Below are 130,734 nucleotides of genomic sequence, written 5' to 3'. Positions count from 1 at the left end.
TTACAGTGGGTTTTTTAAGTGCTGTGGCTACAAGCAAATCTCATATTGTCTCTGTACAAAGACAACAAAGACCTTTTTAAATGTGAAAACAGCGGAGACCTATTCAAGATTTGCGTTTAATAACAGGCGAAACATCGAAATTAATTTATTCATGGCCACATTAAGTGAAATTATTAACTTTACCGATTATCCATCTGATTATCTGTCCTGCTGCGAGCGCACAACAGGATCCTTAAAAAGTCTTAAATTCATGTATCTAAAATTAAGGCCTTAAAAAGTATTAAATTTATTAGAAAATTCTAAGATGGTCTTAAATATATAATACACAGCATCATAAAATATGTATGCACTTAAACTTTTATATGAAATAACAGGGTATGCGCGCGGGGTCTTAAAAAGTCTAAAATGTGAAAATCTAAATTTTAGGTCTTAAAATGTCTTAAATTTGTTGAATTATTGTGTTCAAGTCTTAATAATTTTAGACAGGTCTTACATTTTCTTATGCCCACCATGGGCGAGCATTTCACTCGCATTTGCCCCTAAAACAAACAAACATGTGTGAACCGGAAAAATCACAAAAAGAAAGAGCACACGATTGGTCAAAAACTACAAATCTCACAATTATCTGGCCTCAACAATAACAGTAGTTAGTGTAAGTAAGGGAGAGTGGAGCTGTCGGTGAAAAGAGGAAACAACGCCACGTCTGGTCCTGTTCTATGTTGTTCGTTCACACCGTCACCGTTTATTCGTTACGTCCGCGGTGTAAAAGGCCGTGACGCAAAAACGCGATTAGGCGCGAGACGCGATTAGGCGCGAGACGCGGTAGACGCGACTTTTTTTTTTTTGCGACGCTACACCCGATTCTTTTATGGCGACGGGACCTTCGCGTCTTCGTCCTTTTCCCGATTCTTTTATGGCGACGGAACGCTTTTTTTTCGCTCGAGTTTATACGCGCGACCAAACGCGAGATACGCGAGAAATGCGATTTATCGCTCGTTTTGACTTTGTGTAAATTCGCGTCTTCACGAGCCCGCCCATTTTCACTACAACAACAACATTTCTGCTCTCACCAACCATGGTTGAGGTCACAACGCTGCTGTAGCTGCTCTGGAAGAGTTCCAGCTGATGAGCTACAGAGACTTTAGAGTCAAAGAGCAGCAGTGCGTCGCTGTGTCGGACTGTTTGGATTTAATGAAGAAGCTGCACAGAGTCAGGTGAGCAGAAGCTCAGGACAAACACTTCGCTCCGGGACATAATGTAGCTACACCTCACATGTTCTTGTCTTTTACCTCAGGGAGATTAAAGTAGTGTCTGTTTCCACTTTCCCTCCGATCTCGGCAGCTTCCCTCTGCTAGTCTGTGTGTGTGAGGCTAAACTGCGTGCGTGTGTGGTTTGTGTACAAACTGAACACTGCCTCTGATTGGCTTAGCATGAAACCTTACTCTGCCTCAACCAATCATCATCACTTATGCGGTTGTCTCGTCCCTCCCTCCTCCCCCCTCCCCTCACCAAAGGAGAGGAGGAAAAAACAACAACAGTTTAGCAGCTTCTGTGTCTGAGATGAGATGAGCCAAGTCGGAGGACAACGGCTTCAAAGTAGTTTGTAACGCGCCTCATTTAATTGTCGGTAACGGTAACGGCGTTGTAACGGTGGAAATAGTAATTAGTTAGATTACTCGTTACTGAAAAAGATAACATAGGTCATTTTTTTTATAGGGTGCCATTTGTGTCCCCAGTATAAATTAAGCTGTATTTTCACTAAAGTTGGACAAATACTCATTCAATTTGCTTTTTTGTGTATTGTCAATTGTCCTCTCTTATAAATTCAAGGGTACAGACTCCCAAATTCTATTTTTTAAATTTAATCTACTTTTGTTAAAAGGATGTTACGGAATTTTGCTATGTCCCCAGTGCGGTTCATTAAAATTCAATCTAGAGAATAGCTAATAAAAGTAGAAAAATTAAAAAAAAAAATTTTAGGATTTTATTGTCCTGGATAAACTATCTTTAATTAGTGCTGTTTTTTAATCAAAATATATATTTTTAAATGAAAAAATTAAGGTTTTATGTTCGTCCCCGGTGTCATTGTCCACTCTGTTAAGTTGTGTTTGTGCCCTTTTAAGAAAATTCCCTTATTTATCAGTGACATCACTCTTCTGAGGGGACATCACACCAGTGGTGGGAAATTCAACTGTGGTCAACTTTTTATTTTTTTTACCTCTTTAAAAATCAGATTTTGCAGTTTTATGAAGTAAGTTCAGTGTGGTTGATCATAACGTGTCCACTCTGTTAACGCTATATATCAAAGAAATTAATCAAATTGAACCATTTCAAAAGGGTTTTGTGTAAAATTATAGATTTCTTATCAAGTATCCAAAGTCATGTTAGCTATTAAGCTTGCAAAGCCAGGCTGAGGGCTAACTTTAGCTCAAAATGTCCACTCTGTTAGTGTCCACTCTGTTATCCTTATTCAAGTTAACTTAACAGAGTGGACATATACTGTATGTATTATTGACTGTGTTTCGTCCACTCTGTTATGATACTGTCCACTCTGTTAGACCTCTGTCCACTCTGTTATATTATTTTTCCATCATAGTTTAATGAAATAAAAATATTTTAACTATGTATTTGTAGTGACATAATGATATGGAGGGGTTTGAATGTACAGGCTAGAATTTTTTTGTAATTTGCATCATAATTCACTTTTTTAAGGAAATTAACTGGAGGAATATGTTCCATGATCATAATACACACTTGTTTTTCTAAATAAAAACATATTTAAAATAACTTAATTGTAAAATAAACTATCTGACTAAAGTGAGGGGCATACACTTTCTTTAAAAATATAATTTCATAAGGAGTCATGCAGTAAAAACACATTAAAAATGGTATGTCTATGTCCTTAACAGAGTGGACACATCCTACGTCACGTGTTGTTAAAATATATAAATATAATATTATGTAGGTGCCTGAGCTCAACCAATATGTTTTTCAGTAAGTTAAATGTGTCCTTTTTTAAAGTAAACATTAAAATCTGGGTGAATCAAATATTTTTTTTCCACAAGTTATTATGTCCAAATGGCACCCTATAAAAAAAATGACCCTTAATTAACGCCGTTATTCCCATCACTGCTATCCATCCATCCATCTATCTATTCATCCATCCATCTATCCATCTATCTAATCCATCTATGTTTCTATTTTCTTTTCTTTTTTTCTTTGTGTGTAAAGCACTTTGTGTTACATGTCTATGTAGGAAAAGTGCTCTATAAATAAAGTTTGATTTGATTTACGGTATCTATCCATCTATATATCCATCCATCCATCCATATCTATCTATATACCTCTCTATCTATCTGTCTCTCTCTCTATCTATCCATCTATATATCTATCTTCGTATCCATCATCCATCCATCCATCCATCCATCCATCCAGTCCCCGTCTCCCCTCACTGAGTTTACACATAGTCACTGCAGCCTCAGTCATCAAACTCAACATCAAACTGAGACACACACAGAGACGATACCTGGGACTTTAGAGCCGGAGATAAACTTGTTTTTCAGAGTTAACTGAGACTTTTACATTCAAACCGGATCTAGAAATTTATCACAGTAACTAGTAAAAAGCCATAAAAATGAATGATTGGATTTATGAAGCGCTTCAGTTCTGTTTTGTCTGCAGCAGCATCAGTGCATCAGTCACAGCTCCACCTCGTCAAACTGAGCCGTTGTTGAATGTTAACACGCTCTGCTCTTAATAAATCTCACATGCTGCGAGTGATCGACTCTTTTTGACGCAGGATTGAATCTCTTCTCTTACTGTTTCCTGCTCAGCGGCGTCTCCTCTCCGTCCATCGCTGCTGCCGCCACCGTCTCCTCCGTGACCTCCAGGATCAGTCAGGGTCGTTTTAAAAACACGTCCCTTTCGTTGTTCCCCTGCAGCAAAAGTTGGAGAATGATAACTAAAGTTTGAGCCTGAAAGCAGCATCTCAAAGGTCACTTATCAGAGCTTTGGTACGGTACGGTGGCCCTCAGAGCTCAAAACACACATTCATAATATGTGCATTTATTTTATAATTCTGTAAAAATGTGAGGATGCAAATGTCAAAATGTCCTACTGTTGTTTTTAAATGAACACTACGAGTTATTCTTCTGTTGCACATTGTGTAAATATGGACTCATGATGTATCTGATCATTTATGGTTGATTTGTTTGTCTGTTTTTTACTTATTGTTATTACTTGATTTTATTCTTCTCTGCAGGTAGAGGTCAATTCACACCCTGTGGAACCAATGTTCATCTTGTCTCATCAATATGACAACACATGCAAAAACTCTCTCTATTGGAATTAAGGCTCTATCTATCTATCTATCTATCTATCTATCTATCTATCTATCTATCTATCTATCTATCTATCTATCCATCTTCATATCCATCTATCTATCTATCTATCTATCTATCTATCTATCTATCTATCTATCTATCTATCTATCTATCTATCTATCCATCTTCATATCCATCTATCTATCTATCTATCTATCTATCTATCTATCTATCTATCTATCTATCTGTCCATCTTCATATCTATCTATCTATCTATCTATCTACGTATCCATCTATCTATCTACCTATCTATCTACCTACCTACCTACCTACCTACCTACCTATCTATCTATCTATCTATCTATCTATCTATCTATCTATCTATCTATCTATCTATCTATCTGTCCATCTTCATATCTATCTATCTATCTATCTATCTATCTATCTACATATCCATCTATCTATCTATACATTCATCTATCTATCTATCTATCTATCTATCTATCTATCTTTCTTCATATCTATCTTTCTTCATATCTATCTATCTATCCATCTTCATATCCATCCATCCATCCATCCATCCATCCATCCATCCTTTTTTATGACGCACTGGTTTGTGTATCCGACATGTGTCTGCCCCCTCCCCTCTGGAAACACTTCCTGTTGTGAAGTGACGTCTTTGCTTCTATTGTATTTGCAGTGTGTTATTTTTTGTACAGGTGTGGTGGTGCATTGAGCTCTCTGGGCCACCGTAGCTTCAAGCCAGACCTGAACGACAAAACAAACTCTAAACATCAGCAGCGTTTTGTCTGGCTGCGCCTGGTGTGTGTGTGTCTGTGTGTGTGTGGAGGTATTTCAGCAGTGAGTGATACACACACACACACAATCATAAACGTCTCTTTGTAGTCAGTCGGGGTCTTGGCAGATGTGTGAGAGAACCGGAGCCAGATGATGTCACATGGTTGAGAGAGAGAGGGCGTCCTGCTGCTGCCATGACGGCGAGGTTGAGTCAGAGAAGAAATAAAAATACACTTTTTATGAATTAAATCTGGCAGAGATGAGCTGAAGAATACCAAGAATATTTGTCTTATTTCTAGTTAAAATGTAATTTCTAGTCAAAACAAATCTAATTATACAAAAAATAAGACTCATTACATAAAAGGCAGCTTGTTTTTAGACACTTTTTACTTTTTTCAAGCATATTTTCACTTGAAATAAGTAGAAAAATCTGATAGTGGAGCAAGTTTTTCTTTCTTATTACAAGCACAAAAAAAACTGCTTTCACTGGCAGATTTTTCTACTTATTTCAATGGAAATTTTGTTTGAAATGAGTGAAAACTGTCTAAAAACAAGTTAAAGAGATTAGTTTAGACTAAAATTGAGACATTTTGACAAGAAATAAGACAAATATTCTCGTGCACCAATCAGAACCATCACTGCAGCTGACAGTGAAGCGACGGCATCCAAAATGGAGGCTGCGATTTTTAGTTTTTTGTTGAATGCCGCCACCACCACCACCACCAGCAGCAGCAGCACCAGTCTCTGGCATGGCGAGTGTGTGCTTCAGACTGGCAGCATGGCACATTTACGGGCATTCCCCATAAGGTGCCTTTCTGATTGATGGGCGCAGCCTCGTGCACCTCCCTCCCTCCCCTCCTCCTCCTCCTCCTCCTCCTTCTCCCCCCTCCCCTCCTCACTCTTCAGTCCTGATTTATTCGTCTAGTCTCTGTGACTTGGCACTGGCATTGCCCACTACTTCTCGTGTGGAAACTCCCTGCGGGCACATTCACTATTATTTGGAGTCCCGATGGGCGAACGCATCAGACAGAAACATGCACGTGCAACTCACACACACACACACTGACACACACACACACACACACACACACACGCTGTGGCGTCTCATCTCGCTCACACTGAGCCCGTGCTAGAGGGCAGGTGAGCCTCCCACTGCCTTCACTCTGAAAGGATCTCTCAACCCAGAGGGCTCAGCTGCTCGCTGGGCCAGAGGGGTAAGCGGCTCTGTGAGGCTGCCAAGAGAGGAGCTGGTCTGGGGGTGTGTGCACGAGGCCAATCCTCACACACACACATTAACACACGCACACTAACACGCACACACAGGCAGTCTGCATGAAGCTCCTTCCTGTCTTAGCCAATCTGCAGTTTATGATCCTTGTCTGCCTGTCAGGGTCTTCATAAAGAGATCAACCCAAGTGGTGAAGGAATCAACACATAAAGAAGATTGATGTGGGGGGGGGGGGGGGGGGGGGCAATGGGGGGGCACTTCACGTTCCTGTCTGACGGGCTGCACCTCACACACCTCACACATCAGCAGACTATTCATTAGATAAAACATCCTGGATCTCTCTCCTACACACACACACAAAGACACGTTTATAGTGTTTTAAACAATCAGCTCTCAGTCCGACGCCGTTTTAAAAAATATCCAAACATGATTTGTAACGACCGTTCAAGAGAAGAGACAAAACTGTGGCCTCGTTTAGCTCAGTTGGTCGAGCAGGCGCCCGATATACAGCCGGCCCCGTATCAAATCCAAAATCGGGCGGCCCTTTGCTGCACTTCATTCCCTCTCTCTCTGCCCCCCCATTTCCTGTCTATCTCCACTTAATTATCAATTAAAAAAGTGCCCAAAAAATACTATAAATGCCCCAAAAATATACTTAAAAAAGAGGAAGAGACAAAACTAAAGCATGTAACAGACTTTAAACGCTTTGGATTTAAGGATTGTGTTTGAAATGAGGGCTGCGTCATATGTAAGTCTGTGATTTCAGTGTGAATGGTCATTTTTTGCTTCATTTTCACTTTGAAAACATACAATTAATGTGATTTCTGTTCATTTTGTGTCTTTACATCTTGAGAACATGAGCAGTAAGGAGCTGAAGTGACGATACACAACAACATGACGACATACAGTGGGGAAACAAGTATTTTTCATCCCCTGCTGACTTTTGCCCTCATTTCACTTCCCTTGATCAAATGTAAATTAATTTATAACCTTTACATGATGATGATGATATTATTTCTGCATTTTGTTTGTTTGTTGATATTCTGTCTCTCTCTGTTAAAATAAACTTTTTTCCAGTTCTTTGTCGGGAGCAAACTCACAAAATCAGCAATACAGAGGATTAAATACTTACTTTCCCCACTGTATTTCAACTTTATCAAGTGCAGCTCTGTTTAAAAATGTGAATGTACCTTTTTCATGTTTATTTCTGATCATTAATCACATTACCTGCTCCTCTTCAATGACACTGACTCTCCCTCCTCGCCTGCTCCTTCTGTCCCTGGTCGAAGTCGCCTGCAAAACGAAACAGAAAAAGTCACAGGAAGAAGTCAGTGAAGAGCAACAACAGAAACCTGTGTGTCTGTGTGTGTGTGTGTGTGTGTGTGTGTACCTGGCCTCCCCTGCTCCTTCCCGTCACTCAGGCCTGCAGCACCGAGGCCTCAGCGTGCAGCGAGGACCGGAGCTACAGCTGTGAGTGACTGAGTGAGTGAGTGAGCGGCTGCCATCTAGTGGCCAAACACTGAGACACGTCAGGAGAAGAGACGATTCAACTGGTCGCATAACTTCCTTTAATAAACTGAACCGAGAAAACACATATTACAAAATATTTTTTTTTCCTTTTTACAGACACATGAAACCATTTTCTCCTTTTCTTTCCTTCTCCAAAGCACAACAAAACAACAACAAAAAAAAAACGAAAACTGGGAACAGAACCATGGACCATTTTTTTTTTAAAGCGTGTATCATTTTCTTTATGTAGAAAATAACTGCACCAAAAACAAACAAAAAAAAGAAAAATTTGCTGCACAAGTTTGCAGGGAGGCAAAGAGCAGACGAGGCTTTCAGGGCCCACCAGGAAAAAGCCGGAAAAGTCAGTTTCAGAGTGTGTATGTACTGTATGTGTGTATTTGAGAGTGTGTGTTTCAGTGTGTGTGTGTGTGTTTTCTAGCTTTATAACGTCGACTAGCAGGACAGCTTGTGTTTCATCATGGAGCAGTCCGTCAAAATGTAGTGGTTTAATTCATATGTGGAGACGTTAACATGAGCACTACAGGCTTTAAGGTTCGTTACAACTGCATGAAGGAAAAAAAAAATGGAAAAAAAATGGAGGAAAAGACGGAAAATCTTCAGCTGGAACCGGGAAAACCGTCGAAGTTGACAGATGTTGATGTTGTAGGAAACAGAAAATGCAGTCCTGCAGATGTGCACTGTTGTAGGTGACACCTGAGGCCCCCCCTCCCCTCCCCAAAAGGAGGTCCAGATGATACCGGGGGGGTCACAGAAGGAGGCACAAGCTGAAAGCAGAGGGGAGGGGGGGGCGAACAGGAAACTCAAGGTCCTCCAGTGTTTCTATCAGTGTGCTCACAGACTCACATCTACACACACACACAGTGTCTCAGCTTCAAGCTCATACATGTGTCACAGACCTTTGTTACGAGTGGGCATGACAATCATTTGTTTTTAAAGAGATAGTTCAACATTTTGGCAAATTGGCCCATTGGCATTATCACTATAGTCATCATAGCAGTAGGTTCGTTACCTTTAATTGTCGGCGCATGTTGTTTTTAGAACGGCGGAGCAGAGCCGTGAGCTGCTCAGAGCTACACTATGGAGGCTCATGGGATTTCTTGGTTTCCCTCATCATCAAACTCATCAAATACACAATCCAACAACTCCAAAACGCTCTGGTGGACAAGTTGTTACCTGCACATTCACCACGCTATGAGATAATAACACAACGTTACCAGACAAGAGTTGTTTTCGAGGTAAATTCATGCAAAACCGCTGATGCACGTTGCCTTCAGGGGCAGTTTTTCAGCAAGCAGTCTCTGTATTTACCTCTAAAACAACTCTGTCTGGTAACGTTGTGTTATTATCTCATAGCGTGGTGAATGTGCAGGTCACAACTTGTCCACCAGAGCGTTTTGGAGTTGTTGGATTGTGTATTTGATGAGTTTGATGATGAGGGAAACCAAGAAATCCCATGAGCCTCCATAGTGTAGCTCTGAGCAGCTCACGGCTCTGCTCTGCCGTTCTAAAAATAACTTGCACCGACAATTAAAGGTAACGAACCTTCTGCTATGACTATAGGGATTATGGCAATGGGCCAATTTGCCAAAATGTTGAACTATCCCTTTAAGGGTTAGGGTTAAGGGGGGACTCGACCTGGAGGCAAAACTTCACTAAGAGTGAAAAAAAAGAGACGGACCAGGTCCAAACAGGAGGTGTGTGTGTGTGGTGGAGGGGGGGTCGGGGGGGGGGGGGGGGGGTCTCTTCTTCTTCTTCTTACTCCGAACCTGAAAAGACCTTTAATCTCTTTTCTTTCAGACATTCATGTTCAGCTCTCGCTCCCTCTGACTGACTGGAGCCTTCTTCTTCCCATGATGCACCTGGGCCGGGTGGTACCTGGGGCTCAAGCCATCTCATAAGGAGGGGAGGGGGGAATTGAGGGGGTTACTGAGGGTCAGCGGGCGGCTCCGTGGGAAAAACGGAGGTCCTGGTCCTTGGGGAACTGAGCAGCGGCGGCGGCGGCGTTGGTTGTAGTTGTGGTGGCGGTCACCAGAGCAACCGAGGCCTCGGCAGCAGCGGAGGGTTTGGGTGGAGAGTCCGCGGGGGGCGGGGGCGGGGGGTCCTTGGCGCTCTGCGAGACCCCGGCCCCGCCGTCCGAGTCCTGCTGAGAGATGAGCTGGAGCAGCGCCGCCGCCACCGCCGGGCTGATGTCCTGGCTCGGCTGCGTCTCCGCGCTGCCCGTTGCCGCCGACGACTGCTGCTGATGCTGCTGAGCGTTTCCATGGTGAGGAGGATTCGGAGCTGGAGGCGGAGGCGGTCCAGACGGAGAGGGCGGGCGCTGCTCACGGGACGCCGCCACCTGGTTGGAGCCGAGGCGTTTCTTTTTGGACACTGCACCGTCTACAGGACAGAGGACAGAGGACAAACAGACAGACACGTTAGGCATCAAGGCACATCTGGCAGATGTTTCCTGTCCACATCTGTATCATCTCTTAGTTTCATTTGCCTATTTTTACTTTACTTTAACAGCTCCAACATATTTAAACCTCAGGGTCGGACGTGGAGTTACACAACGCTGACGTGACGTTCTGTCCTTCGCCACCAGAGGTCAGAGCTCTGCAGCTGCAGCAGCTTCATCAACACAACTTACTACAACTAAATATCATTAACTACTGGTTTTTATGAAGCTACAGTCACTGAGGTGTTGATGCTGGAAATACTAAGATCTTAAAACATTAAAGTTACAATATGTAAATAAAATAAAGGTTCAGTGTTGATGATGGAGAAAAAAATACAGTTTGATTGTCGCTGCTTCTGTGTTTATGAAATAAAAGTCAAAGTCAAATATTGAAGTGAAGCAGCTTCTTTAAACAAGAGGGGGGGGATGTGGTGGAGCTAGGTGAGAAACTTCAGGAGGAGCTGGGCCACTTGTGTGGGAGAGGTTGTTCTTTTTTTTTTTTTAAGTATTATAAAAAAAAAGAGCAGGAGATGGTTTTCAGCAAATTTTGTGCATTTTTTTTTGTTCTTTGTTTTTTTTCTCCGCCGACCACGACAGGATCAGTGTGCAGTTACCATTCAACCAGCGCCGGCTGCAGAGTGAACAGCTTTATTCCACTTGCTAATCACATTTTGTTTTGCTTTTCTTTTTTTTTTCTTTTTTTAAACTAATATCCGAGTGAACAGTTGAAAACAAAAAGGAAAAAAAGAAAAAAAAAGAAGAAATGTGTGACAAAACCAAAAAGTTAAAAAGAAACACATGCAGGTGAGGTCTAAAAGATTCAAAACATTTATTTTTCCACTTGATAATTTATTAGACTTTCTTCATAAAAAGGCTGACAATTACAGACTGGTTTCTTTGTTTTAAAGCAACATCCTTTTACTGTGAAGAATCCATGACACCTGCTTTATGATGAGGATGAGGAAGTGAGGAAGGAAAAAACATGTGGGTGGGTGGGTGGGTGGGGGAGCAGGGGGGAAATGGGGACAGATACAGAAACAAAGACTGTGAGAGGGAGAAAATGAAGAAGAAGAAGAGGAGGAACGTGGAAGGGAACAAATACAGTGTGAACCTTTCTTCTTTTTTTTTACTCAAATGAAATAAAACTAAAACTTCTGGTTTTATTGAGTAGACAAGAAAAGAGACGCCCCCCCTTCCCCGTTGTGTGCCACCGAACCCTTCGACCGGTCACCAGCGTCACATGAAGACAGACAACCAGACAGACAGGTCAACTCAACACAGGCTCTGTTATTTCTCCTTCTGCAGGTTCATGTGTGTGTGTGTTTAGGAATGTCAGGGATAAAGGAGGGGAGGGGGGACTCATCATACACTGCAAAAACTCAAAATCTTACCAAGAATATTTGTCTCATTTCTAGTCAAAAATGTAATTTCTACTCATTATACTTAAAATAAAACTCATTTTAGTGTTTTTAGACACTTTTTTTTTTACTTCTTTCTAGCATATTTTCACTTGAAATAAGTAGAAAAATCTGACTGGCAGATGTTTTCTACTTATTTCAAGTGAAAGTTTGTTTGAAACAAATGAAAATGATCTAAAAACAAGTTAATTTTTAGGTGATGAGTCTTATTTGAAGCGAAAAGAGTTTATTTTTGACTAGAAATTAGACATTTTGACAAGAAATAAGACAATTTTTTGAGTTTTTGCAGTGTACGACGTCTAAAAGCCCAATTCATTTAGTGAATTTGTTTTCATTCTGCTGATTTCTGCAGGAAGTCTAACATGATTACTTTGTATAGTGTAGAGTAAATAGCTCCTGTTTGTTCTCCTCTCTCCTCTCTTTCTCTCTTTCAGTCCCCAGTGAGTTCCACCTGACCCTGCCTGCCTCGGCCCCCTAGAGACTAAACCCAGACTTGCCCTTGCGATCAGTAGTAGAGGCGGACGAGCCGCGCGTTAGAGCCTCCTCTGATTGGACGCCGTTGCTCTCGTCGGCCTGCTCCTCGGCCTGAGGCTTGATGATGTGGCCCAGCAGCAGAGCCAGCAGGTTGGCCTGCTCCTCCTGGCTCAGCGGCGGCTCCCCGGACGTCGGCGACGGCTCCTGGGGCTCGGGAGGGGGCTCCGGCGGCTGGGACCGGGCGGCGGACTGGGACTGGTTCTGGGACTGGTTCTGGTCCTCCTGCGCCCCCTGGTGGTCGGAGGCCTCGCTGAGCGCGGACAGCGACTGGCTGAGGGTCTCTGGGTTGGACAGGTTGAGGAGCTGGGCCACCTGGGGCAGGCTGAGGTCCGTCTGTCCCTGCAGCAGGTTCAGCAGCACGGCCAGCTCCGTCTGGTTCAGCTGCTCGGCCACGGCTCCCAGGCCTGGACACACACACACACACACACACACACACACACACATTCACACGGCCACAATTCAAACGTGAGAAAACCAGAAGGGCCAGTACCGTGATTCACAGGCACAAACCGCCCTCACATCAGATTAACACACTGACAAGAAAAAACCACAACATCCTGAGTTCAGGTTCGACCACCTGTTGCTCGTCATCTTCAAATCGCTCTTCTTCAGCTCCTGTCACCTCTGTATCTTAAAGAGGAACTAAGCAGGATTTCTCCTGTGGCTCTGCTACATTTTTACCTTCATTAAAAAGCTCTGGAGTAATTGTGATCGTTAACTACATGACTTGTGACTTGTTACAAGTGAGAACGGAGGCTCTCTGTCTTCACCTGGCGTCTCACGGCTGAAAACCAACCTGCAACATCAGTGTAGTTACTCGGTGTCCCAGCTCTCAAACGTGCTCCGTAACCCGTAATCTTTTGTTTATGACAGTTAAGACTACACAGATATACACGTTGTATCGTCTTATATGTTATATAACGTTATCCACCGCTCCATGGATTGATTTTTTCGTCAGTTCCGTTGTAAACAAATGCACATGGCCGAGAGGAGTGTTAGCAAAATGGAGAACAAGCAACCGGACTTGCATAGTTCCTCTTTAATACTAGGATTAATCCTAGGATTACCAGGATGATGAGTAGAAGGTTGGTCAGCAGATATATCTCAAACTTATTTTATGCTACTTTTGTTGTAGTTGTTCTTCTTCCATTTCTTCTTTGCTTGGATACATACTATACTATCTGAATTGTGAATTGGTTTTCTTGAAAAAAGTGGTAGACAATATAAATTTGTGTCTTTCTGCCCCCTTTCATTCAGGAGTTGCATTATTGTCTTTTGTTTTTAGTTGTTTGGTTTTAATTTTTCGATGAATGAAACAAATAAATAAACTAAACTAAAACTTATGTGAACGGGGATCCGCACGTAACACGATAAAATCCAAATGTGCAAATTTTCGCTTCTTTTATCCAATCACAACCTGCAACTGCTTCCTGCTTCCCGCTTCCCACTTTGTCCTTTTCCTCCTGCTCCTGTATTTTAAAATTTTAAAGTTTTGGGAATTGTTACTATTTTTTCTTTCTTTTATTATAACTAGATCTGTGTATTGTTATAATTTATAACGTGAACATTTTAAGAGGATCGACTAATGGAGATCCTCAATAAACAATAACCCCTGAGGAAAACGTGTCGTGGTTGAAACCAGGCGCCGTTAGTTTGATATTTCAGTCTGACATTTGAACGCTCCTTTCTGAATCAAGCACAGAAGCTTCTTTTTCTTTTCAGTCACCACTCTTTGCATTTTGTTTTGTATTGGAAACAGATTATTGAAACATTTAATAACAGAAACATCTCTCTCTGTGTCTCTCTCAGTCCGTGTTACCTGACAACTGACTCTCTAAGTTTGCCGTGGAGGGCGGTTTCCCCGGCGGGGGAGGGGGGGCTCCGGCCGGGCTGCTCTGGGGCCGACTGTTTTCTCCGCTCGACGTCCCCGTCGTGTCTTTGCGGGGCACTTTGGGCACAGGCACATCTTCGGGCACGCCGCTCTGACGCGCACGCCGTCTCTTCTTACTCCACAGCTCGTGACAGTCCTGATGATGGGGGAGACTGAGGACAGAGGAGAGGGACAGACATGGGTGGGTTGAAAAAAATAAAAATGATAAAAATGAAGGACAGCAGGAAGGACAAAGTATTCAGTAGTCACGTTTCCATCAGCGTGTTTAGATGTGCATCTAGAAGTATTGCATCGGAAAATTATGATGGAAACGCCGTAATTCGAACTAAAATCCCCTGGTTCGCACAAACTGAAATACGCTCGCTATGGCCGGGTTTTGGTTGATTTGAAAGGGATGGAAACAGCTGCATTTGAATTAAGTGTAACGTAGTGCACTTTCACCCCAACTGCTCCCGTGTTTGCAGTTCACTCACAAGACAACAGGGTTTCGGCTACATGTAATTGATCGTGGCGCACCGCCACGGCAAAATAAAAGCCCCCACACCTTCTGATTGATGTTTTTTTTCTTTTATATGTTAAAACATGTTAAAGCAGGGTTTCCACTACCAGTTACCATTACTTTGCACCCCTTTCCACTGCACAGTTCGTCATAATGGGCTTTATGCACAGCTCCACTACTTCCTGAAATAAGCCAGCTCCTTTATTTCCTGTTTTACATTATTGGACAAACTGATTAATCCAGGTGTGTCTGACCATTGTTGTGAGGTCAGACACACCTGGATTAATCAGTTTGTCCAATAACGTAAAACAGGAAATAAACGAGCTGGCTTATTTCAGGAAGTAGTGGAGCTGTGCATAAAGCCAATTCCTCCTCAGTAAAAAGGAAACTTATCAACCAGCGCATCCAGCATTTCCCATATAAAGTCTGTGGTGGCCGCGACTCTCTCTCTCACATGCACACACACACACGGGCACATGGACAGGTTGCGTTGTGACGGTAATAAACATATGTGCTAAATCGCGCTAATGTGTTCAAATTGCTAAACAACGTGGACGAGGTCCGTACTGTTAATGGAAACACACAGGATTTAAATTTATTTTAATGCGCATTTCCCAGTAATTCGAATCACTTTGGATGGAAACGTGGCTACTGTCTGTTTTGAATATTTCAGTCACTGACTCTGGTGGCGGCATCTTGTTGGGCTCCACGTCGCGCAGGAAGTCACAGTGCAGGGCCTGCTCCGCTGTGCAGCGCCGCGCAGGGTCAAGGGTCAACATTCGGTCCAGCAGGTCGAGGGCAGGAGTTGGTAAACTGGAGAACAGAGACAGAGGGAGAGAGAGACGGTTTAGATGCAGAAAACAGACAAATCAAAAGCTGCGTCTCAGCTCAAATACTTCAGTACTTATGCTAACCATTATGTAAGTGCGTTCACACTGACAAGTATGTCAAAATGCAGTTTACTCGAAGTTCACTCATAACAGTCAGAAAGTTGAGTGTGGAACGATGGACACTGCCCACTCTGAACGATCGCCATCTTGGCTACGTAGCAGAATACAATATATGGAAATCAACTTATCGGTAGCTCAATGTTTTCCGCCGGTGAGAGGAGCCGTGATCTCCACCTCACATTAAACAGGTGGCGCACACAAGTAAGTAAAGCCTGCTGCTTTTTAAAAAACTCTTGTTCGTATATAGGCAGCTTTATGTCGCGTACAACAACCACCAACCAGGATCGAAATACTGAATATAGATAAATGAATACAGATTGTTGCGACGTCAACTCAACTTTCATGATATTACAGTCAAATCTAAATAAAGAAGCGAGCTGACTGAAGAACACGAAGCATAACAAACTGTATGTAGTATGGCTGCCATCAACAAAGTGAAACTCAGATTTCTTGCATAAGGGGACGAGACTCTACTGTGTCATAAGACAAATCTTTATGTGTGCGGTGTGCTGTATTTGGAATATTGGAGCACACCACACACAATATGATCAAAACTGTTCAAAGATTTTTTTATCTTCATGTGTGGGGTCTCTCACAGATGAAAAAAAAAATCTGTTGGGATTTAGAAAGTCTTCATGTGTGTACCAGGTTCATTATCGCTAATTGAAATAACAAACTAGTCGGTAGATGTGTTGACGGGCGACAGTAGCATCCCAAAAAAAAAGAAGACGTTGGCAACCATAAGGTCACAACGACAGTATTTGATTTGAGACGACACTACCTGAGTACATAGTGTAGATAGTATACTACATGGCAGTGTACTCGTGGAAGTATTCAAATTGAGACACAGCGTAAGAGTCGATCAGAGCTGGTTCGATGGAGAAAGTTAAAGCGTGGCGACGTACAAGGCGAACTCCTCCCTCAGCTGCCGTCGGTACTGCTTCTTGGGCTTCATGGTGTTGAAGAGCGGGAGTTTGATGACGTCGGGCCACGCGGCGGGACAGGGACTCCCACACAGACGGCTGAGGAAGACGACACAGAGGTCAGAGGTCAGAGGTCAGAGGTCAGTATTTCTGAAGCAGGGAGGAGGCTGTTGGGATGATGGAGGGAGTGAGGGAGGGGAGGATGGGGGGTTACCTACCTGATCAGCTCCAGCTGCAGAATTTCCTGGTTGGCCTGGAAGATGGGCTTCTTTTTGAAGAGCTCTCCCAAAATGCACCTGAGGTTGTGAGACAATAAAACAATCACACAGTAAACACACCACATGAGAAAGACGAGGCTTTTATATATAGAATTGATTTATTTATCTATTATTCTAGGAATTAATTAGACAATAATCTATAACAGTCTGCTTCCACTACTCTGACCCTCAGTTTCCTTCGACTCCATTTCCGCTCCGTTACAACTCTGATATAGTTCAGCTCAGTTTGACGTGTCCAACTCTCACCCACTGGATGTGTTTTGTCTCTGATCCGAGGTCAGAGCAGCTGGAGACCCGAAATCACCAGAGAACTACAAACTATCGTGATAACAGCCATGTATCAAGTGAGATTAAAATGGAAACAACATTGATTTGCTGTTCAACATCACTCTGTATTTTTTTTTTTTAACTTTGTGTTTGTGTTCTTGCAGAACGGATGAGTTGTATCATAAAATATTGCGATTTTCCACCTCTATGAATATTGTTTTTTCATCCATGACGTCCTGAGAGCTTCAGGTTCCTTCTGACTGACTAATGACTTGTTGTTTGTGCTAGTGGGTGAAACAAAATGTTGACAAAGTGATGATTTACGATTTGAAAGTTTGTCCGTTGCGTTTGCGTTCGCAACGGAGTCGGAATGGAGCGGAGAAGGAGTCGATTGAAATTGGGGGTTTCAGGGTTACATCTCCACTGATCCGGAGTCATTTAAAATATTAATTATTTGTTTCACATGTTGTCAGGATTGCTGTGGATTGAGTCTTAAGCAACAGCCAACAGGTGTTTGAGGAAACCAAATTCATCCCTGAGTCACTGGATTCTCTTGAGGAGGTTAAAATATTTGCTTCCTTGTCTTTTATTTATTTTTTCAACTTTTGACCATCAGGTACAACAATCCTGCCAGTTTGTCCAGGTGTGTTTCTACTGAATTTGAACCAATCGCCTCAAGGTGTTACTGAGAGATTGCTCCGTTTTGTCACCATGCCTTCTTTCTGCCGCCTTTTATTCAGGAGTTGCATTATTTATTTTTGTATCAAACTGTTTTTCATTTTCTTTTTTCAATGAATGGACCAAATAAATTAAACTAGACTAAACTAAACATTGTGTCACATGAATGGGAGTGCATGGTCAGTGTGAGACTCACCCACAGCTCCAGACGTCGATGGCTGGAGAGTACCTCTCCTCTCCCAGCAGCAGCTCCGGGGGCCGGTACCATAGTGTGATTACTTTATTAGTGTACGGTCGACTGAAGAGAGACATGGGAGGCAGATTCAGGTTTATATCAGCTGTTTCTAACAAGGAGACAGCTCCACCTAGTGGGCAACGACTGAAACTCATGATGAGGTTTCACTCCTGCTTCAACCAGCATGAAGATTTAAATCACATCTGATTTTCACTACACACACTCCATCAGATGAAACATACACACACTCTCTCTCTCTGGTCTTACCTTTCCTCTGAATTGTAAAGTCGGGCCAAACCAAAGTCAGCCAGTTTGATGTGACCTCTGAACAAAAAGACACAGACACAGATGATAAAGAGGTGAAGATTAGCGGCCGCAGCACTGAGCATCAGACAGAGAGACGCTGTTACATCACTGACAGCTACACTAACGACATTATACAACAACACAACGGCCGGAAAAACCAGAGGGATGTTCTGAATCAGTTCTTTGAGTTTAGACACAAAAATCATTGAAGAACTACAGAGAGAGGAAATCCATTAAACCTGACACCAGTGATGTTCAAGCTGATTTTAAAATGTTGCATAGAAATATCTGATCTGTTTCTGTTACACTTTACTACAATCTGTCCTGTACCTTACTGTACCATCTGCACTACTGCCACTTTTATATATTATATTATATTTTATTTTTCTAGAGTGTTTCATCTATATCTTGTACTGTTTATTCTAAGGTGAGAGAGAAACGGCCTGGAAATATAGAGACATGTTGACAATAAAAATCTTTGAATTCTTCTTATTTTGTATTTGGTATTGTCCCTACAGTGTTCACTTCCCACTCTGCTGCCGGTGACAATGTCTTATCTTACAAGGAACTTAGAGACGTTAAAAGACCAAAACAATAAAGCTTTGGTCCAAACTCAGCAGTCACATGGTGCAAACGTCCAAACTCCACTTGACTATTGACAGTGAGCTGCGTGGATCTGAGGCAGCAGCTGCAACAAACTCTCAACGCTTCATCAAGCAGCAAAACTCATGTTTTATTTATTCATCTTTTTTTTTTAAACACAGCAGGGAAAACAAGTATTGAAGGCGTCAATAGATCTGCATGGTGAGCAGCATAGAGGCCATGGTGGTTGAGTGCATTACTCATTGTTTTTATACAACTGTAGGGTCTCTCTAAAGCTCTGTCAGTGATCCTTGGATCTTGGACATCCTCTTAGTTTTCTTTTGACCTGGTCGTGGCCAGTTTATGGTAAAATGTTCTTTTCAGTTCCAGATTAACGGCACTAACGGATAAAACGGTGCATTCAGACACATCTGTAACCGATGCATCAGTTTGTTCTGCAGCATCAGTTTCTGATGGTCTCGAGAAGCTCTTTGCTTTTCCCCATCATGAGATGCTTCCTGTGTGACACCTTGGTGATGAGAAACCTTTTTATAGGCGTCAATTTGGGCTAAAGCAGCTTATATTACTTTACACTGACAGAGGACAGGATGACTTTCTAAATACTGACAGACTCCAGCTGCTTCTTTACCTTTTTGCACCTCCTCCTTTTCTTCATGTGTTCAATACTTATTCCCTGTGTCATTTCACTTTATTACACATTACTTAATTTATGGACATAAATGTTTGGATTTCTTTGTATATGTGCCTTACTTGGGTTGTTGCAGACATCTGGTGAAAGTTTCATGTCAATAGCTCTATTAGAAATATATTTTCTAAGAAAAATGTTGAAGCATTCAATACTTATTTTCCCCTCTGTGTAAATACATTAGCATCTTATCTTGCACAGCTCGTTCAGCTCAGTCCACTCATGCATCCTATAATATTTGCAGTTTGGATGCAGACTTGTTCTGAGCAACCATCTGCAGGAACCCGCTGTTCTTCTTCTTCTTCTTCTTCTCCTCTGTTGTTATTTGAATCGCTCCATTAAATTAGTAGCAGTGTAATTAGCTTTTGCTGCTGACGCACCTCCAAATAACAGCGCTGCGATCGTTACTCTGAGTATTTACAGGCTGCAGCTGCATTTCAAACTGTTACACACACATGCAGAACTGTTGAGTGGCTGGGTGCTGTGGGTGCTGCAGTAGATGTCGGTGCTCTTTACCTGTTGTTGAGCAGTATGTTGGAGCACTTGATGTCTCTGTGCAGGAAGTTGTTCTTATGGCAGTAGTCCAGACCCTCCATCAGCTGCCGCATGAAGCTGCGGATGTGCTCGTGGGAGAACTGGACCAGGCCCGACTCCAGCAGGCCCATCAGGTCGTGGTCCATGTACTCGAACACCAGGTAGAAAGCCCCTGAAACCAGAGGGACGACGCATTTATAATTATATACACACACATCAGTGAAACAGTTGACCTTCTGTAGTGTGAACACAACTAGTTACACTGTTGATGTAGTGTCAATTTAATGTGTACTAGAAAAAAAGACGGGTCAAATATAAAGCGTGCCCACTCCTTTAATACATAACATTATTTTTACTTTTATACTTTAAATTCTTTCTCTATCATATTATATATTTCTTTATGGTATCCCGTGTTGCCTATTTGGATATCAACTCTGTTGTGCAGTGGATTTTGTTTATGTAAGACGAACTGAAAAGAAAATAATGAATAAAAAAACAAGATTTGAGTTAATTTTAAAGGTTAAATCATCACTAAGTGACAAAAAACGTTTTATCTGCTGCCAAAACAAACTGCAACCATCACATTACTCCTGGTTTTTACTTGTTTTATTTTAATTTGTGCCATTAAGAGTCAGAGAAATAAAACAATAAAAAACTTCACATCCTCCCTGGCTTTCTGTGACACGCTCAACTTAAATTTAATTAAGCTCTGACGGGAATCTAATAAAAAAAAATGTTTAAAGTGAAGGGTCAAACACGACTGTAAATATCTACTATCAAATCAACAATGGCAAATGAATAATGGGCTGTGACGAGCAGCCAATCAGTGCTGAGAAGAGTCAAAAACACACTGCAAAATGTTTTTATGTTTTACAGCCCTGAGCTGAATGCACAACAGCAGTGGAAGAAAATCGACACCATGATGCAGCTCTGGCCACAAACTAATCAGTGACGTCACCGCTAATGGAAAAACATTTCCAATGTGTGATCCATTATGGTCTGTGATTCTGGTCTGGACCAACTCCACTCTGTTTCACTGTTTCCTCTCCGACCCTCTCACCTTTGTCCTTCTTGAAGTCGAGTGCATCCTGCTTGTCGGTGACGATCTCCTTCATGTTGACGACGCTGCGGTGTTTGAGCTGCCGCAGGATCTTGATCTCTCTGATGGCTGTAATGGGGAATCCTTCCTTTTCATTGTCTAAGCGCACTTTCTTCAGAGCCACCAGCTCCCCTGGGCGTTTCAGAGAGGAGGCGGATTAATCATCTCATCTCTAAAATCTTGTTTTTTTTTTGTTTTTTTTAATATTCCCCATAATAACCCAGTTAATTCCAGTCCTTACCAGTGTCTTTGTCCTTGGCCTTGTACACCTGACCATAGGTGCCTTCCCCTATGATGCCAATTATATCGAATTTATCTACACAGCGTTTTCCCCAGTCACTCTGGGTGTGTTTGCGCTCACCATATCGCGGGCAGCAAATCCTGGAAACAACAACAACAACAACAACAAAAAAGGAGATTAGATTTAAAACTGTGGGGATTAACAACAGACTGCAGGGAAGTGGGTGAGTGAGTGATTAAAGAAACTGACTTTGGTCTCTTCTTAAGGGCGGTCTGGGGGAGCGGAGGAGCCTGGCGGATGGGAGACTGTGGAGGAGAGGATTCACCTCCGGCGAGCGTGGGTGGTAGAGGAAGGTCGATGAGCGAAGGCCGGCTGCGGACTTCCTTGTCCTTCCTAGACGACCTCTGAGGAGGGGTGGACTTCTTTGGACTGATGGTGAAAGATACACACGCAGTCACGCACAAAAAAATGAGGAGAAAAAGAGAAGAAACAGAAATTAGATCCTTAATTGTTCCTCCCAGATCTGTTTAGGGTAAAACATCTGTGCAGGGAAAAACCACGCAGCTCTTAAGGGAGGGGCAGAGAAGATTCAAAGACAAACAAGATCATTATTTACCCCCAACTTAAAATGTTAGGAGCGCAAGCGGAAAATGTAGGTGCGTGCAATGTAAATCAACTTGTAAATCAAATATTCACATTTCCTTTTCATTCATGATCCTCACACACATTGACCTGACACCTGTAATGATAGATTCCAGATTCTTTCAGTCATCCCTTTCATGTTTCACCAGTGCTAAAAATAAAACAGCAATTTTACTGGTCGTACATGCGCAAGTAGATGGAAATTTTACTTGCACTGTCTCAAAATGTAGGGGCAAAATGCCTCCATTTAGGGGCAGTCTGGAGCCCTGTTGTGCATGTGATAAAGTGTAAATCAACGAACCAGACAGGTTTTCCGGGTTAGCTAAATGGCTAAACATGGCCAGCCTCAGTATTAGTTTTTAATTCTCTGCATGTAAAAGCAGGTGTATTAAATTCTGATTGACTTGCTAAAAGCTCTTTTTGCCCTTTGAAGAGACATTAACGCACAAACTGCATCACACACAGACTCAGGTGAGAGACAGGGAGCTGCTAATCGGTTGTGCATGTTTATGAAATTTATTTATGAGGCTGCACTCCCTCTTTTATGTCTGTGATAAAAACATAAACTCCAAAGATATCTTTAAACATCTGGTCAGCTAAACACCACATGGATGAAATTTTAGTAGCCACAGAGAGAGAGAGAGGGGAGCAGCAAACTGAGATCTACATTCAGTCCAACAAACAGTGCAGCACCACATCGACCACAACAAAGCAAAACCAACCACTTGTGTTTTTACGAAGTTGTAATTATGTTCTTTAAATGTCAAATACACTTGCTCACCCTGAGAGTGTGGGTCTTAAAATGAGGTGATGGGTAAAGTTCGGCTTTCTTGAGGCAGCAGGGAGCGACTGACCTGTTCTTGAGTCAGTGGCGCAGGATTTCACCGTTATTTTAAGGCGGTATTATAATAATGCGCCCACATAGTCTGCACTCTGCCTGTTACGCACAAGCTGAGTGAACTGAAAACGCACTTCAGATGACTGTAAGTGGAGGAGGCTCAACGGTCTTTGTGTTCTGTGACGCTCACTTTTCCACACTTTGAAAACCTCTGAACCACAGAGCTGTCAATCACAGAATATAGATAAATAACCGTTCCTGTATAAGAGTTTGAATTCAATCTAAAGTATTGTGGCTGCAGGAAAGACATTGTGTCTTAAAGGGATAGTTCAACATTTTGGCAAATTCTCCTCTCACCATAATCCCTATAGTCATAGCAGCAGGTTCATTACCTTTATAAGGTGTTCACTGAGCAGCTCACGTCTCTGCCCCGCCGATCTCAAAACAACATGCACCGATAAATAAAGGTAATGAACTTACTGCTGTGACTATAGGGATTATGGTGATAGGAGAATTTGCCAAAATGTTGAACTATCCCTTTAAAAGATGTAAATAAAAGATGTATCCTTGTGCTATTTGCGAATAAAAGAAGGCATTGCTGTAAAAGGTTACTCCATGGATGAGGTCATTCATACTGTATATGTGTGTGTGTGGGGGGTCCTCACCTGTCCTGAGCGTTTCCCAGCAGCATCGGAGGCAAAGGCAGCAGGGGCAGAGTCGACGTCTTGTGCATCGCGGTCGGGCGGACGGGGCTGCGCGCGGGAACCGGGGCCGGCGACTTGGCCTGGGACGATGCGGTCGCGGGCGTCGGGGGCTGAATACTCGTCGTTTCTGCGTGAGGCGGCGGTGGAGGAATCTGGTTGGCCGAGCCGGGTGGCGCCGGGGGAGAGGGCTGAGGAGGAGGAGGCGCGGGAGAGGAGGCGGAGGAGGAAGAGGGAGGAAGAGGCGCCGCCGGCTGGTCTTCACCGTCCGGGGGTAGCTGCACGGCCGGCGGCGGCAGTGGCGGCGGCGGCTGAGGTTCTGCTGCAGCCGTCGAGTCTTTCTCGGGCTGCGGAGCCTCGGCTTTAGCGGGCCGCGATGAGGAGGAGGAAGAGGAGGCGGCTGCAGGTTTACGTACAGGCGGAGGAGTGGATGTGCCACCACCGCCGCCGCCACTGGCTCGAGCGGCCGCCTCTGCCGCCTGGCGTTCCTTCTTCCTGCGCGTCAGCTCGGCTCCCAGACTGGAGTTGAGCGGCAGGCGGGAGGAGGGGGGGGAGCGGCTCGCCGGCCGGCTGCTGTGGGAACCGGCGCCCGCTCCGGCTGAGGACTTTTGCCTCTTGGAACGGGACCGGGAGGAGGAGCGGCGGGAGGAGGAGGAGTAGTGCAGAGGGGAGCGACTCCGGGAGCGGCCTGAGCGTCTGAAGGAAACAAACACAAACAACTTCATGAACAGATTCTTTCCATAAATAGATTCTACTGAGACAGAAAATAGAATAAAAAAATTTGTTTATGCTCTGAAAATGTTTGAAAACAAAGGAACAGAGTTCAACTTTATCAATTAAGTTTACTTAGATCACATCATGTGGACCTAACCTGAAAGTATCTAAAAGATTATATACCGGTAGATAAATTATTAATGAAACAACTGTTGCTCTATAAACTAAAGGGCAGATTGGATCTAAAACTTTACACTGAACTGAGGCGGCTCCTTGTCTAATTCAGTGGTTTAACATTTGCTTTCACACAGACATGGGTCTCTGTTTCTCTCTGGATAAATACAAGGAACAAATCTCAAGTTAATTGAGAAAGTTTATGTAGTTTTGGGGTTTTTTTTTTTTTAAGAAAACCAAACATGGCAACTAGAAACGATGACATTAGACATGGTATTCTTATTACAACAAATCTAATCTGGGAAGAAATATATTAAAAAGTTAAGTGTTCTCACCACCAGGTGGCAGTTTGGGGTTTTTTTTTGGTTTTTTTATTTAGATGCCCTCAGGAGAGAAAAGTAGCTTATATCTTCTGTACAAAAGTGATTAAATGAATGACACCTATCAGGTTTATATTGTCCCAACCAGAGCTCATGCTTTACCGACATCCTGCCCTGCAAAAATAAAAACTATGGCCTCATTTTAATAGTTTTAAAATCACCTCCCTTCTTCCTACACATGCGGTATATACTGTACATGCTGACTCTTGCAGCCAGATTCCTGTGTAGCAGCAGTAACATTTGATTAAGGAGAAGGACTCCTGACAGTTCAACAGGTCTGTCTGACTTCACAGTGACGGTGCAGTGCAGGCTGCTTGTGTGTTTGGCCTACAGCCCAGTCAGTAGTAGGCTAAGTAACCCAGATCGTAAAATGTCAAGATGTGTCAGGAAACTATGCAAAACTAACACTAGATCATCATTACTAGGTAAATGAGTCTTAATTTAAGTGAAACACTCAACATGGCCTCTGGTATTTTACACTTCCACCCTGTCTAGGTGAATGTGTGTAAGTTATCCAATATATACAGCTCTGGGAAAAAAATCATGAAGAGACCACTTCAAAATGATCAGTTCCTCTGGTTTTACTATTCATAGCTATGTGTTTGGGTAAAATGAAAACTTTTGTTTCATTCTTTAACCTACTGACCAAATTTATCCCAAATTGGAAATAAAAATATTGTCATTTAGAGCATTTATTTGCAGAAAATGGCAACAGGTCAAAATAACAAAAAAAAATCTGGTGTTTTCAGACCTTGTATAATGCAAAGAAAACAAGTTCATATTCATTTTAAAACAACCCAACACTACTTTTTAAACTTAGGAAGAGTTTAGAAATCAAAATTGGTGGAATAATCCCAATTTTCAATCACAGCAGTGATTAAAATATGATTTGGTTCAGGTGATCAGCTAAGTAGAGTGAGGTGTGCTTGTGTTAGAGTTCAATAGACACTTGGATCGATGGCTGCCATACATGTAGAGAAGCTGATTTATTAAGAGCATTTTGGAGTGGTCTCTTTATTTTTTTTTCCAGAGCTATATATATACACCCACCACAGCCATATATACTCACCTGGACATGGGGCTGGTGCTGGAGGACCTGCGGTTACCATATGGGCTGATGGAGCGTCTCCTCGAGTAGGGGCTGCTGTCCCTGTCCCTCTCGTAGCTGGAAGACCTGTGTCTGCTGCCATAGGGGCTGTCCGATCTCTGTCTGCTGCGGCGGGACATGTCCCCATAGGGGCTGGGGCTCTGCTGGGTCACCCTCCGTCTGGAGTAGCCGTCATCCCCCTGCTGCCCGTACCCTCCTCCGCCGCCCGGTGGGCTCTCACTGCCGGCCGCTCTCCGGGGGCTGGGGGACAGCGCGGAGGAGGTGGTGCCAGTGTTGGTGGTGTTGGTGGCCGTGCCCTTCCGGCGGGGGCTACCCCTACTCGAAGACTTGCCCTTGGGGCTCGACTTGTGGCTCTTGGAGGACTTGCGGTGGCCCCTGTCCGCCCGGTTCCTCTGGGAGGAGGAGCGGCTGCTGCTGCTGCCCCCCTCCCCGCGGCCTTCTCTCTTCTGCTGCCGGTCTTTGCGAGACTTCCCTGAGCGGCTGCTCTCCTTGCTGCGAGATGAGGATGTGGAGGAAGTAGTGCTGCCTACACTGGTTGTTGTTGCTGCTGCTGCTGCTGCTGCTGCAGGCTGTACCTGGGAGGAGGAGAGCATCAGCTCCCCGCGTTTAGACTCACCCACCTCCTGCTGCTGCTGCTGCTGCTGCTGCTGCTGCTGCTGCTGCTGCTGCTGCTGCTGCTGCTGCTGCTGCTGCTGCTGCTGCTGCTGCTGCTGCTGCTGCTGGACCAGGCGCTTGGATGAGGATGAGGCTCCGGGTGCCGCAGCCTTCTCCTTGCTCTTCCCGGAACTCCCTTTCTCACGGTCTTTGCTGCTCTTTTTCTTGTACCCACGTTCCCCATTCCCAGACTCTGCTGCGATTTTATTTTTATTAGGGTCCTTGTTGGACTTTTTCCGGGAGTGTCGGTGCCCCCCTCTGCTCTCCCTAACGCCGCTTTCTCTTTCGATATCGTCCCCGTCGTCGTCGTTATCGTCGTTGGCGTAGTCCGGAGAGGGGGGCTCCAGCAGTCGCTCCCCGACCCCCCTGTCGGCAGAAGGCCTGGAGGAGGACGGTGGGAGGTCCGAGAAAGTGTCCGAGTCGGAGCTGATATCATCGTACTCAACCAGAGGCTTCTTCACCGCGCTGACGCCACCAGGAGGCGCCGTATCGCCGCCGCCGAGGGTAAAATCTGCCGCCGCCGCCGAGGATGATGACGATTCCCGGTGATGTTTGGTTGATTTATGCCGTTTGCGTTTAGTAGTAGCAGTAACGTTAGACGACGAAGAGGACATCGAAGATTTTAAGTGCACCTTGTTGCCGTCTTTGCTCGTCATCATGTCTCCCGCTGAGGTATGACTCGGGGCGGCCTGGGTCTGGTGGTGTGGCGGTGCAGCTGCTGCTGCTGCCCCCCCACCACCGATGCTCGATTCCGGCTTCCTCTTGGTCCCATGGTGTCGGTCCGACCCAGGCATCCCTCACGCCGGCGTCGGTACCTCTCCTGCGACTGGGCCTCGGTAGTCCAGGCAATTCATTCACTCACTCACAGGAGAAGTAAAAAAAAATAAAAATAAAAATAAAAAAAACAACTAAAAGGTGTTACTAAGCAGAAAAAACACACAAAATAAACACACCACCAGGCCGCTCACACAGTCCAGTCCAGTCCGGTCCTCCTCCTGCTTGCTCCTCCTGCTCCTCAACGGCAGCAGCAGCAGCTCAGTCAGTCCGCAGACATCTCCTCCATAGTTCACCAAAAACAAAACCCCGCAAAAAAATGCCACCGTCGTTTTCCAGTGCTGTAAAGTCTGAACTTTGAAATTCAGTCAGTCAATGAATGAAAAAGATCCGGAACAACAAACAACATCGGAGCATTGTGGTGGTGGTGGCGTCTCCGTCTCAGTTTCTTTAGCTTAGCTTAGCCTAGCCTAGCTTAGCTTAGCGAGCTAGCAAGCTGACTCGTGAAAAAGAAAAAGGAAAAAAAGTCCCTTTGTGAAAGCTGTCCTTTGTCCGGTGCCAAGTTTAAGTAAAAGGTGTTTTTTAATATTCCCCAGAATTACGGTCTCTGCATTCAGAAACAAGCCAAGTGCCTTCATTAAAAGACGCTCGAACAAAATGAAAACTTGACCCGGTTGGTACTGTTTACATGTTCCCTTTAATGTAAAGTTTTATCCCCTAATAAATTCAATATTGATTAGAAATCATAATATTTTCGTGTGCAGTAGATGTTCCAGTTTATTATCAATGGCTCTGGGAGTCAACCTGGCCTATATTTAGGGCGATGCTGGTGGATTTTAATATCATCCACAGCCCTATCTGAAGGAGACTACAAACGCCATTGTGGCTCCTGTGACTAGCAACTTCTGCGCACGGCGGGATGAACCGGAAGCCCGAGCGCTGTCAGTCCGGGGGCGTTTCATAGCAACGGCCAATCGCGGCAAAGACGAGCCCGCCCACTTGTGACAGCGACGCAAAAACGCCGAGAGAGAGAGAGAAAGATGCATTAAAAACGAACAAGTAAACATTTGTTTAACATGTCAAGTGACAGCGGATGACAACATTTGGTTGAATTAAACACACACAACACCGAGTTCCTAAGGATATGAACGGATACGAGGGGTTTAAATGTTTTAAAACTAGAGGCAATTATTTACTACTGCAGCCAGGCAGGGCTGGATTACAAGCAGGCAAAGAAGGCAACTATAACTGTGAAGGTCCCAGACAACTGCAGGGGGGCCTCAAAAAGCTCCAGGTGGTTACAACTGGTTTGAACTGATTTAATAATAATGAAAATAAATCACAGCAACTGACACGATAAGAGCTGTCACACTTTACAACTTAATTTAAAGCTTTCTGTCGTGTTATGTGGTGTCATATTCGCAAGGTAATGTGTTCAATTGCCAGAATAAGTCAGGTAATATTCTAACATGTAAAACAGGGGGGAAAAATACACAAAATTGATTATTTGCAATGCCCAGAAACATATGGAATTATCAAGTGCAGCTGTTAAACAACTGACAAGAATAATCACAAACACAACAGAGGAGTGACACTTTTACACAGCCTCAAACCAACAACAAAGATCATCTGCCTCATTAGGACTCATGGAGTTATTCATAAAAAGAAATAGGGAAACAATAATAGGCCAACAGTGTTAACTTGATTCAAACTTCTAGTATTTGATTTGTATTTGATATTGTCTATTGGGTATAGACATACCCACTATCTGATGGGTGATAGGAAACTCATAATAAAGTACCCCCCCAAATATAATCATGTGTTCATGTGAGAATGATTTGTTTGAAAGCTAGTCCTGGTGCAATAGGCATCTTACACAAGTGTTCTGTGGAAACTTGAAGCTCTGCATTGCACACATATTGAGAATAGCCTTGAAGTTGTGTAGAGAATAGATTCAGTGATCTATCTAGCCTAAGGCAGGATCAAGTAGCAGTTCAGTAGTAACAGGAAAAGTGTGTTCATAATTTATAAACCTTTACATCTATCTATCTATCTATCTATCTATCTATCTATCTATCTATCTATCTATCTATCTATCTATCTATCTATCTATCTATAATGGGGCACTGGATCTGTTGTCAAGCATGTGTTCCCTGCTGCTGTGACGACACAGCGTGACGAGCCGCCACTCTGAACGCTGATTGGTTACGTTGTTTAACTGTGGCGTGGCCATCGACAAAACCCGGAAGTGGCGTCTCCAACAGTAATAACAAAAGTTTCTGGAGGAGAATAAATGTAACAGAATACAGTTAATAAACATTTAGGTGCTAAATGTGTCATAAAACAACAAATCCTCTTTATCTGTGGTCGTTTCTGTTCATTAGACTTAGCGTGACAAAGATTATTATTAACCATCTGGCCCACACTTCGATGACAGAGCCTTCATATGGTAAATATTCATTATTAGCCCATATTAGATCTTTAAATGAAAACAGGCTATTTATTTCGCAGGATATAGTGGGTGGAAGCATCAGCTATCTATTATTGGGCTATTTCGTCTAATATTACTTGTACTAGCTTTTATAAAAACATAAAAAAAAAACTTGTGTTACATGCACATTTGGACCATGTTACCTTTTCCATTTATTCCCATTTATCTGCATGGGTTGTCAACAGGTTGATAGCCCATTTATTTACGGCAGAGCTGAGCTCGTACCGTTTGTTGTCAGGTTTAGTTTTAAAGGACCAGCCAAGAGCAAGGTAAGTATGACATGTTTCCTTTCTTTGTTAGGGCAATAGTCTACATTATAATTTATTATTTCTAAGTGATGTAGGCGTAGTGCAAGCTCCATTTTAGGCTGCCAAATATTCCTATTCCTGCCGGGGCTATTGTGTTGATGGATGGAAAAGCTGTATAGCTAGGAGGGAGGAGGAGGAGGAGGAGGTGGTGAGGACGACCCGAGCAGATAAGAGAACTGGCTCATTGGCTGGACGCTGCTGCCTGCATACAAGCCATAGGCCTATATTTTATTATCAGAAACTACAGGTCTTGGCTGTTTGTGTTACAGGTCGAGGGAAGAAAAAAAATTACTAAACAAACAACAAGAAGAAAAAACAACAACCAACGACACCACCACCACCACCACCACCGCATTCACTCCTGGAGCTACCGAGAGGACGGTAGCATGATAGTCGTGGAGGGGACACGGCAGGAAGAGGGCCCGTATCTGCGATTCACTGCGCCGCATACACCGAGCTCAGAGAGTCGGTAACCAGCCAGCCGAGCCGACCGACCGACCGACCTACCGTCCAACATGGGGAAGGAGGTAAACGGTGTGTCGCGGAGCCGGTTTGAGGTGAGTTATTTGCTTCATGGGACAGTGAAACTGACAGTCAGTGACACACATCCAGAGAGGTGTTTAGCTAAAAAGAAAGAAAGAAAAAAAAGAAAAAAGTTGGGGGTACGTATTTGCTACAGCTAGGGCCTGATATATTATGTGATGACTGTCGCTGAATTTACTGCAATAACTGCGCGTTATGGTGAAAGCTTGATGGCAGCTTCCGCAGTCTGTAAAATGTTTCTTCTGGGATTAGGTCAAACGCTGTTGTTTTTGTTCTTCTAACAACAACACAGAAGCCGAGGCCTTGGCTGGCATGTCATGTCATTATTCAGGGGGAAAGACATAGCCTACTTCTCACCTAGCCTATGTCATGCTGTGGATGAACGGAGGTTTTTTATTTTATTTTTTTAATCGTTATTATCGTTGTTAAAGGTCCCTAAAACGTTGTCAATGCGCCGTCAAAACAAAGACAATGAGGCTACACTGAGCAGCAGCAGCAGCACGCCGAGGACAGCCCCGGCTTCACGTCCAATAAGGGGGATAATAGAGAGGAAAAAATGAGAATATATTGTCTTAACTTTTAACGGGGAGCTGTTTTCATCACGTTGGAGGGTTTATACCACTTTTTATCGTGTTATTGTGCTTTTGGTTTTATATCCGTGGCCGCTGCGGATGTGGGGGCCTCGGCACCCCTCAGTGTTTTAGTGTTAGCAGCACTCAACTATCAACAAACAGGCCCTAGCTCGGCTGCCAGTGCCACAGTGGGTGAAAAAAACAGAAAAACACGCTGTAAACCAAATGCTGTTAGAAAAACAAGACATTTCACCATTTACTTTGTGACGCAACCACGTAAAAAACGTAACTGTTAACTGAGGGTTTTGGTGAAAACTCGAAACGTAACGTAAAAAAAAAATGCTACGTGTGCGGCGGCGGTGGCCACGGTCGGTGACATTGGACCGTGTATCCCCCCCTTGCCTGCGTACTTGGTTGTTGTTGTTTAATCCCCCAGCTAGCGTGGGATTTGCGTGTGGTTTTATTTATTTTTAACGGTGCAACAGCTGACGACTCAGAAGATTCAGGCCGGTTACCTTCTGGCCCGACAGCTGCGGCGGACGGGAGCCGCTGTTGTCAAAGCAACCGGATTTAGGAACAGGACGATACCCCGGAAGTAACGCGACACAGCCTTCAAATTAAAAGCTCTTTTTTTTTTTTCTTTTTTTTTTTTATCTGAAAAGGGACAGTCGACATTAATAAAACATCTTTTAAAAGAAAGGAAGGTTAAAGAGCACCCTAAAATAAATAAAGACCACATTTCAGATATTAAAAAGAAACACATTATTATTATATACACAGTTAGCCGGTGCATATTCTCATTTGTCCAGGTCATAGTATTTCAAAGGAGGTTAAATCGAAAGCAACTGGACTTAGTTATTTGTCTAGGAAGACGTTTCACCTCTCAACCAAGAACTGATGAAGCCTCTTGGATGAGAGGTGAAACGTCTTCCTAGACAAATAACTAAGTCCAGTTGCTTTCGATTTAACCTCCTTTTGAAATATATACACAGTTGAAAGACAATAAATACATCCAACATTGCATGATGCTCTTTATAAAATCAGCATCAATGTTCACATTTTTGTTTGTTAAAGGGGAACTATGCAAGTCTGGTCGTTTTTCCGCTGTTTTGCTAACCCTCCTCCCAGCTATGTGCATTTGTTTTTAATGAAACCGGCGAGAAAACAATCTATGGAGCGATGAATAACGATACACAAAGTTACAATGTGTATATTTGTGTAGTCAAACAAGAGATTGCAGGTTATGGAGTGTGTTCGGTGCTGCAGAGACGAGAGCTGGGACACCGGGTCGGATGCTCTGATCTTGCAAGGTTGGTTTTCAGCCAAGAGACGCTAGGTGGAAGACAGAGAGCCTCCATTCTCCCTGGATAAGTCATTTATTCAACCATCACAACCACTCCGAAGCTGTTTAATTAAGGTATAAATGTACCACAGTTCAGATAAAAATCTTGCATAGTTCCCCTTTAACAAGCCGTTTGTTGGCACTGTGCTTAAATTAGTTGTATGATGAAGACTCTCCGATTGATAGTGGAACTGAATTCCATTTATGTGATACCCTAAAGGAAAAGACGGTCTTGACTGAAGGTGGATTTGCTCATGGGAATTGTGCCGTCTCCCCTTGCTGCGCCTCTAGTAGCCCTGTTGACAGAAGATCTGAAGTTTAGGAAAACAGATAGAGGAGGAGGAGCTGAACCGTGCAAGATCTTAAAAACCAGACAGATGTTTTTGTTCATGATGAGGGTTTTCCCAGCTCAGCAGTTTATAATTATTCAAAATATGACAATGATGAAATCTGTAGGGTTTCTTGTCTAATATTTTAAGTGCTGGATGTTTAATGATTCTATTTCATTCATTGTTGTTAATTTAGAGCAGCAGCAGCAGTCATCCATTCAGAATCTGAAATGCTTTATTGATCCCCCCTGCACAGTTCACAGTGCTCCATTTCACATATAAAAATATATTTCAAAGTCAGAATCAGCTTTATTGTCATTATACCAGCTAAAATGGAATATGTAGCCTATTATCCAGGATAAAAATACAAAGTGGGGTGTATATATAATACTGAATATAAATATAGTCAGATTCAGAATATTTATATTAAACAAATTTGCAAAGTTTGATAAATAGTCTTGTCTCAAGTTTCGACACAGACACTGCAGTTTCTGTGGGTGTTTATGTTGTGGACCCCGTAGGAAGAAATGCATCCTGTCTGTAACAGACTATGCAAATTCAGGTTGCTTAGTAGGTGTTTGTATAGATTTCATAATGTCTATTATTGATTTTTTGCTGTATGTGACATACATAAATAGCAAGTCAATAGTGTCCAATAGCTTAAATATATACTTAATTTTCATTTTAAAATGTACTTTAGTCTGTGATTATAACCATATCTTTGACAGCTAATTTTCTAATTGGTTTGAAACGTTCCTGCAGCCTGGGGGTGGAGTATTATTGATGTGTTGTCACAATGCTGCAAACTGATCTCTGTGAGGTTTTGATGATTTGTTTCTCACTATGGCCGATATGATTTGCCTAAATTTCACTGGTGTTGCTGCTGTAAAGGCCTGAGGCTTTGAGCTGCTGTCAACCTATAAGTGTGTTTTCATACAGGTATTGATTGGCTGATTGATATTGATGAACTCAATTATGTATATGCTTGAGTTTCTATAATGGGATTTAGGATGAAGCACCCAACGCTGATTTTATTTCTTAATGCACCAAAGTGAATTGAAATATTGGCTCAGAGGTCTAACCAACAGGCTGCTAACCAATCAGACAGGTACATACATCATACATCATTAGTGCTGGTATGAGAGAGAGTTGAGAAACACTGAAGTAGATTCCTAAAGTAGATTGGCAATAAACCAAATTGTGATTCAGACTTTTACTTTGAAAGGCACAGTGAGGTGTTTCCTCCTCTACTGTGTTCAGCTTCACTGCTCTGCAGCAGATACTGATCAACCAGCCCTGAACAAAACACTACAACAGCAGAAGCCTGAAAAGTAAACAGGCATTAATGGTTAAAAATGCAACTTCCCCTCTTTTAAAGGAGGATGTAAAATAAAAACAACACTGTGGTTTTGCCTACATTGTGTGTAATTGTGTTTATCAATGTTTAAGAAGAGGGCTAAACAAAGCGACTTGTTTATGGCCGGCAGCTTGTCTCTGGGGTATTTCATATATATCTTCACAACATCCATGGGAGAAGTGGAGGATAAACTTTCTCAAGCTGCTGATTAAATGTCAACCTATGTCAAGTTATGTGTGTCAGTCTAATCTAAATTTAACCTGAGTTTGAGCTCTTTTCAGGAAACGACATAGGGCTTAAATGTTAATTCTGAGAATATTATCGCTCCTTGTTTTCCTTTATAAAGATCTCAGTTTTTGGGGTTTTTTTTACCTCCTGCCAGGGACACTCATGGGAGCATCAGGTTCATTTTTATGTTAGATTACAAAAAAAGGGGGACAGGGTCTGGGTCTGCCCGTTGACCACGAGCATCTGCTTTCCTTTTTTTGGAAACGGCCCTGCTGCCTGGATTATTTGGCCAGAAAAGTAGCGGCGTGGAAAAGGCGAGCTGTCAGAGTCAATTTGCCCCAAATATCCAAACTGTTCCCCTCTTACCCCCTCTCCCCATCCAAAATTTTTTATACACGTTGTCTGTCTGCGCTGGCAGGAAGCCCCTGCATGGACAGCTGTGCATGAATGTGGAGTTTGTATGTTTATCAGAGGGACATAGAGAGGCTTTGACCCGCAGCTGACTGGGTTTATAGTGATCCACTCATTAATTTCAACAGGCAGACGTGGTGTCGGTTTGTTTTTTTGTTGTGTGTGTGTGTGTGTGTGTGTGTGTGTGGCTGATGAATGGGTTTGCTAAAGTGTGTGTAAGTCCCTCAAAATCTGTTGCTATTGTAAATGTGGTTTTCCTTTAGGACTGTTTTTTAAACCTTCAATTTATTCTTCGCTTCTCGTTTGTACCTGCAGGGGAAGTGAATGTGTGAAATATGCAAATACCTTGTTGATTTTGTCACAGGTGTTTTCTCTTCTTGTTAATAACATGCTTTGCTGCATTTTTTATTTACACACTAAAGCCCCTGCCTCCCCCCACCCCTCAATTACTCCGTCCCCTTGGTTTTTTTTAGATTTAACTTTGTAAATCTAATGGATGGAGCCAGATGTTGCCTCTCTAGTCGTCATTGTTTAAACATGTTGCATTTTAACAAGCGGACAGTGATTTAACCACTCGTTGTATAGGAACCCTGGCTGTCAGTGTCCTGTGTTTCAAAGTAGCACTTAATAAATGCTAATTTATCGCCTCTTTTGTCGACTGTAGCTTCTTTTCTTTTTTTTCTTCGATAGCTGCTGTTTGTGCTCACACAGCATGCAATTACTTGTGTGCCGGTCCATTAGCCGTTTCCACAAACTGGAGCAATTTGCCTGAGAGCCACAGAAAAGTAAGAAAAAAAAAGAAATTGTAATCGATTTCAGTTGTTGTTGTGGACACAGGAAGTGAAGAGGGAATACTCACAGGACTGTGCACTGTCACTTAAAAGACACAAACCCCCATCTCCCCCCTCTGCTGCCGCTGCTGCTGCTTTATCTCCGTCACCTTCAGTGTTTTCACAGACTTGACATTGAATCAATCTCATCTGATGAGATTACCATCATTTATCCTTGTGTCTGTGCCGTGGCCGTCCTTGAGGTGAGGTGAGGTGAGGTGAAGGCGAACCAGCCAGCTCTGATGTTATCTATTATCTCTCTCCGTCCTTTTCCAGATGTTCACAAACAGCGACGAGGCGGTCATCAATAAGAAGCTGCCAAAGGAGCTGTTGCTACGGTGAGTGACATTTTCAAACGCTTCAACCAAACCAGATCGTCTCTGCTCTTTCAGCACTGTGCATCTACACGTCATATATCCCACCCTCACTTACAGTTGTGCTCATAGGTTTACATACCATTTTTCTTCAGAATATATAAATTGATAATGCAAAAAGTTTTTATTTTATCCAGAGTTAGCGGGTTGAACAAAGCCATTTATTATAACACAATAGCGTTTGCTCTTTTTTAGATCATAATAAGTGGAACCACCCAAATGACCCTCATCAAAAGTTTATAATCCCTCAAAGCTTTTGGCCTTTATAATATACACACTCAGACAGACACAGACAGGTTTAAATGGAGGATAACTGTCCACATCTGTGACTTATTTGCTTGTAATTTGTGTCTGTGGATAAAAAGTCAGTGAGATTCGGGACTCTGGACAAACACCTGCACATTTCATCCACTGCTGCAATGACTTTACTGGATTCTGAGCAAAAATAAATGTCAAAAGACCTGAGGGAGAAGACGGTTGTTCAACTTCATAAAACAGGAAAAGCATATAAATAAAAACAGATATCCAAAGTTTTGAGAATGCCAATCAGCAGTGTTCAAACTCTCATAAAGAAGTGGTAATTGGGGAGGTGGTTCTTCTGTTGATACCCAAGTAGAGCAACGGAAAATTTCCACCATAACTGCCAGGAAAATTGTTTGGGATGCAAAGAAAAACAGAAAAGTGGTGTGGATTTGTCTTGTGATGCACAATAAGGAAGCATTTGAATAAAAATAGTAAACATTGTAGCATTGTTTAACATTTTAACAATGTACATTTCTTAGCATAGCAGTGTTCAAACTCTCATAAAGAAATTCTAATTGGGCCGCGGTGAGGTAGACCGACGACGACAAATGTCAAATTCCAAGTGGTGTGGATGTTTTACGATGCACAATGAGGAGGCATGTGAATATAAATAGTAAACATTTCACAACATCTGCCAGGGTATGTGAACTTATGAGCACAATTAAACTAACCACTAAAATACAGACCCCCCACCTCCCCTCGGATGCGACCGCTGTAATGAAAAGCCGAAGCTTGACGAGATTCAACACTGAATTGATGTTTTTAGAAAAAGTTCCTGAGCAAACAGAAAGCCAAGGCCATAACTCCCTAAGCCTCGGTGTTGCTGCTGCTGACGCCGCCGCTTGGCTCAGGTGCGGGTGGCGCTCCTGATTTGTGGAGGCTGGCACCGGCTTCACCTCGGGGCCCCTTCACCCCCCCCCCCTCCTCCCCTCCTCTCCCCTCCTCCGCTGCTGCTGCTGCAAACTGTTTCCAGCTCCTCGCTCTGTTTCATTAGGAGTCGATTGCGGCGTCCTTCCCTTTGCCAGGACCCCACTTTTTGAGTAAACACATCATCTATCCTGCTGACAGTCGAAGACGATATTTTAGCTGATTTACTGCCCCCCCACCTCCCCCCCGTACCACCCCGGCGCTGTGAGTGGAAGCAGGCGCGGGGCAGAGTCTGGAGTCTGGTGGTTGTGTAGAGAGAGGGAAGTTTCTGGCAGCGGGGATCAGGGTCTCTAAAACACCGTCCCTGTCTGTCTTCCAGAATCTTCTCCTTTCTGGACGTGGTGACACTGTGTCGCTGTGCCCAGGTCTCACGGGTGAGTCTGTGTTCACAAGGTGTGTGTCTGTGTGTGGATGTGAGTGTGCGTGACTGTATGTTTGTCTTTGTTTTTTCATGTGTGCGTGCCGTGTGTGTGTGTGTGTTCTGTATGTGTGTTTTTTTTTTAGGCGAGAAAACAAACGTGACCTTTAAATGTTTCTGCTTCTTCTTCCGCTCTCTCCCAGTCCTGGAACGTTTTGGCCTTGGACGGAAGCAACTGGCAGCGGATCGACCTCTTCGACTTCCAGAGAGACATCGAGGTGAGCGGCTCCATCCACTTGTCCACTTGTCCACTTGTCTGTCTGTTTGTTTGTTTTTCCCTCTTCTCACTTCAACTCGAGGTTGCAGGCAGGAGGCAAACACAGCTGAGTGGAGCGTGTCTGTTGTTGTTGTTGCAGGGTCGGGTGGTGGAGAACATCTCAAAGCGATGCGGGGGGTTCCTGAGGAAGCTGAGCTTGCGGGGGTGCCTGGGTGTGGGCGACAGCGCCCTGAGGTGAGTGCGATGGAGACGGCTGCACACTGTAGGAATACTAGTTGTTATCTCACCTACTGCTGTGTCATCTCACCCCAAGCGCCTCTTTTTCTTATGATATAAACACAAAAATACAAGTATTAGTGACCAAAATTGATAAAACTCTTGCCAATAAAATGCTAAATTAAAAAAGAAATGCGAGTTCTGGGGATATACCCATAAATGCAATACATGTTAAGCTTTCAGATGTATGTACAAGTAAAATATAGACATATGCAAAAAATTGTACAACAGTTGTAGGCTATGTGCAAGATAAAATATTATATATTTATGCTGATATTGTAGACATATGTCACATAAATCTATATCCAACCCAAAGCCTGATGATATATGTCCATGAAATAGTGGTTTTCAAAAGTCTGAGACCAGTTTAGATTAGTTTGTTTAAAAAAAATAATGATAAAAAATACATATAAATAACATGTATGTTGCATAAACAAGTTTTCACGTGGAAAACATAGTTGCAACATGTTGTAAAAATCCATCCTATTGATATTTATAGCATACTTTTATAAACAAATGTTATTATGGATATTTCATACAAGTTATAATCTTATATCTTCACACAAACACATTCTAGTGTTTGTGCAGGCTATATATAATAATAATAATATATCCCCTTATAGGTATATCACTCATTATGTTATAAATTACATTTTTAGAGATAGATTGATGTATAAGTCTGTTTTTTTCCCCCTGCAGGACTTTCTCACAGAACTGCAGAAACATCGAGCTGCTCAGTCTAAACGGCTGCACCAAGATCACTGACAGGTGTGTGTGTGTGTGCACTATGCATGTCTGTGTGTGCGTGTGTGTATATGTATACCTCATGTGGTAATAAATCCTGATCAATCATCTCTCTCCTCTGCAGCACGTGTAACAGCCTCAGTAAGTTCTGTCCAAAGCTGAAGCACCTGGACCTCGCCTCCTGTACCTCAATCACCAACCTGTCACTCAAAGCTCTCAGGTGAGTCGTCTCAGCACTGTGGTTTTTAGATTTCCCTCGACTTCACAGTTATTTTTGTCAAGGGTGTTGTATTGAGAAAGAATTGCACAACCAGGGAAAAAATACTTGGAGACGCAATAAAAACAATAACATAATAACACTCAGTATATTGTATTTGACGGTAAAGTGAAATAAAAACCAAAGATGAAAAGTAACTAGAAAAAGAGAGCATTTCCTGCAGAAAATGCATGTGAATGCTGAAAGCAGCCGAACGCTATTGCTGAAGCAATGCTGAATGAGCTGAAGAAATTGTTGAATGAATGCTAAATTAGCTGAAGAAACTGCTAAAGCAATGTTGAAAAAGGCTAATGCTAAAGCTGAAATGTTAAAGGTAGAAGAAAACATTGAAATCCTGCACGTTTAAGTGTAACAGTTGAATAGTTAAAATCTGCAGCTAACCTAACAGGAAGGAAAACTGATGAACCAGCGCTAACATAGCTGAAGCAATGGCTGAGAATAGATTAAAAAGTAGAAGATGTAAGATTTTGTATGAAATGGCTGGAAATTACTTGAATTGTTGAAGATGACTATGAATAAATGAATGTCACAAAAAGTTAGAAAAATTCCTGAATTAAAAAAAAAGTTAATGCCTACTGAAATACATTGTAAACTGACAGCAGAAGAACATTGTTGAAGCATGTAGATTGAGCCGATTCAGCCGAGGAGTAAAATTAGAACATGTAAACAGCGGGTTTAATGGTGTGAAATGGTTGAGAAGAGCCTCAGTAGTTTAGGATAAGTGTTAAAGCATTCAGCATTTCAGCATTCACACTAATAAGACACAGTCCCACACACAATAATAACTTATGGGCATGTATATCAGTTATATTGATCTAGAAACATCACATGGAGCTTTTATTTTGAAATGTTTGGATGACAGAGCCTTTAACATGATGTCCTTTTGTCTTGTGTCTTCTCTGTCCTCGGCTCAGTGAGGGTTGTCCCCTGCTGGAGCAGCTCAACATCTCCTGGTGTGATCAGGTCACCAAGGACGGCATCCAGGCCCTGGTTCGCTGCTGCCCCGGACTCAAGGGCCTTTTCCTCAAGGGCTGCACACAGGTAGCTACAGGCTGCAGCTCATTATGACATAATGGCTTGCACACTGGTCTTTAAAGGGATACGCCAACATTTTTTTTTTATGTCTTGCCTCACTCACGAGTCCATGACCAGCAGATAGACACCATGCTTTCAACTGTGCCTGCAGTAACAAGGGAGATAGAGCCCGTATTGCCTGTAATTAGCTTAGCTCAAACGCTGGAAGTGTATAGGTAGTGTTCAGCAGTCAGAAGCTGATTTCATTTTAGCTCTAAACTCTGTAAATATATCACTTTATCGACATTTCAAACATTTTTAGGCAAGAAAGTAGCCGTTTAGATCAGCAGTGTGTCGTTAATTTGTCTAAATACCAGCTGTTTACAACCCATTTCCCTTTACATAGAAAACCATGACGATAGAATTTGTGCTTTTACTTTGAAATAGGAAGCTAACCTACCCTCTAGCTTGAACCAAAATAAACCGTCTTTGCTTGAACCCCCCGTTTTGACCGATCTCGTCCCGTTACCGGCATTTGACCGGAGTTTTGTCAGCTCTGAGACGAAGATCGATCTGTTTAGAGTTGCTGAAGAGTTTCTCTGATGACTTTAGGTGGAGGCAGGCTAACACTACCTATACACTTCCAGCGTTTGAGCTAAGCTAATTACGGGCGATATGGCTCTATCTCCCTCGTTACTTCATGCACAGTCGAAAGGATGGTGTCTATCTGCTTGTCATGGACTCGAGGCAAGACACATAAAAAAAAATGTTGGTGTATCCCTTTACTGTACACTCTGTAGGTTCTCTTCTCATTTCTTCTTGTATGTTTCATCACAGCAAGGCAGCACTTGTAATTCTAACTTTTCACTTCCTCTTATTTTCCAAACACAACATATAGTGCGCTGCGACCGCAGACATAAAACGCATCACTTCCTGTGCAGCAGAGGATGTTTCTGAGGAAAGACACAGCAAACGCTTTTTACGGCAAAAGTAAAAAGGTCATCCTGTTATTTCAACAGACGGTTGCGTGTTTCTGTGAAGATCTGACAGATCATTAAACTAAAGGCTGCAGAAGGTCTTGACTTCAATATGTAATCATTTTAAAGGCATAGTTTGAGTTATTTGATGTGGAGAAACCACTGTTTAGACACTTATAACAGATGATCACTGAAAAATACATGATCCTTTTAAATGTTTGCTTCATTTTCAGCACATTATCTTTCAGCACTTTCCTTTAATTCTTAAATATTCCACATTATGTAAAACTTTAAACAGATAAATCGATCAAATCTTAACTGGTTTCAATTTAAATTTTTATGATTCTCTGAACACACACACACACCTGCTGTTTGTAGCAACAGTCTCACAGTGGAGATCTCACAGAAACTCACATGATCAAATCAAATGTGACTTCAAAAGAAAAACAAAAATGGAGGCTGATCGCTGCATGTCAGCAGAGAGTCCTGGCGTGTGCACGTATCACGCAGAGAAAAACAAAAACAGAATAAAAGAAACAGAAAAAGATGGCAGAAATCCTAGAAATCCTGGCCGCCATGTTTGTGAGCTGTAGCAACATCTGGTCGATGTTCCAACTTTCCACTCTGCTCGCTCTGATTGGCCGATGCAGACAGAACAAGATGCTGCAAGTAGTTATTCCTGATAAAGAGATGTCAATATTTATTTATGATTGGAGCTCGGTAAAGTGATCGTATTGACACAACACACTTAATAATGAAACATTGGCCCCATTTCTCCTCTGTCTGTCCCAGCTTGAAGACGAGGCTCTGAAACACATCGGCGCTCACTGTCCAGAGCTGGTCACACTCAACCTGCAGACGTGTTCGGTAAGTACAGACACACAGACTGACTTTTCACTGTGGCCACGTGTTATTCTGTTGAAATGCACGGGTGTGAAAGTGAATGAACGGATAAACGGTCGTCGGAGCTCGTTGTGTTGATGGAAACCCACGCGCTCTCCTCTCTGACTGCACCCGTCCTCCTCGCTCCTCTTCTCCATCACCTCCTCCTGAAAGCTCCTTCATCTCCTTCCTCATCTCACACCTCGGGAACTCGTCGTCTCGTCTCATCTTGTTCCTCCTCCTTCTTCTCCTCTTTCCCCCATTTTCTAACCTCCTCCTCCTCCTCCTCTCCCTCTTCCTTTTTGTCCAAACTCCTCTGGGCTTTTTTTTTTCCAAGCAACAACTTCAAAGCAGCCGAGGAGAAAGATTTTTCTCTCTTGCTGACTTGCATCTTAAGTTTTGCACATGAATATATAGAAAGTTGTTGGTTTTTTTTCTAAAAAAGTCCATAAAGTGACGGTTGTCCGTTGTCTGTTGTGTGGTTGGTGTGAGCAGCAGATCACAGATGAGGGCCTCATCACCATCTGTAGAGGTTGTCACCGCCTGCAGTCGCTGTGTGTGTCGGGCTGCGCCAACATCACAGACGCCATCCTGCACGCGCTCGGACAGAACTGCCCCCGCCTCAGGTACAAACACACACACATACACACTCACACAGAACTTATTATCAGGCCTGTCAAAGTTAAAGCAGAAGTAAGCGATATATTTGTGTTAATATAAGTCTTAAATAGTTATATCTTCCGACAGCAATCACTTACATAGAGTGTTTGGACCGAAACACGGGTCTGTCAGTCACTCTGCTCTGAGCCGAGGAGAAAACTTTTCTCGTATCCTACAGTTTTTATCCAATGAGGAGAGAGAACGGCATGCAGGGCTGTGTGTGCAGCCAAGGGATGCGTGTGAATGTGGTGACGTAGGGACGAGGACTGTTATGGTGCGTTCAAGGCAACCCGTAACTCGTGTTTTTCCGACCTGTGAAGTCATACCAGTTCGATCTGGTACGAGTTCACGGGTCGGAAGTTACGAGTGGCCGTTATAGTGACTTTCACAGGTAAAACAGGTCGGAAAAACACGAGTGGGTTGCCTGGAACGCTACAAAATCGTAAGTTGTGACATGAAGCTGTAATTTACGGTTTCAAAAGCCTGCCTGGAATGCAGCATTAGCCAAAACGACCGGATCGCTTACTTCTGCTTTAACATGATAACAATCAGTTAAAGGTCCAGTGTGTAATAATTGTCAAGGTTTATTGGCAAAATCAGAATATTCTACCCATGGATATATTTGTATAAGTGTATAATTTCTATAAAATGAAATTAGTTTGGTTTTCGTAGCCTTATAATTATTCTTTTATATATATATATATATATATCAGGGATGCAAACAGCGCGCCGAAAAGCGAAACTCGCTTTTTTCATGACCAATTAGGTGACTTGTGTGAATCGTTCAGATCCGAAGAGTTTTTGTTTTTGGGAGGGGGGGGGGGGTCTCAGCTGGGGTCTCAGCTGGGGTCAGTAAAATGTTTTTCTAACAGGCTGACAGTGACAATCACGTGAAACTGAGGCGAACTCATTCATGGTTGTCTCTGATTATACTGATAACTGCCGACCTCCAATGTTGACGCGCGACGTATCCGCGTGGTATCCGCGTGCATTCGGTGCGACGGCGCCGCCGTTTTTCCCCGTGCATGTCCGTTGCTGTGTCAGGCAGGTGTCTCCCACGGAGCTCTGCCCCGTTTCAGAGGTGAAGGAGAGACGTCGCCTCTGCGATGTAGAATGTGTTCAATTAAAGTGAAACTAACACATTATATAGGCCTATATGTCCATTACACACTTTTAGGCCTGAAAATGTCTTAAATTTGTTGAATTATTGTGTTCAAGACTTAAATAAGACAGCTCTTAAATTTTCATATGCCCACCATGGGCGAGCATTTCACTCGCATTTGCCCCTAAAAAAAAATACATGTGTGAACCAGGAAAATCACAAAAAAGAAAGAGCACAACCTGCGATTGGTCAAAAACTACAAATCCCACAATTCTCTGCTCTCAACAATAACAGTAGTTGTGTAAGTAAGGGAGAGTGGAGCTGTCGGTGAAAAGAGGAAACAACGCCACGTCTGGTCCTGTTCTATGTTGTTCGTTCACACCGTCACCGTTTATTCGTTACGTCCGCGGTGTAAAAGGCCGTGACGCAAAGACGCGATTAGGCGCGAGACGCGATTAGGCGCGAGACGCGGTATACGCGACTTTTTTTTTTTTTGCGACAATACACGCGATTCTTTTATGGCGACGGGACCTTCGCGTCTTCGTCTGTTTCATCGTGTTTGGTGGGAAGACCCACAAGGGGCTTCCCACCAAACACGAGGAACGCTTTTTTTTCGCTCGAGTTTATACGCGCGACCAAACGCGAGATACGCGATTTATCGCTCGTTTTGACTCGTGTCAAAAAAAAAATTCACGAGCCCGCCAACAACTTTTTTTTTTTTTTTCAAAGGAGGTTCAACTGGACTTAGTTATTTGTCTAGGAAGACGTTTCACCTTCATCCAAGAGGCTTCATCAGTTCATGTAGCATCTGACCAGGCTGGGACTGGTCCAACTATCTGGTGTGGAGACTCAGTATTTAAGTCCAGTTGCTTTCGATTTAACCTCCTTTGAAATACTATGACCTGGACAAATGAGAATATGCACAGGCCTACAACAACATTTCTGCTCTCACCAACCATGGTTGAGGTCACAACGCTGCGCTGTAGCTGCTCTGGAAGTCCGAGACACTGAGGCCAAACGCCGCCGTCGCTTCTGATCCATGAGGCGAGTTCCGGGCTGATGAGCTACAGAGACTTTAGAGTCAAGCTGGAGCAGTGCGTCGCTGTGTCGGACTGTTTGTTTGGATTTAATGAAGAAGCTGAGTCAGGTGAGCAGAAGCTGCCCCCCCTCACCGTGGAGCCGCTGCTGTCTCACAGCCACCACCGACCCCTAGAATAAAACACCACCGACCCCTAGAATAAAACACCACTAAGCCGTGGACGGTCGCTGCGTGGATAAAATGCTGACGACCAAAACAGCCGCCACCAGGTCACTGACTGGAGAGTTTTAAAGTAGGCACATGAACGCAGCTCAGACCGGCCGGTGCCTCAGCGCGGTGATCAGCAGGACGCTATAGCCTACCCAGTACCGGCCAGCTCAGTACAGAGGGGGGGGCGATAACGTGACGCACAGTATACTGTTATGAGACACATTATGCATCCCAACTGTCTTTTTTTTTATATATACCAAGAATGCGCCCAAAAAAATCATGATCCAGGGGCCAAAATTGGAAACAAATATATATATATTTTTTAATCATAATTCTCATTATTCTCCTGATGTCGGTTTAATGTAAACAGATTGCGCTGATATGCGTCATGTGACAGCGGGGCAGAGCTGCAGCTGCTGTGCTGTGATGGACCTGATCAGACTGGTGGTGGTCCACAGTCAATCAGTCCCAGATCCTCCACCGTCAGCAGATCCCCCGAAAGCCCCCGCAAATAATACATCGACAAGAAGTTAAGTGGCAAGTTGCACCTTTTCGTCGGCTTATTATTTGCGGATTTTATTTTTATAGCCTATATAACTTCACTGCAACATGCGGCTCTCAGTGCTTGTCGGTGTTGTGTCTATAAATTGTGAAATAACTTTTCCTCGATAGAAATATGAGACATGGTCGACAGGTTTCATTCATCCATGTTTTGGCAGACAATACAAATAACCAATGATAATGAGATTTCCACCGCGCCGAACCAATCATGTGGCTGGAATAGAGCCAGTCAACAGTAACATGTGCATTTGTTTGGGTTGCTGCAGATGTGCACATCAGCTGACACCGCCGGTAAAAGAGAGAGAGAGAATGAGTGTTGTCTCGAAAAAAAACAGTAAAGGAGAACTTGGACAAGTGACTGAAAAGACGCGTGGTGCGTAATGGAGACACCAGGCAGCTGGAGCGGACCGCGGTCACGGTGCGGCCGCTCTGCTGCTCACCTCAGTGTGTGCGACAACTCATTCATGGTTGTCTCTGATTACACTGGTAACAGCCTTCCTATTCACCTCCAATGTAGACGCGACGTGCGCGCTCGTTACCCAAAGCGGCGCGTATCCGCGTGCATTCGGTGCGACGGCGCTGCCGTTTTCCCCCCCGTGCATGTCCGTTGCTGTGTCAGGCAGGTGTCTCCCACGGAGCTCTGCCCCGTTTCAGAGGTGAAGGAGAGACGTCGCCTCCGCGATGTAGAATGTGTTCAATTAAAGTGAAACGAACACATTATATAGGCCTATATGTCCATTACACACTGAATGGGATGTTAAATCCCATGTCTTTATTTCTTCAGTTTATTTTAATAGTAATAATTATGACTAACATTCAGTGAAGACCTAAAAATCAGTATCTCCAAAATTGAAATATTGCAATGGTTTTTATTTTTTTAAAGCATTTTTAATATAGAAATGTTGGCCTTCTGAAAACTGTCCATCTATATGCACTCAATACTTGGTTGGGGTTGAACTACTGGAAATTGACTTTTCTGTGATATTGTCAATGGTGAGCCCCCCCCCCCCCCCCCCCCCCCCCCCCCGGCCAGACAATTCCTCTCTTTTTTGGTCCTGACCCGTTTGCATCCCTGAATATATACATATAGCAAGGGTCTTGCTTTAGAGAGTGTCTCCATCTTGCGCCGCCATGTTTGTACGGCACCCCGAACAGAAAATCCAGCCAGTCAGAGAGCACGTTTCATATTCGACCATATTTGTATATACTAATATATTTACATTTGCATAAAGCAGCATACTTGTCCATTATCAAACACTTTCATTGCACATTTTGAACAAATAAAACAATTAACGTGTGATTAGTCTTGATTAGCTGTGGCCACTCACATATGCAGTTAATCAGGATTAAATATTCTAATCAATTCACGGCTCCACTTATGATTTGACTGAGTTAGACAAGTGACTCACTCCTCTTAATAAGATTAATTTACAGTTGCAGTCATAACAGGGCAGAGGGGGATCAAACCATGACTGAACAACAGGTCTTTGTGCTGCAGCGACGACGACGTCTTGGGCTTCACTCCCTGTCGATCTGTTTATTACTTTAAGTTGAATCTGCAGGAACTCGGCAGAGCGACAGACTGTAACTGATGCGCCCATTGTGCAAAAACTCTCCGCTGCTCTTGTTCTCCTTTCAGAATATTAGAAGTGGCTCGCTGCTCTCAGCTTACAGACGTGGGCTTCACTACATTAGCGAGGGTGAGTGTGTTATCTCCTCTTCGTCTCTTTGGCTTCACAGACTCTTCACAGGCTCTTTGATCTCTGATGACGTCCTTTTCTCTTTTTTTCCCTTTTTTTTTGGATCCTGGAGCAAAAAATGACGTCAAACATTATTTGTCCCAAAAAGCAAAATAAACACAGATCTGATGAGTATCTTCTTCCTCTTCTTCCTCTTCTCTCCTGTAGAATTGTCATGAGCTGGAGAAGATGGATTTAGAAGAGTGCGTGCAGGTAAATAAACAACCTGAGCTGCATAAACAGTGTTTCTGTGTTTGTCACACACCGTCTGTTGCCAACACATTTGTTTTCCTTTCACCTTTTTTTGCTTCAGATCACAGACGGGACGCTCATCCAGCTGTCCATCCACTGCCCTCGTTTGCAAGTCCTGGTGAGTGTGTGTGTTTGTGTGTGTTTATGACTCTGAACGCAGCTTGGTTTTTTTTCACCCAGTTTAACCCATGGATGATCCTTCAATTTGTAGCTACCACTTCCATGACCCCTGGACAAAATTTAGATATCAGTTACTCCCAAAATATTTGTAATACATATAGAGCTGGGTTTTGACTAAACATGAAAACCACTTTGGACATGGGTTTCAACATTTTTAACCCCTTCCTTTCTATGGGACTCTATGGGGTTTATGGCTGGTGACAGTATTTTAGTGATAAAAAGGAGATATCCAAAATCCCCTTGGTGAAAGCTTCTGACTATAATATGTCAACAAAATAAAACAATAATTTTTAAAGGGGCTTTATCCATTGTTCAGATTACAGTTCTGGAAATTAGCACATATTTCATTAGATATTGCCTCATTTACATATTTAAACTAGCCTGACAAGCCAAACTATATCATTAAAATGTCTAGTCTGGCAACGACCGGTAGACCTCGGCTCAATCCAGGGGGCGGGATGAAGGCTGTCTTTCAAACTGCCTCTCCACCAATAGGGTAGCGCTACTACCAATCAGAGAAAAGAGCAGGATGACGTCGGTAGATTAAACTTTTCCCATATCCCGTCAGCAAAACACTAAATACATCCTTCTTCCAAATGAATGACTTCAGTGCAGTTTCTTGCTCAACTTTTAAAGAAAATGACAAGTTTAATTCTTTCGAAGTTGATGCCAACACCGATTCAAACGATTCCTTTGCCAAAGCCATCTTGTCATGTTTTTCACCGTCGCAAGTACAGTATGTCGTCATGGCGTTAAGTCCACCCAACGACTCTCTAAACAGATAGAGCGCTGTGATTGGTCAACACAAATGGTGTTCGAGACTCAAAAAGTTCCTATGGCTCGTTTCTAGACCCACCTACGGAGCAAATATATTTGCTGCCGCTAGGGTGCATCTAGATTTCTAGGCTAGTCATTTACATTAACAGATATCACCATGAAACTTCCCAAGTGTATTACTCACATTAAGACAAATATTTTACAAGTTTTGTAAAATTTTATGTTAAAATGTTAAAATTTTTACTTTATTTTTACATTTAAAAAAACCCATTGGACATTTTTGTCCAGCGAAAGGTCATGTGTGTGGTTAAAATTCTGAAATTCGGGACATCCAGAGTTTACCCAAAGATACACCTCCTTGCCAAAAATCAGCCCCCAGTGACCTTTCATTTGACTGTGTGGAGTTGGGAAAGTGTGAGAGGTGGACAAAAATGTCCAGGGGTAAAAGGAGGGTTTTAAACAGAGGCTCATGTTGTTGTTCTGTGTCTCTTGTGTCTCTTGTGTTCCTGCAGAGCCTGTCACACTGCGAGCTGATCACCGACGACGGCATCAGACACCTGGGCAGCGGCCCCTGCGCTCACGACCGTCTGGAGGTGATCGAGCTGGACAACTGCCCCCTGATCACAGACGCCTCTCTGGAGCACCTGAAGAACTGCCACAGTCTGGATCGCATCGAGCTTTACGACTGCCAGCAGATCACCCGCGCCGGCATCAAGAGACTAAGGGTGAGTTGTGTGTGTGTGTGTGGGCGGTCGACACTGAGTAAAAACCATTTTAATGTTTGTTTTTTTTCCACCACACTGGAACAAACTCGACTCCACTTCACCTGCGCTTGACACCCGGTATTTATGTTTTTCTCTGCAGATCGTAACAAAGCAGAAAACATTTTAACTACAATCATCGCTCTGTTTATCCAGAGTCATAAACACAAACCATTTCTATGCAGGAAAGCGTTCTCTGTGCCTTGACTTTTGACCAGTGATATCTTATCAGTTCATCCAAATGTTTTTGCCGAATCTGAAGAGATTATTCCCATGAGACTTTCTAGAGATTTTGAGTTCATAAGGTGAGGTCATCTTGACCTTTGAACTTTGTCCAGGGCCTCCATATCATCATCAAAGTCATCAGTTTGTCCTTGACTCCTACATTTTAACAATATTTTGTAAGGCTTTACCAGGATATAACCATGTTGGACAGTTTAAAGGGATAGTTCAACATTTTGGCAAATTGGCCCATTGTCATAATCCCTATAGTCATAGCAGTTACGGTTCGTTACCTTTAATTGTCGGTGCAAGCTATTTGTAGAACGGCGGAGCAGAGCCGTTAGCTGCTCAGAGCTACGCTACGGAGGCTAATGGGATTTCTTGGTTTCCCTCATCAAACTCATCAAATACACAATCCAACAACTCCACAACGCTCTGGTGGACAAGTTGTGACCTGCACATTCACCACGCTCTGAGATAATAACACAACGTTACCAGACAGAGTTGTTTTAGAGGGAAATTCATGCAGCCCAAGTACATGGGTTCTGTTTTTTTTGTTTTTTTAATCATGGTATCGAATTAGTATCGACAATCGTGGAAATTAACAGGTATTGGTATCGACTACTGATATTCTGTTATCTTGACAAGGAGTATTTGCTTCATGTGTCGTAATGTTACATAATTATACGTCATTATCTCATAGCGTGGTGAATGTGCAGGTCACAACTTGTCCACCAGAGCGTTTTGGAGTTTCAACAAATTTGAAATGTCAGTTTATCGCTTCCCAAGTGTCTGTTAAGAGTAAGTAACATGTCTTTCTCTGTCTCTCTTTCAACCACAGACTCATCTGCCCAACATCAAAGTCCACGCCTACTTCGCCCCCGTCACTCCGCCCCCCTCCGTCGGGGGCAGTCGTCAGAGGTTTTGCCGCTGCTGCGTCCTGCTATGATGTAAAGACAACATACCCCGCCCCCCCCACCCGCCACCCACCTCCCACCTCGTCTCCCGTGTCCCTTCGCACACGCTCGATGACCCCCCCGGACCTGCTGCCCCACCCACCCCACCCCAACTCCCCCGTCAGGCCCCTCCTCCCTCACAGAGCACACGCCGGTGGGTCGCTCTGTTTCCGTTCAGTTTTGTTTTGGAGCTGCAGAGAGAAGGAGAGAGACGAACGACACTCAACAGGGTCGCGGTAACTTTCCCATAAAACATGTCCGACTCTCCACCACACACACACACACACACACACACACACACAGATAAACTCTTTAAGAATGTCTGAACATTTCTGGGCTGCGTTCAGAGGACGAACCAGTGTTACACACAGAGGGTTTTGTAAAAAAAAAAAAAAGAAAGAAAAGGAAAAAAAAAAAAGAAGAAATCAAACATGATTGAGATCTCACTGCTCTTTAAGTGACGTGCAGAAGAATATTTAAATAAAACAATTACAAATCGAAATCATCATCACATCAGAAACATCTGTCCTGCCTTTGCAAAGACACATTACAACAACAACAACAGCAGCAGCTTTTAAAACGAAATATTAAAGAGCTTGAATGCCTCTGCACTCGAGGTTAAGACCTGTTAGTTTGGTTCTGCGCCACACATACACATAAAGCAGCAGGAAACCTGTTGATTAAAGGGATAGTTCAACATTTTGGCAAATTGGCCCATTACAATCCCGATAGTTTTAGGAGTAGGTTTGTTACCTTTAATTGTCGGTGCAAGCTATTTTTAGAATGGCAGAGCTGCGAGCTGCTCAGAGCTACGCTACGGAGGCTCATGGGATTTCTTGGTTTCCCTCATCAAACTCATCAAATACACAATCCAACAACTCCACAACGCTCTGGTGGACAAGTTGTGACCTGCACATTCACCACGCTATGAGATAATAACACAACGTTACCAGACAGAGTTGTTTTAGAGGGAAATTCATGCAAAATCGCTGATGCGTGTTGCCTTCAGTTTCTCATCAAGCAGTCTCTGTATTTCCCTCTAAAACGACTCTGTCTGGTAACGTTGTGTTATTATCTCATAGCGTGGTGAATGTGCAGGTCACAACTTGTCCACCAGAGCGTTTTGGAGTTGTTGAATTGTGTGTTTGATGAGTTTGATGAGGGAAACCAAGAAATCCCATGAGCCTCCGTAGCGTAGCTCTGAGCAGCTCGCGGCTCTGCTCTGCCGTTCTAAAAATAGCTTGCACCGACAATTAAGGGTAACAAACCTACTGCTATGACTATAGGGATTATGGCAATGGGCCAATTTGCCAAAATGTTGAACTATCCCTTAAAAAAAAAAAGAAGAAAACAAAACAAAAAAGCAAACTTGCAGCTATTTGCACTTAACAGTAAAAGGCAATGACGAGACACTTTAAAAAAGACGACATCTCGAAATTTGCGTCTGGCATTTTACTAACAACACACACACACATACATCAATACACACTTGAATGCAAACACTGAGCTTGCTCCACCTCCTCCTCCTCCTCCTCCTCTTCCTCACCTCTCTCTGTCTCTCTGTTACAATCAGAAGCTTCAACATGGTGAAGAGGAGAAAAAAAAATAAAATAAAAAAGAGACAAAGTTTAATATTTTTATAAAAAGTGGACACTGTTTCAGACTCACAGGCGGGGGACGGACTCGAGAAGATGCCAAATGTTGCATGTAACACCTCTAGTTTTTTAAAAATCTAACTGTACATAATGTGAGGAGTCCGAGAGCGGAGGCCAGCCGGGCGACGAGGAAGACGACAAATGGGAACCACGGCGACACACACACACACACTCACTCACATGTGCTTGTTGAAGAGCATATGTGTGTTGGTGTGTGTGTTTGAGGATACAGGATGTGTTTTGTTTGATGAACTGACGCCGGCCTCGCTTCAACAACAAGGACAAGGACAAGGAAAGTTATAAAGACACTTTTGACAGTCGTTAAAAAAAAAAACAAAGACAAAAAACATCACTACATGGACTCGTTGTCGCTGTCAGACCTGGACAATGGAAAGAAAAAGCCAACTGAAAACAATCGAAGTCTATTTTCATTCAACTTTGATTTGATTTTTAGTTGTTTAGCTCTTTTTTTTCCTCTTTTTTTTTTTCTTTCTTTTGGTGATGGTTCCTGGTGACGAGGAACTGGTGAACCACACATGAGTTAGAGAGACAGCGAGAGAGAGAAAGAGGGGTGAAGATGAACTCCTCAACTCCCATGAGGCCTTGCAAGGGGGAGGGCTGTGAAACCCCCCCCCCCCCTCCCTCCCAGGTAGAGGACCTGACCTGCAACAGGAAGTGAGTGGACAGAAGCTTGAGCGCACAATTTTCCCGCCTGCTGACGGATGGACGGACACGATGGACTGACTCCCCGTCGTCGTAGCAGCAGCATGATGAAGTATTGAAGCCTTTTCTTATGGGATATCTTCTCCTGCACTTGCACCTGAGTCTTTTCTTCCTTTCTCTTTTCTTTTTTCTTTTTTTTTTTTTTTTATAAATGTGTCTTTTTACTGTCTTATCTCCACCTCTTCTTCTTTTCTTTTCTTTCTTTTCTTTGCATCTCTGTTTTTGGTGTGGTTTGGATTGCGCCTGCTTTTGTTGGTTTTGACGTCACGACTCCAGTTGTCTCTCTCTCTCTCTCCAAGTTGAGTTGAGTTTCGAGCTCCTTGTTTGTTTGTTTTTGTTTTATTCAGAGTTTATTGTTGCTAAATGTCCGGAGCGTCGGAAAAAAAACCAGTGCAATTTGTAATTGATGTTAAATGTGAGTTGGATTTTTTTTTTTTTTTTTTTTTTAATGTGAGTGCAGGAGGAGTTCACGATGACGTCTGTGTGATGTCGGTTCTACTTATTGAATGTTTCCATCAGGACGGCTTTAGCAGAAACAGGATTTACTCCCATACATTTTCTTGTCCTTCTCCTTTTTAAAAAAGAAAGAATATACATGGCTTATTTTGCCCACCCTCCCTCCTTTCTCTCCTCTTCCCATAATGCACCCTGCCCACAAACATAAAGCAAGACAGACACTGTTAAACCTGGTCTTGTATATTGGAAACTCTTAAAAAGTCCCCAGTTTGTTTTTTAAGATTCATTTTGATTCAGTGGCGGCAGGCGGGAAAGATACTAGCGAGATGAATCAATCCAGTCGTATTGATCCAGTCTGATCAGTTTGTGTCTGAATGGAGGTTATAGAGGATTTAAAAGGTGTCGAGGTGTCTGGTGTGAAGATGGTTAACAGTAGGAAGAGAGAGGAAAACGTCTGAGGAGGTAGAGGTAGAGTCTGCCGCCCACAACAGGAACAAGAACAGGAACATGTGCTCTCCAGGCTTTGAATGGATTATAGGTAATAATATTGATGATGATAATAATAGTAATAATACGCCGCCTGCTCCTGATGGATTTACAAAAAACAAAAATAAGAAACCCGTCATCAGCCTTTTTTTTTTTCATGGTACAAAAAACAAAACTAAAACTAAAAACACTACAGGCTCTGGAAAACAAAAAGCAAAAAAAGCAAAAGCAGAACTTTATTTTATTCCTCCCGTCAGTCATCCAACGCCTCTGTGTCCTTCTGTCACCACCTTCCACCACCAGTTCATCACAGAGGCCGAGCTGCAGCCTCTGGATCAGTCTGTTGCTGTCGTTGTTTCGAGCTCGTTTGGTCCCAAACACTGGAGAAAGGTTGAAGAGGGCAGGAGGAGACTCTACAGTGTGTGTGTGCATGTGTGCGTGTGTGTGTGTGCGTGCGTGTGTGTGTTCATGCTAGATTGACACCAGGGAAATTGAAAAAAAAACAAAAACAATTTTGACAATGACTGTAGTTCATATAATTACTGTAAATCTTTTCCTTTTTTTTCTTTTCTTTTTTTTTTTTTTTTTTTTTTTTTTTTTTTTTACAATTAACCGATATAAATGAATATGTACGTATGAATAAATATATACCTATATTATTAAGACTTGGGTCTAAGTTTTCTCTGATGATGCCCTGAGCTTTGTTTTAACACCGAGGTCACAGCAGGTGGCAGCAGAGAGCCACGTGCACACACACACACACACAACTGATCTGAGCTCTGCTAACTCTGCATGAACATTCACAGCTGTTAATTAATCAATTAATGAGTCTAATCGATTAGTTTTGAGTTGAGATGGGGAGCAAAGCAGGAAGAGGAGGAGGTCAGCAGCTGACCGGAGAGTCTTTTTCCACAGGAAGTCAGAGAAATTAAAGTTACATTCTCACAACTCTGATAGTATTAGGGCCACATTGACAGATAAAAAACCCACAAACTTCGAGAATAAAGTCATAAATTTACAACTTTATTCTCGTAATGTTATGACTTTTTTCTCGTAGGAAATATACGACTTTGTTCTCGTAAATGTATTACTTTATTCTCATTTTTTCTCAATGTGGCCCTAATACTCCGTCGTAGATTTCTCCTATAGAGCTGAAGTTTTAACAATTTGCTTATTTAAAAAACAAAAAAACACCTAGATATTGATCTACAGCCGTTTGTCTGTGGAAACAAAGAGAAAACACTCCATTAACTCTAAAACAAAAATAAAAAAGAAACGTACTTGAGCGGATGATGCTGTTTTGTTGTTTTCTATTAATATAGATAATTCTTTGTGAGTCAGTCCTGACTCACTCTGTTCTCTGAAACCGTCACTGTGCAGAAGTATAATGAGCTGTATATGTTGAATTAGACGGTACATGTTATTCTCCTCTTCCTCTTTATTTAATTAGAGTCATTTCCTATTAATTAGAGACTCTTTTTTTAATCATTAAGGAGCTGCTACTGAAAGCAAAGTAGTCAGATGTTCCTCTGGTTGTGTTGCTGTGGCTGTCTCTCTCTATCATCTTTGTGTCTTTTAATCTGTTTCTTCTGCAGGTTGTTTCAGTCGTCAAGGTCTGTGAATGGACTTTTGAATACTTTATGATGTTCTCCAGCAGTTTAACTCATTTCACTTGTCAGTATTTCAGTCTCATTTTGACCCGGAGGCATCTTGGTGTCTCTGTCTTTTTCCTTTTTGTCCACGTCTGATCCAGCAGACCAGTATATATACAGGATCAGTGTCTGTTCAAAGGACAAACACTCACAGTTTGTCTTGAAGTTGATCTGAGATGATCACACGACTCGCTGCACACGTTCCCAAGCTTTCTTTTTTTTTCTTTTTTCTCTCCATCTCTCACACTTAAAAGACTGTGACACTTCAAAAAACGTGTCACTCTCTCTCTCTCTCTCTCTCTGTCTCTCCGTCCTTTAAAGCTGCTGAGACACGAACAACACCAGTGTCAGTGCGGTGGCATCAGATGTGGGCGTCTGTGGGTGAGGAGGATGAGACTCTTTGGTTTCTGGATGGAGGCCCATGGGACTGTGTGTGGTGCAGAGTGTGTGTCTGTGTGTCTTAGTGTGTGGGGTGGAGGCTCAGATCAACAATCAGTATCAATTACCTTCAGTGGAAAAGAGCAGCAGCAGCAGCAGCTCCGGTCCTTTGCACCATGACGACCACACTGCAAAAACTCAAAATCTTTCCAAGAATATTTGTCTTATTTCTTGTCGAAATGTCCCATTTCTAGTCAAAACTAAACTCTTTCCACTTAAAATAAGACTCATCACCTAAAACTTTACTTGTTTTTAGATCATTTTCATTTGTTTCAAACAAATTTTCACTTGAAATAAGTAGAAAAATCTGCCAGTGAAAGCATTTTTTTGTGCTTGTATATAAGGAAGAAAAACTTGATCCACTATCAGATTTTTCTCCTTATTTCAAGTGGAAATATGCTTGAAAGAAGCAAAAAGTGTCTAAAAACAAGCTACTTTTTAATGTGATGAGTCTTATTTTAAGTATAATGAGACTTGTTTTGACTAGAAATTACATTTTTTACTAGAAATGAGACAAATATTCTTGGTAAGATATTGAGTTTTTGCAGTGAATCGGTATCAATTACCTTCAAGGGAAAAGAGCAGCAGCAGCTCTGGTCCTTTGCACCATGACGACCACAACTACACTGTCGGTGCTGGGATCTGTCGTCCGCCACATGGGACTCATTTGGTTCCTCTCACCCTTCCTCACCCCCCCACCCCCCTTCCCCCCTCCACCTGTCTGGAAATCACTGAGACATCAGTGTGTTTCCTCTCCTGTTTTAAAGTTCATTTTTAGCAGCCGACTTCTGGCACCCGGGGTTTCACATGGAGGATGAAAGGTGGGTGTCTCACAGGAAGAAGTTTAAATGTGTGTGTGTGTGTGTGTGTGTGTGTCTGTCTGTGAGTGTGTGTGTGTGTCTTCTCTCTGCTGTTGAGTGTTTTCTGGGTTTGGTTTGAACACAGATCACAGCTCCACCCTGACAACACACTGCGATTCTGCTTATTTTTGACAGCGAAGCCGCTTCAATACAGTCAAAAAAAAAGAAAGAAAGAAAAAAAACTTTGACTTTGTGGCTTTTGTTCAGGTTTTTTTTTTTTTGTCTCTGCTGAGCCCTGAGTCTGAGTGAGGCTCTAATTAACGTGATGATAACAGAGGCTCTTCCTCCCTTTGTCTTCTCTCCATCACTCCCACAGACTCTCTCTCTCCAACAGCTCGGGGCAAAACTCTGATGTCAGTCTGAGGTGCAGACTTTAAAACATATTCTTTAATTAAATGAAGACGTCTTTCCTCCTCGTGTCACAGTGGACCAAGCTGCAGGACCAACACTTCATTAGGTTATTAGAGGAATCAATTGCTGCTGTATTCCCTTATTCATGTTTTAAAAAGCATGTTTTTAAAAAGCAATAGGCCTAATAAAGGAAATCTACGGTGGCCCTGAGAGGTCAATTCACTTCCATCTTCATCAGTGTGACAACTCCGTCCTCCCTCTGTCAGAATAGAGGCAACAAAAAAAGTGAATCTGGTGTTTTTAACTTCAGAAAACCCAACTGGACATTTAACACGGTGCATCATGGGAAACATGTTAAAGGAATAGTTCACCAAAAAATGAAATTCAGTCACTCACCCTCATGCTGATGAATACTCCGGAGTAGTTTTTTATTCCTCAAAGTTCATCTGGAGACCCGGGAGGCCGGTTCGTAGTCCAATGAAACCCTTATATGAGAGTCAATAGAGCCCGACACAAAAACGTCCATAAAACTACACAAAAACCTTGTAATCTTCCTCCATACTGCTCGTCCTACCACGTCATTTAGGACATTTTTACAGTCTAAACAGTCCTGTATGGAATATCTCACGTTCAATGTCCTAAATGACATTGTTTCCAGTATATATCCCTTCAAGACACTTGGATTGCAGTGGACGAGCAGTGTGGAGGAAGATTACAAGGTTATAGTGCATGGATGTTTTTGTGTCTATTGACTCTCATATAAAGTTTTCGTTGGACTACGAACCGGCCTCCCGGGTCTCCAGATGCACTTTGAGGAATAAAAAACTACTCCAGAGTATTCATCAGCATGAGGGTGAGTCAATAATGACTGAATTACATTTGTTGGTGAACTATTCCTTTAATGTGCAGCATCTTTGTGTTTTCTGAAATTGCAGTGAGTTGGATTTTGAATTTGAAGCACATTTGTGATTTCTTTCTTTCTTTCGTGTGATGTTTTCTGCTTTTGTTCATGTGCATGTGTTTTCTTAACTTGCAGTGTTTCCACTCACTGAGTCCTCCAGGCCACCGTAGAAACACCTGCTGGAGCACGTGAAGACCAGGAGAACCATCCATCTTTACACCCTATAGCTCGGTGCTTCAGAGACATGTGGCTGCGTGACGTCAGAGTCAGAGTGTCTGAGGAACTATTTTCTCTGGGCTACAACTTCTGTGAGCCGGACTGAAAGTAGTCCAGCTGCTCCCATGTGGCTCGTTCCTCTCCGCTGGAGGAGAAAGTGACTCTGACTCACAGCTTCATCAAGGAAACTTCTGCATCTCCATCCTCCTCCACCCACTCCCTGTCTCCCTCACCTCACCTCCACCCTGCTGCTGCTGCTGCACACTGATTCATAATGATAACACATGTCACTCCTCTTATCCCTTTGATTCCCATTGAACTGTGAGCTTGTAATAAATATGGAACAAAACCATGACCTGTTATAACAACTGGCTGCAGTTTTTAATATCAGACTCACTAAACCGTCCACTGCAAAATCTCAAAATCTTTCCAAGAATATTATTTTGTCTTATTTCTTGTCAAAATGTATAATTTCTAGTCAAAACTAATCTCTTTCCACTTCAAATAACTTGTTTTTAGATAATTTTCACTTGTTTCAAACACATTTTCACTTGAAATAAGTAGAAAAAGCTGCCAGTGAAATGTTTTCTGCTTATTTCAAGTGAAAATATGCTTGAAAGAAGTAAAACGTGTCTTAAAAACAAGCTAATTTTTATGTGATGAGTCTTATTTTTAGTATAATTTGATTTGTTTTGATCAGAAATGGCATCTTGACTAGAAATAAGACAAATAGTCTTGGTAAGAGTTTTTGCAGTGTCCACAGTGAATCCAGCTCTATATTTTTTTCTACATCTGGTCTTAAAATAATATAAGCCCCCACCCAACCCCGCCCCGCCCACGGATGTGACTGTGGCTTCCAGTCTAAATGAATCCTGGCAGAGTTGTAAAAATTTGCCCCAATCATGCGCCTCGGACGCACATCGGGAAGGCGTGCCTCTTATTGCGCTTAAATTTAAGTCTGAGCGGCTGAAGGACACAGTTTTCTCTTTGGATGTGCACGCAGAGCTCGTACCACTGCCGCCGCTGCTGCTGGACTTGATCTCATCACTTTGACTTTTACACACCGCGCGCCGTGTCTCTTGACTGCTGATCTGAGGAGCTTCTCCTCCTCTCCGCTGGCTGCCGGAGGAGCGGCGTTGTGCCACACTGGAGCTTTCCGCCGCGCGTCAAAGGGAGCGACACAACCAGTCTTCTTCTCCAAACAGCTGGTGTGTTTGTAGCTACATGTTCACGAGCCGTGGCACCAACGCGTAATCTCGCTTTTGGTGTGTGTATGAGTGGAAAGCAAATGGCCATAAGGCGTCTTCTTCTTCATCCTCGCCGTGCGCTCTGCTCCCGTTGATGTGGATTTGCTCCAGACAGTTCATCCCACCGCCTCCTTGTTTTTTTTGTTAGTTTTTTGTGTATTTGTGTGTTTGTATGGCTGAAGCGGGAGGTCTCCTGCTGACCGGGCGCAGTTGTCGGAGTTAAAAGTTGTTGCTGCTCCCTCTTCCTCCTCCTCCTCCTCTTCCTCCCGCTGATCGACTCTCTCGGCACCGATGATGACCGAGGAGAACAATGAGGTGGTGGAGAGCGACTCGCAGCTCCAGCGCTCCCCGAGCACCATGTCCATCCAGCCGGTCTCATCCAAGGCAAGTAGCTACACCCCTCCACCCCCCTCCACCGGAGCTCAGTCAGTCACACACACACTCACCTGCTCCACACTCACTCACACACACTCAGTTCATGCACAAAGAGAAAAATAACTGCAGGGTAAAATAGATATGAAATATTTTTATTTTATATTTATTTATGTGGTTTTGTGATTTTTTCTTTTCATCTCTCTGTGTTGTTCCGCCGGTTAATATGTAATATTGATGACAACACTTCACTAATGCGGTTGTATTCATCATGACTGCGTCACTAGGTGTAACCTCATACGTAAAGTCTGATGTCACTGTCTCCCCCCTTTCTATCTCTGTCTGTCTCCAAACCTACTTCCTGCACACACACACTCACACACACAAAGAGGGAGGGGGTGGTGTGTGTTTAGTACTAATCCACAACGTGCATTTTAATAAGCATTAGGTGAAAAATAATTTGCATAAATATTTTCATGATTAATAGTGATTCATATTCCTTCTTTGCACGTCGCTGCACTCATTGTCAACCTGCTGCTGCAGCAGGTTTGTGCAGGAATCAGCTTCAGTTATTCTCAGCTCTCAGGTTGTGTACTATGCAGGGCCAAGTGCGTTTGCTGTGCAGTGTGTGTGTGTGTGTGTGTGTCTGTTATGAGCCTCAAGTGTCCTCACTCACGGCCTCCAATTAAATAGTTGACTTGACTGTATAAACAAGGATCTTCAAGAGCCGGAGCTGTGAAAGCCGCTCAGCAGCGCCTTGGTTTTTTTTAAATGCAAGACTCGATTCATTACGCTCATGCACTTCACACACAACTTGAACTTTCCTTGAGACGAGTCTTTGTCTCCGTCTCCTTCATGGCCGCCCGCCCACACAGAGACACAATGTCGACATGTTTCCAGCTACAACACAGACTCAGACGCCTGTGTGTGTGTGTGTGTGTGTGTGTGTGTGTGTGTGCCTGGTCTGAATACATGATGCTCTCTCTGAGAAGCATCAAGGTCGGTCGGCGTTGTTACAGGCTGGTTTATCCTAACACTCCTCCATCATGGCCCACTTCACTGCCCGGTCCTCACCAGCTGCTGTTGCTGCTGCTGCTGCTGCTGCTCGCCACCACCACCACCAGCACAGAACTGGGTCTCAACCCCTTTTGCCAAAGCAGGACTCTTCATCTGATTGGTGTTCATCATTTCATCCTCAGTGTTCCTCATCCGCCTCTGTTTTCCCAGTCGATGGTGGAATTTCCAGGTCCTCGTGTGAAATAGATTTCACTTTAACCTTCGGCCTTTAAAAGCTCGTAGATGCTCATAGATTCTCAGGTGGAGGGTTAATTGTAAAATCTTTGGAACCTCCTTTAAAGCCATGGATATCCAATAGAGAATTTGTGACCTATTAGGAGTTTATTACGGACCCATCCAGTCTCGTCCATACTCCTTCATTTACTCCGTGTAACAGAGTGGAAAGAGGCAGTGGAAGAAAGATTCCCTTTATGAAATGAGACACCACTGCTTGATGAGACATCATCATCTGCATCTTAAAGTATGAAAGTACACCTGATCATCAGACATGAAAAATAAATTAAATGGACAAAAAATAATCATGGACTGTTGTGCATCTGCAGCATCAAGATGTTAGTGAACATAACAAACAGTAAACGCAGTAAACGAAAGCATATGAAGGACAGGGTCAAACTGAATGTGGCATATAATGGATGTCGTGATCTTCAACTAAAAAACAAACAAACATTCATGTGTCTCTGTGGTTGTTTGTGCAGCCATCTTGCGGTTGTATCCAGTGCATTCTGGGAAATTTGTCACAGAAATGGGACTGGGCAACGATGCCAATGTAGGAGAGTCCAGAAGTTAAAGGTGCATAAAGGTAGATGTTTGTATTAAAGCTCCATACAGTATAAAAGGTAGATGTTTGTGTTAAAGCTCCATACAGTATAAAGGTAGATGTTTGTGTTAAAGCTCCATACAGTATAAAGGTAGATGTCCATGTGTAGTGTGATTATAAAGCAGCTCTAGGTTCTATATTAACACTGTGAAAGTATCAAAGCCTCAGTCCACAGAGAAATGCACACAGCCTGTATTCAGAAACTGAGCCTTAAAACCAGCTGTCAGGACTTCCTGTCACTTTGTGATGTCACAACAAAGCAGTCACACCAAGCCCCCCCCACCACCTGGACAACACCATCCAACAAATTGCAGGATTTGGTTTCTCTGAGTCTTTTACTCTGAAAGCTGCTCTAATTATATTTTTTGGATCACACAGACAGCCAATGAGAGGAGAGGTTTAGAGCCTGCTCTTTTCTGATTGGCTGAAAACACCCAGCTGAGAGAGGAGATGGGAAAAACTACACTGAGCTGGTTTTTGTTTTGTTTTTTAGAGTACATTTTCTCACTGATCAACGATTCAAAATAAAACACGGGGGAAGTGTAAAGTATAGGAGCTTGAATGTTGCTGCGATGCGTTCAGGCGTCGTCCCAGGAGATTTGCTCACATCAACATTTTACCTTTTATCTATTTTAAACACTTAATCAAGACCGTTCCCAAAATAAAAAAAAATACAGGCACAGGGTCTAATTCTTCTTTTTCTGTTTTTCTGTTTTTTCTTTTTTTTTGGAATCTAATCAGGCACCCAGCCATGTGTTCATGATGCTTTTAATTAGATAAGGATGACAGAGAGAGAGAGGAGGAGTGACTCTCTCTGATAACAGATGCTCCCTGAAATCCACCAACAGTAGCCTAAAACATTTCCCACATAGATGATGAGTATCAGAAAACAAGAAGAGAGCAGAGCAGAGCAGCACCGGAGGACTGGGGAGAAAGGAAGTCTGGACTCTCAACAATGTCGTGTGTGGTCGGTTGCCAGGTTTGCTGAAAAATCTGAGCGGCAGAAGAAGCTCGAGCCACAATAATCTGCGCTTGTAGCTCTGCTGAGGTTTCTTTTTTTTAAAGCTTGAGAGCAGTTTGATCTCTGGAGGCTGTTGTTGTTGTTGTTGATGCTCTTATATGAGTAAACCTTCCTTTTTTTTTTGTCCCTCTTGAGACGAGTTCACAGGACGAACTCTGGGATCACAGACATAAAAGCTTAAGATAATAGTCTGAGACGCGTCGAGAGGAGATTGAACCCATTTGTCAGCCCGGCCCACTTAGTGACGAGAGTTTAACACTGCCTTTGGATGCTTCACCTAATCTTCTTCACTCTGCACAAGCACTTAAGCACACACACATACACACATACACACACATATAATACACACTCACATACTCACACGCTGGGCTGATCGTGATAAAAGATGAGTGGCGTTGCCTACGGTGTGAAAGCGGGAGCTTGTCACGGCTCCGGAGCCAAATGACAAATAACCTTAAATCATACAGTTTCATGGCCAAGTTCAGTTTTTTATTCAGTGTAAATTTCTCAGACGCAGCGTGTTGAGAGATTTGACTTCATTTGCTTTTAGTTTTGGTGGTTTCCAGTCTTTTATTATTAGATATCCAAGGATAGACAGAGAGCGGGGCAGATGGGGGTTTGTTTCTGTGCTGCAGGTCACAATTATATGGTGTTAGAGTGTGGAGCAATAATTCATATGATCATTTATCCTCTTTGTTTATGCATCATCGCTTCATTTTATAAAGTTTTGAAGAGCACAAACCTCCCTCCGAGGCCGACGTCAAACAACACACACCAGGCCGCAGAGGTAAAAATATTCATATCATTAGTAAGTGAATCTGAATCTGAAGCAAAAACACAAACCTCCTCATTTGAATTGATGATGATGCTTTAAAATTTGATCATTCAGAGCCAATTAAACAAATACAAAATAATTAATAGTTAATCTTCCAAAGAGATGAATTCAAACCACTTAAAGTGTCTACAACAATATTTATTATATCACACATATATTGACTTAATGATAGGCCTATACTAACTTTAAAGTCAGAATCCGTAGGTTTGTTCATTGCAGTTTGTGCAGACACAGTCACCACCACACAGCAGTAGAAGTCCATAGGTGATGATGAAGCAGGATTTCTGTTGCACAAGTCTATATTTAGTTTTTAAGGAAAATCCTATAGACTCTACCTTTAAAGAAAATGTTGTCAGTGATTTATTATGACTGTGTCCAGTCCTGGTTTAAGCTTCATGCTAATTATGTAACAAAACGTACATGCCACAAAAGAAAATGCATACATACTAATGTTGAGCCGGTGTAATGTTTACTGTGTGTTTTATGTCTGTTCATTCTAAATTATTAGTTGTTAGAGCCATCGTGGACAAGGTGAATAGTTTAGATTTTGTTGTGTTTTATCGCAGAATGCCTGTTCGTTAACAATCACCGCATTTGAATTGAATTGATTGAATGATTGACTGTGGAGTTTTTGTTTTAAAAGCACACGCCAACTACACACTCGCACTCCATAGCTCTAGTGGGCGTTTAAAGAAAAGAGATGGCGCCCAAACATCCAGATACCTCCATACTGCTTGTCCGTACTGACACAATTGTCCTGAAGCCGCCACATGAAAAAGTTGTTCGGATGTTCTGTTTTTATCCTTGTTGTAGCAGTAGCTCCCAGTGGCTCTGTTGAGATTTGCTGCGAGATGTTCGTTCGTCGTTGTAAACCATTGGATGTATGATGTAAACACGGAAGAACATCTCGCAGCAAATCTCACACAGCCACTGGGAGCTACTGCTACAACAAGGATAAAAACAGAGATCACATTAATTTTTTCCGAACAGCTTTTCCATGTGGTGGCTTCAGGACACTTGGGTCAGTACAGACGAGCAGTATGGAGGTATCTGGATGTTTCATAGTGTGTGTTTTGGACGATTCAAAAGTGAACTCTATCCGCCGCCATTATATGAAAATCCGTCACCAGCCGGACCCCCCCCTGGAACTCCTAAAGCGTTTTGATGACTCTGAAAGTTCCCCAAAACCTTCCTTGGCATGACGGGGAGTAGAAAATTGGTGAAGTATCCCTTTAATACCAAAACAAAATGTGCAGTTCCAACCTCCTGAGGCGTCGGGGAGGGAAAAGTTAAACAATGTTATTTCACTGGAAACCACAGACATCGACCTCACAGGTGACGCTGGAGGAAGAAGGTCACAGGGGTCGTCCTCTGGGGACCGTGTGTGTGCGTGTGTGTTTGTGTGTGTGAGTGTGTGTGTGTGTTGAGTCCTCTCGGTGGTTTTTGGGATATTTCCGTCTGAGCTGACACCTGACAGACGGACGACGGCGCCCAGATGTGAGTGACACGAAGCAGGGGAGGAAGTCAAAGAGAGGGAGGCCGATGTGGGCCAAGGTCTTGAATAATTAATCTAACACCTTCACCGCCGTGACGTTTATTGATGTGACACCACAGGATGGGGGGTTGGGGTGTGTGTAGGTGTGTGTGTGTGTGTCTGTGTGTGTGTGTGACTGTGTGTGTTGTGTGTGTGTGTGTGTGTGTGTGTGTGTTGGCTGCTCAAACACTGGACACTTAGAGGAAAAACTGCTCCGTGTCCCGACGTGTGATCTTCGTTTGTCACCTGTGTCTGAAACCGAAACTAGACTGACAGCGATTGTAGGGAGCTCACGGTGCAGTGTGTGTGTGTGTGTGTGTCTGTGTGTGTATGTGTGTGTGTGTGTGTGTGTGTGTGTGGACAGTGATTGGGTGAGTGGAAATAGGAGGGATGAGGATGAGGAGTTGCCATGGCAAAACTGCATGGCGGAGGGGAGGGTTGGATGTTGCACTGCCGAGAGGAAAGTGGTTGTAATTCAAACTACTATATCACACAATGTTTCTCCATTAAAGAGAGAGCAGAACGAAGTGTGTGCGTCTGTGTGTGTGTGTGTGTGTGTGTGTGTGTGTGTGTGTGTGTGTGTGTGTGTGTGTGTGTGTGTGTGTGTGTGTGTGTGTGTGTGTGTGTGTGTCTGTGAGCAGAACGACGGAGGCAGCTTGTGATTATGCAGCTCTTATCTCGTATTCAAAGCGAGAATCTGTCAGACCGACGACGACAACGTGCATAGTGACAAACTTAATATCAGGACATGAAGCTGCTTCATATATTCTCCCTGTGATGATGATGATGATGATGATGATGATGATGATGATGATGCAGCCCAGAGCTGTTTGCACATTTAGTTTGCTCACATCTCTCCCTGTGATTGACATCCTGCTCTGTCCCTCCAGTTTTCTCTCTCTGTTTTTTTTTTCTTTTTTTCTTTTTTACATCATCAACACCCTGAAAAGGAAAAAAAAACAGCAGCAACTGAAGGTGTTGATATAATTGCGTCCCCAAAGACACCAGTGTTGTGTTTCGGTGTCGGTGTGTAACTACCTGCATGGAAGTTGAGGTTGATCATTTCCTGGGATCGTTCGTGTCGATGACCTAGAATTGGATTAAGCTGCAGGAAAATGGTGTCTTTGACAGCTGTTACTCCACTTCTTCACACCGTGGATTGCACAATCGTGTTAAGTGTGTGTGGTTATTTTTTTCTAATTACAGCTGAACTTCCTCTCCTCTGTGTTACTGTTACGACTCTGTTGTAATGGAGGACAGAGCAGAGATAACGGGAGGCGACTCTCTGATTAAAGGGTTAGGGTTTAACATTTTGGCAAATTGGCCCATTGCCATAATCCCTATAGTCATAGCAGTAGGTCGTTACCTTTAATTGTCAGTGCAAGCTATTTTTAGAACGGCGGAGCAGAGCCGTGAGCTTCTCAGAGCTACGTTACGGAGGCTAATGGGATTTCTTGGTTTCCCTCATCAAACTCATCAAATACACAATCCAACAACTCCAAAACGCTCTGGTGGACAAGTTGTGACCTGCACATTCACCACGCTATGAGATAATAACACAACATTACCAGACAGAGTTGTTTTAGAGGTAAATGCAGAGACTGCTTGATGAAAAACTGCCCCTGAAGGCAACGCGCATCAGCTGTTTTGCATGAATTTACCTCTAAAACAACTCTGTCTGGTAACGTTGTGTTATTATCTCATAGCGTGGTGAATGTGCAGGTCACAACTTGTCCACCAGAGCGTTTTGGAGTTGTTGGATTGTGTATTTGATGAGTTTGATGAGGGAAACCAAGAAATCCCATGAGCCTCCGTAGCGTAGCTCTGAGCAGCTCGTGGCTCTGCTCCGCCGTTCTAAAAACAGCTCACGAACCTATATACTGCTATGACTATAACGATTATAGCAATGGGCCAATTTGCCAAAAATGTTGAACTATCCCTTTAAGCAATGGTCCAGAAACTGTGTGTCTCGGTGTCTCAGCACCTCGTCGCCGAGACCTTTTCACCAGATTTCAGACGCCGTAAAAAACTCAGTCTTGACCTTTTTAGAGCCTCGACAAAACAGACGAGCAGCTCGAGTTACTGGATCCTGTTTGAATTATTCTGCACCAGAGGCTGTTATGGCCACAGGCCGGATTTATCATCACATTCCCAGTAGGGGAAAAAAAAAAAAAAAAGAAAGGTCTTTGTTGTCCAAGTCGTGACCTCTGGAGCAGCCCATATATATCTGAGCCCACCCACCCCTCACCCCACACACATGAGCACCCCCAGCAGCCCCAGCCCCTATTAAATACTGATGGAGGGAGGAAGAGCCACATGTTCGGCTGAAATAAAAGCTTTATCATTGAATGATGACAGCTGGAAGCGCACTGTCCCTCTGTGAGCATTGATTGATTTTGGACATTTATGTTGAGAGTAGCTGGTGGGGAGGGAGGGAGGGAGGGGGAGTGTGTGTGTGAGTATGTGTGTGTGTTTGCTTGTATACGGATCGAAGGTGGTGGTGGTGGTAGAATTATGGGCTTTTACAGGTCCGTCGAGGCGGCTCGTCAAAACCTGGTCTGCAGCAGAGAGATTGTTGAATATTGACTGCACAGCGCAGGTGTGTGTGTGTGTGTGTAAATCTGAGCTATGCACTTTACATGGAGCTGTGCAATCGTACTTAATCGTAAATTATTTGTCGACAGAGAAATTTTATCGAGCAGAAAAGCCAACCTCTGGGTGAGCAGGAGCGTTTTTCACCGGAGAAATGTGAAGTTTGAAGCAGTTTCCCCCTTTTTTTTCAAGCTCTTGACAGACTCTGGATCAATAAAACATAGTATACGACTGGATCCCAAACTCACCATAACACTGAATCATCTGTGCTTGGCTCTGACTCATCTTCATTAACACCTGGCCTCTCTCTTGTCAGATAAAATCCACTCTACCTGCTGCACATGAATAGACAAGCGTTGCCCACTCGTGACCCTGAATGCAACGCGGTGTTACGCCGGCCTTGACTTCTCTCTCTCTCGGTGTGACGCTCCGGGGCTGATGCTCAAATGGGAGGGAGTGGGGGGTGGGGGGATGCTTTTTAAGCCCACACACTGACAGACGATTAGATTAGCTGTAATTGAGACGTGTGCTGGAGCCGGAGCTGCTGTGCCAGCAACTCGTCTGCTCTGATTGAGAGAGTGAGAGCTCAAGACTTTGACGCTGCTGCTGCTGCTGCTGCACACGAGACCTGAACCCTCTGTGCACTTTATAGATATAGGTGTTTTAATGGCTGATAAATCATTAATTCACGTTGTACTTTGTTCATTTGGTTTGTCAGAAATGTAACAAAGTGGATGTGGCGTGGAGGTCTCCGTCTCTCTCCTCCTGCAGCGTCTCTTTTTTTCTTTCAGAAAGCGACAGGATCGTTATCGGCTTCAGTTTATAAAAGCTACAACAAACTCACCTCAACATCCATTTGTAGCTTTTCTGAGGCTTTTTTCCCCCTCACTTCTCTCTAATTGACACAGAACTCAGATCTCTAATGGAGTGCTCTGTGGGCACGTTGCATTGTGGGTAACATAGGAACCTTGTCTTTGACAAGGACAAAGAGTTCATAGTATAATGATTAAAAAAACACACACACACACACATGTACATGTCCTTGATTTTGAATTTCTTTGTAAGCCGACCATTCTGTCTCCATGAATGTGTGGTTTTTGTGTGTGTGTGCCTGCATCATTTTTGTGAGCTTGTATTAAAGTAGAGAAAGAAAAGGTGGATAAACCAGAATGGCTCGTGTTTCAAAAGGAAGGATGCAAGATTTGCACCTTAATTAACCAGCTTCAGAGTAATTGTGATGGTTAAATAAATGACTTGTAACTTGTTCCAGGGAGAATGGAGGCTCTCTGCCTTTGGCGAAAAAAAGCTCTCATGAACAAGTTGTGACCTGCACATTCACCATGCTATGAGATAATAACTGAACGTTACGAGACAGAGTTGTTTTCGAAGCAAATGCAGAGACTGCTTGATGAAAAACTGCCCCTGACAGGTGTTTTGCACGGATTTACCTCTAAAACAACTCTGTTTCATAACGTTCTGAATCTGTTTCTGTTATTATCTCATAGCGTGGTGAATGTGCAGGTCACAACTTGTCCACCAGAGCGTTTTGGAGTTGTTGGATTGTGTATTTGATGAGTTTGCTGAGGGAAACCAAGAAATCCCATTAGCCTCCGTAGCGTAGCTCTGAGCAGCTCACGGCTCTGCTCCGCCGTTCTAAAAATAGCTTGCACCGACAATTAAAGGTCACGAACCTACTGCTATGACTATAGGGATTATGGCAATGGGCCAATTTGCCAAAAATGTTGAACTATCCCTTTAAATCATCATCAATCTTCATATTTGCACTGACATGACTTTTGAGTGAAGCTCTGTTTTCCGTGTGGACAAAACCTTAGCTGTGAGGTTTTACGACAGTGAAAATATGCACTCCGAAACTACAGCGGAAAAACAACCGACTTGCGTAGCTCCCCTTTAAAGCTCAATTGCGACTTTTGAAGATTTGAAGAAAGCTCTGACTACTTGTGTGTCCCTGCAGGATTTGTTTATGCACACGTGTTGTTGTTGCAGCTCCTGTGAAGTTGTTTTCTGAACTCTCAGGGCCACCGTACAAACATCTACTGGGAGCATTAAAAACACGCTGCACGTCTCCTGAAGGCAACAGCGCGTCGTCTCGTGTTAACCGTAATGGATATTAATGAACACTGGGAGGAGGAGGAGGAGGAGGAGGAGGAGGGAGGGGAAGGGAGGGGGTTAAATCTCACCGAGGGGATTGTGGAACATCACCACTCTGTGCACCCACAGCAATAACAGCAACACAACGCAGAGCATCCTTCTTCAACTCTCCAGTCTTCATCAGTGCAGCCAAGGAGAATTTCACAAATGCAGATTTACAGGAAGCATATGGAGAGTGCAAGCTCACACTCAATTATACACATTCGTTTTCCTTGCTGCACACACACACACACACACACACACACACACACACACACACACACACACACACACACACACACACACACACACACACACACACACAAACTTCTTCCCTGCCACGCGGAGCTGTAAACAGCATGTCCCTGTAAAGTGATTATGTTTGGAGCTGAGCACAGACAGGCAGCAGAGCTCACAGTGTCTGTGGCCTACTGATTATCTGTCGGCTCGTCTGTCCATGTTGATCCACACACACACATAGGCTACATACACACACACATGCACCACGCCCTCACACTGACAGGGTAACAAATGGCCACCCATCCTCAGGGAGGCGAGCTGCATCATCACCATCATCTGTACACAGAGCCGGAGGGGAAATGTCAGGAAACGTGCATTTATCTAGTCGGTCAGCGGCAGGTGGCCTCAGAGCAGAGCAGAGCTCACACACACACACACACACACACACACACACACACACACACACACACACACACACACACACACACACACACACACACACACACACACACACACAGATGTGGTGACGGCCTTGTCATCTAATTGACCCTTTGTCAAGTCCCGCCCTCCACAGTTACTGTTGCTAGGTTGGACAAACAATGGTCACGAAAGGGTTAACTCCCATTGGAAACCACTGAAAATTAGGCAGATTTAAAGGGATAGTTCACCCAAAATTCAAATTTCATTATCTACTCACCCTCATGTCGACTAAGGGCTGGGAGAAGTTTCAGAGTCCTCCGTGCCTTCTCTGAGTTACAGCGGGGCTCCGTGCAGCACTGCATGTCCATATGACGGTAGCGAACGGAGCTCACTTTTCTTCGTCCAAAAAGACACACCAAAAAACATCCAAATACCTCCACACAGCTCGTCTGTAATGTCCCTGTTGTATTGAAGCCCCAACATGAGAAATTGTTCCGAAGAAAATTAGTCGACATGAGGGTGAGTAGATAATGAATGAAATTTGAATTTCGGGTGAACGATCCCTTTAAATTGCTTGTAAGGACAATTTGAATTAACTTCTCTATCAGAAAAATGGTGTCCATGATAGAAGACAGACGATTGAACTGGCATTACATGACTTTTCCAAAAAGTGGGGGAAATTCATTGTTTTGGTCACGACGCTGGCTTACGTTAGCTACTAGCTAACGCTTAATCTCCGCCGATCTCCCGTTTCTCCTCGTAAAACTTCACAAAGTTCAAAAGACATTTGCAACGGTAATGTTACGTTTGCTAGATAACTTGAAGGTTAAAGTAATAGCCTATTATATGTGTTATATAGGACATTGTATGTTTATTGATGTCTTGGGTTTGGGGAATGGGATAAAAATGACTCCGGGAATACGTTCCGGATATTGTGAGTCGCTATTGCAGAAACCCCAGGCACACATTTTAACCACATTGAAAAATTAAAAAGTAGTTTTTGCCGAAATAATTGCTGTCTACCTATCTCGTTTCATAGGGTTTCATCCCATGGTTGTCCAACCTTAGCTGCGCATCTCGTGACACGGGGAGAACGAAGCGCTCTGATTGGTGGATCAGCAGACCAATCAGAAGGCCAACAAAACAAAGAGTCAATTGTTGGGATTTTGAAAAGCAGCGGCCATTAATCATTTACGACCGTTTGTTTGGTCGATGATACACAACAAGCTCAGCTGGTTAAAGTCAATATTACAATGCTTCATGCAATTTGATATGATAGCAGCAAGTTGTCGCCAGCTCTTGCAAGCAGCTCGACCCCCCACCAGCCCCCCTATCCCCCCTCTCCTCCTCCTCCTCCACCACCGATCAATAGGGTCCATGAGCAGCCTCCATCAGATTAGTGAGCCCTGAGGATGTGCTGTTGATACATGATAAGACTGGTAAACTGTCTTGTTTCGTTTCATCACAATAGCCCTCCCCTCGCTCCGCCACCGGCACCAAGGAAATGCCATGTAGCCTGACACACACACACATAGGCCTACACACATACATACACAGGGCAGCTGTCAGGCGTGCACATCAGTCTTATCTTGTTTAACCACATGATGCAAGTCTGCACAGGTTTGCACACACACACACACACAGGTAGCCCTTTGCTCTTAATGTGCTGCTTCCTTATGAGGTGATATTGTGTTTTGTGAGTCACCCTCTTCCACCTCAGAGCACCGTCCGTGTTGTGTTTATGGACGCTGGGATATTGCCTGTGCTGCCTGCTGACTGCTGACTGTCCTCGGGGTGTATTGGACGTTTGTTATTGTTCCCAAACGAGGCGCTGCATTCTTGCTTATCTTGTGTTTATTCTCAGTGTACCCTCTTTTCTCTGTCTCTGTCACTGTGTGTGTTGGTGTGTGTTTGAATGTGTGTGTGTGCAGCTCCAGAGGCTAAAGCGCTCGCTGTCCTTCAAGACCATGATGCGCAGCAAGAGCGTGGAGAACTTCTTCCAGAGGTCCTACAGCGACGCCCGTCTGCCCCCGGACTTCATCACCGACCCGCCGCCCCCCTCCCCTCCTCTGCTGCCCGGCTCCCCCCTCCTCGTCGGCGGTGAACGCTCCCCCTCCATCTCGCCGTCCCTCAGCCCCAACCCGTCCATCGCCTCCCACTCCCCGTCGCTCAGCCTGTCCCCGTCGCTGCCCGTCAAGCCCCCCCGGCCTCAGGTCAACCACTGTTTTCAGGACCACGTCTTTCGCAAGCCCACCAACTGCCAGCACTGCAAGCACATGATCGTGGGTAAGGGGTTCACTACTTTATCCTCCTGGACCACTCTGCCCCTATACAAAGGCAAAGTGCAGTAGGCCTATCTGTAAAAATGCCAAACTGAGAAAAACAGCCTTTTGTGGTTTTCATTGTCAGGTTTAAGCATCAAATTATGAATAACTACCAAGTCTATAATTGATTAGGCCTAGATAAAGGTGGACGACTGAATTAAATGTATTTTGTAATTTGTCTTTCTGACCAATTTTCACCGTTTTATGGCAGATACTGCACTTTTGCCTTGGTTTTGGTGCAGATACTGCACTTTGGCTTGGTATTAGCTACAGATACCAAGCTACTTTGCCTTGGTTTTACTCCAGTGGAATTATAAGTAGAGTACTCTTTGCAGATACTGCACTTTGCCTTGGTTTCACGGTGCTTTTTTGGATTGACAGCAAAATTAAAAGCCCAATAACTCTGGAAATTTTAGCATTACCAATATCAAATTCTACCAGATTTTTTGAAATATTTTATTTTCCAGTTTTATATATGCAATATACAAGCATCACTATACCAACAGTATAAAGGCATAAGACAAAACATGGAGGATAACTCTCCTTACTCTATAACCCCACCACCCACCCACCCCCACCCTGAGAGAAAAAAAAAAGTCAGTGTGCAAGGTCAATACAAACGACTAAGTACTTGGTGTAACAGATGTACTGATATAAATTCTACCAGATTGAAGAGAATATGCCACACTTTTAATTGGTCAAAAAAAGAAAAATTGAAAAAATGCAGATCTGCACTTTGCCTTTGTAGGGCAGCACCGCTCTCTGCTTCTTGTTTGTTTCAGGCCGAGGCTTCGCTGCAGTTTTCTGGCCACCGTGCATGTGTTTGTTTACACGTCCTCTCGTCTGGTGCAAACTGGAGACCGTTTTATAGACAGAACAGACACTTTAATGTTACAACGCCGTCGGCCGCAGTTTGATTTAAGAGTCTAGAGCTCGTATAATAACAGTCCATCAAATATATAAAACTACAGCCAACAGCTGCACCGACCGTTAAATGTCCTTAATGCCCTTTTCCACTGTGTGGTACCGACTCAGCTCTTTACAACAGTTGTGAATAAATAAAGATGGACGTAGGTTTCTGAGCTCAGAGCGAGCTGCTGAGCTGTCGCCATCTAGGCAGCGCCTGACTCCGCCCCCCTGACTCCAGGCTAATCCAAAATTAGACAAAAAGGAGGAGGGGCCCCCTTTACACCCTCATTTGTGCAGACAAATCACATATAATAGCATATTTTACGTCTTATTATGATCAGACAGTAGAGAGAGACAAACTTTCAACTGGAGATAAATGTTCTGGTCCCATAGGAAGTTTGTTGCAGCTGCACATAGCTGCTGTCCTAAATGCTTCTGCTTTTAAATGTGTCAAGTAAATAACATGACGTCGGGAGAACGGCTCCTAACTCCCCTGTATGACGAGGTTTCACAATAAACTGAATTGAATTGAATATTCCAATTGAATTGACTTGAAATATACCATGCAGATATTCTTTCAAGGTGTAAGTAAGCATGAGGTTGGGTATTGCACAGTTGCGTGTCACGAAATATAGTAAAATGTTATAAAGATTCACCCACGTTCGTCATAATGGATAAAATTATCTGTAGAGACCAAATCTGTTTCTGAACCAGGCTGTTAACATGTCTATTTCTGCTGTACACTGTGACATTTTAACATGGGAGTCTATGAAGACTGACGCACTGTTGCACTCTGTTTACACCTGGCGTTAACATGCGTCTCGAATCCAGATTGAGATCCGATTGAGATTCAATCACATATTTGCACAGGTAAATTCAAAAAGAAAAAAATAAATAAATAGGAGAAGTATTTTTAATGTGTTTTGGGTGCGTTTACACCTGTACTTTCATCAGATTGCAGTCCAATCACTGAAAACACATGTTAATACCTGGTGTTAACGAGGTGTTGGAGACTCACTCTAGTGGTCAGGAGAGGATCTGACTCCACTGACGTCCAAGTGAAAGAACCTGGTACCAAATGTGAGTTGAGTCGGTGTCATGTGGTGGAAGAAAAACAACATTATCTTTGCAGATAAGGACTGAAAACAGGGTTTTAAAAAGAAAGAAAATGAATCTAGCTTCTATTCACATATAATCTTCCTAATTAGCTCGTCCTTTTTGAACTGTGCCTTTAAAGTTAGTAATAGCAGAGTTATCTCCTCTCAGCTTCTTCTCTCTGTAGCAGTGAGATTATTAACTGCTGCTGCCATGCAAATGTGCTTTTATGCCTAATTTGCCGCTTGTATGAACTGCTAGCCACCGCTGGTTTTTCTGCTAAATCTACTTCCTGTCACCATGATTGATTACACAACTGCTCTGTTGCGTTCTCGCCGTGGCCTTTCTTTCTTTTCCTTTTTTTTCCCTTTCTTATTTTTTTATTTTTGCATGCTCTGTGAGTTTATTTATGTGATGCATCACCTCGCTGCTCTCCTGTCTCCCCCCTGAGGTCCCAAAACACTGTCCGGCCTCCTCGTTAAGCTGATGAAGTAGAATCCATTTTGTCTCTTCTCGGGGTAAAAGCAGTGTCTCGTCGAGCCGTGCAATTTGTTTGATTGTTGTTTCTGCAACAGACCTGTCAGTGTAATTCCTCTGCAGCAAATCCAGAAATCTGTTAGGTTTGCTTTGCAGGATCAAACAGGACTCAACCCTTTAATCCTTAAAAAAAACATTCAACGGGCGGCAGAGGATATTTAATTACATGACAAATGAGGAGGAAACAAAAATCCCAATACTCTGAGGTTTTTATGACTCAAGCGCTGGAAGAGGGAGACAGTCATGATGATACGATGCCAAATCGATTATGATTGAAATACCTCCAGCTGGTTTCCAATCTCTCCTGGCTGCAGTTGATTATGAAGCTGTGTCCACGAGCAGCGCCAGCTTCATAAAACTAGGCCAGCGCCCCGATCCTCTGCCTCACCTGAGCAGAGATGAGAAACCTGCTCACATGATGCAAAGGCCACTTTGTTTTGTGTTAGTGTTTTCTGCCTTGTTGCAGAGCTGCTGTGGTTTTATATCCCTCTGCTCTTGTCCTCTTCTCTCTTTCTTTCTCTTTCTGTCTCTCTCTGGTCTCTGCAGGAAACTCCAAACAAGCTCTGCGGTGTAAAACGTGCAAGATGGCCGCTCACCTGTGGTGCACCTCGGAGCTGTCGCAGCAGCCGTGTCACGGGAAGGTGAGAAGATGAACACAGAATCATGTTTGATCTTCTTCCTCCATACAACACTCAGTCACAAACCCGTCTTGATTAACCTTCGTCTTGTGTTTTAAATCAGCTGTAAAACACACTAAAAACTATTATTTATCATCCCATTTGTTTCTCATCTCTTGGTTACATTGTTAGGCTTAATTCCTTATCCATCAAAAGGTTGGTTTTGCACTTATGATTTCAATTTTAACTCTAATTATTGTTCTTATCGTTTTAACCAGGTCGAAACCAACCCTAACAACACAAATGTCATAATTTTAACCAGATCATTTTCGAGATTTGTGGAAAAAATTTGATTTTATTTTGTTTAAATATAGGTTTCTGACAAAGTCAAAAAGCCTTGATGCAATAAACACATTTATGTGGTACTTTTATGTATTCAAAACCTAGAAATGGATCAGTGGCGACATCTTTCCTGCTGTGATGTTTTTAGATGAGCAATAATGTTTGTTTTTTTGTATTTATCTATTAAATTTTGATTATATTTCCATCATTTATTCTTATATTGAATAAAAAACGTCTCACTTCCTACCTGGAAGAGCCACCTGATGCTAAAGCGGCTTAAAAACGCTCGTGTTGTTCCCTTAAATTTCCCTTAACCCATCATCCAACAGGTGGTTAGCTCTTAAAACAGGGTTAAACTGTTAGCATGTCTTTTTCCATCAACACGTTCAATCTGCACAAAACCGAGGACATTTTATCATTTTAGGAAAAAAGAACATGTGCCGAATTAGTTCTTCCTGGAGTCGTCACTTGGTTGCCAGGCAACTGCATCCAGCCAAGAAGTAGGCTACGATAACAAACAGTGATAGAATTAACACGCAACGCTAATCCTTTAAGAAATATGCTAAGATGATAAGGTTTTGGTTTTCAGTTCTTGTCAAGGCTTCGAGGAATAATTCAAATATATTTGCATAAAGTTGTAGGGAATTAAAATAAGAGGAAAGAAGAAGATAGATGAGATACAATCAGAGGCGGCTTATCTCTGTGTAAGAGAGAGGCATGACCTTTTTAAAAGTCACGGACGGAGTTAAAATATACTGTTTTACAGACAAAAAGTCCAGGATTTAATTTGTGTCTGTGTTTGTCCATCAGCGCAGGTTCAGTTCAGCCTGACCTCCCACTTCTCCAGCTCCCCCCCAGACATTTCTAATAGGCACATTATAAAAACACCAGCGACAACAAGAGTTGGGATGGCAGTCATGATTTGAATAGCCTGAGCAAGAGACGATGTAACCATGGTAACCTCGTAGCACAAACCAGGATTGGGTGGATCTGGAATTACACTTTTACCTGCACTTGGGGGAAAAAAAGAAAAAAATTAATTTGACATTTTTTATTGGCAGAGCCTCAAGTGCAAGAGTTAAGTCTGAGGGGAAAAGCAAACGAAGCAGCTGCAGCACAAAACTGTTCAATCACAGTTGTGTGTGTGGTATCTCTGAGGCTGCAGAGGGTTACCACACACACACACACGTAGTACACACACACATAGTACACACACTCTCACAGCCGGCTGTATTTGACCCAAGGGCAGAGTCGCTCTCGCTCTCACAGTGTTTTAGCTTCATGTGCAGTTTAAGGTGAAGTGCTGACAGAACACAGACACATGTGGTAAAGAGCAGACGATACCTGATGGAGGTGAAACTTCCCCCTCCCTCTGCCCCCAAAAGATTTAGATATCTACATTTTTCCACACCCAATGTGATAAATATGAACATTTGTTTGCTATATAATGAGGAAACAAAATTCAAACCTTTATTTAAAGGCCTTATTCACATTACAGTGGGATATAAACCATTTATTAAATATTCATATTGTTTTTAAAGCTCCATGTTTTCCTCTTCTCCTGTGTTGGTCCATAAAAAAAATGTATTAGTTGTTTTAAGAACCAAAAACTCATCTCAGTGTGGGTTTCCATCTCCTCTCTGGAGCTCCAGTCCTCTCTTCTGATTGGCTAACTGTTTCCTGAGTGAGCCAATAAAAAAAATAGAGCAGATTTCAGAATAAAACACTCAGAGAAACCAAATCCTGCTGGATGGTGGTGGATTTGGAATGGAATTAGGATTCTTGCGTCCAAGTGACTTGTTTCTAATAATAAAAGAAAACATTACAAAATATAACACAATTTAACAGCAAGCAAACATCAGGCATGTGACGTGCTCTATACGTAGCATCAAAGCCTCCAAGTCCCGACACTAACAGCTACTCAGGCCCTGACGAACCCAACTGATTCAACATTTTAACAGACTGAGGAATAAAAGAGTTCCTCAGTCTATTGAATCTACCTATAGAGACTCTATTATATTATATCTCCTGCTGGATTGCAGCAACTGGTATTCCTCAAATAAAACATGTGTGGGGTCAGACAGGGACAGCATTCTTCTGGTATATGCAGCGCTACAATTTGTCTGAAGTGTTTGGACTACAATCTTTGAGTAGATGCTTAGCAGTCTCCCCCCCGTCGAGCTTTAAGTTGCAGTGAGAGACAACTACACCATGCACTGACTCCATACTGCATAACACTGAGAACAATAGATTGACAGAACAATAACAGAACAGGCGTAAGACCTTAGGAAATAAATACGTTGCTGTACTACAGATGGATGACATGGACATAGATGCCTAAATATGTGTAGGAAAAGACTTGTTTGATGTTTGTGTTATTGATAGTGACAGGTGTAGGATGCATATGAGTTCTCTGGAAGATCAAAAAGTGACAGGAAGTCCTGACGGCTGGTTTTAAGGCTCGGTTTCTGTGTGCGTTTCTCTGTGGACTGAGGCTTTGATACTTTCACAGTATTAATATAGAACCTGGAGCTTATCTATAATCATAGAAAATATGGAAATCTACCATTTATACCATGTGTCATTCTGATTAAAGCATCCCCATGTGGCCTGATAACAGAAAATCCTATGTGATCCTCTTTGTAATGAAAGGAGACAACTCACTTTCTCCAAAATGAAAACCTAAAAAGGTTAAATAAAAGTAAAATAAATAAAAAACCCACATGTTAAGACACCGACTTGTTCACATCATAGAGGATTTTGTGCATGTTGAGCGGAGCAGTGGGTGGAAAGGTGAGCGTGGCTCTGCACCGGGCAGATAATTGGGGGGGGGGAGTGATTCCAGACTCTGGTTTTAGTGTTTATCCTCCGGTGCAGAGCGCAGAGCATTAGCATGCAGGAGGCGAGACCTTCTGAGAGCCTCTTGGAAAAATTTTAAGAGCACTGCGTTCAGAGAGGAACCAGAGGACGAAGAGAAAGAGAAAGAGAAAAGGAGGAGGAGGAGGAGGAGGAGGAGGAGGAGGGTAGAAATGTCATGAGAGCTAAACATCGGCATCTTTTACAGTGAGAACAGGTGTCACTTATTACCTTTTGATCCACTCAGTGTTTCTCTTTCTCAGCCTGATGGGACTAAGTGAGTGAGCTTCGGCTTCGTTTCCAAGACAAAACCAATATCTCTGAGCCCAAACACTTACTCTGCTTAATTCAGTGTGAAATTGCAGTCGTGCGGAGACGAAAACACACAGGATCACACGTCCGTCCACGCCTGTGTGTGTGTGTGTGTGTGTGTGTGTGTGTGTGTGTGTGTGTTGGCCACATGTAACCTACACACACACACACACACACACACACACACACACACACACACACACACACACACACACACACACACACACACACACACACACACACACACACAGTGGAGTAAGTGGCTGAGTGGATTCATTTACAGTAATTAGCAGCAAAGAGAGCTAATGCATTTCCTCCATATGTGATTTGAGAGCAGAAACGAGCAGCAGGTCTGTCAGTTCGTCTTAATGTGTTTCTCATCCAGCCGCTAAACAGAAAGTAATGGAAATCCATCCTTTCTTTCTTTCTTTCTTTCTTTCTTTTTTTCTGTCTCTCTTTCTTTCTTTCGTTTGTTCTTTCTTTCTTTCTTTCTTTCTTTCTTTCTTTCTTTCTTTCTTTCTTTCTTTCGTTTGTTCTTTCTGTCTTTCTTTCTTTCGTTTGTTCTTTCTTTCTTTCTTTTATTCTTTTTGTCTTTCATTTGTTCTTTCTGTCTTTTTCTTTCTTTCGTTTGTTCTTTCTGTCTGTCTTTCTTTCTTTCGTTTGTTCTTTCTTTCTTTCTTTTGTTCTTTCTGTCTTTCTTTCTTTCTTTTGTTCTTTCTTTCTTTCTTTCGTTTGTTCTTTCTGTCGTTCTTTCTTTCGTTTGTTCTTTCTGTCTTTCTTTCTATCGTTTGTTCTTTCTGTCTTTCTTTCTATCTATCGTTTGTTCTTTCTGTCTTTCTTTCGTTTGTTTGTTCTTTCTGTCTTTCTTTCGTTTGTTCTTTCTTTCTTTCATTTGTTCTTTCTGTCTTTCTTTCTTTCTTTCTTTCATTTGTTCTTTCCGTCTTTCCTTCTTTCTTTCTTTCGTTTGTTCTTTCTTTCTTTCTTTCTTTCTTTCGTTTGTTCTTTCTGTCTTTCTTTCTTTCGTTTGTTCTTTCTTTCTTTCTTTTATTCTTTTTGTCTTTCATTTGTTCTTTCTGTCTTTTTCTTTCTTTCGTTTGTTCTTTCTGTCTGTCTTTCTTTCTTTCGTTTGTTCTTTCTTTCTTTCTTTCGTTTGTTCTGTCTTTCTTTCTTGCTTTCTTTCTTTCTTTTGTTCTTTCTGTCTTTCTTTCTTTCTTTTGTTCTTTCTTTCTTTCTTTCGTTTGTTCTTTCTGTCGTTCTTTCTTTCGTTTGTTCTTTCTGTCTTTCTTTCTATCGTTTGTTCTTTCTGTCTTTCTTTCTTTCTATCGTTTGTTCTTTCTGTCTTTCTTTTGTTTGTTTGTTCTTTCTGTCTTTCTTTCGTTTGTTCTTTCTTTCTTTCATTTGTTCTTTCTGTCTTTCTTTCTTTCTTTCTTTCTTTCATTTGTTCTTTCCGTCTTTCTTTCTTTCTTTCTTTCATTTGTTCTTTCTGTCTTTCTTTCTTTCTTTCATTTGTTCTTTCTGACTTTCTTTCTTTCATTTGTTCTTTCTGTCTTTCTTTCTGTCTTTCTTTCATTTGTTCTTTCTGTCTTCCTTTCTTTCTTTCTTTCTTTCTTTCTTTCGTTTGTTCTTTCTGTCTTTCATTCTTTCTTTCTTTTTTTCTTTCTTTCTTTCCTCCATTAGTCTGGAGCGTTCAAGCGAAACTTCAGCTCGCCGATGCTCGTCAATGACCAACTGGCCGTCGTTAAGGAAGTCCTACCAAGCCAAGGTGAAAACACTTTGACCGCCCGTGTGTGAGTGTGTGTGCGTGTGCATTGGTTTGTTTGTTTGTTTGTGTCCCTTGTGTGCTCTTGTTTCGTCTTGTTGCTCCTGTCTCGCCGTTTTAGGTTTTTATTTTGATTGATTTCCTTTGTTGTTGTTGTTTTTGTTTGTTTTCTTCTTTCTTCGTGTGCGTTTTTTTTTTTTTTTTTTACTGGAATAAAACCAGAACTGTCTCCATCTCACCCGACACCCTGAGGAGCGCGAAGTGGAAAAAGATAAAGAGGAAGAACAAACTAATTCAGCCTCTTCTGGACGGTCCGCACCTTGGAAGTATGTGAATAAATGTTTATAAGTTCTAATGTTTATGTTTTTTTTTTCTTTTTTTATATCCTTTGTTTATGGTTTGTACTGTATATCCCTTGGACCCATGGAGGTTATTATAATTTATGGTCTGGCTGCTGGCACCACAGCAGCTCACAGCTTGCATGTTTAAAGCTTTGTAAACATTGAGATGCTGCCTATTTTCTGATTGGGCGACGTCCTAACCAGCGCTCTGTGTCATGACATCCAACCATTTCAATAATGTGGCAGCAGGACATCATAATCCGTTGTCATATAACATCGTAAAACTGATTTATTGGAGCCCACCACGCGTCTCCGGATTTGTTCTTCCTCGCCTTTTTTTTCTCCACCGTGGCACCGTACCTTTGTAGCTGAGCGAGCGTCTGTGCAGGTGATCGCACCTCCTGCTGTCACTTCCTCCTACAAATCCATGAATCAGGGCACAATTGAAGGGATAGTTCACCCAAAATTCAAATTTCACTCATTATCTACTCACCCTCATGTCGACTAAGGGCTGGGAGAAGTTTCAGAGTCCTCCGTGCCTTCTCCGAGTTACGGGGGGTCCGCGCAGCAGTGCATGTCCATATAATGGTTGTGAATGGTGCTCACTTTTCTTCGTCCAAAAAGACACACCAAAAAACATCCAAATACCTCCATAGTGCTCGTCTGTAATGTCCCTCTTGTATTGAAGCCCCGACATGAGAAATTGTTCTGAAAAAAATTAAATAAGTGTATGATTTAAGCTTGTTTGTAGCGGAAGCACCCAGTGTTGCTCTGCCGGAATCTCGCGTGATTTGCGGAGCCGTGAACTGGGTGTCAATGCAAATCGCTCGAGATTTGGACGGACCAGGAAGAGCAGTGCTGGGAGCTTCCGCTACAAACAAGCTTAAAACATAGACTTATTTAATTTTTTTCGGAACAATTTCTCATGTCGGGGCTTCAATACAAGAGGGACATTACAGACGAGCACTATGGAGGTATTTGGATGTTTTTTGGTGTGTCTTTTTGGACGAAGAAAAGTGAGCACCATTCACAACCATTATATGGACATGCACTGCTGCGCGGACCCCCCGTAACTCGGAGAAGGCACGGAGGACTCTGAAACTTCTCCCAGCCCTTATAGTCGACATGGGGGTGAGTAGATAATGAGTTCAATTTGAATTTTGGGTGAACTATCCCTTTAACCTACCACCCCGAGCTGCAGCACGCAGCAGCGCCACGGTGTCCTGGGACTCGTCCAGGCCCCGGGTGACTGCGACCTGCCAAAACTCAAACTGTCACGCGTTAATGATGCTCACAAAGGCCTCGGTTAAACACTGAGCTTTTTTATATGAGCCTTAAAGTCAGCGGTTGATTTATCCACAGAACCTGTTCATCGAGCTAAAGGAGTGAACTGCGTCGTGTTAGAGCTCATTTATGAGTCTGAGAGTCGAAGTGAAGTAAATAACAGTTTGTGCTCAGAGCTTTAATCAATGACAGTTAAAGTCTGATTAATCTACAGACGCTGGGTTTTGCATACAATGATTCATTTCTGTCTCTAAACAAGAACAGCAGCTGAGTCAGGCTTCTATGTGTGAAGTCACATGGTTCACAAAGGTTTATATGAGGACAGAGAAGCTGAAACAGATTCTTTTACTTGTGATTATATGGTCTGAAGAAAAGAAAAGAAAAGGACGTTGGGAGTGAGCGTCCCTCCCAGTCCCTCCAGTTGGTCTAATCTAATGACTGGTTTGCCTCCATCATGCTAAACCTTGGCTATATATGACTTGGGGCTGTTTCCTTCAGAAGCTGCATTTGAAAATGGATCACTAAGAAACGTGTCCCTTCTTTTCCTTTCCCAAGATTCATTGCAACTATTTTTCAGCTCAGTTCAGCAGTGAAATCAGCCCTTAGTTACAATAAAGGCTTTGATCAGCAACAATGCTAACGAAGCAGAAGAAGCTGCAGCTTTGAGAAGTTGTGTTGACAGTCCTGTGTCTGAGACCTTTATAAAAAAGAAAAAGAAAAAGAAAGAGGCGCCAGGTTTTCATTTCATTCATATCGATTGTGATTATGAAGGAGCAGGAAACATTAGACCCGGCGATGAAACTGAAATTCGGCCTAATGCTATAATTAGCTGTGCAGATCAACAATCTGGTCACAAACAGGCTGCAGTCGTACAAGTGTGTGTTTCCAGCTTAACAGTTCAACGGCTTTAAAGGTCGAGTCTGCGGGTTTGTTTGTTGCACTTTGTAAACACAACATTTAATTTCTGCTGCTGTGTTTATACATCGAACCCTTCTCCACTTCAGCCTTCCTATGAATATTTGCTACCGCCACCCAGATAGAGACTGGACGGTGGTCAGAAACGTCCCGACTACACCAAAACATCAAAATACAGATGGCACCATTGAAATGTAAATAGTAAAAGAGGAGTTTGCTTTTGGTTATAAAAGAGTCTCATATTAATGTGGATGCATCTACGTTACCACTTGTTAATGGCTCCATTTTCGATAAATATATCGTTTTGTCTTATCTTTTAGTGGCTGACTCGCCCAGCATTTCCTAGTTTCGGTTTCCCGGACGCTGCCCGGCGGGTCTAGGGAATAACCACGCAAGTTGGCATCGTTTATGGTCTGAACTACGACGGTATCTGATTGTCTTCGAACCTCTGACTCATTCTTGATTAATGAAAACATTCTTGGCAAATGTTTTCGCTTTCATTGTCTTGCACCGGTCCAAGAATTTCACCATGCGTGCGGAGGCTCATGGGAAATGTAGTGTGAAAAGTTTAAACACTTACACTTTCCGAAACTCCTCATAGTCCCTTTAAGGCTTAATGCATGAATAGGATTAAAGGTTATAGGCAGGTATAAGCTCAATAGCTTCAGCCTATACTCCTTTTTGGCTTATGCAATAATTATGGACTCATAAGTTTGATTGAAGGAAGATTAATGATGATTGTTTGACTGATTGTTGATTTTCACTGTATGTGCATACGACCGAAACTTCTACTATGGGAAGCCGATGAGCAGAAGTAAGCGGAATATTTGTGTTAATATAAGTCTTATATCTTCCGACAGCAATCACTTAGATAGAGTGTTTGGTCTGAAACACGGGTCTGTCAGTCACGCTGCTCTGCTCTGAGCCGAGGAGAAAACTTTCCTTGTATCCTACAACCTTTATCCAATGAGGAGAGAGAACGGCATAAAGGGGCGGTCCTCTCTGTGTGTGCAGCCAAGGGATGCGCGTGAATGTGGTGACGTAGGGACGAGGGCGGGGACTGCTAACTCCATCGGCTGACAGGAAGTTAGCCAAAACGACCGGATCGCTTACTTCTGCTTTAAGCAGGACTCCTTTTGTATTTTTCACGAAAATTAGACCCTTTAAAACTTTAAATGTTGCGTAGCTAGCAGGTAAACCATGAATCCTCCAGTTCTTTACGGTCTCTGACGGCTCTACAGGGCCAAACCTTCATAGAGGCCTGTGATTGTGGTCACAGCCGTCGTCTCCTGTCAGCGCCTGACCCCAGATCAGCAGCCACCTGTCTGATCCTGACCCTGAAGACCTTGATCCTGTCCCCTCTGTCCTGGGGGACTCACCTGGCTGGTGTCAAAAGGTTTCAGACCCTGACTGAGTCCGTCGTCGTCGTCCTCGCCGTCTCCCCTGCTTCCTGTCTTTCCCGCACACAGCATCAGTCGGCCTGTTTAATTTTTCATCTATCTGACGAAGGAGGCAATAAGGCGGCGCCGACTTCAATAAGAAAACTGCAAATCACTCGGCAGCACATCTGGCTCTGCACAGAAATCGTTCCACCAGCCTCTATTCAGCTTCGGTTGAGGAAAAAAAAAAAACCCTAACAACTCATTCCTAACTTTAGAAATATACTCTGATCCCGAGCGTCTCCAACATCGACGACGGATTCGGCTCTCGGAGGATTTCCATATTTTAAATCTCTTCTCTTATTCCGTCTTGTACTCGCCTCGTCTCGTCTCCAGACAGACACAGACTCATTACAGCTGTTAGGACGAAGACACATCTCTGGCCAGCGAGTGGATGTATTTATAAATCCAGGCGTGTAAGATTTATAGGAAAGTCCTGATGTCTCCTTAACTTTTGGCTGCCGTTCCTCTCTCAGATCTAAAGTGGGTCACTTTGGTCCAGGACCGACTGCGACGTTACTACGGTTATATTTAGACTCTAGTTCCTCAGACACAGCGACCATGAAGTGCAGCGTGTGGCCGCCACTGTAGCGCGTGTGTGTGTGTGTGCGTGTGTGTGTGATTTACATGTGTGTTTGTGGTTAAAGTCAATATAAGATTAAGAAAGTGTGTGTGCACCAGCGTTATGAATGAATGTGTGTGTATGTATGTGTGTGTGGTTTCAGAGGCTCCGCGGATGCGTGTAGATCCCGTGTACGCCGCCCTGCGCTACGGGACGTCCTTGGGGCAGATGAGCCGCTCCAGTTTCGGCAGCTTGTCAGAGTCGCCGACGCGCAGCCTGGTATGACATCATCACGATCATCATCATCTTTACGCTGTGGGAGGGAGGGGCTAGAGGGCAGGGGTTGGGGTTATTTTAAAGGGATAGTTCAACATTTTGGCAAATTCGCCTATTGCCATAATCCTTATAGTTTTAGGAGTAGGTTTGTTACTTTTAATTGTCGGTGCATGTTGTTTTGAGATCGGCAGGGCAGAGACGTGAGCTGCTCAGCTAACGCAACGGAGGCTCATGGTATTTCCACGTTTTCCTCATCAAACTCATCAAATACACAATCCAACAACTCCAAAACGCTCTAAACCTCTAAAACAACTCTGTCTGGTAACGTTCTATTATCTCATAGCGTGGTGAATGTGCAGGTCACAACTTGTCCACCAGAGCGTTTTGGAGTTGTTGGATTGTGTATTTGATGAGTTTGATGAAGAAAACGCTAAAGTACATGCAGAGCTCACATCTCTGCCCCGCCGATCTAAAAACAGCTTGCACCGACATTTAAATGTAATGAACCTACTCCTAAGACTATAGGGATTATGGCAATAGGCAAATTTGCCAAAATGTTGAACTATCCCTTTAACGTGGAGGTGTGTGTGTGTGTGTCAGGGGTCAGTGTGTTTCCTGCAGTTGATTGAGATTCAGCTCAGAGGAGCAGCAGGGAGCATCGGTGCAGGAGCTGAGCGACGTGCTGCTGTGGGCGGGGCCAAAAGAAAAGACATTTGTACCGTAACGGTGGCCCTGAGGGGTCAACGTACCGCAACTCAAATCACATCAAATCACAAAGAAGCAAATGCACGATAAAATTCAGAAAACATTTCAATCTGACAACCCATCTGCTGTTTTTGCGTCTCTTTCAGAATTTCTTTGCACATTTTTTTTTGTGTCTTTGCATTTGATTTAAGTTGCAGCACAATGATCCCTCAGGGCCACCGTATCATTGGATGTAGTTGCAGTGTAAGAATTGGAGGTTTTGCTGTTGTGTTCAGCAGCTCGGACAAATTTAAAAGTGTTGGAAAGTGATGAACACAATCCCTTTGTGAACTTCCTGTTCCTTAGAAAACCAGAGCAGAGAGTTTGAGTTCTGCAAAAATATTCCACTCTTTATATTTCATATAAAATCAGATGCAACACCACCGACTGTTGAGCTTTAAATTTACACCTGAATTACCGAGGTAACACCCGGCAGTAACCTTGCAGCACCTCACACACACACAAACACATTAGTGATGCCACCTGTGCTTCCGCTGCATCGAGATGAAGAGTTAAGCCAGGTCAGCACAAATGAGACTCTCAGAGCTTCCGACTGAAGTTCCTTCTTTGAAAGTTTTTTCTGTCTTGTGAGGTTATTTTAGTCCCCTGCTGAATTAAATCCACCTGAATTAAATCCACCCTGCACATTTGGTGAAGCGATACAATTGAGCACTGGCGGGGGGGAGCAGGCGGAGCGGGGGGATCATCTATCAGCAGCTTAATTCGGCGACACTGAACTCTCTGTGCTTCTCATTTAAAGGGATAGTTCAACATTTTGGCCCATTGCCATAATCCCTATAGTCATAGCAGTAGGTTCGTTACCTTTAATTGTTGGTGCAAGCTGTTTTTAGAACGGCGGAGCAGAGCCGCAAGCTGCTCAGAGCTACGCTACAGAGGCTCATGGTATTTCTTGGTTTCCCTCATCAAACTCATCAAATACACAATCCAACAACTCCACAACGCTCTGGTGGACAAGTTGTGAGCTGCACATTCACCACGCTATGAGATAATAACAGATCTTTACCAGACAGAGTTGTTTTGGAGGTAAATTCATGCAAAACCGCTGATGTGCGTTCCCGTCGGGGGCAGTTTTTCAGCAAGCAGTCTCTGCATTTACCTCTAAAACAACTCTGTCTGGTAACGTTGTGTTATTATCTCATAGCGTGGTGAATGTGCAGGTCACAACTTGTCCACCAGAGTGTTTTGGAGTTGTTGGATTGTGTATTTGATGAGTTTGATGAGGGAAACCAAGAAATCCCATGAGCCTCCGTAGCATAGCTCTGCTCCGCCGTTCTAAAAATAGCTTGCACCGACGCATAAAGGTAATGAACCTACTGCTATGACTATAGGGATTATGGCAATGGGCCAATTTGTCAAAATGTTGAACTATCCTTTTAACATGCAGTCGAACCAGACAGTGCAAATCTCCCTGCACCACACAGACCTTTAACTAACAGTGTATAGAAAGTGTGTGTGCGTGCGTGTGTGTGTGTGTGTGTGTGCAGGTCAGAGCAGGAACAGTTGGATGCTTCCTCTTTGACGTCCTGTTGCTAACATTTAATACTCTCTTTTTTGTCTTCTTTGATAAGGGGGAGGGAGGTGAGGAGAGTCAGCAGAGACAGTGCAGCATGGAGGAAGAGATAACTCAGGAGACGGGGGGTAATCACTGCCCTGTGTGTGTGTCTGTGTGTGTGTGTGTGTGTGTGGCTGTGTGTGTGTTCTCTATGTCCATGCAGCTTATGTGTGTCTAATGCAGAAGTCCCCGTGTTTCCGTTTGCATGTCGGTCTGGTGTGTGAGAGACTTTTACTGGTCTGTGTATGTGGAAAAAGAAAAAAAAAAATTTAACATGTAATCCTCATGTGTGAGAGCACACCTGACACCTTCTAAGAGACTTTCCCTCCCCCTCCCCCTCCCTCTCCTGCAGACCCAGACCCCCCCATCCCTGACGCTGAGATGGAGGAGAAGGAGGAGGAGGAGAGCAGCAGCAGCAGCCAGGCTCCCACTCCGGCGGAGGAGAGCGGTGTGAAGGTAGCGCTCTGTTTAATCTGTCTCTGCACATTGTTTCCTCTTCTTGAGCCCATGTGTTTCTATCTCACTAACCCCCACTCCCTCCCTCCCCCCTTTTCCTCCCCTCTCTCCTCCTTTCCTCCCCTCTCCCCTGCATCCAGGTGCCCAAGCGCATCGAAGTCCACTCCATCCACACCTATGTAGCACTCTACAAGTTTCTGCCTCAGGAACCAAACGACCTGGAACTACAGTGAGTAAAAAGTCAGACAGAGGCTGCAGCCTACGTGTCGGCATCGCCATGACTCGCCATGTGTGTATATATGCATGTGTGTGTGTGTGTGTCTGTGTGTGTGTGTGTGTGTTTTAAAGCATTGTGTGTGCAGGAGTGCATTGGCTTTGTCTGTGTTGTCTGTTGTTGTTTTTTCGTCCCTCCTTCTTGTTGCTCTTGCCTCGTCGGCTGTTGATCCTGCAGGATGAAAACGTCCCCGCCATCTGCAGAGGACGGGGCCCTGAAGGACGACTAATTATAAACTCTGAGCCCGTAACTGCCCCCACCCCCACACACCTCACCCCCCCACCACGTTAAAGCGAGCGACTGAGCTGTGTGTTGTTCCCAGCAGGGGCAGCAGGATAAAGACAACTGAGAGATGAAAGGGCGAAGTGGAGGCTGTGAGAGAGTGAGAGGATGCAGGGATCGTGTGGAGAAAGTAAAAAGCAAATATAGAAGTATATAAAGCTCTATATGATGAAAGAGGATGAGGAGGGAGAGGAGAGGAAGGATAAAGCAGGAAAAGGAGGGCGGTGTGTGTGTGTGTGTGTGTGTGTGTGTGTGTGTGTGTGTGTGTGTGTGTGTGTGTGTGTGTGTGTGTGTGTGTGTGTGTGTGTGTGTGTGTGTGTGTGTGTGTGTGTGTGTGTGTGTGTGTGTGTGTGTGTGTGTGTGTGTGTGTGTGTGTGTGTGTGTGTGGACAGTGGGGGGGCAGCTTTAACAAAGGTAAATCCATGGGACTGTTCAGAGCCATCTGTGCTGTGGTTTTGTGTAAATGTGTATGTGTGTGTGGCTGCACAGTACCGGTATATGTGAATTAATGGCAGCACAGTGTGTCTCTGCTCTCGTTAAACTCTCTCTGACAAAGTTTGACCTGTGTAGAACAGACAGAGCTGAACATCTTTAACCCTCTGGACTCGTCTGTGGCTGCTGTTAAATTAACACTTGAATAACTTTATAGATCATTTAGAGACTAAGCTGTGAATAAGGGACAAAAATTGTAAATAGACTAGTTTATTGTTTAATTTCCTACATATTTGTGCAATATAAGTACAAATAAGAAAAATCTAAAGCTGCACAACATGCAAAAAAATACTAATAAAGTATAATTTAACTTATAGAAAATATAAAATTGATGATGATGTGTCTCTTGTACCAAACACGGTATGTCCCTTTACATCTTGGGAATCAGATTTGTTATCCAAGGTGTCACCGTAGCAAGAGCAACACATATAGTGCCAACAATGCACAACAATGTTGTGACTCGTTTTACCTCTAAATAAAAAAGATAAACTTAAAGGGATAGTTCAACATTTTGGCGAATTGGCCCATTGCCATAATCCCTATAGTCATAGCAGTAGGTTCATTACCTTTAATTGTTGGTGCAAGCTATTTTTAGAACGGCGGAGCAGAGCCGTGAGCTGCTCAGAGCTACAGTACGCTACGGAGGCTCATGGGATTTCTTGGTTTCCCTCATCAAACTCATCAAATACACAATCCAACAACTCCAAAACGCTCTGGTGGACAAGTTGTGACCTGCACATTCACCACGCTATGAGATAATAACACAACGTTACCAGACAGAGTTGTTTTAGAGGCAAATGCAGAGACTGCTTGCTGAAAAACTGTCCCTGAAGGCAACACACATCAGTGGTTTTGCATGAATTTACCTCTAAAACAACTCTATGACTATAGGGATTATGGCAATGGGCCAATTTGCCAAAATGTTGAACTATCCCTTTAAAAAATTGCATCTCCTGTGATTTGGATGAGTAAAAACAACAATTTTTTATAACTTCTGAACTTTTCTCATTAATTCTGACTAAAGACATGAACATTTTCACTGCTGCCTGTGTTAGTGGAGTTTCTCTGATGTAAAAAAAAAAAGTTTTAATTAATGCATTAGATAAAATACATAAAAACATCCAAACGGGACTCCAGAGGGTTAAAAAGGCAGCGATTCTTATTCTAAGAACTAAATGTTGTAATTTGTCTGTAATTTAAAACTCTTGCCTCATTATTTCCTCACACAGAGAACATGAGAGCTGCGTTTTTAAAAGCCCTTTACACACCCACACAGGTGTTTTCAGAAATGAAGCTGTGGCTGTAATTGAGGTCACAAAAAAAACATCTGAATTCACGCTTTAGCTGCTCGACATCAGACTATATCACACGTTTATCTTCAGCCGTTGTATATTTATCTGCTGGAATGTATGCACAGCACAGTAACATCAGTAACACACACACACACACGACGTAAAGCAAACCAACACTGCAGCTGTCGTCAGTGACACAAATATAATGCTGATTTATACATTGATGTTATTTCTCATACACATTAATGTAATGAGGGTGTGTTGTGTGTTAATGATGGTGATCGTGGTGTAAGAACAGACTGGAGATAAAGATGGACGACGTCACTGTCACTGCTGCTTCTCTGAGGAGCTGTGATGGTGCAAACTGCAGCAGCTAATAACATGCCGACCTGTGGCCCTTTGTACTGTTAGTGTGCATATATATTGAAATGAAGCGATGCACTTGTTATTCATTGGTTTTAACTTGTTAGACTTGTTAGTGTCCTCTGGAAACACTTGTGTGATGCATGTGGTGTCAAATCGATGCAGTTGCTTTCTGAATTTGCAGCATATTAGTGTGTTCTTATTAAGCTGCAATGGATTATACCCTCAGGGCCACCGTAGAGCCTCGTTATGGAGGAGCAATGCAAGATTTTTACCTTTATCAGGTTTAAAGAGGAACTCTGCAGGATTTGCATCTTAACTATGCTACATTTTTACCTTAATTAAACAGCTTCAGAGCCCTAGTGCTGGTTAAATCAATGACTTGGAGGCTCTCTGCTTTGCACCTAGCATCTCTTGGCTGAAAAACAACCTCCAACCCGGTGTTCCAGCTCTCGTCTCTGCGGCGCTGCCACACAAACGTAACGCGCCCCGTAACCTGTAATCTCTTGTTTATGACAGATAAGACTACACAATTATACATGTTATATGACATATAACATTATCTATCTCTCTATTGATTGATTTCTCGCCGGCTTCGTTAAAAACAAATGCACATGGCCAGGAGGAGGGTTAGCAACACAGAGGAGAAGAGACCAGACTTGCATAGTTCCCCCTTTACACAAGGCTAAACTCACCTGCAACAGTCAATCACAGTCAAAGGAGGCTGCAGCCAATGTAGTTGATATAGAGCGAGGGGCAGGGTTCACCTGTACCTCAACTCATATGTAGAGACAAACACAACTCTCACACACTTTGGGCCTTTCCCATTTCTCCACACTTGGCTGAGTGCGCTTGGTTATGCACACACTTTGGTGACGTTTTGCTGATGCAACATACATAGTGTGCAAGCATGTATTAAATGGCCAAGCGCGCAGGGCTATTTAAAAGCAATCGGGACAACCTCGACAAGACAAAGCCTATCTTACCATAAGTGTGGGTAAAGTGCAAATCAAGCACGCTGCACTTTTGATTGTTGGAGAAATGGGACAAACTGGCGCACTTACACTAAGCCCATGAACGCGCCGCACGCCCAGTGCCCAAGCGTGTAGTGGGATCGAGTGTACATATTGGGACAGGCCGTCAGATTCACACTTAGAGGGAAGTTAGAGTCACCAGTTCATCTATATGCATGTTGTGTATGAACTGTGTGAGAAAACTGCAGAGAACCCACACATGCATATGGAGAATATGCAAACTTCCACCCACAGCGCGCGGCTCCAGGCCTGGGAATCAAACAGGGACAAAGTTTGTCAAACTTTGGGTTTGGAAAGAAAAAAAAAAGTGCACCTAAGTTTTAAACTGAGACAAACTGAGCAGACGATTTGTCCCAGTATCACCTGAGATATATGGGTCTCACCCTCGTTTGTGAGTCTGTGCAACTATATGCAAACTGGTGTGTGTGTGTGTGTGTGTGTGTGTGGGGGGGGGGGTTATGATCATCATATAGGGCAGTAGTGAGAACAGGTACCCAGGAGGCAAAACGTACAGAGGAGCAACTGGGACAGCAGCTCCTCCCTGTGTTATCTAGGACAGCGTGTGTGTGTGTGTGTGTGTGTCTGTGTGTGTGTGTCTGTGTGTGTGTCTCATCACAAACTGGTAGCTTGATTAGCATGCAGGCCAGGTTGTGTACTGATCCGACCCTGCCTTCACCGCTGCAGTGTGTACGTGTGTGTGAGTCATATTTCATGTCGACCTTGTGACTTTGCTCCGTCACCTCTGCAGAGTCTCATCCACATTTTAAAGGGATAGTTCAACATTTTGGGCAAATTGGCCCATTGCTATAATCCCTATAGTCATAGCAGTAGGTTCGTTACCTTTAATTGTTGGTGCAAGCTGTTTTTAGAGCGGCGGAGCAGAGCCGTGAGCTGCTCAGAGCTACGCTACGGAGGCTCATGTGATTTCTTGGTTTCCCTCATCAAACTCATCAAATACACAATCCAACAACTCCAAAACGCTCTGGTGGACAAGTTGTGACCTGCACATTCACCACGCTATGAGATAATAACAGAACGTTACCACACAGAGTTGTTTTAGAGGTAAATACATGCAAAACCGCTGATGTGCGTTCCCGTCTGGAGCAGTTTTTCATCAAGCAGTCTCTGTATTTCCCTCTAAAACAACTCTGCCTGGTAACGTTCTGTTATTATCTCATAGTGTGGTGAATGTGCAGGTCACAACTTGTCCACCAGAGCGTTTTGGAGTTGTTGGATTGTGTATTTGATGAGTTTGATGAGGGAAACCAAGAAATCCCATGATGAGCCTCCGTAGCGTAGCTCTGAGCAGCTCACGGCTCTGCTCCACCTTTCTAAAAATATCTTGCACCGACAATTAAAGGTAACGAACCTACTGCTATGACTATAGGGATTATGGCAATGGGCCAATTTGCCAACATGTTGAACTATCCCTTTAACCTCCACAGCTTTGTAACTGTGGCGACCACCTCTTCCTCCTCCTCCTTCAGCAGTTTGCTAACATTATCTTTTGTGCTCTCCCTCTTGTCTTTTCTCCTTTTAGTCCTGGTGATCGGGTGCAGGTCACCGACGACTCTAACGAGGAGTGGTGGAAGGTGGGTAATAAATCATCTCTAAACATCTGTGTGTGTGTCATTGTGTGTGTGTGTGTGTTTGTGTGTACTGGTTCGTTCGTACAAGTCTTTTAAATTCATAACGTGTTTTCGAGTGCAGAGAAACATGTACGTGTGTTAATTAAGGCCTTTAATGTACGACACCTGCTCTATTTTTACCAGTCACAAACATGGAGGCCATTGAAGACAGAAATAGAAACACACGCCCCCACCCCCACCACCACCACCACCACCACCCCCACTCCTCCCAAATTACCAAAAGAGTTGAACATAATGAACCTGAGTGGTGTTACAGCCTCAAACACGTCTTCATTCAGTCTGTAATGAGCCTCACTCACTCCCAGAGGAAATGAATGTGCATCAGTGTAGGTTATAGGGATGTCAGGATTATAGGATTTTTTTGGTACAATTATTGACAGAGAAATAATCACAGTATCAAGATTATCAGGATTATTATGCATTTATTAATTTCACAACACTATGAATGTGTAAAATCAAATATATTCAAAATATAATTACATTACTAATTATTTACACAAAGTATCTATTAACATCGGGCCAATTATTAATCCCCCATGGGAAATATTTTAAATATTCAAGTCATTAATTGTCATCTACAACAAATGTTTAAGTTTATTTTTTATTATACATGACATGCTAACATTTAAACTGCTACCAATTCAGTGTTACATTAGGTAAACGGACCAGTATCTGTGCATTTACCTTTATTTGGTTCCAACATAATCTTTTTTTGGAAAGTGACGGTATTTTGGAATCTTTACGATAAATTAATTGTGGCGTTTAATACCACAATTAATTGTGAAAACAAGTAATCGTGACATCCCTAGTGTACTGTAGGTGTGTGTGTGTGAGTCCCAGATAAAGGCAGCAGCACTCTCTTATAGTCTGTCAGTCCCGTCACAGTGGACCGGTGTTTATGGGCTATATGAAGCCGAACGTCGTCAGTTTAACAGCGTTAACCGACTCCCTCCGTCCTCAGGAGCCTTTAAATTATGTATAATTTCTGAATCATCTGTTCATAACCGATGTATAGTGTGTATGTGTGTGTGAATTACGTCCATAAACACGTCAGCAGCACCTGAGGCCGATAAACAATGAGATATTGCTGCATAATGAGCGTCGAGCACACACATCGTCTGGAGGAAACAGACATAACAACGACAACAACGAGGATGAGCAGGTGAAATCTGCTGCTCGCTCCTCTTCTTCTATAAATAACAACAAAACAAAGCAGACGTGACGCCGAGCCGAGGCGAGTCCTCGTTTGCTTTAAAACAACAATCGGTTTCATTTGTGTAATTGTGAGTTTTCTGCCTTATTAAGTTGTTCCGCACAAACACACAGACACACACTGATTCAGATACAACAACAGGCAGGTGGAGGGAATCATTTCTCCTCTCATGGAAACAGAAAATCCTCAATTCTGCTGCTGTAGATGACGGAGACACTGCAAAAACTCAAAATCTTACCAAGAATATTTGTCTTATTTCTAGTTAAAATGTAATTTCTAGTCAAAACAAATCTAATTATACTCAAATTAAGACTCATCACATAAAAAGTAGTTTATTTTCAGACACTTTTTACTTTTTTCAAGCATATTTTCAATTGAAATATTTAGAAAAATCTGATAGTGGAGCAAGTTTTTCTTTCTTATTACAAGCACAAAAAACCTCCTTTCACTGGCAGATTTTTCTACTTATTACAACTGAAAATTTGTTTGAAATAACTAAAATGACTAAAATTGAGACATTTTGACAAGAAATAAGACAAATATTCTTGGAAAGATTTGGAGTTTTTGCTGTGGAACGGCTGTGACATGTGGCGCTGAAACCCAAACATGTTCAGCTTTTATCTCTGTGGAGTCAAAAGGTGAAACTGCTGGAGATGGAACCAGCAAAAACAGATTAAAACAACTGTGAAGAGACTGAAAAAACATCTGAGTGTAGATCATGTTGCAGCCTGTTAGCTGTTAGCCGTTAGCTGTTGTGTGACCGCTGCTCTGTGCTCTGTCGTGTTGTTCCAGGGGAAAAGCGGCGACCGCGTCGGCTTCTTCCCGGCCAACTTTGTGCAGAGGGTTCGGCCTGGAGAGAGGGTGTGGCGGGTCATCCAGGGAGCTTCTGGGAACCGAGAGCGAGGACACATGGCCGTCAGGGAATCGCAGGTATACAAGGACGTCAGAGCGGCAGCCATGTTGTTGTTTTTTTTAGTTTGTTCCCCCGTCTTGTCACCATGATATCTTAAAAACACCCTGAAGGAGCTACTTTAGATTTGGAATAAAGATTCACTGGGATTCAAAGTTGAACTAGTTAGATTTTTGGCGTCATAGGTCAAGGTCAAAGGTCAAGGGCATGCATGCAGTTTTGGCCTTGTTAACATTATTACTCCATAAATGAATTTCTTCAAATTTGGTTAAAAAAAAAAAACATTCGGGGCGGTGCGTGGCGCAGTGGGTAGAGCGGCCGTCCCATGTAGAGGCTACAGTCCTCGCCGCAGGCGTCCCCGGTTCGAATCCCGCGTCGGGCAGACCTTTCCTGCGTGTCATTCCCCCTCTCTCTGCCTCCCCATTTCCTGTCTATCTCTACTGTCATCACTATCAAATAAAAAGCAAAAAGCCAAAAAAATATACTTTAAAAAAAAAAAAAAAAAAAACATTCACCAGTGTTCAAGGATTAAGATTTCTATGGCTTAAAGGGATAGTTGAACATTTTAGCAAATTCTCCTCTATAATCTATTATACTGTAATCCCTATAGTCGTAGCAGTAGGTTCATTACCTTTAATTATCGTGCATGTTGTTTTGAGATCGGCGGGGCAGAGACGTGAGCTGCTCAGTGAACACAATGGAGGTGAATGGTACAGGTCCCCTGTCCCTCATCAAACTCATCACATACACAATCCAACAACTCCAAAACACTCTGGTGGACAAGTTGTGACCTGCACATTCACCACGCTATGAGATAATAACACAACGTTACCAGACAGAGTTGTTTTAGAGGTAAATGCAGAGACTGCTTGCTGAAAAACTGTCCCTGAAGGCAAAGCGCTTCAATGGTTTTGCATGAATTTCCCTCTAAAACAACTCTGTCTGGTAACGTTCTGTTATTATCTCATAGCGTGGTGAATGTGCAGGTCACAACTTGTCCACCAGAGCGTTTTGGAGTTGTTGGATTGTGTATTTGATGAGTTTTACCAAATACACACCTCCATTGTGTTCGCTGAGCAGCTCACATCTCTGCCCTGGGGATCTCAAAATAACATGCACATTCAAAGGTCAAGGTGACAGTGGCCTCACAAATTGTGATCTTGAGGGAGGGAATCCTTTCACAAATCATTCATCTAATTAAACTTTTATAAAACGGCAATTGTCAAGGTCACAGTGACCCAAGAAAACCTTTTTTTAGCCAATTAAAACAAAATCCCGCTCCAACGTGTTGACTCTGGATGAACAGGGACGTGAGTGACCTGACACTTATTTGTGTCTTAAAGCGTCACACTGATATTTTTGGAAGCCATTTAGTCTCTAGTGTTTGATATGGGATTATATTTGTCGTCCTGTACCGACTCTATCCTGTGTGTGTGTGTGTGTGTGTGTGGTCACAGAGCTGCACACTGAGCACGTCACACTCACAGGGTGTGATCAAAGGATTGGCACCGAAATCGTCTCTTTTTCATCTCACATCACTTCAGACCTGTTCTGACTGATATTTAATTTCCCACATGCTCCTAAAACTCGTGTTTCTGTTCAAAAATCCTGACGTTAGCAGCTGATTATGCTCCAAGAGGTTGAAATGACAGGTTTTAGTGTTTGAATTTTGTAACATAAAGAATAAAATCCAACATTTCACACAGATTTTGTATTATTCTTCATTCATTCTATAATTGGACAAGTTGTGACCTGCACATTCACCACGCTATGAGATAATAACAGAACGTTACCAGACAGAGTTGTTTTCGAGGTAAATTCATGCAAAACCGCTGATGCGCGTTGCCTTCAGGGACAGTTTTTCAGCAAGCTGTCTCTGCATTTGCCTCTAAAACAACTCTGGTAACGTTCTGTTAGTTGTTTTAGAGGTAAATGCAGAGACTGCTTGCTGAAAAACTGTCCCTGAAGGCAACGCGCATCAGCGGTTTTGCATGAATTTACCTTTAAAACGGCTCGGCCGTTCTAAAAATAGCTTGCACTGACAATCAAAGGTAACGAACCTACTGCTATGACTATAGGGCCAATTTGCCAAAATGTTGAACTATCCCCTTAACAGCACCCATTGTGTTGGCAATGTTCACATACTTATTGATAAACATGTGTTATATCCAAGGGGGCAGTTGTGGGTCTGAGAAGTGAAGCTCACTTCCGCGTTCAAAAAACTGCAATCCCCCCGGCTTCCTCTGGGGGCTGGTGTCAGAAAGCAGCATTCCCCATAGACCCCCATGTTAAAATCGCCGATTTTACATCCTCAGTAAACATGTTAAAAGCCTGGTGTCAGAACGTTTTTTTTTCTCAATCGATAGTTTCTACCCCCGCACACACTCTGAGGGGGGTGAATTTTTTTTTAACTCTACCGTTTTACTGTTATTAGGTTAAAACTCTGGCCAATTAGGGCGCGAAAACGTTGAGTGACAGGTCCGAGCAGCTCCGTGGACAGCTGCTTCGAGGCCAGTGGGCGGGTTCTCGGCCGGCCAATCCAACATGGCGCTGTTCAGGCCGCCATATTTGAGTCACAAAAACGACTCCCCAAAACCAATGGGTGACGTCACGGATGCTACGTCCATTCTTTTTACAGTCTATGGTTATATCCCAGTGTAACTCCAGATGTGTGTCCCCCTCCCCTTTAGATCTGTGTGGGGAAGCGAGAGGACGGTGAGATGTTTCTGAAGCTGAGCAGCGGGAAGAAGAGAGGCCTGGTCCCTGCTGACTCCATAGAGGAGATCTGAGGCTCCCTCATCCTCCCACTTCGTCCCCCCTTCACCGACTCCGCCTCCCTCTCCTCCTCCTCCTCCTCCTCCTCCCTCTCCCAGGGATGCAGCCATCTTCAAACCACCGTGGCCACCGGCCCTCTGCCCTCCTCTGACCTCAGAGCCGGCTGCTCCACACCTCTCCAGTCTGTCCTGGGAATAAAACAAAACAAAACACAAGACTTTGATCAGAACTGGACTGAAATACACAGACTAGTGCGAGAGAAGAGCTGGAGCCGTGGCCCCCGACGAACACGTGGTCTCCGGCTGAATTGGTTTTGCTGTTTGTTTGTCTTTAATAACGTGTCTAGTTCTAGTCCTGCTCTAATAAGAAGGGACTGTTCCTCTGCAGTCCTGCTGTAGTTTTATCTTTTCAAATATAAACATCAGTGCACAAGTAAAACAAAAAAAAATGCTTTAAATATATTTCCTGGATTTCGCCGTTTTCGGATTTTCTTTCATCAAAGACGTTTACCGACGTGGGAGGAGGCTGTGTCCTGTCATGGGAACACGACACAACGCTTCTGTCTGTCAGTCAGTGTCCTTTTCTTGTTCCTACCCACTCCGAGTGTATGTGTGTGTGTATGTGTGTGTGTGTGTCATCGCTGTGTGCTCATGTCAGGATCTCCAGCCTGGGGGACTTGATATCAGCTTCATGCAAACTGGTACACAACAACACGACGAGGCGCTCGCCAAAGACAACCACTGCCAGCCAGAGAGAGAGACAGAGAGACAGAGAAGCTGCAGCCATTCACACAGAGAATCAGATGAAAGCGCGTCAGGCTGAGGTAGAAATGCACTCGGCAAATTGAAAAAGTGCAGAAATGAAAAGATTTTCAAGGAGAAATTAGAGGCTTTTTTCACAGGAGACTTTTTCCTTGACCTATCAAGTTGCAATGAAAATATATGGTACAAAAACATTGATTTGAATGAGCTCATCTTGATGTATGTATGCCAGGAACTCAGATCAGCTACTGTAATGGACCCTGGAGTCAACTCTCAAAGAGGCAGGAACTGAAACTGAAACTGAAACTGAAACTTCAGGAATCTTTTTGATTAAAGCCACAAACATAGAGGAATACAGTTTTTTTTGTGTGTGTATTGTGTTCGCTGTTTTTTTTTAAAAAGCAAAGCTGGTGCAACAAAGGAATCAAACGGGAGTCAAGAAGATGAAACTTCAGGATCTCTCATGGAAAACAACAAACAAACAAACAGGAGAGTTGTCCTCCCCTCCATCCCTCCATCCCTCCATCTCTCCATCCCTCTCGTTGTCGTCTGGCTGGTTTAACGTGAGTGTCAACATCTCCCAAGTGCAGCGGCGGCAGCTTCAAGCGTGAGGATCTGTTCTCCTCGCTGAGCTTAAAAGGAGGTTTGAAGGCTTTTTTCTTGCAGAGAGCTGCTGAAGAGCCACAGTGGGGTGTTTTTGCAAGTGTTGCGCAGCATTTTAACTTGTTCACCAACAGCAGGAACTAAACCACGGGCCAGTCGGCCAGAAAAACAACACAAAGGGGGATTTTTTTTGTGACTAAGGAGCGTTGAGATCGGCTGACGGCTCGGAGGAGGACGCAGGAGAACGAGGGGGTGGAGGAGGAGGAGTGACAGGAGTGGTGTGAGTCAGTCAGTGTGTGTGCATGCAGGTAGAGTCGTACCCATGGGTGCACGAGTCATCATTGATCAAATGTCAGCCTGTCGCCTCCCGTCTTGTCCTCTGGATGTTGATGTGACTGGACAGTTTTGACATAAAGTTGAAGGCATTTCCTTTTTTTTTTTGTTTAGTTTAGATTTGTTTCTCGTCGTGCATCATGTAGCTTGCACCTTTAGACTTTTAATCTATTCATGAATTCATCACTCGTTTAATAATTTAATACTCGTTTCATTTTCCAGAGAGAGAGGACGCGCACACTCTGCTTATATGGAAGATCACAAACGTTTAAGATAAATGTTAGGAACAAAGCACAGTAGAGAGGATGGACTGCACTGCACTGCACAGACATTAGCTCATTCTTTTAGTCGACATTTCAATATATGTGAAAGCCTTTAGAGACTACGACAAATAAGCTTCTCTTCTTGTAATAAGGACAATATTGCACTTTATTTTGTGTCATCGGATTAAGTCGTCCTTTCTGTTGAGGTTTCTCCTCCAATCGTGGCTGCCGTCATGTTCAGTGACTCTTCACCTGCTGCCCAACTTCACCTCCGTCCTTGTTCTTCGGATGTTAAAGATGGAAGGAAAAATTAATGAGCAGTTTTGGAGGAAAACGGCGTCAGAGCAGAACTGGATTTATGATTTTAACCCATGTAAACTCTTTGTTATCTCTCCTATAGTTTTATGTAGCATCACATGTGCACAAACTCTTTGGAGATTTTAAAGATGTAAAGTATGTGTTTTGGATGTTTCCCGAGTCCAGAGTCCTTTGGGTGGCCACATACCTCAATAAAAAGAGATTTACAAAAACACTATCTGCCCTATTTATGTATGCACACTGGCTGAGTGAAGATAGCCTACTCCTCCTGCTGCACGTGTGGACGCAGCTGATCCCGTAGGTCTACAGGACAAAGGGTTCATATCTCGTGGTGTTTTTCTGTGTGTGTGTGTAATCAGATTCACAGCCTATTTATCCCAGCTCCAAAATAAGACAACTTTGATGGCAGGTCTCAGTTGTGTCCATGCATAATGCACCGAGCCCCGTCCACGAACATGCACCGCTGTGCACAGAATGCCAAAAACTGATGCTCCAAACAGCCGCGGTATAAATAGCACGTAATGGCGCTGCTGGAGGGAGAGTAATTCAGGCTTTTTTATTTGATCACACACAGCTACAGAGACCAGAGCTACAGTATTGACGTTTTTTAGCAGATAACAAACAGTTGGATTAAAAAAACAGCAGCCAATTAGTCCTGGCTTTATTTACCAGAAATGAAAAGTTCAGTCAATTTCCACTCATTTGATCACAGGTGAGATTTGTTTGTCAGGACGTGGAAGTTAAGTCAAGCAGTCGATAGCTGAGTTCATTAGACTACACACTTCCCTGTTAATCCTCTTGTTGTTTTTATGTTATAATGAGCTCAAGTCGTTTCTTTTACAAGCTCCTCTGTCACTATACTGTCCCTATTAATGAGCTTGGTCAACTTGGTATTGGTCAATTTTCATAATCAATTGATTGTTTCAGTCATTTTTCAAGCAAAAATGCCAAATATTTGACAATTGGCTGTATTTCTGTCTGTTGGTTTCATATTACAAACAGCAACACCCTGGCTACTGTATATGGATGTTATGTAGCCTATAGTGGCTGTGTTGTGTCTGTATTCCTTTGTCCCTATACAGTAGTTATCTCACTCTGCCAAACACCAAACACTATATAAAATATTTTTATTTGAATAGAATTCTTATTTGAAGATGAGTTTAGAGTAGGTGCTTCATGACCTGCCACTGTCGTGTCATGCTAACTTCTGTTTGTACAGTCATAACACAGAGCAAATTATTACCATGTAAATTACAGCTCAACCTCAGTATAATCTTGAACGCCTCCCAAAAAACAGCTTGTAGACTCTGAGCAAACACACACACACACACAAACACAGTGTCAGAAATAGTTCATTGCTTTTGGACGAATGTTGAATTCAGGATTATTATTCGGTCTGTGTGTTTGGAGAACCAGTTCCCATTCTGTCACAAAGCTGCATTTGCTAACTCGCTAATGTTTTGACACTTTGGTGGATAAACATTTACATTTTTTTGGCTGCACTTTTAAACTTTTAAAGGCCTTTTTCTTCTTTTTTTTTTTACTCTTTTTTTTTTCAGTGCAGATTTGACACCACGTCGACCAAAACAATATCCACTGTCTGTCTCTGTGTGTGTGTGGTGGTGATTGAGGCGTCTGCGGTCTCACCATGCATCTCGTGAGTGGCTGCTACAGAACATCTATTAACACTTGACAGTGCTGCCCATCTGCTGTGACTCAGAGCACGACGAGTCCTTTCAAGATGATGAAACTTTGCCAGTGTGGGAGAGCGCTGTTCAACAGGCTCGTCGTCTTTCTCTCCCCCTCTAATCCCTCTCATCTCCTCTTTTCTGGCTCGGTCTCATCTCTCTCTCTCTCTTCGCCTCCTTCACTTTCCTCTCTGCAGACATTGTGGTACAGACCCTCACAGTTTCTCCTGTCTTTCACCGTCTCTCTTAATCTTCTCAGTGTGTGTGTGTGTGTGTCTCTCTCTCTCCGCCTATCAGCTTCCTGTCACTGCCTTCATGCCCGATGTCTCTTTTCCTCGCCATCACTCTGGCTCTGAACTTAAACTGAAGAGAAGCAAACAAGGGAACGACTGCCGATGTCTATTTCCCTTCCTCCTCCTCCTCTTCCGACATTACTTATGATTAAAGTTATTGTAAGGAGGCCCTATCTATCTGCACTCATCTCCTCATATTGGATTATGGAGGAAAAACCCGAGGAGGTGGAGAAGCTGCTTGAAGTGAAATTGGCTATTAATAATGCTTCATTTCTGCTGGCTGCTCCGGCTGCATGCGCTTGGCTGTAACATTGACTTTCTAAGGTAGTAAAGCAACAGCAGAGAAAGGGAGGTAGAGAGAGGGAGAGGCCCAATTACGGCCTCATGGTGTAAATGTGGTTATTATTTCTGAAATCTGACCCCGGCCTTGCATATCTGGCCCTGCACACGCGCCCTGCGGGGGGTTCAGCGCGTGCTCCTGTATAATAAATGTCTACTATCATTATTCAGAGTGTCCCCAGCTGTTATTATTACGTCTCGTGACCTTTGGAGGTGCCTCCGAGCAAAGTGTCAGGATTAACGGCCTCTGTGTGCCTCCTGCCCTGGTTCAGGTGAACGGAGCAGCCGTTAACATCAATAGGGGACGACAGAGAGGAGGGAGGAGAGGAGAAGGTCTGAGAGAGGGAGAGGATCAGCTGCTGCATGAACATTGTGTCTTTTTTATCTCTCGTCCATGTGGTTCCTTTGAGTTAACATCAAACTGCTGCTGTTGCCGCTGCAGTAGGCTCCTATTTCCACCGCGGTTCGAGTGTGTGGGCCAGAATCACAATAACATGAGCAGAAACAACAAACCACCACGTCTTGTTTTTCGTTGACAGCTCAGCTGCAGCTCGACATCTTCATGCCGTGAGCTGCTTTGTCGACAGGTACGCTATTATTTCCATCACTACGGTGGCCCTGAGGGCTCAACGCTCAGCACAGCTTTAGACACAAATGAAATCCAGAAAACAACTTCATCAATCTGACAGCATATGCATACGCTGCAAAAAAAGAAGAAAAACTGACAACACAGCAGAAGAGTTTCTGGAATACACAAAAAAGTTACTAAATACTGAAGCTCAGCTAACAGTAGATTATTGCATTAAAGGGATAGTTCAACATTTTGGCAAATTGGCCCATTTCCATAATCCCTATAGTTTTAGGAGTAGGTTTGTTACCTTTGTTGGTGCAAGCTATTTTTAGAACGGCGGAGCAGAGCCGTGAGCTGCTCAGAGCTGCGCTACGGAGGCTCATGGGATTTCTTGGTTTCCCTCATCAGACTCATCAAATACACAATCCAACAACTCCAAAACGCTCTGGTGGACAAGTTGTGACCTGCACATTCACCACGCTATGAGATAATAACAGAACATTATGAGACAGAGTTGTTTTAGAGGTAAATACAGAGACTGCTTGATGAAAAACTGTCCCTGAAGGCAACGTGCATCAGTGGTTTTGCATGAATTTACCTCTAAAACAACTCTGTCTGGTAACGTTCTGTTATTATCTCATAGCGTGGTGAATGTGCAGGTCACAACTTGTCCACCAGAGCATTTTGAAGTTGTTGGATTGTGTATTTGATGAGTTTGATGAGGGAAACCAAGAAATCCCATTAGCCTCCGTAGTGTAGCTCTGAGCAGCTCGCCGCTCGGCTCGGCGGTTCTAAAGACAGCTTGTACCGACAATTAAAGGTAACGAACCTACTGCTATGACTATAGGGAAAATGTTTAACTATCCCTTTAACCTAATATCTTGATCATGTGATATTGATGTTATAAGGTAAAAAAGCATTCAACAAAAGCACACCCCTGCCTGGTCCGTCACCTTATAGTGTCCCCAGAAACACTTTTCTTCTTGTGTCTTTTGCGGTTTCTTTACTGTTCTCAACATTGATCCTTCAAGGCCACCGTACATATAGGTGTAACTTTTGACTTTTATATCTGCAGCTGAAATAAATGAATTTCACCAGTCTGATTTCAATTCCATACAAACCAAACTCCACTCAGGCGAAAGTCCACAGTAGCTGAGAGCTGAATGGACCGTGACTCACTGATCGCTGCTGCTGCTCACTGAGCTGAGTGCCTGGTTATTGTCAAACTACATGTCATAATAAAGCTCACGATGATGAACAGAAGCCAAATCCACTCGGTGCACTTAGAGTCTACATTTCGTATAGCGCGGTGGAAAACTGATACTGCTGGATGTTCGTAGAGGGAGATCAGGTGAATTGCTGGGCTGTGGATTGTGTTTTCAGTGAGTCTTGATCATTGTCATCACAGAATCATTTGCATTGTTCTCACTTTACCCCCATTCTCCTTTTTTTTTCTTCTCCTGAAAGGCATCAGTGAGTGTCATCATCTTCATGCCCTGCAATCAAGAGGTGATTTGTTACAGGTTTACTGATGTGTTTACAAGACATCAGGTTGTAACACATCCATTTTTCATTTACATTTTAAATTGCATCCCTTTTTGATACAGTTTGACCTCCCGCCCCACGGTTGCTCCTCGATCGGGTTTTATCTGCCTCCACTACCAGTGGTGAAAACAACACAGATCATGAAGTTAAATTCTGTATTCTTAAAGGGATAGTTCAACATTTTGGGAAATTGGCCCATTGCCATAATCGCTATAGTCATAGCAGTAGGTTTGTTACCTTTAATTGTCGGTGCAAGCTATTTTTAGAACGGAGGCTAATGGAATTTCTTGGTTTTCCTCATCAAACTCATCAAATACACAATCCAACAACTCCAAAACGCTCTGGTGGACAAATTGTGACCTGCACATTCACCACGCTATGAGATAATAACAGAACGTTACCAGACAGAGTTGTTTTAGAGGGAAATACAGAGACTGTTTGATGAAAAACTGTCCCTTAAGGCAACGTGCATCAGCGGTTTTGCGTTATGATCTCATAGCGTGGTGAATGTGCAGGTCACAACTTGTCCACCATAGTGTTGTGGAGTTGTTGGATTGTGTATTTGATGAGTTTGATGAGGGAAACCAAGAAATCCAATTAGCCTCCATAGCGTAGCTAGCAAATAGCTTGCACCGACAATTAAAGGTAACAAACCTACTGCTATGACTATAGGGATTATGGCAATGGGCCAATTTGCCAAAATGTTGAACTATCCCTTTAACACTAACATCCGTCCACTGCATAGAGCTGTTTCCTCTTTACACCGGCTCACACACGCCCCAGTTTTCCAAGGTTATGTGTGAGTTTCCAGGTGTGTGTGATAGACTATACTGACACAATTGATATTGGCATTGATATTGATTTCCACTTCTGGAGACAATTGTTAGTGAATCTTTTATTTCCACACTGTTGAGTAAACAGATGTTGATGATTGAATGCTAACAGTAGCAGCAGTAAAATGCATAAACAGCTCTTTATATCTACTGAAAACAAAGATTTAGATGTTAGATTTCTCTCTTTCCTTACTGAAATCCCAAGATAGGATTCGATATGAACTGTGATGTGAACAGTTGGTATCAGATACAGAAGTGATCTCCAAACCTAATCCCCCCATATGCAATCACACAAATGTAAACCCCCACAACCACCCCCCAAAAAACATAAATTACCACTATACCCTCTTAAATCCTGAACAAAATACATTTCATTCAACCCTGTTCAGCTCACACCCTCAGTACACACCAACACACGCATGCTCTCTGCTCATTGGTGCCTCTTTTTTTTAATAAATATGCCATTTTCACCCTTTCTGTTTCTAGAGGGAGGAAACGAGTGATTATCGAAGCAAAGCAAATAATGACAAAAGCTGCTGTCAGGGGGGGGGGGGGGGGGGGGGGAATCCAATCACAAAAATAGAGGCGATTAAACGAACAGTCAGTCTAAGAATAGCAGGTAATCACAGGTTGGTGAAACACACACACACACACACACACACACACACACACACATACACATAGACGTACAATGGCTTGTCATTGATACCGTCTGACAGAAGCATAAAGAACTATTTCTTCAGCTCCGAATACAACATACCATTACCCTTTCTACTGCACCCACACACGCACAAATGCAGTGTAATAATCTGTCTTCCACATCACACACACACTCACACTCACACACACAAATAAATATACAGTAGGGAAACAGAGACAAAAAGCAATTTATAAAGCTGTCACATGATGCATGTGGTTTACAGATGGCACAAGGACAAGGTTGGCGTTATTATCGCATTCTCGTTTACGTTTAGTTTCCAGCTGTTTTCATCTCCCTGTATCACTGGAATCAGAAAGAAGAAAGAAATCAAAGCAAAAAGCGACATTAAAAACAAACCTCACACACACAGACAGATAACGACGAGGAGCTCAAGGCCGAGTCTGGGAGAGAGAAAGTAAATCCAGAGAGAGACCACACAGATCATCTTTTACTTCAAAACAAAGACGTGATGCCTCTTCACTTCCTGCTGCGTGGGTGTGGAGATCAGGGGATTAAGGAGTGGTGCGTGACAAAGCAGCTCAGAGCCATCACACCAATAAACTCAAGTTTTTGTGGGGTATTTTTTTTCTTTTTTGGAGGGGATACGTGGGGGATTAGACGCTGGTCAGCTTTGCTTTTTAAAAAGAGAATCATCAGTCATCATGTGTCTGGTCTGGTGGGCTGTTTGCTCACAGCTGAGTGTAAAAGCTGGAAACTGTCTCAAATATGAAAGGATGAGATTTGAAATTTAGCAGCTTAAAAGCTACAGGACATTTCACAGATCAGTTTTTTTCTTTTCTTTTTTTTTATCCTTATTATGATTCTGCACAGACATTTCTGGTGTGAGAATCACACAGTGAACTGGAGAGCAGGCTCAGATGTTTCATTGTTTTGTTTCCCTGCACAAAGTAAAACAGATGATTTTTATAAAGCAAATTGAGTTCAACTGAGCGTTGAGTTGATAAAAGACTAAAATTTGGGAAAATGTGGCAATTACCAGCTGTTTAGAAGCTGTGAGATTTCACATGGACAAAGATAATTAGTGCACTTTAGTATATTTAGTTAAAAATGTTCCTTTGATAAAATAAATGGCGTCTCTTACTCTGCCACATGCAGTCAGTTGTATTATTCATCTGCCACCACGCGTCTCTCAATCAAAATAAAAACAAAAGATGGAGTTCGCAGCAGCGCAGGGGATCATGGGAATTGTTGCACTTAGTTTCTCCCTGAGTCAATTGTTCAGGACGTTTTTATCGAGAGCCAAATTGGCAGAGGTCTCTTTTCTCCTCCTCTCCAAAACAAACAGACCCAGAGATTAAAACCTGCAAAAACACCGATTAAACTTTCATATCAAGAATCTGTGTTTGTCTCTGGGAGGAGCTGAAAGTGGAGCTTCTGTCTCAGATCTAGACGCTGATGACTAAAAGCCAACAGTATAAAAAAAGAATCAAAACATATAAAGTGAGAACAAATGCAGTTTAAAACCGGATAAGATGCCACATGAAGGGGACATGGTACGGTGGCCCAGAGGGCTCGAACACACTGTAAACTTATAAAGAAACAAACATGCTACAAATTCACTCTAACAACACTCAAGAAGTGACGAACCTGCAGGCACGCCACTTGTTATCCAACACTTTTAACTTCCAACAACACTTTCAACATGTGCTGCAAATTCAGTCCTGCACCATAACAGGATTGTTTCCAGGGAGACACTAAAAAGTGTTGCACCTGGGACCTGCTGTTCAACGTCCAGTTGAACTGCAGTCTCTAAAGGAGAATTCCGGCCATTTTTGACCCCTAAATCGTTTTCCTGATGGTCACCCAGTGACCAACGAACACTTTTTCCTTGATAAACGGTGGAGCAGTGCACTGGTAATGTCCAAAATATCTCTGACCGTTTATTTTTGTAAAGAAATCATCACAACAAGGAAAAAGTGTTTGTTTCTGTGGCGGAGAGAAAGCGCTCTGTGATGGGATAGTAATGTCTTTCCAGGATGTTTCAGAGTTCGGCTGTCTGAGGTGAGTGGTTACATGCAAAAACACAAAGTTTATACTGTTTATACTGTAACTATATGAGTTCAGTGGTGTCTCTAAGGATTCGAGTCATGTACCATAGATATTTTATTATTTTCTGAGTGTTTGTTGTGGTTGAAAGAATTGCCCCCATGGGTTAGCGTTGTAGCTAGCGCTAGCGCCGGGTAGCCATGGTGTAACTCAATTTTAGTCGCGTTTTTTGCTCCCCCCAACACTGGGTGACCATCAGGACAACGATTTAGGGGTCAAAATGGCCGGAATTCTCCTTTAAAGAGTCACAACTGGACGTTGAACAGCAGGTCCCAACCATGTGCAACACTTTTTAGTGTCCCCCTGGAAACAATCCTGTTGTGGTGCAGGACTGAATTTGCAGCACATGTTATCATTTTAGTATTGTTAGTATTGTTCTCCGAATTTGCAGCGTGTTTGTTCATTTGCATGTGTTTTCTGAAGGTGCAGCGCTCTGAGCCCTCAGGGCCACCGTAGTATGGACGACCAAAATGAGAATAAGTGCACATCCAACGATATAATGCTGCTGGCCTTATCGTTTATTCATTTAGCACAAACAAGCAATTATCTGGAGACTGATTGTTCAGAGCTGTGTTGTTTTGTTTAAAGGGATAGTTCAACATTTTGGCAAATTGGCCCATTGCCATAATCGCTATAGTCACAGTAGGTTTGTTACCTTTAATTGTCGGTGCAAGCTATTTTTAGAACAGCGGAGCAGAGCTGTGAGCTGCTCAGAGCTACGCTATGGAGGCTAAGGGAATTTCATGGTTTCCCTCATCAAACTCATCAAATACACAATCCAACAACTCCACAACGCTCTGGTGGACAAGTTGTGACCTGCACATTCACCACGCTATGAGATAATAACAGAACGTTACCAGACAGAGTTGTTTTAGAGGTAAATTCATGCAAAACCTCTAATGCACGTTGCCTTCAGGGGCAGTTTTTCAGCAAGCAGTCTCTGCATTTCCCTCTAAAACAACTCATAACGTTCTGTTATTATCTCATAGCGTGGTGAATGTGCAGTTCACAACTTGTCCACGAAAGGGAGGGAAACCAAGAAATTCCTTTAGCCTCCATAGCGTAGCTCTGAGCAATGGGCCAATTTGCCAAAAATGTTGAACTATCCCTTTAAATCCTGCAGGTGGCCAGAGAGAGAGACGGAGCAGAGGGACGGAGCAGAGGGACAGACAGGTGGAGGCCACAGAGGTCGATGACCAGGCAGGAGTCAGAGGTTATTAGTGATGAGATGATTGGAAGTGACTGACGGGCCGAGCAGGAAGAGGACGGACAGGAGTGGAGCTGTGGAGAAGAAGGAGACGCTGGTCTGACTGTGACTCAGCACCCAGTCAGTCAGTCAGTCAGTCAGTCAGTAACGACGCTGCTGACTCATCAGTCCTTCTCTACATCAGCGGGTTCAGGACGCCCGGCGCTCTGATCCTGATCACTGCTGATTACAGGTAGACGAACATGGACGCCACGCTCCTCTGAATCAGTGATTGCCCTACATCTGTGTAACACATACTCTCTAATTAATGTCAACTGTGGCTCTGCACACACACACGCACACACACACACACACACACACACACACACACACACACACACACACACACACACACACACACACACACATACACGCAGTATGTTATGTTCTATTAATGAAACATGAGCTTCATTCAGACCTCTCTCTCTTCCTTGTTGCTCCTGGAGTTTGTGCAGCCAGTGGCATCACTAGACTATATGAGCTGGAGCTGCTGCAGCACACACACACTCAGAAACACACACATGCACAGATTTATAGTGTCCAACTTGCAAAACGTGCAGCCCTTGGGCCAAAACCGGCCCGGCACAGGGTCCAATCCGGCCCCTCAGGATGAATTTGCCAAGTGTGAAAATATGAAATTGCACATCATTTTATCAAGAAATTTCAGGTTGTTCATAATATGTTTTGTAAAAGGATAGTTAATGTACTGTAAACATCTTAATAATGTACTAAAACAAAGGGAAAAATTCAAAGTTCTTTATGTTTATAGGTTATCATGCTATTATTTTACTAGTGTGGCCCAGTTTGAGATCAAATTGCGCTGTTTGTGGCCCCTGAACTAAAATGAGTTTGCCACCCCTGGTCTTAGTCATATACTGTATACTGTATACAGTGCATGTGACATTTAGATATGACAAATTGATCCCCACATTTCCTACTTGAATAATCAAGTTAAAGTTCCTTCACACTGGATTTGGAACAAGATGCCACAACTACAACAATATTAAAGGAATAAACTGACATTTCATTCAAATATAATTGACATATTTGCTTTGTTCTGCTTTTAAGGTGCAGTCTGCAAATGGGGGTAAACATCCAGAGGTAACAAAACCAGGCTAGCAAATGCCCCCTGTTTCCAACCTTTATGCTAAGCTAAGCTAAGCTAACTGTCCCCTTCTGGGGCAACCGCCATTCCGACATCCCACCAGTCCGACATAGGCCTCTAATTGTCTAAATGGCAACACTTAATTTTCTATCAAACGTCCCATCATTCCAACAATTTTTGCCTCCTATGGTCGGAATGACGGTATTTTTTTTCTTTTTTTTAACATCCTGCCTTTCCGACAATTCCTTTAATAGCGTATTTTTTTCCCCAAAAGATTTTGCACTGGTTGGGCTTAGGCAATGATGAAAGGAGTTGGTTAAGTCGGAATAGTAATATGTTGGAATGGTGGGATGTCGGAGTGGTGGGATGTCGGAATGACAGCATGTAACTGTCTCCTTTATTCCAACTCCTTCATATCATCAGTAAGTTAGTGAGTCGTTTGTCCTGCCGTTTTTTGGTTCCCACCTATAAGGCAGCAGTATTCTTAGAAGTGGAGCTAATTGCTGCCGACCCAGTTTTATGCACGTCACAATTAATCAACTCACTCCTGCAAGAACAGCGCACAAGAAGAAACAATCGATGAGCTCTCTTATCAAGTTTCAAGAACATGATGAAAGAAAGAAAGAAAAATGCTGCAGCCACATTTTCACAGCAGACGTGCAATTACTTTAACGTGTCTTTTATCCATCTATTTATTTATTTAATCATTATTTGTCCTTCAGCTCAGTTCCAACAGGTCGGTCCAAACTAGTTTTGACCCTGACCTCAGGCCCACATTGGACTCTGACTTTGATGCTAAATCTGACACAGAGCAATGCAAAACAGGAAAAAAAAAAAAAAGATCTGTTGATGTCATATTCACATCACACAAAACTGACACCTCTCATTATGGTTTCAATGAATCTGAATGTCACCAATATAAATATGTTTTTAATCCTTTTAGCAGCCGCGTGTGGAGACAGTGACATTTACGTAACATCTCCTGTCAGAAGTAAATCAAAAAATTAATTTATAAAGAGAATAAATCCAGCGTTCGAGTGTAGATGCAGCACACACACACACACACTGAGGCAGGTTGTTGTGTAAAGTTGTGTCACATATTTCAGAACCATTTCTGTATCTGAGCTCCTGCGTGTGTCTCCACAAAGGGAAGCAGATAATAACACGACAAAAGAGGAATTCACTTTGCTGCAGAAGAAATATTGGAAACTTAAAATGAATTCATCAACCCCCCCCCCCCCCCCCCAAATAAAGAAAGAAAAACCTGCGATAAGGTTTTTCTTCCATTCAACCACATCATTCTCACATGCACCACACAGTGTTTTGAGCTTAACTTCGCTTCATTTGATCCCTGCTGAATTAACTTTTGCAATTGCGATTACTCAATTTTCCCCCCAAAGCGATCAATAAAGACTCGTTCATGCAGAACTGCATTTAAAACAGGCCTCTCTTTCTCTCTCTATCGCCGTGGTAACCCCTCCTCCCTCTCCTCTCCCCCCCCTCGTGCTGCTGAGCTCATGTAAACTAATCATTCTGGATTACATGGCTGTTAATTGAACACCGGCCCACCCGCAGCTCCTGTGTGTGAGCTTCTTTACAGTGATTGAGCAGCAGGTTAAAATCAATCAAAAGCGGCTTTTTGCACACACATGCACACATTTACTCACATACACACACACACAATCTCCGGCACATGAAAAATGAATAAAACCATAACAGAGCAGCAGAGATACAGAGCACGTCGAGAGAGTCTGTTTAATCAACTTCTCACTAATTGGCAGTTGTGATGGATGATTGTAATGGACACAACTTTGGGTTCGGGTCATTTGAAGATGTTGTAAAACAAGCCTGCTGTCACTGTCACATTTCCTCCATGATTGCTCCCTCTTGCAGCATTTTTTAATTACCGTAGTACTGGTGGTGGTGCAGTTGGACAGGGGCGCTCATGGCAAAGCCGGTGTGTTTTTGATTGATGAGGCAGCAAACGTGGAGAATATGAGGAAACAACTAGGCATGGATGTTGTGCTGTTGTGGATGTCAACCAAAGGAAGTGTAATCAACCTGAAATTGTCATCTCTTGTAATCAAGTCTCATCTCAGGCTAAAAAGGGAAAAAAAGAAAAAAGAATCACATCTAATCTGATCAGAGTGACTGATAGTCTGCCAAGATAAATCGTGTCAGTGTCTCATTCTTACAGAGTCTTTTTGCATTCATGACGGCGTGTTATGCAAATCCCTGTCACAGTGAAGGAACAGTATAGGTTTTTCCTTAACCTGCACCATCAATCCAGTGTAGTCTGCCTGTGGACATGTGACTCACTTCGGTTCAGTTTGCCTTTCAGTCCGCTCACCATACCAAGACACACACACACACACACAGCCCCATTTGTTACACGAAAAGAGATAAACAACCACTGTCAGCGCCTCTGCCTGAGACACAGGAACACGCTCACCTTATTATACCCTCTTCATGGATTCATGTGTGCACAATTTTTCACGAGGAGGAAAAGGCAAAGGGGAGGATTACAAATCGCAGGCGCAGACAAAAGGGAAGCAGAAGGAAAATTTGCAAGTGAATATTTTGCCATGAGAACGAGCCCAGAGGAAGACAAAGAGAGGCAGCGAAGACAAACAGCAGAGACGAGGACGGGAGCTTTGATGTATGGTGGTGTGACATGATTTAATGATCGGGAAAAGATGATAAACAGCGTGCCGCTGATCGGAGGCCACCGAGGGACAGGGAGACAAAGATCTGTCTGTCATGCCAATAGTGGACAAAATAGTCTATTGAGCGTCGGCCCAGTCAGGGGGAAAAAAAGCAGTTTTTTAAAGGGATAATTCAATATTTTGGCAAATTGGCCCATTGCTATAATCCCTATGGTCATAGCAGTAGGTTTGTTACCTTTAATTGTCGGTGCAAGCTATTTTTAGAACGGCGGAGCAGAGCCGCGAGCTGCTCAGAGCTACGCTACGGAGCCTCATCAAACTCATCAAATACACAATCCAACAACTCCAAAACGCCCTGGTGGACAAGTTGTGACCTGCACATTCACCACGCTAGATAATAACAGAACGTTACCAGACAGAGTTGTTTTAGAGGGAAATTCATGCAAAACCGCTGATGCAGGTTCCCGTCGGGGGCAGTTTTTCGGCAAGCAGTCTCTGTATTTGCCTCAAAAACAACTCTGTCTGGTAACGTTGTGTTATTATCTCATAGCGTGGTGAATGTGCAGGTCACAACTTGTCCACCAGAGCGTTTTGGAGTTGTTGGATTGTGTATTTGATGAGTTTGATGAGGGAAACCAAGAAATTAGCCTCCGTAGCGTAGCTCTGAGCAGCTCCACCGTTCTAAAAATAGCTTGCACCGACAATTAAAGGTAACGAACCAACTGCTATGACTATAGGGATTATGGCAATGGGTCAATTTGCCAAAATGTTGAACTATCCCTTTAAAAACAAACAATTTCAATCTGCATCTTTCTGGGCGACTTTTCAGCGACCGAGCCGACGCTGCACTTGCTGCAGGTAACTGGGAACTGGGAACTGGGACTTCCTGTGTGTGAGAGCCGGGTTTATGACCCAGATGATTTTGTAGTGTGTGCAGCACAAACAAAACTCCACTTTGTGTGTCTCTATCACAGATTTTACAGCGGCGAGCAGGAGTCAGGCCCTTTCACGCTGTTCAAACATCCATGAATGGATAAACAGTCATTTACAGAGACAGCTACGAGATAGAAGAGGCAGTGAGATGATTGTTTGAGTGCTCTCATACGCTTTAAGTTCACACAGGTCAGTAGATGACGGCTGCAGGAAGTATAGGGTTAATTTCAAGGACTGTGAGGTCGTGCAGGAGCGGACGTCATTAGCTATAGAATAATATATGTGATATTTACCCGATTCATCTCACAGGTCAAATGAAACTGCTCCCGAGGTGTTTCATCTCTGTGTGGTAGTGAAGCCTCGGAGCTTCCTGCACAGACCCGACCTCATTTTGTGTCCGTGCAGCGTTCATGGCCCCCGGGGGGACGACAGGCAGTGGCCCGGTCACTTGTTCCAGCACTTTGATCCAGACCAAAATATCTCCAGTGAGTTGCCACGCTGACAGCCACGTCCCCCGAGAGGACGAGGGCCACTGACTCTGCTGACTTTCCCCTCTGACTTGTAGCTTTCCAAACAAAAACTGTTTGTGGCTCAGATTCTCTTCAGGATAAATTATAGGCTGCTCTCAATGTTAGTGATCCTGCATTGGTTAAAAAATAATACTTAATTTTATGAAAGAGCTAATGACACTCCATCAAACTGAGCTGTACTTAGACAATGCTTATGTGCTAATATGTTAAACTAAGGTCAAATCCAAGATGGCCGCCATTTCTGGCCAAGGAAACATATAGCCTAGGCCTATAGCTACAAATTTTAGCACACAATTTTACCCACAATCCAGATTTCAATAATTTTATAATTCACTCTTCAGTGTTGAACTCTGATGATTTTATTTATGCAGTTTCTATGACGACAGTCTATGTTTATGGAAAGCTAACCCTCTATAGTAATTTGCTACCATTTTTATGAGAAATATTTTTGCTGAAATTCAATTTCATTTTCCAGAATGTATTGAATTTATGCTTTTACATTGGTAAAATGTATCTTTGACACCTTTCATGTGACAAAAAGTGCATTTTTGCCCCAAAATATTAACATTTCTTTGCCAGAAATGGCGGCCATCTTGGAATTTTAAGTGGCAAAGGAGTTTTATCCAAACAGTAAAGAATGATTGGAGCCAAGTTGAGCATTTGTATCCACAAGTGAAATATTTCCCTTAAGTATGATCACAAACTGCAGCTGGTAATAGCCTAACTAATGTTCATGTGTCCTTGTGTACCAGACACAAACTTTTCAAGGTGAAGCCTCAAAACAATCCACTAAAGTTGCAGTTTTTCCTTGAATCCGACCTCGTCACTGTGGAGAAACGTTGAGACCACTGCTCGGCCGTGCTTGTTTATTTTTGGCACGAGACTCATTTTAACCTCCTCACGTGGATTTTAAACCAGCAGAGTGAAGCAGTGTGAAGCAGCAGTGCTGGTGCAGGCATGAGGAGTGTTTACAGACGGCTCCATATCTCCTGTTTATTCCGTTAATCCTATCAGTTTAGCAGGCATGCAGTTGTGTTACAGCTATGAATCGCTCTCTTCAAACAGGGCCATGGGAAATGGGAGAAAAAAGGGGAGGGGAGAAGACGTTTTGGGTCATCTATTCTGGAGGAAGCAGGCTAAATCAGGGTATGACGACTGTATGGTTAACCTACTTCAATTTATCTCCTTGTGTTGCAGGATTTTCTGAGGCAATATTTTTTGTGACTCCCTGGTTTTTCCTCCTCTTGGATGCTCTGTGAATGAGACTGGAGAACAAGAAATGTGGGATACGGTTCAAATGAGGAAAAAAAATTGCCAAAAAGAACAAGGTTTTTATTGATGGAGGGGTCGACCAACACTGGGAAAGTACCTCCCATGTTAACCCAGATGCAAGCAGAGTGAGATAAGCTACAGATATGTTGTATTTAATGTAGAAATCCAATGCTTCCTGCAGTCTAACAGGTGTTATTTGTGTATTTTGAAAGGATGCACTCATGGCATCCAGCTATAGAGTCTGAATGCAGTTACTTTCAGTCGCTTGTACACATATTGTTGGACACAAACATCCTGTAATAAAGCTGCAGAAACACAGTGTCCAGTAATATTATTACTATTTGTTGTGTTAGCGTTAAAAGCAGAAGGTGCCGTCATTCACTGTAGTTACATGTGAATCATGCTGCTGCTGCTGCTGCTGCTGCTGCTGTTGGAGCAGCCACTCAGCGAGCGCTCGTTCCTGTAGGTCACAACAATTTTTAATCCAGAAACTGTCGTCATGATTCACAGCAGGAACAAGATGATTCAGACGTTTTATTGCTGTACTTTTTTTGTTTTATTTTTATTTTTTATTTTTTTGCCCTTGAGTGGGCAAAGTAAAGTCAGGGAAATAACTACAGCACCACCTGTAATCAAAGCTGCAGAGGTAAGACTTATGTAAAGGTTTTTTGTTTTTTTCTCCTTCTTCTTTTCATCCTGAGTCACAGTGAGTGTGGACGAGTGTCCCGTTTCCACAGTGGAGTGATTCATCAGAGTGAGTGAATCACTTGACTTTTTACTTTACTTGGAGGCGTTGACGGCTGGGAAAAAAAAGAAACAACACTTTTTATATTAAATTGTCTTTAATCAGGTTTTTATGTGATTTTAGGAACAAAAACTGCTTCTGGACGGAGAATTAAGGAACAAACAAGAGATGAAACCTCTGATGTTTGGATTCAGAGTTAAAATGTTAAGTACTGAGGAGGACAAAGAAGACTTTAAATAAAAATCTTCTCCTCATACACTCAACTGTTATAAACTAGAGTTTTCATTTATTTTTATTGTTCATCCTCAGTTTGATCTCATCTTGCAGGACTTAATGATTGCATGTGTTTTGACAACACAGCTGCAGTTCATCAGTTCTTTACATTTACATTCTTGCATTTTCATTTCAAACATTTACACTACTCACAAAAAGTTAGGGATATTTGGCTTTCGGGTGAAATTTATGGAAAATGTGAAGAGTTCACGCTACAGTGATATTATATCATGAAAGTAGAGCATTTCAGTAGAAGCATGCACTGGTTATTTCCTCATCTCAAACAACTTATTGAAACAAAAGCCAACAACAGTGGTGGGTAGCTACACCACAACAAAAAATGTCTCAATAACTTGTCATGTGCATGGACTTCCTGTCTGCTGAGACGTCCCACTCTTCTTGAAGGACAACCAAAGGTCATTGAGGTCCTGGGTTACAGAGTTACCAGCCTCTACACGGCTGATTGATTGAATAATTGATCAAGTGTTAGGTGTCGTCTCATGATGTCAAAATGTGAACAGCATGATGAGGACGACTGTTTATTGGTTGATTCATGGATCAAACACCTGTTGTGAATTTTGCTGTTAAGCTCCTTGTCAGAGAACAGCAACTTGTGCTGAAACATTGAACAGTTGGACATGTGCATTCAAAACTTTAGAGAAGGTCACATTAAGTTCACCTGTAAAGGTTAGAATGCATTTTAGCTTCACCCTGAAATTTCCCCTGAAAGCCGAATATCCCTAACGTTTTGTGAGTAGTGTATTCTTTAAAACCTTTAAAGTTGATCCTGGCTGCTGCATTCTCCTCATCTTCATTTATCCTGCGCAGCTAAAACATTGGTTGTTGTTTTTTTCTACAGTTTCTTGTACTTTTATATCAAATGTTCAATTTTAAAACCTCCAGTTGTTGCTGCATGCAGAAGTGTGAAGCTAAACAACTTAATTGGAATAGATTGATTTAATTCATCTTTATATATTTTGCTCTTGTGTAACCTACAAAATACCAACAACCGTACTGCTTATTGGAATCAGTATCATGTATACTGGAATCATGTTTTCATCTGTCCATGAGCATCAATCCTGTCAGTAATTGACGGTGCAGCTGGTTTCAGTCCCAGAGGCCCCTCAGACACCAGGCAGGTGTCTGAGGGGCCCTGGGAGACTTTGTGGCCCCGGTGCAAAACAATTATGAACTCTGAGGAACATCTAGTCATTAGATCCACACCTGCTGAACAATACCTGAGAAAACGAGAAACACAATCAGGATTTCATAAAAACCTTGTTTACTCCTCGTCTCCACAGCAACAACAGGACTGGATGGATTCCTGCAGGCGAGGAGCGTGTTGACTTTGAAAAAGCCTCACCACCACGAGACGTCCTGTACAATATCTCCATGTTAAGAGGCACTCAGCGTCTGATTGATGCTTTTATCTCCGCCGTGGTGTAAAATGACATTTCACAAAGAAAACGAGATACATACGCAGTAAAACCACAGACTCAGAGATAATTACAGATGCAGCCGCGTGTGTGTGAGGCCGAGCTCGGCCCCTGCAGCCTGGACTGAGCCTGCAGGTCAGCTGTTGTAGGTTAATGTATATGGGACCTAATGGAGGAGGGGGGTGCAGCAGTGATGGAGGAGGAGGTGGGGGGAGGAGGGGGAGGAGGAGGTGGGGGGAGGCAGAGGAGCCCGAGGCTGCAGAGCCGAGAGGAGGATGACCTTTGGGCAGAGGAAAGAAACAGCGAGCAGTGCAGACGGCATCCAAAACTCAAAGTGACAGGCTCCGAAACCGACTCTGCTCTGCTCCACTGGACCGGGAAGACAGAAGACATTGTTTAACACGAACAGGAACTGTTCAACAGAGCTGAAGGAGAAGAAAAATGACATTCAGAAAAAACCTCTTAATTTGATATTATAATCAATATTCTACATGATCATGATTTAAATTCCAATAATAAGACATTTCAGCTACAACAAACCTGCCCACGTCTACTCAGTTTTAAAGGCAAAGTCATTTTAAAGTTGTGACATTTCTAAGTTATTAGAAAAATAAAAAACAAAAGCAGTTTATTTGAAATGTTCCTTTTACCTTGTGTCTAAAATATTTCCCACCAATTCTCTATTCACCTTCACTTTTTCTGTGAATTTCTTCCACCACATGCTGAGTTTCCATTATAAATAAAGACAGATTTTTGTTCATTTTCTTGTTTTGGTATCGATGCCTCCAACAAAAAACACTGTCACCTTGGAGTTCTGGTAAATTAATGTTGCATTAGCTCCAGTTTTATCTTTGTTTCAGTTGTGTAGAAGCTAATTAACATGAATATATGAACACTGTCTCCGACGATATTTTATTGTTAGATAAGTGGAACAAGGCTCTTCCCACTTAACTAACACCCTCAATCACCAGTGAAGTGCTTTGGTCCTTGGGTCATTTGCAATATTGCCCAGTCATATGGTCAGTGGCTGTAGAAGACAAAAGACATTAATAAACTAGAACTAGTTCAAAACAGAGCTGGCAGATTGGCCCTTAATTCTGCACATGCACAAATATCATGCACACTAGACTATATAGCTGAAGCAAAACTCAGATGTAGCCTGTTATAGGTAGTAACCACAAGTGACAGACATGATCAGTGCTCTAGGAATGCCAGCTCAGGTATTTTAATACCTCATATACCGAGAACAAACTTCCTCAAACACAGTTATCTACCTTCTCATATATCGCAGACACACAAAACATATTGTCATTTAAAAAATGCTTCAAGGAACATCTTGTGCCACCGATCATGTGATGGAACAATATGTGCCATTCTTACTTTTTTAGAGTAGATACAGGATTTATATTGGTGCTCCGATACCTTGCAGGTTGTAAGTGAAGTGTACTGTATAATGTGTGCTTGCAAACCAGCAGCTTTATTGCAACAATACTGTGTAATCTAATTTGTGTGTTTTCCATTTTTATGTGCAAGAACATAGTCTTCAAGGTATCAACTAGGGATCTATATCAAACAATTGTACTGCCTGAGTGTAATAATCCATTAGTTTAATCCTCCAGTGAGAGAGAAGTCAGTGCTGGTTTCACATTTCTCAGCAGAAACCCACTATTAAGAACCATTAAAAGGAGAGAACAGGTGAAGGTGAATTGGAAATGAAAATATTTTCAGCTCTACTGTTCGACTGTGGCCACGTCACTTCTCCACCCCGTCATTCTTCTCAGTTACAGGTTCAGAATCAACCACATCTTAAAGATCCGACAGCCGAGACTTCGACTTCGCTCAAAGTCTCGTCCACCCCCAAAGTGCCGAGCTCTGTGACTCAGCTCTTACTCACTGCTGCTCAGGCCTTTGTTCATATTTAATGAGCTCCAACATGTTCAGCAAATGTCAACCTGACGTGTGAGGCCGAAGCCGGAGAGAAGGATCGATGGTGGAGGAGAGGAGAGCAGAGCAGCTGCTGGAGACAGAGCGGCGACAATGAGAAGCTTTTTTTTTCTATTCAAATTAAATGCGACTGAACAAAAAAAAAGGAGGAGAAATCTCTCCATTCCCTTCCTCTCCAGCAGCAGCTGCCGCCGACAGGCCGCCGGCCGCTCAACACTCAGGCTGAAAGACAACAATGACACCGACAACACTTTCAAACATGTAACTGAGTTTTATTGGGTCAACACACGTCATGTTACAAACACTTCACTCAAGACCTGTCCAGTCTGGTCTATGAAATCCTTTAAAGTGCAACAACCTCAACATTTAAAGCTCCTTTCAAATTAAAATACTTTGTAATGTATAACAGCTACATTAAATAACTAAAAACAAAAAAGACCCAAATTTCAAATTCCTCAAAAATTAAAGTTTAAACTGTTTTTTTTTTCTTCTTCTCTTTCTTACATTTAAGCTTTCACAGGTGCGACCACGGGTGCGACCACCACAGGTGGGACGTCCGGTTTCTCCTGCGGCGGACGAACCTGCTTGATGCTGAACAGGTTTTTCAGGTTGACCTCGGGGTCGACGTAGTGCGGGATCTTGCGTTCGTTGAAGAGGCCCGCCAGGTTCGTCTCCACTTTGGCTCGTCTGGAGATCCGCATGCGCGTGGAGAAGAGGTTGTTGAGGTTCTCCTCCACCAGCGGCAGGTGGTGTCCGTTCAGACGCTTCTGCCACGACTTCTTAGGCCGCTGACGATTCTTGTCAGGGAGACACGGAAATGAAGAATTAGAGATGGAAAGTTTAAGGACAACGCATGTTTTTTTGCAGTTTGATATCATACCAGCTGTGTAGTCACATTAAAGGGATAGTAGCATTTAGCCAGGAGACTATTGATTATAGATTTCCCTTCAAACCTGTCGCCTCCCTTGAGCTTTTGAGAACTGAGAGTTGGGTTTTACATGATTTAAAGTCCTGTTATGTCAGATTTAAAGGGATAGTAGCATTTTTTTAAAGTGGGGTTGTATGATCTACAAATAGCCCCTAATAATATAAGTACTTTAAAGACTCTCTGCACTCCTCCCATTAGCAACGCCAGCCCATAGCCCTGCCCAGAGATTTACAACACAGTGTTGTGAACAGACCCAAAGAAACGGCCTATTTTCACGGCCTAAAAGAGGTTTTACCTGAAAAAAAATACACAGCTCCATTGTTTGCTATAATATAATTTTTTCAAGCCCTTCAAAGTGCAGGAAAATCGCAGTTTTTATTTGGACCTAACCAACTCACGTATCCCTCCGGCCAGGGTTAGCACCCGCTGATCAGCAGTTGGTTAGGTCCAAATAAAAACTGTGTTTTTCCTGCACTTTGATTTAATATAAAAAATTATATTATAGCAAACAATGGAATTTTTTTTTCCAGGTAAAACCTCTTTTAGGCTGCGAAAATAGGCCGTTTCTTTGGGTCTGTTCACAACACTGTAGCTATGTTGTAAATCTCTGGGCAGGGCTATGGGCTGGCTTTGCTAACGGGAGGAGTGCAGAGAGTCTTCTACTGCAATTAAAGTACTTAGGGGCTATTTGTAGATCATACAACCCCACTTATAAAAAAATGCTACTATCCCTTTAAATCTGACATAACAGGACTTTAAATCATGTAAAACCCAACTCTCAGGTCTCAAAAGCTCAAGGGAGGCGACAGGTTTGAAGGGAAATCTATAATCAATAGTCTCCTGGCTGTACTGACGTCACTTACCTTCAGAGCTGTGGCATTTGGGTCGTGGCGCAGCAGGTGTCTGTTCATACTCTCCTGTGGAGCAAACAGTCATAATGTTAAACACACACACACACACACAGAGGACTGAAACTCAAACAGAAATGTCACAGTGTTTCTGCAGTACATGCATCAACATTCATTCATTCATTCATAAAAGCCGTTTTCTCACCCTCATGGCGAACGTGCGTGGGCAGTCCGGGAACGAGCACTTGTACTTGAGGAGATCGAGGTGCACCTTGCGGATGTGGTGCTGCAGGTTGAAGGTGGTGGAGAAGTAGGCCTGGCAGTCGTCCCGGGGACAGACCAGCACCGGTTTGTGGGAGGCGTGGATCCGCTTGTGTCTCCGCAGGGCGTCGGCTTTCTTGAACTCCTTCTTGCACACCTGGCACGCAATGGTGGCTGCAACACAACACAACACATCAGGAAAAAAGCAGATGGCGTAAAAAAAAAAGTGTTTCCAAAGTGGCCAGGAGGCATTTTAAGACCCTCTGCAAAAGGGAAGATGGGAAATTTTATGTGCATGGTTATAAAATCTACTTATATTGAAATCTTATTGCCCATACTCATCTTTAAATTGCATCATCAAGTCATAAACCAACATTGGCTAATGGTTTGGCACCTGTCTCTATAGTTTCTAGCCAGCTAATGCTCGATGTGGAGAGGTTTTGGCATGAGAACCCTTTACCTGGGTGCTTGGTCCTGTGTTTCTGGAGTTTCCCCCAGGTGTGTTCAAGCACCTGGCAGTCGGCGCTTGGGCAGGGGTAACCTGCAAGGAGCAAAAAGACAAAACAAAAACAACAAGACCACTGAGTGCAGCAGGAAACACAAAGCTCCTGAGGAGGAACGAGGCAGCGAGCGAGGGTGATGAATTATCTTCAGTGTCAGAAAAGGTCACATGCAAATGCAGCTGCAGCTTCGGTTCGATGAAGGGATTTTTACAGGGGAAGGAGGAAGATGAAAGGAAAGGCTGAAATTCACCCACCTGCATGTTTCTTCTCGTGGACTTTGCGCTGCCTGTGGGAGCGGAACTTGGCCTTGCATCCAACCTTTGAACACCTGGGTGCAGAAAGGTAGAAAACAAAAAACAGATGCATGAGGAAAGGGTGCAATGTGCAATGATTTCCCCACTAGGCCATGTTGTCATTGAGGCTAAACACTGCTGCATTACAGACGTACTTGAACTGAGCATCCCCTCCATGGCTCATTAAGTGCATCTTAAACTGTCTGCGCTTCTTGAAGGTCAAGGAGCATTTTCGGTTGTTACACTGTGGGAGAGAGGCAAATGGGGGAGAAAAAAACATATCAAGGGGTTCAAGAAGATACTGAATATAAAGCGTTTCATTGGCGCCATCTCGTGGCCAGATGTGAGCATCAGCATCTCCACACACCTTGAAGACCTTGTCCTGCGGCCCGTGGCAGTAATGCATGTGTCTGCTCAGCTTTATGGAGTCGTAGAAACGTCTGGTGCAGGTCGCGACCTTGCATCTGCAGGTAAAACAAACAAACAAAGTTAAAATGAGGCGCGTAGGCTACCTGAGAGAAGCGACCTACCGGCTGGGACTCACTTGTACTTGAGGAGGCCTTTGTGCTGCAGCAAGTGGCGGTCCAGGTGCGACTTCCTGGAGAAACTACGACTACAGCCCTCCACGGTGCAGCGGCACGGACGCTGCAGAAAGTAAGCAACAGGAATCCAAGACAGTTGACTGTAATTAAACACGTGCATTCAGTAGCCTACACTGCAAAAACTAAAAATCTTTCCAAGAATATTTGTCTTATTTCTTGTCAAAATGTCAAATTTCAAATTTTAATTTTAGTCAAAACTAATCTCTTTCCACTTAAAATAAGACTCATCACCCAAAATTAACTTGTTTTTAGATCATTTTCATTTGTTTCAAACTTATTTTTACTTGAAATAAGTACAAAAATCTGCCAGTGAAAGTTTTTTGTGCTTGTAATAAGGAAGAAAAACTTAATCCACTATCAGATTTTTCTACTTATTTCAAGTGAAAATAGGCTTGAAAGAAGTCAATTTAAAAAAAAGTATCTAAAAACAAGCTACTTTTTATGTGATGAGTCTTATTTTAGGTATAATCAGATTTGTTTTGACTAAAAATGACATTTTGACTAGAAATAAGACAAATACTCTTGGTTATATTTAGAGTTTTTGCAGTGTAGGCTGCTGTGTGGGTATGAAGTGTGTCCTCACCGCCCCGGTGTGCACCGTCTCGTGGTCCTTCAGCTTCCACTGCCGGGTGAACGGGACTCCGCAGCCGGGGTGCATGCAGAAGATGACCGGCCGAGGGGCAGGCTTCCCGCTGCGCACACCGTTCATCTCGTCTTCTTTTCTTCTTCTTCCTCTTCGGATCCTGTGAACACTGCAGGTGAGTGTGTGGTGAGGTGCAGCCTCGTGGAGAGGCCGCCGCGTTTGTCAGCGCTTCTTATAACCTACTGACGGAGCCTGATGGGTTAATGAGCCGCAGCTGGGTCACTGATCACTGATCAACACGGAGCAGCTGGAGAACAGGTGAGTCCACACCAGACACCTGATTCAGTTACTGTAGTCCTTCTTCCACCTTTACATTCATCATACATTCATTCAATCTTTTTTTAGGAAAAGTAACAACAAAAAAGGAGCAAAACATAAACTCTAAAAAATGTCTAGTTTTCCTTTTTTTCCTCTGCAACATGGAAAAACTTGCAGAATAATTTAAAACTCCTTGTATTCTTTACATCACACTTTATTTGGGTGTTCCTGTTTTAGCTCATGTGTAAAACCTTATATTTGTTTGGATTAATGCTATTTTTCCCACAATGTTTTGTGTTTTATATCGTTCTGTTTCTTGACACCTCCTTTGTAATTTTACTGTTTTTGTCTCCTCACACTTTTATGTGAGCTCGTCTTAACTTTTTCATTTGTCTCTTGCTCGGCTTCGAGGTCTTTACCTCAGTGGTAAAGTAAAGGTTGAATTAATGAATGAATAGATAATAAAATCAACTCAATACAAAAGACACACACAAGTTTTATAATGTTCAAATGTCTTATCACAATTTTGAATGACAGAAACCAACATACACATAAAACCATAGTGTTTAAATAAGACTCTTTCAAACCAGCACCTTGTGTTTGTGTTGCAGAGATAAATCACTGCTGCACCATCCTTTGTGTTTAGTCCCTGTCTCCTTCAGTTTAGAGCCAGACTGTAGTTTATGGTCGGTCGGTAGTGAAGATAAAACAGGACGATATGAACGTTGACAGAAGTTAAAACATGAAAATAAAGATAAACACACATCACAGCTCAGACTCATGTTCTCCAGTCAGTATTAAGCAGATTTCACCTGTGGCCCAAAGACAACAGCTCGATAATGTCATGCAGTGACCGACTGTTGCGGCTGCGGTGTAGTTGAGTTGTGATACAGCTCTTTGCACAGCAGAGGGTGGTGTGCCTCCACCTCACAGATTCACTCTCTGGCTGTGTTATAAACTGACAGGATTAATCTCCTCCTTTATTCTGCAGCATTGACCGTCTATGATGCTGTGTCTCTGCTTGTCAGATTTGCCTTTTTTCCCCTCTCTCTCTCTTTTTATTAAGGTTCAAGCAGTCCACATATTATCCTTTGCATATAATTTCTGCAGAACCATACATTTTTACTGTACAATTATGCATAAATACAACAAAGCAAGTAACACAGCTTACATAGATTACAAACAAACATACATGCATAAACACACCACCAGAGTCATCCATGTTATATCACTCAGTGAGGAACATTGAAGCTCAGTCCAGAGGGGTCCACAACATCTAGATTTGGCTTTTTGATTAATATTGAATTCAAGTTTGTTTGAGGACAAATATCCACCATACAAACCTGAAGAGGAGAGGTCTGGTTTTTGTGGTTTTGGTGCAATGTAAAAAAAAAAATCAGGTCAAAGATTCTGCTCCTGAGAAACTGAAGCCTTTGATCCAAGGAAGTTTTTTTCTGTGTGTGTTTGTCCTCTCTGCAGATAAGTCCTCTCTGAGGCTCTTACTCCTCTCTGCAGCTAAGTCCTGGCTCTTGCTCCTCTGTACAGCTCTGGCTCTTCTCTGTAGCTCTGACTCCTCTATGAGGCTCTTACTCCTCTGTAACGCTCTGACTCCTCTCTACAGCTGAGTCCTTTCTGACTCATCTCAGAGGTTTTGACTCCTTTCCAAGGCTCTGACTCCTCTCTGACTCCCCTCTGCAGCTCTGACTCCTCTCTACTCTGACTCCTCTCTGTAGCTCTGACTCCTCTTTACTCTGACTCCCCTCTGAGGCTCTGACTCCTCTCTTGTAGCTCTGACTCCTCTCTGTAGCTCTGACTCCTCTCTACAGCTCTGACTCCTCTTTGAGGCTCTGACTCCTCTCTTGTAGCTCTGACTCCTCTCTACAGCTCGGACTCCTCTCTGTAGCTCTGACTCCTCTCTACAGCTCGGACTCCTCTCTGTAGCTCTGACTCCTCTCTACAGCTCGGACTCCTCTCTGTAGCTCTGACTCCTCTCTACAGCTCGGACTCCTCTCTGTAGCTCTGACTCCTCTCTGAGGCTCTGACTCTTCTCTTGTAGCTCTGACTCCTCTCTGAGGCTCTTACTCCTCTGTATAGCTCTGACTCATCTCTACTCTGACTCCTCTCTGAGGCTCTGACTCCTCTCTACTCTGACTCTCCTCTGTAGCTCTGACTCCTCTCTGTAGCTCTTACTCCTCTCTGTAGCTCTGACTCCTCTCTACAGGTCTGGCTCCTCTCTGTAACTCTGACTCCTCTGCAGCTCTGACTCCTTTCTACTCTGACTTCACTCTACTCTGACTCCTCTCTACTCTGACTTCACTCTACTCTGACTCCTCTCTACTCTGACTCCCCTCTGAGGCTCTGACTCCTCTCTTGTAGCTCTGACTCATCTCTACAGCTGAGTCCTTTCTGACTCATCTCAGAGGTTTTGACTCCTTTCAAAGGATCTGACTCCTCTGTAGCTCTGACTCCTCTCTACTCTGACTCCTCTCTGCAGCTCTAACTCCTCTGTAGTTCTGACTCCGCTGTAGCTCTGACTCCTCTGTAGTTCTGACTCCTTTCTGAGGCTCTTACTCCTCTAGCTCTGACTCCTCTGCAACTCGGACTCCTCTCTACTCTAACTCCCCTCTGAGGCTTTGACTCCTCTCTACTCTAACTCCTCTCTGTAGCTCTGACTACCAAACCTGAAGAGGAGAGGTCTGGTTTTTGTGGTTTTGGTGCAGTGTAAAAAAAAAAAAATCAGGTCAAAGATTCTGCTCCTGAGAAACTGAAGCCTTCCAAGTAAGTTTTTTTCTGTGTGTGTTTGTCCTCTCTGCAGCTAAGTCCTCTCTGAGGCTCTTACTCCTCTCTGCAGCTAAGTCCTGGCTCTTGCTCCTCTGTACAGCTCTGGCTCTTCTCTGTAGCTCTGACTCCTCTATGAGGCTCTTACTCCTCTGTAACGCTCTGACTCCTCTCTACAGCTGAGTCCTTTCTGACTCATCTCAGAGGTTTTGACTCCTTTCCAAGGCTCTGACTCCTCTCTGACTCCCCTCTGCAGCTCTGACTCCTCTCTACTCTGACTCCTCTCTGTAGCTCTGACTCCTCTTTACTCTGACTCCCCTCTGAGGCTCTGACTCCTCTCTTGTAGCTCTGACTCCTCTCTGTAGCTCTGACTCCTCTCTACAGCTCTGACTCCTCTTTGAGGCTCTGACTCCTCTCTTGTAGCTCTGACTCCTCTCTACAGCTCTGACTCCTCTCTACAGCTCGGACTCCTCTCTGTAGCTCTGACTCCTCTCTACAGCTCGGACTCCTCTCTGTAGCTCTGACTCCTCTCTACAGCTCGGACTCCTCTCTGTAGCTCTGACTCCTCTCTGAGGCTCTGACTCTTCTCTTGTAGCTCTGACTCATCTCTGAGGCTCTTACTCCTCTGTATAGCTCTGACTCATCTCTACTCTGACTCCTCTCTGAGGCTCTGACTCCTCTCTACTCTGACTCTCCTCTGTAGCTCTGACTCCTCTCTGTAGCTCTTACTCCTCTCTGTAGCTCTGACTCCTCTCTACAGGTCTGGCTCCTCTCTGTAACTCTGACTCCTCTGCAGCTCTGACTCCTTTCTACTCTGACTTCACTCTACTCTGACTCCTCTCTACTCTGACTCCTCTCTACTCTGACTTCACTCTACTCTGACTTCACTCTACTCTGACTCCTCTCTACTCTGACTCCCCTCTGAGGCTCTGACTCCTCTCTTGTAGCTCTGACTCGTCTGCAACTCTGACTCCTCTCTTGTAGCTCTGACTCCTCTCTGTAGCTCTTACTCCTCTCTACAGCTCTGGCTCCTCTCTGTAGCTCTGACTCCTCTGCAGCTCTTACTCCTCTCTACAGGTCTGGCTCCTCTCTGTAACTCTGACTCCTCTGCAGCTCTGACTCCTTTCTACTCTGACTCCTCTTTACACTGACTCCCCTCTGAGGCTCTGACTCCTCTCTTGTAGCTCTGACTCCTCTCTACAGCTCTGACTCCTCTCTGTAGCTCTGACTCCTCTCTACAGGTCTGGCTCCTCTCTGTAACTCTGACTCCTCTGCAGCTCTGACTCCTTTCTACTCTGACTCCTCTTTACTCTGACTCCCCTCTGAGGCTCTGACTCCTCTCTACTCTGACTCCCCTCTGAGGCTCTGACTCCTCTCTTGTAGCTCTGACTCCTCTCTGTAGCTCTGACTCCTCTCTGCAGCTCTGACTCCTCTCTGCAGCTCTGACTCCTCTCTGTAGCTCTGACTCCTCTGTAGCTCTGACTCCTCTTTGTAGCTCTGACTCCTCTGTAGCTCTTACTCCTCTCTACAGCTCTGACTCCTCTCTACAGCTCTGACTCCTCTCTATAGCTCTGACTCCTCTTTACTCTTACTCCTCTCTACAGCTCTGACTCCTCTCTACAGCTCTGACTCCTCTCTACAGCCCTTACTCCTCTCTACAGCTCTGACTCCTCTTTACTCTGACTCCTCTCTACAGCTCTGACTCCTCTCTGTAGCTCTTACTCATCTCTACAGCTGAGTCCTTTCTGACTCATCTCAGAGGTTTTG

The 130,734-nt window shown here is 43.2% G+C and overlaps 4 protein-coding genes across 5 annotated transcripts; 2 read left to right on the top strand and 2 right to left on the bottom strand.

Annotated features, from left to right (window-relative positions):
* Window positions 1-9,413: 9,413 nt before the first annotated feature.
* Window positions 9,414-28,354, bottom strand: cdk12 (cyclin dependent kinase 12). 2 transcript variants are annotated; one of them, XM_083977349.1, is made up of 15 exons: window positions 26,739-28,354; window positions 25,975-26,690; window positions 23,602-24,333; window positions 21,706-21,885; window positions 21,457-21,596; window positions 21,177-21,347; window positions 20,099-20,288; window positions 18,256-18,312; window positions 17,950-18,051; window positions 16,749-16,826; window positions 16,513-16,629; window positions 15,339-15,470; window positions 14,087-14,310; window positions 12,231-12,671; window positions 9,414-10,257 (listed from the first exon to the last, which is right to left on the bottom strand). In XM_083977349.1, the coding sequence occupies exons 1-15, from the start codon at window positions 27,459-27,461 to the stop codon at window positions 9,812-9,814; spliced, it is 4,449 nt and encodes a 1,482-aa protein (XP_083833475.1). In that variant the 5' UTR covers window positions 27,462-28,354; the 3' UTR covers window positions 9,414-9,811. The 2 variants fall into 2 exon arrangements, with proteins under 2 accessions (XP_083833475.1, XP_083833474.1); XM_083977348.1 differs by having other exon boundaries at window positions 25,975-28,354.
* A 2,070-nt stretch (window positions 28,355-30,424) lies between these two features.
* fbxl20 (F-box and leucine-rich repeat protein 20) lies at window positions 30,425-50,893 on the top strand. The gene is made up of 15 exons (XM_083977527.1): window positions 30,425-30,797; window positions 36,129-36,190; window positions 37,776-37,830; window positions 38,018-38,092; window positions 38,231-38,325; window positions 39,067-39,135; window positions 39,236-39,331; window positions 40,303-40,429; window positions 42,172-42,246; window positions 42,757-42,887; window positions 47,473-47,533; window positions 47,741-47,785; window positions 47,886-47,942; window positions 49,294-49,506; window positions 50,606-50,893. Exons 1-15 carry the CDS (start codon window positions 30,756-30,758, stop codon window positions 50,711-50,713), a joined length of 1,311 nt encoding a protein of 436 aa, XP_083833653.1. The 5' UTR covers window positions 30,425-30,755; the 3' UTR covers window positions 50,714-50,893.
* Window positions 50,894-59,996: 9,103 nt separating this feature from the next.
* On the top strand, window positions 59,997-99,403 carry LOC310989814 (SH3 and cysteine-rich domain-containing protein 2-like; the record flags this gene model as incomplete). The annotated part of the gene is made up of 10 exons (XM_083976965.1): window positions 59,997-60,089; window positions 72,696-73,050; window positions 76,176-76,270; window positions 81,434-81,518; window positions 86,220-86,335; window positions 88,666-88,749; window positions 89,246-89,334; window positions 94,383-94,434; window positions 96,497-96,634; window positions 99,305-99,403. 10 exons carry the CDS (start codon window positions 59,997-59,999, stop codon window positions 99,401-99,403), a joined length of 1,206 nt encoding a protein of 401 aa, XP_083833091.1.
* Window positions 99,404-122,359: 22,956 nt separating this feature from the next.
* Window positions 122,360-125,997, bottom strand: 42sp43 (P43 5S RNA-binding protein; the record flags this gene model as incomplete). Its single annotated transcript, XM_083976964.1, has 9 exons — window positions 122,360-122,650; window positions 123,645-123,698; window positions 123,835-124,064; window positions 124,351-124,431; window positions 124,648-124,721; window positions 124,842-124,930; window positions 125,054-125,150; window positions 125,231-125,331; window positions 125,872-125,997. The coding sequence occupies 9 exons, from the start codon at window positions 125,995-125,997 to the stop codon at window positions 122,360-122,362; spliced, it is 1,143 nt and encodes a 380-aa protein (XP_083833090.1).
* Between the last annotated feature and the right edge of the window lie 4,737 nt (window positions 125,998-130,734).

This window comes from Trachurus trachurus (genome assembly GCF_905171665.1).
Source record: "Trachurus trachurus genome assembly, chromosome: 8".
In the NCBI taxonomy this organism is placed as follows: domain Eukaryota; kingdom Metazoa; phylum Chordata; class Actinopteri; order Carangiformes; family Carangidae; genus Trachurus; species Trachurus trachurus.
Note: the sequence above shows the minus strand (reverse complement) of the source record. Positions and strands in the feature narration are given on the sequence as shown.

Excerpts from the sequence above, each read along its gene's own strand:
- fbxl20 (XM_083977527.1), top strand. The coding sequence starts at position 30,756 with ATGGGGAAGGAGGTAAACGGTGTGTCGCGGAGCCGGTTTGAG. Across the intron at positions 38,326-39,066 it reads GTGGGCGACAGCGCCCTGAG|GACTTTCTCACAGAACTGCA; the intron begins GTGAGTGCGATG and ends TTCCCCCTGCAG. Across the intron at positions 39,136-39,235 it reads TGCACCAAGATCACTGACAG|CACGTGTAACAGCCTCAGTA; the intron begins GTGTGTGTGTGT and ends TCTCCTCTGCAG.
- cdk12 (XM_083977348.1), bottom strand. The coding sequence starts at position 27,461 with ATGCCTGGGTCGGACCGACACCATGGGACCAAGAGGAAGCCGGAATCG. Across the intron at positions 20,289-21,176 it reads CGACTTCAAGAAGGACAAAG|GGGCTTTCTACCTGGTGTTC; the intron begins GTGAGAGGGTCG and ends CTCTGGTTTCAG. Across the intron at positions 16,630-16,748 it reads CTGCAGCTGGAGCTGATCAG|CCGTCTGTGTGGGAGTCCCT; the intron begins GTAGGTAACCCC and ends CGTCTTCCTCAG.